The sequence below is a fragment of the Clytia hemisphaerica genome, unplaced genomic scaffold (assembly GCF_902728285.1).
Source record: "Clytia hemisphaerica strain Z4C2 unplaced genomic scaffold, Clytia hemisphaerica genome assembly, whole genome shotgun sequence".
Classification (NCBI taxonomy): domain Eukaryota; kingdom Metazoa; phylum Cnidaria; class Hydrozoa; order Leptothecata; family Clytiidae; genus Clytia; species Clytia hemisphaerica.
Genome location: NW_027103384.1, coordinates 266,132 through 410,310, shown reverse-complemented (window position 1 = coordinate 410,310; position 144,179 = coordinate 266,132). Strand labels below are relative to the sequence as shown.

The 144,179-nt window shown below is 35.2% G+C and overlaps 7 protein-coding genes and 1 non-coding gene across 11 annotated transcripts; 3 read left to right on the top strand and 5 right to left on the bottom strand.

Annotated features, from left to right (window-relative positions):
* Nucleotides 1–17,232: 17,232 nt before the first annotated feature.
* LOC136824791 (mechanosensory protein 2-like) lies at nt 17,233–26,430 on the bottom strand. 2 transcript variants are annotated; one of them, XM_067080770.1, is made up of 4 exons: nt 25,951–26,430; nt 20,855–20,955; nt 18,398–18,892; nt 17,233–17,940 (listed from the first exon to the last, which is right to left on the bottom strand). In XM_067080770.1, the coding sequence occupies exons 1-4, from the start codon at nt 25,991–25,993 to the stop codon at nt 17,755–17,757; spliced, it is 825 nt and encodes a 274-aa protein (XP_066936871.1). In that variant the 5' UTR covers nt 25,994–26,430; the 3' UTR covers nt 17,233–17,754. The 2 variants fall into 2 exon arrangements, with proteins under 2 accessions (XP_066936871.1, XP_066936870.1); XM_067080769.1 differs by lacking the exon at nt 25,951–26,430 and adding an exon at nt 22,183–22,310.
* A 972-nt stretch (nt 26,431–27,402) lies between these two features.
* On the bottom strand, nt 27,403–33,838 carry LOC136824790 (putative uncharacterized protein DDB_G0287265). The gene is made up of 7 exons (XM_067080768.1): nt 33,230–33,838; nt 32,234–32,493; nt 31,629–31,767; nt 30,541–30,882; nt 30,104–30,227; nt 28,926–28,959; nt 27,403–28,757 (listed from the first exon to the last, which is right to left on the bottom strand). Exons 5-7 carry the CDS (start codon nt 30,123–30,125, stop codon nt 27,599–27,601), a joined length of 1,215 nt encoding a protein of 404 aa, XP_066936869.1. The 5' UTR covers nt 30,126–30,227; nt 30,541–30,882; nt 31,629–31,767; nt 32,234–32,493; nt 33,230–33,838; the 3' UTR covers nt 27,403–27,598.
* An 8,871-nt stretch (nt 33,839–42,709) lies between these two features.
* Nucleotides 42,710–65,881, top strand: LOC136824789 (SUN domain-containing ossification factor-like). 2 transcript variants are annotated; one of them, XM_067080767.1, is made up of 11 exons: nt 42,710–42,811; nt 51,535–51,750; nt 53,449–53,584; nt 53,877–54,247; nt 56,778–57,729; nt 58,680–60,475; nt 60,702–60,789; nt 62,719–62,823; nt 63,075–63,285; nt 63,731–64,084; nt 65,376–65,881. In XM_067080767.1, exons 2-11 carry the CDS (start codon nt 51,710–51,712, stop codon nt 65,672–65,674), a joined length of 4,353 nt encoding a protein of 1,450 aa, XP_066936868.1. In that variant the 5' UTR covers nt 42,710–42,811; nt 51,535–51,709; the 3' UTR covers nt 65,675–65,881. The 2 variants fall into 2 exon arrangements, with proteins under 2 accessions (XP_066936868.1, XP_066936867.1); XM_067080766.1 differs by lacking the exon at nt 42,710–42,811 and adding an exon at nt 50,148–50,302 and having other exon boundaries at nt 65,376–65,774.
* Nucleotides 65,882–95,676: 29,795 nt separating this feature from the next.
* On the top strand, nt 95,677–97,974 carry LOC136824787 (adenosine receptor A2b-like). Its single transcript, XM_067080763.1, has one exon. The coding sequence runs from the start codon at nt 95,783–95,785 to the stop codon at nt 96,995–96,997; it is 1,215 nt and encodes a 404-aa protein (XP_066936864.1). The 5' UTR covers nt 95,677–95,782; the 3' UTR covers nt 96,998–97,974.
* A 39-nt stretch (nt 97,975–98,013) lies between these two features.
* Nucleotides 98,014–103,853, bottom strand: LOC136824788 (plancitoxin-1-like). Of its 2 annotated transcripts, none has more exons than XM_067080764.1 (6): nt 103,656–103,853; nt 101,968–102,108; nt 101,429–101,670; nt 100,428–100,724; nt 99,387–99,736; nt 98,014–98,729 (listed from the first exon to the last, which is right to left on the bottom strand). In XM_067080764.1, the coding sequence occupies exons 2-6, from the start codon at nt 102,066–102,068 to the stop codon at nt 98,592–98,594; spliced, it is 1,128 nt and encodes a 375-aa protein (XP_066936865.1). In that variant the 5' UTR covers nt 102,069–102,108; nt 103,656–103,853; the 3' UTR covers nt 98,014–98,591. The 2 variants fall into 2 exon arrangements, with proteins under 2 accessions (XP_066936865.1, XP_066936866.1); XM_067080765.1 differs by lacking the exon at nt 103,656–103,853 and adding an exon at nt 103,081–103,599.
* A 562-nt stretch (nt 103,854–104,415) lies between these two features.
* LOC136824786 (plancitoxin-1-like) lies at nt 104,416–119,568 on the bottom strand. The gene is made up of 5 exons (XM_067080761.1): nt 119,417–119,568; nt 118,640–118,881; nt 116,253–116,543; nt 110,449–110,798; nt 104,416–104,807 (listed from the first exon to the last, which is right to left on the bottom strand). The coding sequence occupies exons 1-5, from the start codon at nt 119,515–119,517 to the stop codon at nt 104,679–104,681; spliced, it is 1,113 nt and encodes a 370-aa protein (XP_066936862.1). The 5' UTR covers nt 119,518–119,568; the 3' UTR covers nt 104,416–104,678.
* Nucleotides 119,569–121,472: 1,904 nt separating this feature from the next.
* Trnaa-ugc (transfer RNA alanine (anticodon UGC)) lies at nt 121,473–121,544 on the top strand. Its single transcript has one exon. It is a non-coding gene; the product is annotated as a tRNA-Ala (tRNA).
* Nucleotides 121,545–127,109: 5,565 nt separating this feature from the next.
* Nucleotides 127,110–130,560, bottom strand: LOC136824785 (serine/threonine-protein kinase greatwall-like). The gene has a single exon (XM_067080760.1). It carries the CDS (start codon nt 130,541–130,543, stop codon nt 128,345–128,347), a length of 2,199 nt encoding a protein of 732 aa, XP_066936861.1. The 5' UTR covers nt 130,544–130,560; the 3' UTR covers nt 127,110–128,344.
* Nucleotides 130,561–144,179: the final 13,619 nt, after the last annotated feature.

The window sequence follows — 144,179 nt, the reverse complement described above, 5'->3', positions numbered from 1 at the left end:
ATTGATTTCAAGGCCCTGAAGGAGCTAGATATAGCTACTTATTTCCCATCCTAAATGCGTGAACTGCGTGATTTTCACACAAACGCCAGATTGAAAGTAAAACCTATCACCAGATTTCAAAAAATATACTGCTTGAAAACAAAAAAAAGGCTTGATTCAATCCATCATTTTAAATGCGACTCTTACTTTTTCTTGTTTGAGAAAGGTTGAAGATTCCTCCCTAGCGGCTACAACGACAACAATGTCACACGGCAATATCAATCACTCACAACAATATTTCAAACTTTCACAACAATATTTCAAACTTTCACAACAATATTTCAAACTTTCACAACAATATTTCAGACTCTCACAACAGTATTTCAAACTCTCACAACAGTATTTCAAACTTTCAGAACAATATTTCAAACTTTCACAACAATATTTCAAACTTTCACAACAATATTTCAAACTTTCACAACAATATTTCAAACTTTCACAACAATATTTCAAACTTTCAAAACAATATTTCAGACTCTCACAACAATATTTCAAACTTTCACAACAATATTTCAAACTTTCACAACAATATTTCAAACTTTCAAAACAATATTTTAGACTCTCACAACAATATTTCAAACTTTCACAATAATATTTCAAACTTTCACAACAATATTTCAAACTTTCAAAACAATATTTCAGACTCTCACAACATTATCAAAATTCTCACAACAATATAAATATTCTCACAACAATATCAAAATTTTCACAACAATTTGAAAATTCAGAAGAAATCTAAAGTGCTCTCTCTTGCAGTGATTTTTTTTACGTCTTGATGACGATGAGAAATCTTCCATGAGAACAGGACCTTAAGTTTCTACACGTATAGGACTACGAGGTGTCTACGTCCTGGGGGAGGCACTTAGGCGAAATTGGGAACGGGGACGTACCACTGATCAGGGTCCCTTTTTAGGCTCTAAAGATATCTGACAGGGTTCCAAATTTACTAATTTTCAACATTTGTACATGACAGGGTCGTCTTTTGGTTATGTTGGACAATTTTCAGGGTAGAAATTTGAAAAATTTCAATCTATCGTCTACATTTCGTCATTTTTGCCACTTTTCAGGGTAAAAATGGGAAATTTTTTCTATTTTCCTTCCGACAGGGGCCCAAATATACCAAACATTAGTATCTGATAGGGTCCACTTTTCAAACTCCAGCGGCACGTCCCCGTCAGCCGTCAATGTCAGTGCCCCCCCCCCCCCGGATCTACGTGTAGCTAAATATTTCACGTTGTGATTGAATGGGTCGCATAATTACAATAAAATTACAGAGAATCTGATAGTCGTCACCTTACAAATGATAGGAAAAAAAGTTAACCATTGTATAAAGTTGGTAAGCATCTGGTGTACAGCTGCAAAAGTTTCCAATTTCCAGAGAAACCATAAGTACCATATGCTTTACGGACGGTATGGACCAGCTTTTTAGATCCAATAGAAAATACTTGCAAATAAGGTGACTGTGGTGCAGTCTTCTCCCCACATTCCATGCAGTAGTTGCCATCGCGGATTTCTCCACGGCACTCAATGACGACTATTACCAGACTCTCTATGTAATTTTATTGTAACATAAGGCGCCCCTACATGTGTTATAACTTAAGGTTCTATTCTCGTGGAAGATTTTTCATCATTAACGAGACATAAAAAATCACTGGTGGAGAGAGCACTTGAGAATTTTTCCGATTTCTTCATATTGTTGTGAGAATGTCGAAATTGTTCTGAGAATATTGATATTGTTGTGGGAATTTTGATATTGTTGTGAGAATTTTGATATTGTTGTGAGAATATTGATATTGTTGTCGGAATTTTGATATTGTTGTCGGAATTTTGATATTGTTGTGAGAGTTTGAAATATTGTTGTGAGAGTGTGAAATATTGTTGTGAGTGATTAATATTTTTATTTGAAATTGTTGTAGTTGTGGCCGCTCAGGGCTTCCGTACTACGGGGCTTTAAACTCAATGAGTTTGACACGGTACGGTTAATCTGTGTTATCGAAGCTTATTATTTCCTTTTCTTGATATTTCTGTTATTTACCGCTTGGTCTACTGAACGAGGCTAAAAAATTACTGACCATGGTTTTACAAGCATCTACAAAACTTTAAAACCGCAAGTGATTTTTAAGTGCTTTGAAGTACAGTTATCGGAAGTAGAGTTTTAACGTGAGACTTAAGGACCTTAGGATCTCAGGATCTGAAAGCTCAAAAATGTTCTGACAATAAGGCTGAGATTATAAACCTGGAAACCACTTAACCCCTCCAAATCGAAAAATTGGAAGCAGACTGGAATTATTTTCTCGCCCGACCTTTAAATTCTGAAAAATGTTAAAAATACCCAAAATTGCTAATATATTTCGATTGTAGGGATGGGATATTCCCCCTTTTGAAACACGTCGTCGGAATAACAATTTAAACATAGACAACGAGACAACGTTGAAATATTCAGATTCTTTTGTTCGAAAGATGGTATATTCTTGCCCAGAAAGGGCTAATATAAGTCACAATTGTTATCAATATGATAATTCATAATTATCTTTTTCTTTTGAAGAATATGTTAAAGCAATTAGTTTTCAGACTTTGTCTAGACTGGAGCTTTAAAAGATAACTTCATATCTCAAAGAGGAAAGCTGCTTCTTTCGTATTTGTTCTTCTTTGATTTGAAATTGATAACAGTGCACTCTCGCTTATTCGAAATTCTATAGTTCGAAATTTGCTTCTATAGTTCGAATCTTTCCATAATTTTAGATAAATATTACTCTCTGCCAAGGCAAAACACTCCTCGTGTAGCTTATGTCATGTCCCTAAATTCTATAACACTAGCGCAAAAAACTAGGAGCATGAGGCATGATTGTTTACACGTCAAAAGAAGCGCAATAGAATTTAGATTTAAGAAAAGAAAAATCAATTTTTTTGCCTGTTTAAAGAAATTAAAGAAAAAGGTATGTGACTTCATAATTGATGCTAGCCTAAATTGATGCCACCATGGCATGAAATTTTAAATTTAAATATCACAAAAAGTGCTCATTAAAAGATTTTCCGTATAGTCCTGTAGAATTTGCAGGGTCAACCTAGAAAAAATTATTATAAAAGGTTTCTATGTACCGTTGGAAAGATAATTTCATCAGCTTTCCAAAAATGAAACTGGTAATTTTTTTCGCCCTGGGGAAAAAAGCTATGAACCAAATACGTAGTGGACAAATGGTAAAAATCCCAAAATGCAGAAAATGAGTTTTTGAAAAATCTTTGAAATCATCTGTAACCTATGATATCAGCAAGGTATGACTGTAATACTTCGAACGTAAGCGCCCCCTTAAACGCCCCTCCTTGAAGGTAAAGTTTTCAATAAACGCCTCCATTCAAAAAAAGGGGATATGCTTTTATTTGAAACAAAGTAGACTAGCAAACTAGTCTGTTAATTAATCATGTCAGAGGGCGGGAACATAAAGGCGGCGGGCGTTTGCTAAAATAGGAGCTGCGTAGGAGAACGAGCAAAAGTTGGTGAGAGGCTGCTGATTGCCGCCCTTGCCGCCGACAAAATTTCTTCCTACGCTTACCTAGCTCCTACGCTCACTTTTCCCGCGTGATACCGTTCCAGCCCGACTGGCGTGCCAGTCTAGAAACAAAGTAGCTGCAAGCGAAAATCGTGCGCATGAAAACTTGATAATTAATGATTGTATTTTTTAAGTATTGAGACTGATTTTGACCTATTTTTACATCTCTAAAATAACATATTGGAACTGAAAAAACGAAATGTTAAAGAAATGTTAACATCCGTTTTAAATTCATTGACTTCAAAGCATCCTTTGACACGATGAGAACCTTTTTGGAAAAAGCTAAATTCGATCTAGGCATACACTCGGAACTTAATGTGCAATGTGCAAACTTGAATGTGCAATAACTATTTAAACTTGACATCATGGTTTAAAGTGAATGTATAGCCGTATGTCAATGATGCCTACTCTCCCTACCCTTTTCAATGTATTTTTAGAATTTGTATTCACTGAGCTTGAATCTCTGAATGATGAATTTCAAATTAGCAATAAAATCTCTACCGACCCGCACGCTATGCCAATGATTCTACTTTTCTTGTTGCAATCTTTGAGAAACTCGAACTAAGCACTGCAGAACTCGAAAGGGTCTACTCTAAACGGGGAATGAAAATAAAAAGTCATCTCAAATGATTGGAGGAACATCATTATCGAAGTTTTTCTTGGCAGTGTGATACCTGGCACCAGGCTGAAACGTAAACAGAAGAATCATTGTTGCTTTATCAGTCTTCGGGAGACTAAATAATCACATCTGGTCTAGAAATGATATCAATCAAAACTTGAAGATACGCCTTTATAAGGCTCTAATACTACCAGTCTCCACATATGTCGCTGAAACCTGGAGGCTTTGTGAATCCGAGAAAAGAGCACTCCTTGTTTTTGAAATGAGATGTCTTAGACCCATCATTGGAGTAATTCGTATTCAACGAAACGAAATGGCACAATCCGCACTACTCTTGGCTTAAAATCGAGCATTTATGAAAATAATCAAAACACGACGGCTGTCACGACACGGATATGAATAGACACTCTGTGGATAGTGCGTCTTTTAAAGCTTACAAAGGGAATTTCACGGGAAAAAGACCACCATGAAGACCACCCCTGAGATGGGTGGATCAGATAAGAAAGGGTTGCCAATCGCAATAGTAAAGAGAACAATGGCACCAAAAGAATGTGAGAGCAAGAGACATCGATGCTTGAGCTGATCAAGTAAGTATTATCAAAACTATATTCTCTCAAGAGTAATTCTAAGCCTGAATCGAGGTATTTTTGGTTGATTAAAACGTAAGAAACTTGTAATAGTTTCGCTATACAGGGTGTCCCTAATTAAAGCATCGAGTCGGGGGTTTTATGTGCGTGTTCACAAAATTGTATTTTAAGCTCTCCCTCTTTTTTCTTTGTCATTACGATTAATTTATACGTTGTAACTACCTTTTTGTAATAAGCCTGTGTGATGGAGAACGTTCTTATATTTTAGCGATAACACACACAAACTTTTCTACTCAATCGCACGTTCAAACTCGATACTTAAATTAGGGACACCCTGTAGAGGTGGAATATACATGAAAAAAAAATCATCATAATTTAATTGCTACATCTTTGCATTGCATTTGAAACCACAAATTGTCAATAAAACTGTCTGTTGGCGTCAAAGTTTCTCTGATTTGCTCATTATGTGTGTTGGTTTTTTAGTTTCTGCAGTACAACAACAACAACAACAACGACAACAACAGTAGCGTGGTGGGTCGACTAAAATTCAGGCAAACTGGGTAAGAAATTTTAGAAGAATTTGATTTTTGCACCCCCCTTGTGAAAAATAAATATCTTTCTAAAAATTACTGGAGTGAAACGAGCACGAGAAAATTATGTGGTATTTTTTCTTTTTTTGGCCGAAAACTGCCATACCATATAAGGGATAGAAGAAAAAAGGGGCGCCAAAATTAGTAATCAGAGTCGTCTTTTTGCGCCCTTTGTATTTCGGCGCCCCCAAAGAAATCGGCCACTGAGGGCCTCTGCCGCAAAAATTTACCCCATGGCCCTCAGAGGTTTGCGTGAATGCGTGAATGGGATTTTTCACTTGTAGCGTGAGTGCATGAAAATTCTAAAAAGTTGATGTTTGAATTAGAATACTTTGCGTGAACAGAAATTGTGTAATTGTGTGAATCAAAATTCCACTAGGAATGTGTAACATAGTGTAACATAATACGCGTTCGAATTCTATATTTCCAAAATTTACAAGTCTTTGAATTATATTTGATATATGATATATATGAAATCATTTCATCAAATCAATTCATGAAAAATAACCTGCTAGTATACTAATGAATGATATTGGTGTACCGTACCGTATAAGACTTAGCAGATCTAAGAAACAAAGTGCTACGCTGTTATGACGAAAAAAATAAAATGAATTCAAAGTATTGTTGTATCAAGCTTTCTTACCTGAAATTAGCATAAAATATGCAATGTCCGGAACAGAAATTCCGTTGAAAAGGTTACTCCACCATACCTTTCCCTTTAACTTGAATCATTTCAAAAGAAATCGAAATAATTTTTATAAAATTTTCGGGACCATCGTAGCTTCCAATGCAATCAACCAATCGCTAGAATAACCAAAAAGTACAAACAAACAAGCGATACGGCTACATATATAGATAAAGTTAACTACACATACATTTCAGATGGATTTGGTATGGTTTTTAGACAATAAAAAATTAAACGATCAATTTTCAATGATTCTGTGGGTTTTTTGACTAATTGACCATCTATTGATTCTCAGTAAACTCTCTAATTAACTTAATGGCGAGGGCTTTAAAAAGATTGCCAGTTTGTTTTTTCAACAAAATCTGTAATGTGTTATTCACTTGGTGTGGTTAAGTCAAAAGGTTGCTTGCGTTTTTATGTTATTGCGTGATTACGTGTTGCATTGTGATACAATTGTTATGGTGGTTTATCTGAGACGCCATTCGCTTTAAGTATAAAGTATGATCTCTAAAGTTTGTTTTTCTAGCCGTTTTCCAACCAAATCACCAAATCTTCAAATATAACAAATTACTTACTTTACTTTATGTGACCGCAGTCGAGTACGCCTTCTGGTGCACCCCCCGGTTCAGAGGTACTTAGAAGCCTTCTCATTTCAGCAATATAGTAATTTTCTCTTAACCGTATTCGTATTAGGGGGTGGGGGCTTTTTCTGATCGGTAGTGAAACTAATATCAGGAGTTCTCAACATTAGTTTCACCACCGATCAGAAAAAGCCCCTCCCCCCTTCCTTACTAAAATGAAAGAGAGAATACTTTTGAATACTAAAAAATTTCCCTAGGCTTTAGCAGAAAACCTCCGTTGTGAAAAACTTTTTGAATACTTCATTCTTTGAAATGAACCAGGTTTGATTGTGTCACATAAGAGATGTCATGGGCCCTAAGGGTTTGCCCCTACTCTTTAAAATTGTAACAACAATAAACAAAAGTTCTTGAATTCTCAAGCGAACTTAATGATTACAAAATCAATTTTTTTCAACGTCTTTCTCGAAGAAAAATCTACACAGATCCGTGCATTTTTCTCTCTTTAAATTGAACAGAAAATAGCATGCAAGAAATGCATATGAAATATGAAATAGGCTAATGCTAAACAACATTGGGAACTTACATTTGGTTTGCATGATGTGTTTTACTGACTAATGAAATAAAAAGTCAAAATTCATGACATTAATGATATTTAGTGGAGTTGGAATTAAACTTTGCCTGTAGGAGCATTATTATGAAGGACAAAGTACACCCATGCTTCTCGCTCCCCTGACTGATATCTTTTTTAACAAACTAAGCGATTTATTTTTAGTGTAAGCAGCACTTTTACCCGACGTTTGCGACGACGGGAATCTATGGGCCCCGTCAAGGAGGGGGAGCCATGGCCGCCCCCACTTTTTTGCAGACCATACCATACTTTTGAAAATTTTCTTCGTTTCTTCATTTCTTTTTTTCCAAAAAATTGACCCCCCTCCTCCACTCAAAATGGCTCGCCGGGGCATATGGAATCGTTTAGTATTGAGCAATAACATATTAAACATTAAACCTTGGACAAATTATTGCCACCCAAATCCCTACAAACTCTTCAAAAATCCTATATTTACAAATCTTTGGTCATAAATTTGAAAGGTTTGTAGCGTTTGAAGGAGATTCAAACACAATACCTCTTGAGCCACTTTATTTGGAGATGTCGCAGAAGTTACAGCTGAATTTCAATCTTTTCTCAGCAAAAAAAAAATGCGCAAACCTTACAGAAAATTTACAAATTCTGCCAAATTTTGTTTTTTGTTCTATGGATTAACTTACTAAGACTAAAAAGTCGCATTTGCTAGCGATCACTGACCTTTATATATCCCTGAACCAAGCTATATCCACTATTTTTTGACGAAGTCTTTTTGAAAGTTGGTACCCGCAAAGCAGCCATTGTTGATTGTAGTGTTTGAAACTTATTAGTGTACAAAGCGAAACTAGATAAAGCGCTCATCTGCAGGTATCAATTTAGCTTGGATATCCAGACCGTAAACTATTTCACCGTCTAGTTTTTTTTAATATTTTGTCTCTGGTTTACGGTCTGGTCCAAGTAACTCGTCTGCAGGGATATCTGTTCCTGCATATGCGAGTGTCTCTAATTGGTCAGTACGCGCCCAGTCACTGAGCAGAATTTTCGCGGGGTTTTTGATATTTTTCCATGCGCGCGCATAATTTATGGAAAAAGCTGACCTTGCAAAAAAAGATAAACAAATAAAAATGAAAATGCAGGTTCATTTCTAAACAAAATGGCCGCTGGAAAGGAGCCTTTATAAATGTGGCTGATGTTTTGATGTAGCTTAAAGTAGTTTTGAAAGTTTTTTGAGTTTGTGAAAGAGGTTTTATAGTAAGTTAGTTATGTGTGTCTGCCTGGGTTTACATTTTGATAGTTTGATAGTCTATCAACAAGGGTTCACTCACAGGCAGTATCAAACAAACTGTACCCAACTTTTTTAGTTGCACCAGACTCTAAAATTTTAGAAACTTTGTATGTTGAGGTAAGAGTGTTTTTTTCTGAGATTTTGAGTCTGGATATCCAGGCTAGTACCAATTTCAAAAAAACTCCAATCCTAAATATTTTGCTTGGCCGGCATTGAGTAACTTGGTCAAAGGATATATGAAGGTCAGTGTTAGCGATGTCAAAAAAGGATGAAACTGACCATGTTGCAGCAGATGAAGGTGAGCAATAGTTTGTACCCCTTATCGAAATCTAAACTTTGTATGTTTGGGAATATATATACAAGTAGGGAAGTATCTAAAACAAATTGTCTTTAAATAAATTTAGGTATAGATATTTGTTTCCCCCAAAAAAACTTCCTTTTTACAAAAAAATGATTCAAAAAAATTCTTAAATAAAAATCTTACTGTTTTAAGTTTATTTACAATATTTACAAAGTAAAGTTTTTTAGTACATTTTGTTTTCATCGGTTTTTAACATATCTTAAAACTCTTCGTCACCTTCACAGATACTTTCACTTTTACCGGAAAATTTCAGTCGCGATTTATTCTTGATCGAGCATCCGTCAACATAACAAACCGTCGCGACGAAAGCGTCGTCGTCGTCGGACGATAAACTTACCGACAACATATCATCGTCGCTATATTCATCAAAGCTTTGTCGTTTAATTTGTACCACTGAAGATTTTCGACTTCTTGGTGTTGATAAGGGACTATGTACATTTTGCAATTTTGATAAAGGGCTATCTATGCTTTGAGAAAATGCAGTATTGATTTTTTGTTTGCTGTACATTAACCGTTTCTTTGCAGCCACATCAATACCGGATGTGGAATGGATTTTACGTTTGTTTTCGTCTTGTAATACTCCCATTACTATAAAATAAGAAAAAATTAAACTCGTATATTTGAAACTGTAAAGGAACGATCCTGAGTGTTACCCCGGGGGGTACTAGGTTTGCGAGGTGACGGGTATGTCCGAGCCGAAAATCGAAAATCGACCCTTTGAGAGACAATATTTTGGTGATTTTGGGACCCTTTGAGAGACTTTTTCCTAAATTTTGGTCCATTTTTTCCAAATTTTGGTTTGAAGTTCACCAAATTTTGGGCAAAATTCTTGGAAATCGTGACCCTTTGAGAGAAAAATTTTTGATTTTTGTGATTTTGGGACCCTTTCAGAGACTAACTTTTGAATTTGTACCCCTTTGAGAGACTTTTGAGGAGTGAGAAAAGGTACCCTTATGGCTCGCACATACCCGGCACCCATTTTGCCTAAGTACCCCCCCCCCCCGGCCCCTCACGCATGCTTCATGTGTCAAAAACGTCATAATTTGTCTACCAGGCATAGAATAGTAAAAACTGACAGGCTGGTTAATGAAAGCATCATGAAAACACTTCGTTTTAGCCTAAAAAATGAAATGTTCATATATCGAAAAAGTTCATGTTGTTCATGTTTTCTGAAAAGGGTGCCTTTACTGTCGTTGAGTCTGATTTGCTACAAATTGGCCTCAGAATCCCGTCAACTTAGCAAGGTTTTATAGCAGGAAATTGTTGATGTAATTAAAATTGCAATAGAAGGAAGGTTGTTATGATACACAAGATCATATACTTTTTCAATCCCGGTGGCAAAGGTTGATTAAAGGTTTTACACCACGAAAAAAAACTTGCTTGGCAAAAATTTACCTTCACTGTGGAAATGTAACGTTTGATATTTGTATTGCACTTTGTTGATATCGACCACACGGGAATCTGTTGACGTTGCACGAATCATGACGAACTTGTTGAAAATTGTCGGATAAATTATGGATAAATTCTACTGCGTGTTTATTGGTAGTAACTTTTTCAAGGTAGTTCTAAAAGAAAATAAACAAATCAAAATGGAATTAAATTTATGCCATTAGATTCTCTAAATGTAAACTAAATTCAATTTGCTAAACTCCCCCGCTAAGCAACTGACACTGAACATCGCTTTCCCAGAATAAGTGTATGCAATATTGTCGCGTTTTAGTTATTGAAGAACTTCTTATCCGAAACGAACCTCAGGAGTAAAAAGTTAGTTTCTACAATTGACTTCTTTACCCAATACTGTTTTAAATACTTTTAACTTTTAATCTTCCTGAGAATTCTAACTTCTGCACAACTCCATTAGAAGAAAAACAAGAAAGCAAAAGCGGAAAAAAAAGCTTTTAAATATACTAAGCATAAGGGTATGTATAATTTATCAAAATACAATGGAATATATTTTGGGTTAGAATAACAAAAAGATGACAGTCCCGATAATAAAGATACATTTAAAACTGAAACCTTTTTTATCAAAGTGGTGATAACGACATATCCAAACTGAAACCTAGTTCTTTAGTTTATACATCAGTAAAATAAAAAAAGGTTGCGCAAGTAGCGCAAGATACGCGAGATCGCAATACAAAATGAAATTACTGCGAGTATCATAGAGAAAGCTTTCTTTTGAAGACAAATATTTTAACTTTGAGGACCTTATTTTCGGTGAAAAAAAAATTTGCACTAAACGATGTATCTTTTGCCGAACAAAAAAATAACTTTTGGAAACTTATTATAAAAGCTTAACCCTATTCAATCTAGGCTTTTAGGGGCGGTTCGGAACTATGGGGGGGGGTCACTCATCATGCCCATTGTTCTTATAAATAGTTATTGTATTCTAACAAAGGCTTTAGAAAAAAGTTGCCTGAGTTTAAAATGCTTATTTTATCCCAAATATTCATTAAATTACGGTTTAAACGATATATTTGACATAAAAAGTAAATTTGTATTGGAAAAGTGTCAATTTTTGTGACACCTTACTGTCAGAAATGCCATTATGCTCAAGGTGTGAAAATTTTTAGGTATCAAATTTTAAGCTAAATAAAAGTTAGGAATTTACAGAAAATTTCATGGCAAAAGCCCTTTTATTTCAGGAGCTATTACCAATAATTTGACCTCCGAACAGAAACAGCCCCGCCCCCTAGGCCGAATAGGGTTAAATCCTAAAAATAGTGGCTTTTGACCTTACTCATCCCAATTTTTCGTACAAAAAGTCTTATGACTTTTGATACATCAATGTAGCAAATTTTTCCCGAGAGTTTTAGATATCTAAATATATAAAGATATGACGAATAGATAACTGCTCTTTTGGGTTTTATTATGAGCTGAAGAGAAACGGAAAAGGGTTAACTTTTTTACCTTAAATACACTAGACCATTAGCATTAGCAATTATGGTTTTCTAGATATTTTTAGAATAAGTATTTGAGTCTTTGAGTATATATAAGCATTTATCTATTCAGCTTTTAAAGGGACTTTTCTAACTATGTATTCCTAATAAGGTAAACTTTCACTACTAGTAAAGCAGAAATAGAAAAATTTCACTTTGAAAGGTACAGTCAACACTCTCTAAGTATCGATTCTTTATTATTCAAATTTGATTTTTTTTTAACATGAATTGAAATATATTAGTCCCCTCAGCTGAAAAAAGAGGTTCGAATTAACTCTCTTTAATTCAAATGTTTCTCTAATTCGAAAGTTTTTGACCCCTTGAAGATCGAATTAGAGAAAGTCAGCTGTCTTAAGAATTAACCTCATAGCTTCTTTTTTACAGATGATGCCTGGTCGTGTAGTGAGCAATGTTGGAGTCCTCTCTTTAGGTGGGGGCGTACGGTATTTCGGAATTCGTACATGAAAAATCAAAAATGATGAAAAATTATTCAAAACGAGGAAAAATACCCAAAACATCGGTATCGGAGTTGCAAGTATTCTTTTTACAGAATCTTGGAAATTTTAGCAAAATTATTCGGTATTTCGGAAATCGCAAACCCTGTACCCTTAGAATCGTCGAAACTATGGTTTATACATTACCTACGAGCTTACAGCTTTTTTAGTGCTAATTCGGCGTGAATCAATAAGGAACAAGGCCAGCGCACTGTCACCTCGTCCAAGGTGTCTATTGTGGAATCAACACCTAACACAGTAATCGATAGGCCACTCGAGTGGAGATCAGGTTGGCCCGGGTTGAGATACATTTATTTGCAAAGTGAATCACACAGCATCGAGTTGACATCCTGGGTGGTCATAAAAAGCGACACAAACACTACACTACTGGCCTTGGTAAAACTGACAGCATTTATGTCACAAATACTTGTAGTACGGTGTAGCTCTAAAGAGAACATGACGTTATAATTTGTTATTTTTTATAAGAACATTAAAAAGATTTTGCGACCTTCAATGTTCTTAACATTCTGGTTTTGGCATGTTCTCGAATTGTTTCTTTTTTAGTGTTTCGTTGTAATATCCTAAGGCATTTTATATTGTCTACAAAGCCTTAAAATGTTTTTAGAATGTTAAAATTTTTGGTCTTTGTTATTTTCATATAGAACAATGTGTAAAAGATTTTGAGAATACACGCTTTTTTTTATAAGAATACACTTTATAAGAATGTCCATGATGAAAATGGCCAAAAAGAATAAGAATATCACCATCATGGAATTTTGCTAATCAAGCAAAGAATGTCTCATTTTTAGAGCATTCTAAATTATAAATTGCCAATTACCCCCAAGTAATAAGAATGTTGTAAGAATATTTTAGGATGATTTTCCCAAATAAGTTAAGAATATCCATGATGAAATGGATTTACACCATTCTTATAAAAAAAAAGCGTGTATACGACAAAACCTTTTATATTTTTGTTTCATTCAGAAAGGGTTCTCAAAAGTTTTCAGACCCATCACCCAATCAGTTTTTATCCTTAGATATTGTACTTTGTGTATAACTTATAGCATTCTCCTTCCACCATCGAAGCGTCATCAAAACACTACAAGCTCGCTTCGAATATCCTACTATTCTTTTAGGTAATAAATCAGATTCTAACCAAACAATCCATTCTTAATTACAAGAATACCTGATGTCATATGCCGATCCATCGAAAAGAAGAATTAGATTCCTTATACCTATTTGGAATCAACGAATTCCGGTTAAAACTCTTTTTTATCCTAGATTTCGAAAAATCCCTTCACGAGTATTTTTAGGCTTTATCATAAATATGGACCCTACTCAAGAAAGATACATAAAAGAGAAAAGGAGCAAATATTCTTTCTCTTCCACTGTGCTGGAAGGGAGGAAATTTGTAATTGTCATGAAAGTTAGTTTATTTTAGCAATAAAAATTTATACAGACAGTTCAAAGGTTTCGAAATGAGTAGGCTGGATTCCCTTTTTCAACGTCATTCCATGTTAGTATCTATGTTTGTCATTGTATTTCATTTTACAAAACCTTAAAACAAAGAGGCCAGTTCTTATTGTTCAACCTACACCTCAATTTCGTTCCACAAAAAATAGTGATGTGAATAAAGGAAAGAATTGAATCTACGTAATAATGTTTTTCCAAACTTAGGTAATCTGAAGATTTAAAGTTGTTTTCGTGGGCGCAGTTACCTGCGTAAATTTCCCTCAAAGCTTATTTTACAGTAACCTAGATAAGTTGAAAGCAATAACATGGTGGGTAGATAAATTGGTTTTTACGCTTTTAAATACTTATTTTTGCCAAACAGTTTGATCTTGTAGAATAAGGAAAACAAGCGAAAACTTTTATAGGGACTCAAAATTATAAAGATTAGATCTCCCTCAAAGTGAATGCAGAAGCTAAGGTCGAAGGTTCCCTCTCGAACTCCATCATTACCCCTGTGTCACAGACCCGCTGGAAAATTTGGCAAAAATTTCGTCCCCAGTTGGTAAAATACCCTAGAATTTCAGCCCAACTGGGAAATTGACTTTGATTTCATATTCAAAATTCCAAGTTTAAAAATTGCACTCCAAAACCTTCCCCACACGGAAATCTCTAATCCACTGCGGGCAAAAGTTTCTGTGAAGGGTATTCCATCTTTACTTTGGGCTTTCTATAAAATTTAAACTCTAAGAACCGACGGAATGAATTTTGTGGCGAACATATCAGTAAAGTTATCATTCAAAGAAAAAGTATCTTTGCGAATTGCCGAGTAATTATCAAATCACTTAGTAGTAAACATGGGGGTACTTTGCCGAACGACGGGGATGAGCTGCTGAGGTTCAGAAAATGAAACCTACGTGAGTAGTTTTTTTTTTTGAAGATTTGTAACAAACTTTGTGAACAATTTTCCACTTTTTTCCCAAATTCGCCAAGAAAGGTATCCCACAAGGGAGTGATTTTTCTATTTTGGTGTGTTTTGACGCTACTAGGCTTCATAGAGATAATTCTGGGGATGCGTGCAGCCCACCAAGCAATTACTTAAGAATCTCTTAACTTAGCCATTAACATCAAGCCATTACTATAACACTAGCCTCTCTAGTTCGTATTTGTGATTCAAACGGAATTATCGGTTCCTTCAGCTGAAAAGTAGTATATAGTACCGGGGGGTACTAGGGTCCACCCCACCACCCAGGGTGGCACATACCGTACTCTCCATTTGCCTAAGTACCGGGTATATACTGTATGTACTATGATTCGATTCTGTAATTCTTGATGCCTTGAAGATCGAATTCGAGAGATATTAAACTATATACCTACCAAACCAATCAACATATGTCATGCTGAATTTGACCTGCAAAAATTTTCATGCTTTTATACCTTAGGAAAGCTTTGGTTTTAAACAATACTTAACACCTAAAGTTACGACGTATCCAAAAATTAGCAGTAAGACAGGGAAGTTATTGCAGAAAGTATCAAACTGCTTTGTAGAGACATTTTGTAAAAATTATGCAACTTAAAATATTATTCCTATAACTTTGATAGACAGTGGGATGGATGGGTAGCTAATTAAATCACAGTGGTTTGAAGAGGCTGCTGTGCTTTCCATATTTGATACTTAAGCGACATAAATACAACTGGAAAACGGTTTTTATTTTATAAAGCCCACTTTAATCGGGATAATCTTGTTATAGTGATGGGTTTCCGAATCAAAGATTAGAAATATGTAAAATACAGTGCATTAAAATTTGTCTGGATTTTACGTATAAATTCATGTCAAAAATGGTGAAAAGATTTCACATCTTGAGTGCTTCTTTAAAATGTCTCATACACTGAAAATATATCCTTGCTGAGAAAGTGAAACAGTGGTTATTATTTAGATTTTGAAATTGCGAGGACACACGTTGATTATGCTACAAAGTAATTACGGAGACATTCCATTTAGTGGTGCTGGATTTTGTTATGTAGACCTTGGTCAAGCAAGGTGTGAATTGACGTCATTAACGATCTGTACACATGACAAGGAAGATAATTGGTCAATCTCACCAGGGGAGGAAAGCGTTCGCAAAAAACTTCACCGTAAGCACGCAATGACATGGCTAAATATAGCCTTCATCTATACCATAGCCTGGGAACTTGTTGTTTTTTGAACAGACCCGATATTTACCGAATATTTTCAAAATTATTCCCTCGTTACGCTACATTATTATGTTATGCTATGCTACATGATAGGAAACTTGGTGACAGAAGTCCGTTTTCTGAATCCGATTATTCCGATTGCCGTGATGAAGATGGCTTCAGAAACGGGCTAAGGCGTCAGGGCAGACATAGCACAATTTACTGTACTTGTATTCTATTTGGTTTATAACTCATAATAACTCGCTGTGTTTTACGTCTAAGGGCTTTTGGGGATTCTCATTTTTCACTCCATAAGATAAAAGATGCTTAAGAGATATAAAAAAATAACATTTTCTGAATAAGAATTTCATGATTGTTGTACCTTTATAACGTTAGAAGAAGGGTAGAAGGAGTAATGCATGTGTAATCTGACAAGAGTAAAGAGTTAGAGCCAGATTCTTTGGCTACCTTCGCATAGCTCAACTCATTACTTACTAGTTTGTTTGCCCTGTGTCATGTTGCTGTATACCATATCGGGGAAAACTTCGTCGGTGAAAAATATTCGTCACTTGCTGGTAGTTGGTAAACTCATTAAGGCCGGGGAATATTTTCGTCGGGGAAAAATATTCGTCACTTGGCCAAAATTTCGTCACTTTTCCCCGACGAAGTTTTCCCCGATAAGGTATCCGTTTTTGAAGAAGCAGTGCTTTGTCAATTCAAGTTCACTTTGGAAGAAACGACACTTTCTTGTACCAAATGTAAACATTGTTGAAAACATTCAACTACAGTGGACTCTCTCTAATTCGATCTTAATAGGTCCAAAAATTCTCATCGAATAAGAGAATAATTCGGATTACGGAGAGAAGTTTAAACCAATTAGCTCAAAATTACGCAAAGAAAAAACAAAATTATTAATATTCCCCGGATGATGACTGGCTTCTCCTTACCGAGGAATACTACCCTGAGTATCAAAGTTTTCAAAGAATATTAACCTCTAAAGACCAATAAAATAAATTTTATCGTGCATGTGTCAATTTAATCATTGTAGAAAGAATCAAAGATGAAGAGCAAATATTACCATATTCGCTATCACTGACTCTTTTTGAAAAGCATTGATGACATTTTGAGTTGTGTTTTCAACGACGGGAATAAAAATATCAACTCTTATCCAAGATCTTGGATGGTGTCATGGTTACTTTTCTCTGCGTTGATTGCGCGCTGAATAGAATCTCGATTGGTCGGCACAGGTCAATATATGATTTTGGCCTGCGATTCAGTATTAAGCAGTCTAGAAGTCGACTATAGTTAGAACCGTGATTTTGTTAATGTATAGTGCCTTCTCTTAAAAATAATTTTTATGCCTTCAATCTTACACTTTTCATATAATAATATGCTAAAACTATTTCTTTATTATACAATTTTACAATGTCAATCGGTAACGGGAAAATGATGTTTCTACAGTAAATATAAAGTAATAGGGGTTATTGGCGTGATATTTTTAGCGTAATTAACTATCTGGCATTATAAAGTTGCGGTAGCATTTGACCAAATGTTACAGTTTTGTTCTGAAAATTTGAAAATCGACAAACGAAGTTGTTTTAACGTCATAAAAACGTTATAAAGACGTCATGGACGATAGATTTCACGTTTTGCAATCGAAGGCTTTCATTAGAAGTTGTGAGTTCATAAACAATTCCATTCCGCCATATTTTGTTTATCAGTTGTCGAAAGTCTGTTGTTTTTTTTCCAAAGTTATTCAAGTAACTTATAAAGATAGTGCTTTAACGTAAATCAAAATCACAATTTTCTTGATTCTTCCTCTTTACGATAGTGCTTTATTTAACATGTCAATCGGTAGTGGGAAAATGATGGTTGAATTCTTTTCAGCTGAGATGGTTTGTAAGGTTTGAAGATATCTGAGTTGTAAAGCTTGTGGTGATTCCTGGATGACTTCGGCAGCTTCCTTCAAAGCTTTCGCTGCATTCATCTCTCCTTCAGCGGCAATGACCTGGAAAATAGATTGAATCAATATTATATTTAACTAGTCAAGTAATCTGAAAATTTTGGATAGTTTATTTCACGGGATCTACAGCCAGATGGCTAAAGAGCTGAGCGGGATATTAGAATATAGCAGGAATTTGAGCGGGAATACTTCATTTGAGGTCCTTAAGTCCACTCAAACTTAAAGATCCATATTCAAAGATTTCAATGTTGAATATTTTAATCAAAATACCATGTGCAGCGATTAGCGAGAACCCTACAAATCGTTGGGAGTTGCTTATTTTCGTGGTTTATGACAGTTTGAAAGGTCCACTGAAGTCCCTGTTACCTCCTTTTTGATAAGCACACCCCTTACCACAGATCCAGAGGGCAGTGGATTTACCAACTGACGGTATGTGTGGCGAAAAAATTGACTTTTTAGACTGATATTTACGTAGACAAGATGACGTAAGATTTGAATATACCTTAGCTCTTGCTTCTCTTGACGCTTCAGCTTCAGCAGCCATGGCACGTTGTAATTGCTGTGGTAATCTTACATCCTTAACTTCAACACGTTCAACTTTCATCCCCCACGGATCAGTTGCCACATCCAGAATCCTTGCAATCGATTCTGAAATAGTTTCACGTTGCAATAATAAATCACTTAGGTTTTTAGTACCAAGCTCATTTCTCAATGTTGTCTGTGCAAGCAATTTTGTTGATCTGTGAGCATCTTCAACATTGACTACAGACCATACTGGATTTGAGATTCTGAAATAGACAACAGCATCTACAGCGACAGTGACACTATCCTTGGTTAGAATCTCTTGAGGAGGAACATCAAATGAAATGACACGGAGATCCACCTTCATGTAAGTGTCAATGCATGGTAGTACGAAAAAGATACCAGGGCCTTTGGCTTCACCAGCTAACAAACGACCAAGTCTGAAGATAACAGCTCGTTCATATTCTTGTACAATCTTAGAGGAAAAAAATAAGGTATGATACATTTTTAACAACCAAGGTAGTGTGAGGAAATACACGTAAAATTGTAGGCATTTTAGATCTAGGAAAGGCTATATGTATGGAAAAATTGACTTCAAAAACCCTTTCTGATTCCAAAGTGACACTTAATTGGTTAGGTTTTGAAAAAATATAAAATACTTGCAAATTCAGAAATCTATGATTTCGCCCAATTGGAAGATATTTCATCCCCATTGATATTACTTTCATAAGACCTTTATCATTCAAATAGGATGACTACGACCACTGACCCTGGACAAAGCTATACTCGTCATTTTTGATCGGAGTTTTTTTTAAAGTCGTACCCGTAAAGAAGCCACTGCCGTGTCAAAAATTAACGTCTAACGGAGCTACATCATCTAAAGTATTCGATTAAAAAGTGCATCTAACGCTCTCGATGTATTTACACCGCTATTAAGTAGTAGCTCTCTACTACGTGGATTAAGGTCATAGATTTATAAAGCCCGAAGGGTTAGATGTCGCGCTTTGGCTGAAAAGTGTGCCGTGGTTAGGTAGGAAATCCTACCTAGGTCACGTGACATTACAATGAAATTTCAGTGCTTGACCAATCAGAAGCTTCGCGGGTTTTTGAAAACAATAGCAACAATATTTTTTGCGATATTCAATTTTTTTGCCTGTGATGCCTTAAAGTGTGCCCTTCGGGCTTTATAAATCTGTGATTAGGGTGCCACTTTCGAAAAAAAATTCCGGTCAAAGATTTTACTTGGCACGGATTAAGAAACCTTTTCCAGGGTATATAAAGATGAGTGATCATGGATGACCTAAAGAGTAGATTTTGGTTAACTATAAAGAAATAGTTCAAGAATGGGATGCTCACGATAGGGTGGGGGGTAACTATAATTTTGATTGACAGAAAATCGAGACAATCGGCGCTATATGGATTTTAATACACTTTTTCAGAAATCTCATTTTTTGAAAATACGACTGCAGGTGGAAAATTCCAATAAATAGTATATTTTTCAATGAAATTTTCAAGATCTGTTTTGACCCAGGCGTACGAACGATGGGAAATTCTTCTTCAATCTATTGCATTTGAAGGGCAACTTCTCCTGACAACAAAATATTCTAAGGCTTATGAAAAATCAGTTAGGGGTCTGTTGTCTATGCAAGATTGTTCTTGCTGGGTCCTCTGGAAAACAAAACTATTTTACACAGAGTTTCTTTATGAGTGAATCAATTATATAAATTTCAATTTTCTTCCAAAATGAAAAAGAAAAAAATATTTGAAAAATAAAAATTTAGTAAATTGAATTATAGTCGTTTTGAAAAATCAAAATAGGATTGGAAAATTTTCATGATTACGAGAATTATCAACTGACGACTTATTCTTTTTGAAAATTTAGACAAATGTTAAGGAAATTTATGATTAACAACTGACTGTTAAATCAAACAGTTTTGCCTCACAAAGTTTATTAATTTGATTAACTAGACTCATAAGCTTACACCTTAACTCAGAAATCAAGGATAATTCAAGCTCTCCTCTTAATCGATAGAGACTCGTTGCTCTAATCACAAGTCATTCAAAAAGATTTGTGAAGATTTTTTTCCGGTTGGGTTGTACTAGATTCGGGATATCCTGGACCTGACTCAAAGAGAAATCATTTCTCTCAAAATAAGTTTTTCCCTAGTTTCTGTCACCCCGTAACCAAAAATTTGTTTTATATATATAATTATTGACAATTCCAAAAATCCAACCTAGAAACTTTTTGGAATAAAGCAGCCCAAATTCCGTCTTTGACAAAGGACCAAATTTCAAAAACCCCATTTAAATTTTTGTTGAAATATATCCCTCACGTTCGAAAAATGGGCCGATGCTATTACTCCCACAACCTTGAAACCCAAGAAAGTCATTTTCTTTAGCTCCTTAGAAAAACACAGCATTTAATGAAAAGACTTACCTTAATACAGAAGAACAGTGATATTGGGAAAGTACAAATAACAAGGAGCATGGCCGCTAGTGTCAACAACCAGGTACAAAGTCCAAGTCCTTCGTCACGATCTAAAGAAAATGATAGTCTATGAATCGATTAGCGTAATCTAAGTCCCCGAATAAAAGATGAGGGGTCCGATTTTTATAGTATAATAAACTGGGAGGAACTTATTGCCGGGGGTTCTGAAATCGTACCTCTAAAATCCCCCAAATGAGGTAAATATATACTAAAACCCGACAATTTTGAGCAGCTCAGAACGGGAGAGGGTCTTTAAGAATGAGGGGGTCTGGGGACATTTATTCGGGACCTTAAAGTATTTCCTCTATTAAGCACCCCCTCAAATGAGCACCGTTGAAAAGAGCACCGTTAGTTAGGACATTCCACATTCTTTGATAAGAGCTGCTCTCTGAACAATGTCGTACCTAAACCCCACCTAAACCTTAAAAATCTTAAAACCACGGTAACGTTGTTTTATAGGAAATGTGGTACCTTATCGGGAAAAAAAATGTCGGGGGAAAGGGACGAAAATTTTGAGGTGTTGACGAAATCTTTCGCCGACGAAATATTTTCCGACATCTTATCACCTGACCAAAACTTGGACCCGATTTTTTATCACCGACCAAAACATTTACCTAAAATTTTATACCGCAAAAAAAAAACCCTAACTGAATAAAACTCCGACATTTCTTTCCCCGATAAGGTATCTGTAACTAGCACAGGCCCGGTGGAAGGGAGACTGGAGAGACTTCAGCCTCCCAACTTTTGAGCAAATGAGGTTTTCTCTCAAATTCCTAGCAAATCTTATCTCATTTTGAGCCTCCCCACTTTCAATGGTTGTTCCACCAGGTCTGTAGCATAAGAAGTCATCCGATTTAAGGAGAAATCCAGTAAAAGAAATGCTGAAAATGTAAAATTATTCTAGCAGGAAACCAGAAAAAATGATTTAAGTTATAGGATGATTTCGTGTTATAGAAGATTTAATGAGTAAGCAATACAAATTAAAGAAAATAAATTTCGAATATCAAATTCGTCAACATAATGATTAAATCTCTATTTGCAGACTGACGACAAATGATTTATAATTCGAATCTCCTGATCTTTAAATTCATATCCTTAAATTCAACACACGTTGCGCAAATTGAAAGTTACTCCCATAATGGTGGAAGTTAAGGCTGGTCAAAAAGGACCGCAAAATTGGCTCAAGTGTTCTTAACATTCGCGAGATAAAATCGATATGTATTTTGTCCTAGTCCTAGAAATCTAAAAAAATGTCAAGATTCAAAAAAGTTTCTAACCCTGAGTTGAAACTAGGAAAGTGGCAAATTCATGTCTGCTGTTTTCTTCTTTCTTCACCGACATAACTGCTCAATACGATGAGAGAGAGAACTTTGTGAGATGAAAAAATTGAAAATATATCACTCAAACAACAAGAATTTTTGGCAGAAAATCTTTCATGAAAATGCAAATCTCTGTCTAAGAGTTATAAAAAATTAACAAAAAAATTGCGGTCTATGTCTTTCATCAATACTTTTTCTAGTTTGAAAATAAAAGTGACAAGTTTTCGATTTCGTTTTATATGAAGAAATATTCTTCAATTTTTTGTTGTAGAATGAAAGTAAAAATTTTCTTTCAAAACATAACCACAGTAGATTATTTGGTAAAGCTTCTTAAAGTTTCGGGACGGTCATAGTATCGTCTTTTAGACTTTCCAATCGTTTGTTTTCAAGACAGACAACCAAGAGCGTCTTCATCAAGTTTTGAAAAACATTTTCAATGAATGCTGTGAATTGTTTTTAAATATTTTTTGCTTTCAGATAAAAGTTCTATAGTGACATATTTTGAAACAATTTTGACGTTGTTTAAGCTTTCGTGCTGGGTGAACTCAATTTTTAAAGAAACACATCAGATCACATTGGGAGTACAAGTTCAACGTATTGACGGCTTGCATAAAAGACAGCAAGCTGTTTTACAACGTTCATTCCATTGTAATGAACAAGTTTAAAATTGTGCATAAAAAAATAAAAATTATTCTTGTTTTCAAAATAATTTTTTTTGCAAAAATATACAAGTGAAAATATAAAAAAAAAGATGTTAAAAGGGGGTAGAAAAATAAAGTCAATCTCTGGGAAGTCGATGTTAAAGTTTATAAAACAAATTAATTGAAATACTAAAAACCAAATCAAAAGTTGGAAGCAGAGAAAATTAGTAAAAATTAAGTACTGTGAAATATTGAAGCTTTCAATTGACCTTAGGATAGGACCTTAGAAGCTTCTTAAAAACTGTGTATAGTATTTTCAACGTCCAAATATACCACCTTTGAAAATCTCAAAATGATTGCTTTTTAATCAAGATTGAAAAACTTTTTTTTCCCTGATGAACCTGATGGTTCTTCATCAAGAAATTAACCCCCCTTCCCAGGTCTTTATCTTTTAGCAAAAATATATTCAAAGTATTTAGCTTTAGAACCAAATATGTGTAATCAAGAATTTTCTTGATAATATCAAATTTATTTCCCAAAATATCAAATATTTATTCTCCGAGGTCAACTTTTCTTCAATGTTATATAATGTTCATAATGTCCATATGATTGGGTACTTGAGACCCCGGGGGTCATTTAAGCTTAATTGGATACGGGGGAAGTCCCACTGGTCATCAGAATTATTTTTTTCAAGCTCTGAAAATGTCTGACAGGTTTGCAAAGTCACTAAATTTTTAAATTTACATCTGACAGAGTCAACCTTTCCAAATTCCGTCTTTCATTTGGTCGAGCCTTTTCCTGACAATTTTGCTAAAAATCGGATGCTGATATGGTCAAATTTCGAGCTCCAGTGACACCTTCCCAGTACAATCAGCTAGAGGAATCAAGACAGTAGGGTGAGTATTAATGCGTTAATACTCAAAAATGATCTGTATCAACGACAAAAATCAATTTTATTCAGTATGGTAATTTAGCGAACTGAAAATAACCATAATCATTCAAAGATCGAGAAATCCAATGAAACAAAGTGGAAGTACTGAAATCGCAATTCTCGTCCGAGCTTTAAAACTTAAAATTCTGAAAAACATCAAAATACCCAAAATTGTCAATGTATTTCGGCGGTGATTGTAGATCCCAAATGTTTGTAAAGAATGGTTTATGTCCAGTTCCAGCAAGCTATTTTTCAGTGTAAAGAGGAGGTTTCGTTGATTGGAAACTAGAGAAAGGAGTAATAAACACCATCCAACGTTTTATCTTTCATTCTCTGTCTTGTGCGCATGCAGTTCTAGCAGCGATGTTAGCAGTTTAAAAAATGATTTTAAACGACTTCAAGCAAACTATACAAAATTATTAGAAAGATTAAAACTTTCTTCCACCTATTGCATACTCCACGCTCCAGGTAAATGTGGTTCATGTACTTGTAAATTTAACGGCGTCTTAAAAAATGCATAGCCAGCATAAAAAATAAGTTAAATTGCAGAATAGGTTGAAAATTAAGAAATCTTTCATACCATGATATAAAGTTCTAAAATTATATCCAAACTATTATCGCTGTAAAATCCTGAGATAAAAATAAAGAAAAACCAGATAAAAAAAACTGACATATAGAAATTATTCTTCAACGATTCTACTAAGTAAAACCTCTAAATTTTACTGGCTGTGATTTTTTTCAAAGTTGGGAAACTCTTAGCTTAAGTTTGCTGTGGAGGCAAGTACATACTTATCCTCTTACTCGAGTTGTTGACAAGTGGATGGTCTCCTTAGATCACTGAGACAAGGTAGTTCGCATTTGAATAACTACAATTCTTAAATATGATTTTATGTATTTTTAGACCTGCTGGAAAAGGAAAAGCCATGAAACTCCAATACCTTTTTATCTATTGATAGGAGGAGATATAGATTTGCTTTCGTTTCGAATGCATTTCCCTTAAGGGGGGGGTTCAGGGGGTACCCAATTCCGCAATTCCGCCAAATTTTTCTCCAATTTCCGTCAAACCGTCTTAAATTGAACCAGAATTCCGTCACCGAAAATTCCTTTGAAATTCAATATTTTTGTCGAAAATTCCGCAAATTTTGAATATTTTTTACTAATTCCGAAATTCCGCAAATTATTTTTTGCTAAATTCCGTTTTTCCGCACTAAAATTGTCTAATTTTCCGTCTCCGTCAGAGAACCCAATTTCCGTAATTCCGTCTAAATTTTCGCCAAATTCCGCCACTCCGTCCGAAAAAAGGGCCGATTCCGCTCCTCCGCCAACCATGAAACCCCCCCTTAAGGTTCTGAGTATCAGAAGTTCGTCAGCAACGTATAGAGCTGACTCTTTCTACCTCGATTAAAAAGGAACGAAAGTTTTCTTCGAATGATTTGGATCAGGCAAAGGTATTTTCATATGACTATCCAGGTGCAGGGACCAATGTTTTACAGTACAACTTTCGCCATTTCGAAGTCGAATGGGAAGTCTAATTTATTCGAATTACAGAGAGATTCGAGCTATAGAAAGCATTTTAGGGTTTTCCTTTTATAGGGACTGAAAATTAGTTTAAATATTATAGAAAGATTTGAATAATAGTAATAATAATAATAAAAGTTCGAATTGGCGATGTCCACTGTTAGTTCGAGTTATATAATAAAATAGTTACTCTAATGGGATAAACTTTCGCGGGGATTAAATTTCGCTTATTTTGCAGTTTTGAAATGGAAATTTGGAAGGGCCTCATCCGCGAAATTAAATACCCGCAAAAATTTTGAAATTTCTTTCAGTTTCTTCGATCCGCAAAAATTTAAATTTATATCGTCGTTTTTTCGTCCCACAAATCAGACTACTCAAACCACGCTTTAAAGAAAATCTCTTCGTTGATTTTTGAATTTTCGCACACCACCATATCAAAGTTTTGTTTGGTACCCCTATTTTCAAAATTTGATTACAAAATTAGATTTAATCATCATCCGCGAAATTAAGTCCCTGCAAAATTTTTGAATTTCGCAGATAGGCCCATCTGCCAAAGTTAATCCCCTGAAAGTTTATCCCATTAAAGTAACCGGGACCTAACTTAACCCCTGGGAGAGTGAAGAAACTGTAACTGACCTCTATTGGTGTCAATCTTAATATCGACATTGTTATGATTCATCTCCAGTAACTCTGTAGATTCTTTACTTGCACTGCATGTACTACCACCCGACGGTGACACTGGAGGCGGATGGCGGCTATTATTTAACGCCAGCTTCTCTGTAGTCTGCCAAATCAGCTGAAAGTCCAAAGTTTCCAAACTACCGTTGACAAAATGACTCAAGTTGAATAGGGGCTGATTATCATCAACCACCTCACTAAAAAAAGCGCAAACGAATTTATTTTGTACAATTTTAGAGATTGTAATATCATCAATTTTTCTTTGTCCAGTATAGCAAAAGAAACCAAAAGATCTGAAATGAATAAGGGTCACAAAAACCAGCTTCCTTTTTCTTCATTCGTTTAATTTCTTTTGTGATGCTTTTTTAGGGTGAAAATTGAACGAAAAAATACGTCCCAGTTCCCACTATAAAGATCATGTTTAGTGTTCAATAAAACATTAGAATTTATTTATTTTTTTCACTCCCTTATTTTTATAATATATATTACAATCAATAAGATTGAGAAAACGAAATGGAAAAATTGTTTTCTGGGGTGTAGAATAACAGATCTTCCTTTTTTTCTTCGAAAAACACAGATCCCAAAAATTCTTCTAAACTCTCAAAATGAAAAGATTTTTTCCTCAAAATGGTAGACAAAGGTGTTAACAAAAACACCTGCCACTTATCAAACGAAAAGATTTATAATGATTGATGTTTTTAATTACAAGAAAAAAATTCCAATTACAAATATTTCAGTATTAAAAAAACTTCAAAAAATGAAATATATCGTTCTACGATAATCTTTAAATATATTTTGTCTGATTCAAAATCTCAAACTCAAAATCACATCGAAGAAATATATTAGTAATTCTATTAATTGCGTGATATTGAAAGTCACGTCCTCCAGCTATTATAGCGAGTTTATGTATGCTATATCCATTGATGGTTAAATCTTAACTGCCTGAGGACGACAGTAAATTAACATTTATATAAATCAAAATCCCAAATTTTTTCTATCACTCATTTGCCCTTTCAAAATACTCGCAATTGTTTCATTACACGACAGCTAGCCTTAGTCATCCATCCTTGATTGCAAAAATCAAAACTCCAAATGTTTTCCATCAAAGGGGGGGGGGTTTGTAGGGGTTCGAAATACCGTTTTGCCGTCAAATTTTTTGCTGAATCCCGGAATCCCGAAAATTGAAAAAAATAACAACACCGTCACACCGGTTTGTACAGGTTCAAATACCGGCATAATGACAAAAAATAAGGCCAAATACCGTCACTGTCTGATTTTAAAATACCGTTTTCCCGTCTTTTTTTTCGTCAAATCCCGTAATACCGTACTAAAAAAGGGCCAATCCCATCACACCGTAAAAGTACAACCCCCCCCCCATCAAAGGGTAGATACAAAAACTCAAAATTGTTTCATTACACGACAACTAGCCTTAGTTACCCTACCCGTATAAAACACCTGCATTCAATTCATACTAGATCGATGGTATCAACATTCATAGACATCAATATAACGTTTGATGAATGTCTGAACAACGTTGTCACGCATCCAGCTATTTTGCCCATCCACCTATTTTGTCCGCTATTTAAATAATCGATTCTATTAAGTTTTATTCGACATCTTTGGGAGAAACTTCATACAAATCATCATCTTCTGGGTCCTCGAGGTCGACGTAAAGCTCTTCTTTTTTTCTTTCCATTGAACCAAGCAATGTCTTGCTGCCCTCGTCAGATGAAAACTCATGTACTGGGGATATTTTTCCAATTTTGTCTGCATTATTCAATTCGTTATTTTTGTTACCAACATCATCATCCTCGTCAATGCTGTCATATTCAAAGTTTTCATTATCTCCATCAATTCCAGCTAAAGAGATTTCGTAATGTTTGTTAGCTCCATTATTATGATCCTCATTGTCGTCATTATCTCCCTCATTTTCATCTAAACTGATCTCGTAGTGTTTGTTATCTGCATCATTTTCATTCGTACTGATATTACCAATAGCATTCTTATCATCTTCTTCATTTTCAGCTAAAGTGATCTCATAATGTTTATCACCATTACCATTGTCAATCCCACCAATGGTACCTTCGTTATCTCCGCTATAATTAATCACAGGGGATAAGGGGATAGTGTTGGGGTCGTCCACTTTATGATAGATAGGATTTATTAACCCGTTATAATCGTTTGGAGGTTTTATTTCTGGACGATCATTTATCCTGGTATTTTTTATGTCTAGATCAAGACGATTGTAAGGATGTGAATCGTTAGGATCTTCTGGCGCAAGTGATTCATGATTTTTTGGAGTTTCTTCTTCACCAATACAATTGTAGGGATGTGAAGTCGTTGATTCGTCTATCATTTGATTTTTGCAGTCATCTGGTCTCACTTGTTGGTCACATTGAGGAGGAGTTTCCTTGGTTTTTTGGATTTGGTCAGTATCTGAAGACTGGTTCTCTAGTTCTTTTACCATGTTATAAAGGTCTGGTGGATCCATATAGATGGGTTCATTTGGTGCTACTCCCTCGGGTTCGTTGATGTATGACTCTTGAAATGTTCCTACATCTCTTGGTTCTAATCTTTCGTTTATAGATGGTCGAGGTGACACTTTTCCTTGGTTATTTATAATTGAGTTTCCTGGCTCCATTTTGGGATCCTGATTTGCAAATAGACTTCCTCTAGGGAGGATTATTTTTGGAGCATGCCCGTTTTGCGTCGTGATATTGTTATTTTGAGTACCATTTTGGTTGACTCGACCCTCCATGGCGTATCTAAGATAAAAGCACGAGACAAAATATGATTTTCTTGATTAATTATCGAGAGTAATCTTGCTAGTTTTAAACAAGCCCTAGAACGACATATTTTATCCCGCTAAACGTTCAAGATGTCGATGAAATAATGAGTCAGAAATAAATCAAAGCAAATTTGTTTGGACTTACTTAACGGTGCCATCTTTATTTTTCCTATGCCAACCTAAATAGAAATATTTAGAATTTAAATCAAAAATCAAAATTACACGTTTTTTTTTTGTTTTTCTTCTGAAAAACACACTTTTAAGAAATATGAGGCTCAGAATGCCTAAAAACTAAGAAACATCTAAGAAACATGCTGAGGATGAGAATAAGAAAATAACATTTTTTAATTTGGTTTTTTAAGAACCTTCCAATCAAGGCAAAGCTCCAGAAAAATACTTACAAAACAGTTAGAAACACTTGAGAAAATCAATATAGAAGATAGGAAAGGGGGGGGGGGGGTTTCAGGGGGTACCCGATTCCGCAATTCCGTCAATTTTTTCTCCAATTTCCGTCAAACCGTCTTAAATTGAACCAAAATTCCGTCACCGAAAATTCCTTTGAAATTCAATATTTTTGTCGAAAATTCCGCAAATTTTGAATATATTTTACCAATTCCGAAATTCCGCAAATTTTTTTGCTAAATTCCGTTTTTCCGCACTAAAATTATCTAATTTTCCGTCTCCGTCAGAGAACCCAATTTCCGTAATTCCGTCTAAATTTTCGCCAAATTCCGCCACTCCGTCCGAAAAAAGGGCCGATTCCGCTCCTCCGCCAACCATGAAACCCCCCCAGGAAAGTACCGTAGATTAGTCTATTGTATTATCGACATGCGTCTTTTAGGCTCGACAAAGTTTAGAAACATGTAAGAAACATTTAAGGCTCAAAAGGTCGATTTCTTAAGAAACATTGAGGCTGCTTGGCAAAACTAGTCTCAAAATACTAGTCTAAAAAAAATTAATGACGTCTTATACTGACTGACGATTTTACAAAAGGAGTACAATCCAGGGAAATGAGCTTGGGAAGTTTCAACATATTCTAGATTGTGTTCCTAGTTCCAGCGAATCACCAAAATTTGTCAGTGTCAACGTGATACCCACGTGATATATGCCCAGGGGGCACTCAAGGTAAATGACCTACCATACGTGCGGCACTTAAGGGTATACTTTCCAAGGTTCCCAAGGTGAACATTGTAAGGGTCGAAATCAGCAAAGATGAGAAAAATTGCACCTCTAAGGGTGTAAAATTTCGAAAATCTGACCATATTTTGTCTGAAATTGGTCAAAAGTTTTCTTTGCACTGTAAGGGTCCGAAAAAAAACTCACAATGTTTCTTTCTGAAGAGCATGATAGCAATAATGATCACGACGATAAGTATTGAAGCACCGATTGCGATACCGATGGAAATTGCTTGCTTTTTGGATGTAGATGTGTCTTTTCCTACCGGCTCCTAAAACAAAGGGGAGAGAGTTGGTTGGATTAAGAATGGTCGGGGTACACCTTTGATTATCTTCTAGTCGCAGTATCTTTGTTCTAGTATCTATGTGCCTAACGAATTTAAAAATAAGAGTAGGAATATGTTGATGAGGATTTCAGATTCTATATAGATTTAAAGTTTGATGGAGACATCCCTGTGTCACAGATCCGCTCAGCCCCACAGGGAAATTGACTTTGATTTATCCCAGCTTGAAGTTCAATTGAAACACTCCAAACCAATTCCACTCGAATTTGATTATCTTAGCTGAACTAGCTATATGACTTACCGCTGAAATGATCAGAGTACTATTTGATACTCCACTACTATTTGATATTAGTTGTTTTGCTGTTGTATTGATGTCTACTGTGGAAGATTCAAAGATATTTATGGTTTCGTTTATTTGTGGTGGTCTTGAGATTAGCGTTTCTGAACTTATCAGGCTGTGTTGTGGATGTTATGATATCTATGTTGGTGTTTTCAGAAGACGACACAATGATTCTTGTTGACGCATGCAAGGCTCTGGTAGGTTTGATTGTTGTTGATGATGATGTAACGTTTGGGTTCTTTGGTTGATATGTCGGTGGACATGTGGGTTCAGGAAAATTCTTGGAACTCTCTGATCTTGGTACTAAATGATGGGAGGGAATCAAAATGTGTTTACTGTGTGATATCTTTTGAATAATATACCAACAAAACCAAAAAATCTTTCTAGATTTAGAATAAAAATTATAGAAATGGTGTACATTTCAGCAGGATTTGATTAATGATATCGCTACTCGACGTCAATCATTTTACAATACATGCTGTTTACCTTTGAAAAAAATGATGAACCTTGTCGAATTTTTTAATTCTGATCAAAGATTTCGCCAGTTTTTAGGGTTGATAAAGCTCATTGGTTAGATGTAGACTCGTTCATTTTTGAAGCGGTGAGTGGCGCTAAGCTAGTCCTTCATGATCTTGTGATTAATGAAATTTTCACTACTTTATTGATAACGACCAAAATATGTATGTATACGTTTTATATAAGGTTGGTTTTTACACTCGTACACCCCTGTGTCACAGACCCGCTGGAGCCCAAGCCCCACTGGAAAATTTAGTAAAGTTTTCGTCCCCGGTGGGAAAAATACCCTAGAATTTCAGCCCCACTGAGAAATTGACTTCGATTTCATCCCCCTTCGAAATTCATTGTTTAGAAATTGCACTCCAAAACCATCCCAGCTGGATTTTTTAACCTTGGGACAATATAATTTTTATTTCCATTGAGATGTCAATCGAAATTTTTATCCCTGCTGTAGGAAAAAGTTTCACTGAGGCTGTGAGACAGGGGTGCCAATATGTAACCTCTTTTGACAAATTAAAGAATGAACTTCTTACCGATGATACTTTCTGATATCTTTACCACCAATATTCCTTCTAATTCCGAGATTTTGTAAATATTATTATCCAAAGTACATCTCAACATCAGATTGAGTATTTTTCCAAAATAATTGTTCTCGATAATGTCTTGAGATGCCTAAAATAACAATAATATTAAAAGTCTTCCGATGTCACGTGTGAGACATGAGTACCAAGGACGTCAAAATTCTTAAATGGGTTTAAAAGAAAGAATAGCACATACTTTAAGGGCAGAAACTTTCTGCCCTTAAAGTACTTTGTACCAGAGTCTATCTCAGGTAACGTAACGTACGGCAATGAATTTTTAAACTTCTCACCAGGTCTGTTTACAGTCAAATTAGAACACACTTCTTCTAAAAAAGCGCTACAGTATAACAAACGAGATTTTGTTCTAATCAAATTCTTTATAAAACTTGGGTTACATGTTTTCATAATTTTTTTGTTCTGGATTTGTAATTTTATAGAAAATTCAAAACCAAACTTTTCCCTTAGTTTCCCGTAGTTGGTATTTAGAATTTCCTCCTTCTCGTTTTTCTGACAATAGAAACAGACCAACGATCAAGCCAAATTCAGCCCAAAATTACCATTAAAGCCAAAAGGTTTTTTCCATCCTTTTCAAAAGCTTCAAATTTGAAATCAGCCATGGTTCTGCCATCAAAAATGGGTTCACCATTATCAAAGAATGATTTATCGTGAATTATTTCACATGATTTCACAATGGTGTCTTGGCTACATTCGTCTCCAGGTGTTGGGCAAAAGAAAATTTGTTTGTGTCTCTCGATAAGTTCTTCAATACTGAAACCCCACACCAAACGATAATGACCCAATCGAAAGTTGCCGCACACTGAAAGATAACATATATGTCATATATCTAGTTTACGAGGATGATTGATAAGCAATTAATGTACTTTATCCCTTCCGAACTAAAATATCAACCCTGTGTCGCAGCCTCACTGAAAAGTTCGACTAAAATATCCTGAATTTAGCCCCACTGGGAATCGCCCAATATAATTTTATTCCCATTTTCCAGTGTAATGGGGTGCCACTGGGTCTGTGACACGTGGGTATGTGAAAAAGTAAAACATCTCGCTGGTATTTTTGACCTGAAAACGAAAACTTTTTTCCACATTGTTATTTCAGTTAGAAGTTTTCATCTCCACTGGTAGAAAGATTTCCACCGGATCACTGAGACTGAGACAGAGGTCTTAACAAAGTTATAAGCAAGAATATTAAGTGATTTGATTACCTCTATACATTTTACAGTCGTTAGACAAAATTAGGAATAACACGTACCTAATCTCTTAGTGTTAACAACATTTAGGCTGAATTCGGAAAAAATAAGAACCATCGTATGAACATAATAACCGCATTAAAAAGACTAGCCAAATTTTCATAGAAATTTTCGCAGTACTTGTAATTCTTAATAAATTTGTTGAGGACTGATTTTTGTAACCAAGTGGAATTTTGTATATTTGAGTGAATTAATTTTTGAAAAACGTCAATAAGACTACTAAGCTCTGTCACTGAGACAGGGTGTGTATGGAAAGAAACATTCAAAAAATGAAAGAAGAATATCTTACGTGCATCTACACTATCCATACAACCATGTGACAAAATGAACGTCTTCAAACTTCCATCACACAGACATTTACATTGTTTCTGATCAATAGTGTTTATCTCTCCGTGATACTTAGCGCATGCGTCAGGTGGACAAGTATCACCTGTCTCTGGTGTAAGTTCAAAGTCATCCGCTGGGAAACGATTCCGTGTGATTTTGCTGACTCGTAAACAAATAATTTGATGTTGAATTGCAACGAGTAGAATAAAGTAAACAATCAAGTGCACCATGTTGTTAAGACAATTCCTGCTTATTTCTATGAAATCCAACTACAACCTTGCTTACTTTCTTCTAAGAAATATATTTTTCTGTTCTATACACGCTTTTCTTGCATTGATATCAAAGATAAACAGAATTTTTCACGACGACAATTTTCCAATTCAATTTTGTTTTGGTTTCATCATTAATACACACAAAAACTACTTTTTACACGTAGATCTTTATGATAGCCAAGATTTAGATCAAATTCTTTTCTTCTGACAAGTTTGATCATGCAAAAATGTAGTCATTTCCCCCTTATTTGTTGATAATATAAACGTAATTTCTCAGAATTTGTTTTTTCTCCTCAACTATGTTAGAGAGATAATTATACTGCTAGATAAAGATCTGGTTCAAAAGCAGAGGCAATATTGATTTTAACGAAAATGATAAAACGTTTATACTACAGTCTGATTTTTAAGTCAATTTCACAAATCTTGTTAATGATACCACAAAAATTGGCTCCTATTTTCAGTATCGCTCTTTCGGAATGTTAGAAATGTTTGTAAATCTATCGAAACCATTGAATTAAGCATTAATTAAACTAATATATGGTAATTGGTATCGTAATTATTAATTTGCTAAGCAAAATAGATGATTTGATAGGACGCCAGCATGATTATGAATTTCTTCACACAAGGCTACTGGCATTCACTAACGGATTCGTGCTACTACCTGCAGTTCTTGTAGATGTCTGCGATTCAGACTAGGTCTCAAATGCAGTTTTCTTTTTCAAATTTACGCCCAATGTAGGTGAAATCGATGGGTAATGGCACATTTAATCAGTAAGTGACATAAGTCTTTAGCGACCGTAGTACAGTGGTAGAGCATCCGGCTACGGTTCGCAAGGTTGTGGGTTCAACCCCCAGCCGGGTCATACCAAAGATTCCCCAAAATGGTACTTGATGCTCTCTCTGCTTGATGCTCGGCAACTAAGAGAAGGATCAAGGGTAAGTGAAGAAATCCAGGGAGAAAGAGTGGCGCCCTCCCCTACCTTCGGGTAGATAGCTATCGAAAGAGGAGCCTTCGGGTCGCCTCCGACTGCGGTCGAAGACTTACTTACTTAGCGATAGAAACGTTGGTGTGCTCACAGCTTTAGTTTGGATATAAAAAAAACCAAAAGGATAGGACTTAACACAACATGATATCTTGATCCAGAAGCACTTTTTATAACTCAACACTGGTGTCGGATTTTACTGACGAGATAAATTAGAAATCCAACTTCAAGATAAAGAAAGCCATTTGCCACTGGGAGAAAGAAATTGTTTCGTTTGGCTAACAGCTGAACGGACAAACAAAATAACAGAGCAATTTATCATAAATTAAATTCTAGTGCTTTTCTCAAATAATCAGGGGATCTGCTTTCGTTTTTAATGGCTGGCAATGGAAAATTAACTCCAGTGAATATTAGAATCTAGGTCGGCAAATTCTCAGCAAGCCCAGTTTATTGATTCATCGTCATCATTCTTCGATTTAGGTCTGTGAAGACCTAGGTCGGAAACATACAATAACACTCCCTCCGCTCACGGTTGACCATCGCTGTCTCCAATTATATCCCAACTCAAGCCCTGTTATTTTTTCTAAAATACCTAAAAAGGTAAACATCAGAGAAGCAGATCAGATATCACTTTCTGTTTTGAGTGGTAACAGTATCCAGAATAAGTAGGCATTCTGCTGGTCGCAGGACAGTTGAAATTCTAGGCATTCCGTTATAGATTTCTTGTAATGTTTGATGGTTTCGCCAGTCCAGGTTTTGTACCCTTTTCAAAAGAGTTGTATAATACTCGTCAAGACTTTCGAGCCTGGTTTTGGTCTCAAAGTCTCGGAGCCGTAAAGAAGAATTGGCTCGACGAGAATTTTAAAAGTTTGAAGTTTGAGAACGTGTTAAACATATTGGAGTTCTAGATCTTATTTAGTTTATTGCATGCTTTCCACGCGATGCCATTTTCTGATTTTAAAATCACTTTCAAAGTTATTTATTTAGGGTCCTAGTTGAAGTTTTTTACCGACCTTATGTTGACACCGTGTAGAGAAGTTAGAAGGGTGGCATTTGCTGAAGAACTGATGAACTCAGTTTTACCGACTTGGCTAGATGAACGTTTCTATAGAATGCAAAAATTGCAAGATCTTTGGCAAAATCAATATTAGTTAAAAACAAACCGGGGGGGTACTAGGGTTGGCGAATGAGGGGTATGTGCGGATGGGACCTCCGAAAACCGACCCTTAGAGAGACTGATATTTGCTTAAAGGTGACCCTTAGAGAGACTTTTTGAATTTTTTTTTCGATTTTTGAAAAAAGTCATACCCTTAGAGAGACTTTATTACAATTTTTTCTCTGGAAATTAAAAAATTTCCTAAAAATCCTGAATTTTCTGACCCTTAGAGAGACTAATCTAAAACTTTCTGAGTTTTCCGCCCCTTAGAGATACTTTGAAAGGTGAAAAAAACGACCCTTACCGTCCGCACATACCCATCATCCATTTTTGCCTAAGTACCCCCCCCCCGGAAAGAAACCTTTACTGCGCGTACGGAGAGGTGCCTTTATTTTGATCCCTTTTTCATCTGATAAAACAATGGAAATTCTTAAGATGTAATAAATTAAAAACCAACAGTAAAGAAAAATATTTAGCAAGCAGTGTTATTTAGCCCCCAGAGTTACATAAACCAATGCAGGCCCCCTCCCAAGATAGAGCTCCCCCCGCCTGCCGGGAAAAACAAGCAGCTCCCACCTCTTATATGGCAAATTTCAGGTGTAGCTCCCCCGCTAAGGTGAAATCAACGAAACAGAAGAAAGAATCTTTGTTGAGTTTTCGCATTTCCTCTAAAATGCGTCGTGTTGCTAATATTCGAGAAAGATTGCTTATACTTTTTCGAAAATCGTTTTGGTTTTTCCTAAGTAGAGGATCAGGCACAAAGCGCCATAGAATCCTATGCTGGCAGCAATTGGCGTCAATATTATACCTCTATAATAAGAATCTTAAAGTCAAGCCACTCTTTTTAGGAACAGTGAGATTATACCACCTGTTAAATCAAGCAGATGGTGGACTGGAGTTTTAAAGGTAACTAAATAACTAAAATAATTACAAAACTCAAGACAAAAATCAAGGAAAATAGGTCTTTTCAAAGTATAGTTGGAATACTGTCAAGACCAGAGGATTGGACACTTTTGGTGAGCTTGTCTAAGGTAAAAAGAGAGGTGGAAATTAGGTCTAAGGAAACACTTCCTATCATTATCATTATCAAGGTGAATTATACCCTGAGTATAAGAGGTTAAGTTTTCAAAGAAAATAGTAACCTCTGAAGACAAATAATAGAAATTTTATCGCGCATGTGTCAATCTAATCACTGTAGAAAAAATCAAAGATGAAGAGCAAATATTACCATATTAATGTCTAGCAGACTGTATCTGTTATAAAGGTGTGCACCAATTTCTTTGCAAGCTCTTTGTAATTCATTAAGAATTCAAAACTGAAAAAAGAATACAAAAGAAAAAAAATAAATAACTAATAAATAACTTGAACAAAAAAATAAAGTCAAATTTGACACGCCTACTTTGTGAAAATCTAAGTTCTAGCAGCAATGTACAAAGAAAATTGATATTGATTGAAAGTCTAAGTCTAAGTTGAAAGTATAAGTCTGAGTTGAAAGTATAAGTCTATGAAAGTATAAGTCTAAGTTGAAAGAAAAATGTAAAATATAAGTCTATTTACCAGCATGCCAGGAAATGTAGTGGTGAGAATCCTAGACAAAATGAAGAGCTTGAATGAAGTATGCTTGAGAGCTTGAATTGAGATTTGAATTGAATTTAAAACTGATTGATATTCCCAACTTAGCTTAAGAGTTAACTAGAAGCCATCTTGAATTGAATTGAGTTGAGTTCAGTTGAGGTTGAGAGTGATGTTAACTCCTCAAAAGCTAGTTGACAACTGATGACAAAAAGCAAAGTGCTGGTTTTGTGTCAAAAAGCAAAGTGGACAAAAATTATAAAAAACAAAGTGGATATGTAATAAATTATGAATAAATCAATTATTTTTTGTGCATAAATTATATAAATTATTCTAAAATTGAATTGTATGTAAAATGCAGAACAAAACAAAGGACAAAGACCAGAACAAAGTGGACATGCAAGAAAACTTCCAAAATGTGTCTAGACCCTTAAAGAAAGCTCTGTCCACATGTGACAAAAAACAGAAAGACACTGAAAAACAAGGAAAACTTAAATTTGTATATTTTTGTAGATTTTGAATATAATAAAATAAAGCCAAGAAGAACACAAACATGAAATTTTGTATTTCACGAGTTTCTCAGTTTACAGTATCAGTATGCAGTTTACTATTTACGAATTCCCCAGAAACCTCCAAGTGTAGTTGAAATGAGTTTATTTCGAAAGAAATCTTTTACATGATCCCCAAATGTATTACAGTAATTACTAAACTTTTGATTATGGAAATGTCACTTTAATTGAATGGAAATAATAGACAGACTTTATGTTATGATTCTCTATCACTGACTCTTTTTACAAAGCATTGATGACTTTTTCTAAGTTGTGTTTTCAACGACGGGAATAAAAATATCGACTATGACGCTCATCCAAGATCTTGGATGGTCGTCATGGTTACTTTTGTCTTCGCTGATTGCGCGATGAATAGAATCTCGATTCGTCGGCACGAATATATGATTTTGAGCTGTGCTTTTCACGGTAGGTGAATTACCGACTAAAGATTTTTAATGATGTAGCCATTTTCTCTTCATTTTTAGAAGAGGCTCCTTTTACTAGGATGGAAGGGTGATTTTTCAGGAGATTGTCATCCATGCATCAGAATGTTGATTTGAGATATGCAAATTTGAGATAGATCAATCTTTCCCTGAACAAACAATGCCTCAGTATTGAGATAGGCATCATCCAGACTAAGGAAACTTCAGTCTCCCCAATTTTGAGAAAACGTTACTTTTTCGCAAATTCCGAGCGAATTTTAACTCATTTTGAGCCTTCAGCCTCCCCACTTTACGGTTGTTCCGCCGGGTCTGAGACGCTCTTGAACATTTGAAATGGGTCTAGACGTATTCATTGTAGGGCAAGTTTGGTGCTTTTCATTCGACGCTATGAGTGCTTTGTGAGAACATAGTATAAGAAAGCCGCGGCTGGAATGATAACATCTGAGTTTCTGTTGTTCTATCTCTGTCGTATTTGATAACTATTTCTTGATCAAGAAATCAGTAATGTAGCATCTTTAATGGTAAATTTTATTAGTTTGTCGTTAATACTTACTTCTCAGTGCGTTTTAGACATTAATGATATGCCCTTGATAATACACTTGTATTATAAAATCATTGTAAAGGAAAAATCAACACTAAGAAATTTAAACAAGCACGAAATGACTGGGCTGAAAGAACTCAAAAATTAATGAGGTGCCTCGAAATGCCTTCACAATATTTCAGTGAAATCTTTTTAGAAATCAATGAAAAAGTAAATCAAGATTTTACTGTGAAAATTTCTAGTCAGCATCTTCAAAATTTATCATTTAAACTAACAGGAAAGTTGTCATCTTGAATATAGTTCTTATAATTTCAATTTTGGCGAAAAACTATTGTTTCCACAAAATACCCCTAAAATAAGTCCAAAATTAGTTCAAGTGTTCTATTGGGTACAGATTCAAAGATGTCTAGAAACAAAAAACTTTTTGTGAAGGGAAATAAGAGAAAAATTTCAAAATCTATCAACCAATAATAAACTGAGCATTTTGATGTTCTTATAAAGCTCGGAGACAGAGATGGAACAGCAATTAGCTGAAAAGACAATGCGGTACATATTCCAGCCGCGGCTTTCTTATACTATGGTGAGAAGAATAAAAATTATTGACATTGACCTCGCCTGAAACATTTGTGGAGCTGTAACGCAGGAAATTAATGTCGATTTTGGGTTACTGATTAAATTTTACAACAATAATACGATCTGGAATTTTGATAAGTGAAAGTAATGAAAGTAACAGATGATCACCAGAGCGGGAGGAACCCACGGACTAACGCAATATGGATCTAGGCTGCACCAAAGAATTTAAATTCAAAAGCCGCTGCTAACGCTGGTAATTTAGACGATCACCTGTGAAAACCCATGCAGACTACCGCAATAGGATTCTAGGATTCTAGGCTGAATGAAAAAAATGTCATAATCGAAAAATGTTCGCTAAACCCGGCGGTGACGGTAAACTATTGTAATGAACACCATATTAATGAGAAATACCGCCAGGTTTCGTGGATTACGTAGTAAATACTAGCAAGTAGCTTTCGCTATGATGCTCCCGATGACAGGCATTTGACAGTGATTGATTGAAATTCAGAAAAGGCGAAATGCCGTGTTTATTTTTGTCAGAAATACAGTGATATTGCAAAGTATTCAATTTTCAGCCATAGCTTGCACTAAACATGCCCCCTTTAATAGATACCCTATAAAGCTTGAATTACAAAGCTTTTCATGTTTTATAGGCAGGGAATAATCTTCAGGGAATATTTAGAATGACTTTCTTGTAAAAAGCATTTTCTTTGAAACAACAATAACAAAAATAAAAATAACAAACATATCAAAACATGAATTTATAATTTCCAAGACTATATTTTGACAATGATATAATTTTCAGCTAAGTTGTTGTCTATATCGTAATGTAATATTATTTTGTAAAGAATACAGTGGATACAGAAGCATTCCAAAACCAAAATGATTCAAAATATACAACCAAACAACAGGAACATAACATGAAATATCCTTCAGGAATTTCTCCAACAAAAGGAGTGTTAATGTCAAGTTTGTGTACCGTCAACTGCTCTAAAATGGGATTACTTGAGATAACATGGGACATACTGCTTTCTGGTCAGCTTTTTCTCTCTATCGTCACATCCTCTTCAACAACAAACAGATTCATGTTTCTTGGACAGTACAAAAAAGATGATTCTGTGGAGGTTCGGTTAAATTGGTTGCTGTTTTGATGTCCCATTGCACAAACATTGCACAGCTCCATTAAAAATGCAGACAATTCATTCCAATTCTTGTTCAACATTTTGAAGTCAAAACTCTCTTGTCATTCAAATGTTATGCTAAAATGAAGTTTGATGATTTGGTTGAACAACTGCTATCTTTGTGCAAACTCAGCGTATTTGAAGCAGCGATTGACGGTACATCCAACGTGTAAAACTACTTTAATGGTTAATATGGTATTTGTCATGGTGAATGAACAAAGGCTGGAAGGCAAAACCATAAAGCTGAAATAGGAATAGAGAAGAAGAAACTGTCAATAGATAATTTGTAATTAATATCCAGGTGATGTCAATCAGATCAGACTGTTTGATTACCGTGAAAAAGGGTAATCACTGGATGGAAACTGGTATCGCCTCCAAATAGTAGAGCTTTCTGGTAATAAAATTATAAAAATTCAAAAGTCAAAAACATTTAATTTACATTTTAGCTTAGACAAAGTGCAGACCAAGAAAGGTCTGCAGTTTGGAGGCAATGTAAAGTTTCCCTCAAATGATGCAAATTACCCTTTTTCACGGGTACCAATCTAATCTAACATTATCAAACGATAGGTGTTAGATTACCGCAACCAAATCGAACAGTCACGAAACTAAAAGATTCTGGTAAAGTTGAATTATGTTCGAACGACCCTGCCGATTCCCCGGACGACCCACAGCAGTTTCGGACCATGTTCGGGCCAGATTTTCGAAAACTTGCTACGATCGCGCGTGTAATTTCAGGACCCAATATTTATATTTTAAATTCCTTATTTTAGCAAACAAATTTAAAAATCTTCATCTTTATTCAAATATATATTGTTCAAATATATATAAAAGTTAATCATCTATTTTCCAATTAAGTTAGAAAAATTATTAAAAAGAAAATGATTTAAATCTTACATAATATGGTCTTCTTTTTATTCTTTATCCCGTTCCCTTTTCTCGTGGTCTTCTCTTATTCGAAGCAGAATTTTTCTGAATCGTTTTTTGTACTGTTATACAACTTTGTGAATCAAACTGGTATTTGGAACTTAGAATTTGTCTAATGAAAATATTTAAAAATGGGCAAATCCGTATCAATTGTAAATACATGGCCCGAACATGGTCCGAACAAAATGTTCGGGCCGATTCAATAATACTTTTTTGTGGCCCGAGCATCGTCCAAACAGGCCCGAACATGTTCGGGCCATGCCATGGGTCGTTTCCCCGGATTTTAACATTACTTTTTGAGACTTACCCCAGACTGAACGCGTGGTCTGCGAGACGTACTTAAACAATTGGGCGATCACACATGGGCGTCAATTTCATCATCCCTATTCTGCCCTCTTTCATACGAACTTAGTTAGTCGACCGTGCGTTAACTCGTGACAACACGTCCACTTATCCAGCCGCGTGGTTCACTTATCTGGTAGCGCAATTTGTTTGTCTGGGGATAGAAATATTTCTTTCGTTCGACAGGGTCGTCTTCGATCAGGTTCAGTAACCAAACACCTATAGTTTGATTCTGTTTGATAAAATTTGATGGTTCAATTACGAAAATTTGGATCAATTAAATTCAATTGACATTGCCTGGAGATAAACAGAAGGTTCGTTAATGGTGGTACGCAAAGTTTTTTCCAATTTCTGATAATAATTACCCAAAAGTAACAGTAGCGGTCACTAGGTTACATCGTCCCGTTTTCTTGAACAATTTTTCGCCAGCTCGATCCCCAGGCCTCGTGAAGCAACATAGGCACCCTTCGGGAGCAATAAATAGTTTGATATTATCTGTGCCTAAATGCGCAAATTCACTAATAAAAGTTTATTTGAAAGTTGTTTCCGACGAGACAAGGTAAAGATACCCCATAGCCATATATTTCAGAGAGTGGATTTAGAAAAAAATGAAATAGTGCAGGATAGTGTCCAGATAGCGTCTCACAGTGAAAAGGGAACGGTTTTGCAAGAATTTGTCTTATGAATGGACGTGTCCCGCTTGATGACAATAATGCTGGCCGCCTTTCTTTCGCGCCACGGAACTTTCCGACAAACTAGCCTCTTTTCCCGATTTCTTTTATAAATCGTATAGAGCTGTGTACCTATAAAGCCATCGGAACAGCTCTGATTGGCCGAAATTAAAATATTAAGATACTCTGCCCGTTGCACTCTATCAAGAATTCCGGCTTTTTCGGGCTAGTGAGGTATCTTTTTTCAAATTTTTTATGAAATCTACTCACAATTTTTTTTTAACACGATGACGACCATCAACTGACTGTTGTACTCCATTGGATTGACCCTCTACACAGTAAGGAAACTATTTTATTTCATTTCTTTTTACACTTGTAAAAACTTAAAAGAACAATTTTTTTGGAAAATAGTTTTTGCATACAAATCAGACGGGGTGGTGAAAGTTAGATTTTTTGTTTTATCATCATAAAATAGCTAGTTACAAGCAAGAGGACCCTGCCGACGCACCGGACTTAACGAACACCGGACACGCGAAAATCCGGTGTAAAAGAGAATTTTTTTTACCACCGGACAATTTCTACACCGGACTTAAGGAAGTCGAATGTCCGGTGTCGGAGAAGGATATTTTTTCCCACCGGACAATCAAAACACCGGACATGACCAGTCCGGTGCGTCCGGTGTTTCTTAATTTTTTGTTTCATAAATGTCCGGCGTCCAAAATTCCCTGTATGCAACACCGGACTGACACCGGACTTATTGCGTCCGGTGTAGCGAAAGGATACTTTTTGCCACCGGACAAATACACCGGACAGTCCGGTGCGTCGGCAGGGTCCTCAAGCAAGTCCAAACTCAAGCAGTACAAATCAAAGGTTCCATTGTGATCAAAGCAATCATCAGTAGAGGCTAACATAAGAGCGACTCCAGAACAGTCAGGAGTTTTTGCCTAATAGACCTTTTTTCAAAGAGGCCACCCTGTTGAATAATTATGTAGTCCAGCAGAAAAACAATGATAAAACCATGCATAATTATTACAATATGCATGATACAGTAATTATGCATGGCTCTATCATTGTTTTTATGGCTGGACTACATAATTATTCAACAGGACATCCTCTTTGAAAAAAGGTCTATTTGCTTTGGTAGCCATTCCAGGGTCAAATTGAAACTATTCTGGTGGCAATCAAACCTAGTTAATCTTGTAGAGCTTCAAAAACGAAAAAAAATGAGGGGTCATACACCTCCTAATGATAAGCGGTTCCTGAGATATTGAGATTTTGGTTCCGCTAAAATAGCACCTTTTTAGACATTTGCAAAAATTGAAAATTCAAGCTTTTGTATTGAGTCAAGATATTTCAGATATCTTCATTTTGACTGCAGACTTTTATCAAATTCTTTTTGTAATGGCTTGCTAACACTTCAAGGAAGAAATGAAAAGACATTTTTTTGTTGAAAAAAGAAGACATTTATTGCAAAAAAACAATAAAAACGTTATAAAGCGGAAGTTAAAATTGCTGAGCCTACCTATCTTTGTAATCAAAGCGCTGCGGAGGAAAAGTTCCCCATGGCATATAAATAACTGTTTTAGGCTAAAAAAGGGTCAAATTTTTCAGTGGTACCACTCTAACTCTATAATTCTAGTCATCATTTTCAGGCTGAAAATGCTTGCCAAAGTATGAAAAGTAAAAAATATTAACTTTAATGAAAGAATTAATTTTAGAGAGTAGCACCATTGGATTTCTCAGGTATTTTCTGATAAATATGGAAAGTTTCACTGTCTGAAAATTTTTTCCTCCGCAGCCCTTTGAAATCAAAGATGAGTTGTGAAATTTTTTGTGTCCCGCAGATCTAATTTTTCTAAAAATGGCCTAAGTTGGAACGAATTTTTAGACAAAAGTGTAGAATATTACACCTGCATATTATATGTGACTCCCCAAGCGATTTGAAGTACACAAAAGTCCGATCGGCTAAAGCGGGTAAAAGACCGGTCTCATAGCGGGCGAAGTGATATTTCAAGCGGCCTAACATTTTAGAAGATCGGCCATGAAGCGGCCAATGGAATTTTTCCAAGAACGGCCTCAAGGCCTCTATTAGAGGTTTTTCTTGATCGAGAGACCGGCCAAGCGGCCAGCGGCCTGTTTAGCGGCCTATTAGCGGCCTTCTTTAGGGATCTTCTCAAAAATATAATCGATTTTCGTTTATGAAGTTCGATTATTGATTCGACTATTTAATCTCCCATATTAGATTATTTAATCCTTGTATTTGATTAATTAATCCTTTTTTGCTTATATCTTAAGGGATCTTCTCAAAAATATAACCGAATTTCGGTAAAATGGTTTCGATTAAATTCAGCTGTTTAACCGAATCGCTTCGGTAAAAAGTTTAACTAATTCAGTAAAAGTAATTATTGAATTCGGCTTAAGCTTGTGGAATTTGGTTAAAGTTTTACCGAATTTCGGCTATAAAGAATTTTACATTGTCTACAATAGAAATAGAGAATTCCACTGACTGAGACGGGATATTAACAAAAGGATCGTTCGTGGGGAGACAGGGTTATCTTGAAAATTGTTCTTTTAACTACTTACAGATCCTGAATTTGTTTATCTAGTATTTTTGAATAGCAAAATACTTTGCCCTCTTACATTTCTTTTCAAATCATAATATAGAATTGGAAAGCAAGAAAAATGTCTCGAGAGAATATCTTGAGGTTCAGGCAAGCCCAGCATGACCCACGACGAACAAAGCAGACTTTTACTAAATGTTTGTTTACATTAAGCTTCCTATGCGTGCTCTCCTTCGTGTTATCACGTGAACTTTTACCAAAAATAGTGATGAAATACACTCCTTCTGAGTGTGTTCTCTTTCTTTTCACGTGATTTTCACTTTTTCTCTCTCGCATACTAAAAGTTGCATCAAACATTCGAAACGTCACAGATCAAGAGCTTGTGACAAATCAGGAGCTTATAAGAAAGCAAAGCCTACGAGATGCCCTTTTGGAAGCTTTCCCTCTCTTCTACTGGGGAAGCAATTCATTTTATTTTATTTTACAACATTTGATGGCTTCTTAGGTCCTTCTTTATTTTGAGCGCCCTCCCTTTTATCTTTTTTTTTTGTTTTGCCCTTTTTGATTTCTGAAAAAAAATTTCTTTGCTCCAAATGTACTTGAAAATGTAAGTAAATTGAAAAACAAAGCTAAGGGCCGCTAATGTCCACTAAGGGCCGCTAATGTCCACTAAGGGCCGCTAATGGCCGCTGTTAGCGGCTTAAAACTTACTATGTGGCCGCTTCACTGAGGCCGCTTTTAATAAGCGGCCTCGCATCGGCCTTCTTCAATATCCGAGCTGCCCAAAAGGTAAAAAGACCGGTCGAGTAGAGGCCAAAGAAGATCGGTCTTTTTACCGATCGGACTTTTATGTACTTCAAATCGCTTGGGGAGTCACATATATGGTTGGAAAGCTAAAAGAAAGCTCTAAATTACTCACAAATAATTAATTTTATAGCTCAACTACACAAAGAACAATATTGAAGATTTTCATATGAGCGTCAAATAAAAAACAAGCAACCCCGGAATGGCTAAATTGGGAAATTATTTTACAATTGTAAAATCAAAGCAAAAGGAAAGACCTGATAAAACCCTTTCTAAATGGTGCAGAAGAAACAAAATTTTAAAATGTGTTTGGGACTTTAATGCTTTGAAATTTCCTAACTAGGAAAGTTATTCGTTCCGGGTCGCGGGTGGTACAGTAAGAGTGCAGGGGTAACTCTTGCATCACCATCAGTGGAAGCTAACATGCATAGCCCTCAAATGAATGACCTGGCTGGTCCTTAAAATAAACTATATTCAACTCTGCTCACAGCTCTACTGCTACCATTTTTGTTTTGATTTGATTTTGGAAATGGCAAACCCCGTACGTCCCCCCCCCAACTCAACGCTCCGCCCATAAGAAGATCATATTTTTTTGCACGTAGATCAATTTTGAGTTACCAATTAACTAAATGGTCATGATTAGAACTTGGGATTTTGGAGTAATTAGGAGAAAAGGTAACTTTTTTAAGCACTTTCCTAATGCCTTTTCCTAATATCAGTCCACAGTGGGATTGAATTGTTTGCAAGTTTTATGACTACGCAAATGACAATAATTATAATACACATCCTGAATTTAAAACCAGTACAGAGTCAAATTTCTTAGCAGTCAGCATGAAAGATGGTGTGGAAAATGCAGACCTTGATTGACTGCAATAATCTTGAGGGTCATTTTGTTTGTATATGTAATTTTTTTATGAATTTCAGAATTCATAAAAACAAGAATCCATTAGCATTAATTTTCAAGCCAGTACATAAATAATGTCTTCTGCAACCTCATCCTCGAAGCATGACCTTTGATGTGTGTGTACCCTTCATGTGTATCCTGTTAACCTCGAGCTATCAGTCCTTAGGTTGTTTAAAAAAATAATGTCCAATGTTCAGCCAAGCCAAAACCAAAACAAAGCCAAGTGAGCAAAACGTCTTGGTTGTGTTCAATTATATACTGCTCATTTTATTCATAGCATTTTTCTTGAAACTGATAGAATTCCAGATAAAAAATCCAACATAATATCTACCTTCTATGTTCTGAAAACATTTGTGTGCACATAGTTGTTAAAAGCAAACTAACTTTTTTAAATGATCAATTAGGTCCATAAGATCACAAAAACGAGTGGTGAGAAAAATTTTGACAATTTTGCTGGTCCCCATCTCATCACTTTTGCTTGGGCTTGAAAATACATATACCGCAACATATACCTGAAAATTTCAATATTTTTGAGAAGCTATAAAGGAAGCTTAAAAAAATGACGTCATCAATGATGTCATCGACAATCAAAAAATCTTCAAAATCGAAAAATTTTTGTTACGTTTGAAAGAGGACCATATAGTGAACAAAAAATATTACTACAAAAAAATCTGAATTTCTCCTTATGAGCCTCTGTCAGCAAATTTGTTCGTTAAATTTGCCTGCGAAAGATTATGTTTCGGGCACGCCCAGGAATCTTTAAAAGTAAAAGCTTTAGAGTCAAGTCAAACACATTTCAGAGAATAACTTCCTATCAAGTGAAATTCAAGGTTTTCAACCTCAGGGTTGGTACAGGTTGGTATGAGGAAAAGCCCCCCTTTTGAACCGCTTCTAAAAACCTACTTTAATGGGATAAACTTTCGCGGGGATTAAATTTTGCTGTTGGGCTTATCTGCGAAATTCAAAAATTTTGCAAGGACTTAATTTTGATTATTTCGATTGATTTCGATGATAATATCAAAAGTTATTAAAATTTTGATTTTTGTTACATCATCAAAATACAGCAAGAATCCCACTAAATCATCTTTTTTTGCAAATTTTTACTTGGGGATCCATCGTCATTTTCAAATTTTTTTAAAAAATTCTAATTCAAAACACAAAATAACTGTCATTATTTGACAGTTTTGTGACTTGTTGAACTTTGTAAGTCTTTATTGATCATCTATGGTTAGTTAGTATTAAATTTACCAATATTTCTTTATTTTTACCTCTGGGTCATTGTGTGAAAAAGTAGAAAAGTAGAAACTTGTATTTCTGGGTGCTTGAAATTCAAATGCTGAATTTGAAAGATATTGTATGTTGCATTTTTGCAAACTTTAAAAACCTGTTTTTTTTATGGAAGACAAGTGTGGTACAAATGCAATATTATTATAGTCCAGGAACCGATAATCCTTGAATTCAAGCGCACCAGTGCTTGACCACTCAGTCATGGCTCCTTAATAAGTGTTATTTGGGTCCATTCAATCTTAATTTATTTTGCTCTAACTAATTCACTACTTTGATTAAAAAGGAGCCTGTTGTTTAATATTTGTCTACGTTCATCTACCAGTTCTTTGGATCATAATTCTATCAGAAATAAGACTCTTGTAATGAAAAGTCTATACTTTAACAAGAAGGGCTCATTTCCCCTTTTCCCTGTGAACAGCGCCTTTTCAATGAAAAAGCACAGAAAATTGCAAGCCTCCCCAAGTTCTTCAATTGAAAGTGATATAATCTCAATCAAGTCCGAAATCGCATATATTTGATTAATATTTGATTACGTTCAACAATTGAGTTGGTTGATTTGCATTTGATTTGGGTCAATTGGCTTAATTGACAGCTTGACAGCTCAAGAGATGCAGTCTTGACTTGTTGGTGTGGGCCAGATAAAAATAGATATCGTATATTTTTGGAATTAACTTCAAGCCTCAAATTGTTCTCATCCTGTTGATTTTTAAGTTAATATTATTAAGGCTCTTTAGGCCGTTTATCTTATTTTACAACTTTAATCCTAAATAATTAAGTCATTCCTGAGGTATTGTTCTTGTTTTTGCTCTTATTTTTACGTCATATTTGAGTCTCAATGTTGTTATATAAGACTTTTCTTTAAAATAATGTTCTTCTAAATTCTTCTTAAGTTTTTTGAATTCTTTTAAAAAAAGTGCACTTTATAAATATTGATATCTTAAAAAATATCCTGCCTTGTGTTTTACTGAATATGAAAGGACAAGTACTTTCAAAATTTTCTTTCAAGTTCTTTAATTTTTGTCAAAATTGCACTTAATATCTTTTGCGATCCCATTCTTGAGAAAAACAAAAACTAAAGTGAATATAAACTGTAATATAGTATATATAGATATTGTGGCATTTTGAGAGCTATATGCACATAAAAATTTGACGTTATTTTGAGACTTTTATAGCAATTTTTCTTGTATTTTATGTAATTCTTTCGCTTTTTTTGGAAGGTTTCACCTTATAGAGCCTGTTCAATCATTTTGATGGTTTTTATCGATTGGCACTCTTGAAAAAGATTCCTATTGCCTTCCAAAAATTTACGATTGAGATAAACCACGACACTTTAGATATATCCTTTGAAACTAGGCTGAAGTAGAAGGGTTTTTCCTTTGAAAATACAATTTTAAGGTTTTCGTAAGAAATACAAGAATACAGCCATATCTCCCATTTCTCTTGTAATTAGATGCTCCTATCAGATTTGAGTATTGCACATAGGATTTTTCGAAATGGCAAATATGATTTTGACAGCTTTTAGTCTGTTTACATACTGTTTTTCAAAAAAAACAAGTTAAACCTGATACATGAAGGTTTCCAATGTCCCCACTTTCGATTTCGTTTGATTTCTATCAAGTGAAACAAAGAGACTGTTTCACTCTATTACAATAAATTTTTAATCCCCTTTTGTGTCTGTAACGTATTGTACAGTCTGCTTCTTATATTTCTATTTTACTTTCAAACCTTATTAAAAAGAATTTCTCAAAACATTCATGATTTGAGTTTGAAATAAGAAAAAATGATATGGGGGTAAAACGAGAACAAAGGAGATGTTATTTGGAGATAAGATCCTATGCTTATGCAATCGATGTCCAGCTATAGTGTTACAAACATGCTTTCTTTATTTTCCAGTTATTTTTTATAAAGTATGTTTTTATTTCTTTTATAAACTAAAATCATAACAAAGACAAAATTAAAATTCTTGTTAAAGTCAAAACAGAGGCATAATTTGTCGTTCAATTATTGAGTTGCCAAAGAAAGAGTTATTTTTGCAGAGTTCGATATTGTTCTGTGAGATATTGCTCATCCATTTTTAACTCAGCCATTATTTACAGCAGTTTTACGAATAAACTTGAAAGAGGTTTTTGGAAGGAAAGTTCATCATTATCTTTTTGGGGTATATGTATTGAGATATGTTATGGAGAGCTTATATGTTGAATGTTTGTATTTTTCAAAATGTACTCCCCATCGTTGACCCTCGTCATGCACTCTCAGCAGCATCGTAGCAAAAGGTAGGACTCAAATAATCGCATATAGTATAATAAATTTTGTTCTATAATTATGTATTCAAAACTTCAAGATATTTTTAAAATCAAATTTTGACAGTATAGTGGCAGAAATATTTGGGCTTTAACGTATGACTAGTTTTGTAAAGTTATGTTGGAGTGTATATTGAATTATATAGTTAGGGATAGACAAACAACCTTTTTGCAGTTATTATTCATAGTGAAGAAAGTTGTAGGTCTTTTTTAAGTGTCATGACTACTAGACATTTTGAATTATAAAACTTCATATTATAATAATGTCTTTTTTATTTAAATGGCTTGTTTATATTTTGTTGTTATGATTCCCCTTCAAACTCAGTGGGTTATCACTATATGGTTAAGATTATATTTGTTTTATGTTTTTTACTGAAATGTTATTGACCCTCTTAAACACCCTAATTTTGACACATAACTTTAAATTGACTGACTGTGTCTCTTTGCTTGCTTTTCTTATTGTAGCTTTTATATTTGTCATACGATTTTGCATTATGAGCTGTTTGGAATGTTATTCCTTTTACTTGATGCTATTGAAGCTCGTAGCAATTAATTATACTGTAACTCTCAGTTTCTATTATATAACTATAAGTTTCCCAAATGTAGCATTGGTTGGCTCGTAATCATATATAATTTTTAAAGGCTTACATGTAATATTATTATAGTTTCCATGATTTGAGGTTGATCAGCTTTTTCTATAATATAATTTATTTTGAATCCCGAACTTTTTAATGAAACTTGCTAAAAGTTGCATGTTTACGTCAAACTTCCGCGAATTAACACTTGCAATTAAAGCAAAATCAAAATCTTCCTTAATCCTTTATAATTAAAATTTGAATGGAATTCTTGCTAATGATACGTGGACAGTTTCTAATTACTTTTAATTGTGTGGCTTTTATTTATAATATTCGTCACTTTGTCGATACGTCTCATGTGTATTAGAGAATAACAATCAAGAAAATAGAGGGAACCCTGTTTTTTTCTCTATGTGAACCATGCTTGCTGACCATCACAGTCAAAGGCTACTTCTTCATAAAATCTACATTTTGATAACAAACAAAGAAAGTCCTTTTAACATCATATAGGGCTGTTCAAATGTTTAAGATTTTGTGGGCAAAAAAAATGAGGAAGTTAAAAATCGAGTGTGTGTTTAAGTTGTATTACAACGAGATGATTATTTTGGTTCCTTCTTCTTCACCTCATAGAAGATTTAGAAAGACATTATCATCAGCATCACCATCAAATACTGGTCAACCACTTGCAACTATAGGCGAATATGAGAAACTACAATTCGGAGGACCACCTTCTATCTCACCAGCAATCAATACAAGAGAGAATTTTGCGTTTACATTTGTGCGCTATTGTTGCCGATTCTTAACTATGTGGACAATATTCAGCACTTTGATCTGTTGCTTCATAAGGTATGTCAAGAATTTCATTTTCGTCTTGTGGTTGTTTATGTTTGGCATATGCATACATACAATAAACACTTAACTTTTATTATTACTTTGGGCCTGCTTGTGGTATTCTAGTGTTCTTTTTTAAGCAAATTTTGGCATTTCTTTCTTGAGAAGGGCATTAGAAATAATGTAATGGTAAAAAAGGAACGCCTAGCAATTTGATAGAACGCTCGAACGGGCAACAAGATCATAAGAGAGCTCTGAAAACCATCCGGGGGACATCCACCCCTTTTAACGCCTTTTTGTACGCCCCTTGGCTATTGGAATATAATAACTTATCTCTTGCATTATGATAAAATCACATAGTGTCCCTTTTAAAAGGGGGGGGAGTATTTTTTTCAGAAAATGGGAAAAGGGCGGGCAAAATCTTTTTCAAAATTCTAGAGGGGGGGCAATCAAAAGGATGGGGAGAAAAAATAGCTCCAAAAAGTCAAGGGTGGGGAGAAAAAATCTGAGGAAAAAATTTTCTGTTCTCTGGTGTCAAACATAAGACATAAAATATATCTGTTCAGCTTCAAGCTAAAAACATGTAATAGTGACAATTTACATTTTTTCTTTGTATATAGGGACGAGATAACATGAAAAGAAGCAGTATTATGTTATGAACAAAAAACCAAAAAAAAATTTCAAAGGGGAGGGATTATTTTAAAAACCTTAGGGAGGGGAACTAAAAGGGGCGGGCAGAGGGATTTTTTGCAATTTTCAAGGGAGGGGAACTAACCTACTAGGACACTATGAATCAAACATATTTTGAAATAATGTGGAAATGAAAATCTGCATTATTATTTTCAATCCCTAAAGGGCGACATCAAAGCTGGTTTCTTGACTAATTTGGGGTGGGCATATAGAGTCGTTGGTTGTCTAATCCAAAGCACACAGTGAAACGATTATGTATGTCTTTAGGGGATAATAATACGTTTTCTATCAAAGAAAATATAAAAGTTTGTGAAAGGATTACGTTGAGAAAATCAATGAATGCCTGTGAAAACAATCGACGCAATCTCTTTAGCAACACACTTAAACTAAGATCACGTGTGCATTGCTTAAAATTTATTCTTGCATCATCTTTAAGACAAATAAGAAAAACACACATTTATACCTTTTGTTCATTCTTCTTGGCGAATTTTTTTTATAAGAACACAAACAAAAACAAACTGGATCATTTTAACTGTCACTTCCTCAAGATATCATTAATACTACACTCTTGCTAATATCAAATACTCCACGTTAAAAATGCCACGATTACAAACTGTATCAACAGTTTTGTGCACGTGAATACTGCTGACGTAGTCGCTTTCCTCAACATTTTGCAATGCGTGCATTTTGCAATTTCTTTCGTGTTACAGTCGACCCTAGCCACTGGGGGCCATTTTCCCTCATTTTTTCAAATAAATTTTCATACCATGATCCAGACCTTATAAATCCTCACTTCTATTGTATTTTGATGAATATTATGTGGTTTAAAGATTTTTCCCGTCCGCTAAAATCGAAAAATGATTTGACCCCTCTATTTTTGTAATTGATTATTTAAAATCAATTAAGTGTTGCTATAAATCTTTACTACTCACCGAGTAAACCTTTAAACGTTTTGTGCATAAACTTAAAAGTCAAACCAATTGATCTTTTTGATAAATTACTCTTTCTTTTTATACTTTGTAGCCTTTATGCTTATGGTAACCTAGCGGATCAAGACACCAAGCATCCTTCATTACCACAACCTTTCAACGTTTCAGAGAATGCTACTACTGTTGTCAATCCTTCAGTTAAACTACCTCCTCTTCAAGACGAGAAAAAGGTTTGCTATTTTGTTAATTGTTTGTCTTATTGGCTCAGTAAACTCTATTGCCAATAGGGCTCTGGGGAGATGAATTTTATTTGGCTTTTATTTTATGTTTTCCTTGGGTTATGGAAGCCATCTCTATACGCCGCTGTCTGATTATATGGATTATATGCTGTGCTTTCTGCCATGCTTTAGTAACGAAAAATAAATATTTCCATACATTACGATCGGCCACTGTAGTTATTAACTCTTCTCAACTAAATTCATGACAGCAGCTTTAACGACAAATCTTTCATTTTCCACCAAGGATCCAATCGTGGTGGAAGTTTCAGATTCTCAAGTCCCTCTTGACGAGGATGAAGAAAATGCACTATCTCCTGAAGATGAGAATCACATCATCAAACCTTCCATTGCACCTGCTACCCCGTTACTGGCACCCACACCTTCCTCTGTTATCATGCCCGAGTATCTACCACCTGGTCCGGAAGCTTCCAGATCCTCACTGGTAGAGGCAGCTTTATCATCTATGGTGGTTCACCAACAACCTCACCCAGTAGCTGAGCAACCTCCATCGAAATTAGACGTGACATCTGAAGTTGCCAAGGATGCAAGTGGTCCTGTATCAGTGGATAATGAGGAGAAACAGAGTGGAGCAACTGGATTTCCATCTAATGAAGGGTATACTTTTTATTTATATTTTGAAAGGTTTTTGCCTTTAAGTTCCTTCCAGGGCCCAAATCTTTTAGTCTAAAGTCTTCTCCAAAGTCGAGATTGAAAATCTAGAAATGGGCTCTTATGCGGTGCTCATGTCAAAATTCAGAAACTAACTTATACCATAGTATAAGAAAGCCGCGGCTGGAATATGTACCGCATTGTCTTTTCAGTTAATTGCTGTTCCATCTCTGTCTCCGAGCTTTATAAGAACATCAAGATTGTTAGTTTATTATTGGTAGATAGTTTTTGAAATGTTTCTCTTATTTTCCTTCACAAGAAGATTTTTTATTTCTAGATATCTTTGAATCTGTACCCAATGAAACACTTTAACTGATTGTGGACATATTTTCTAGGGGTATTTTGTGGAAACGATAGTTTTTCGCCAAAATTGAAATTATAAGAACTATATTTAAGATAACAACTTTCCTGTCAGTTTGAATGATAAATTTTGAAGGTGCTGGCTTGAAATTTTCACAGAATTATCTTGATGTACTATTTCATTGATTTCTAGAAAGATTTCACTGAAATATTGTGAAGGCATTTCGAGGCACCATATTAATTTTTGAGTTCTTTCAGCCCAGCCATTTTGTGCTTGTTTAAATTTCTTATTGTTAATCTTTCCTGCACAATGATATTATAATGCAAGTGTATTATCAAGGGCATATCATTAATGTCTAAAACGCACTGCGAAGTAAGTATCAACGACAAACTAACAAAGTTTACCATTAAAGATGCTACACTACTTAATTCTTGATCAACAAATAGTCATCAAATACGACAGAGATAGAACAGTAGAAATTCAGATGTTATCATTCCAGCCGCGGCTTTCTTATACTATGCTTATACACTCTTTTGAAAAGATTTTAAGGTTTTGCTCAGGACCATAAAAAGGGATCTATTTGCAAAATTTCTCAGACCATCTTGTTATTCCTTTAACTTTTAAATACAAGCTCAACTGTAGTTGTGAAAGTATCAAATAATATCTAATTGTCCGTCTGTCTGTCTTTTTCGTCTGTGTGCAAACTCCCGCTAACTGGCACTCGAACGAGAAGATTTTCTTTATAGTGTGGTCGTGTTACAAAAATACATACAATACATTTCTATTTTCCCCAGGCAAAATCCTAAGGGCTAACTTATTTCCAGATAATATTATGTATAACATTCGAAAGCTCTCGAAAAACTATATAGAAGACTTTTAAACGGTTATAGCTGATTTCCTTACCTAACTCGAGATATTTCATGCGCAAGTTCCACTTTTCGCCACACTTTGGTCAAAATTGACCATAAATAGCATCTTCTGCGTGAATTATCTTGAGTTAGGTAATGAAATCGGCTATACCCGTTTAAAAGTTTCGTTTCCATTTCAAAAAATTTTGCCCCTACGGTTTTGCCTGGGGAAAAAAGAAATGTCCCAAAAAAGGGATGTTCCACCAGTGGGATTTTAGGGGAATTTTTCCTGAGGCATAACCATCCTATAGAGAAGGTCTGGAGAAAGTTTCAGCTAGATCTTATTGTTTTCCCGAAAATTATGCTAAACGACCCCACTATTATAAAAACATCCAGTATTTTTTATGGCTTTGAATGTTATTAACTTTTTGAGATTTAAGTTTAAAGATGTTCTTAAAATGTTCTTTATTTTATCATTTTAAGAGTATTTTTGTGCAATTTCCTAAGAAATTAGGTGTTTAAAAGTCTACAAAGCATAAAAGTGTTCTTAATTCGTTCAAACTCTTATACGGAGATTCTTGTGTGGATCCACTCTAGTCTTTATTTTGTTATAAGAGATAAGTGATCAGATGTAGACACGCAACTTTAAAAACAGACCCTTAAAATGATGCCGCTAATGATACGTCATTCAGTGATTTCTTTCTTCCTTTCACTTTTGATGAGCTAATCATAACATTCTTTAGATAACTGTGATCAAAGTTGACCGCATTACCGTTATTACGTTCTAATGGATTTTCAATTATGAATTATGGCATAATGCCTTGATAAACGAAATTTTCAGGCGGAGGGGATGTTCACGAATGACAACAAAGAAAACTGGGTCAAACAATTATGTTTTCCCATAGGCCCGTTGCTGGTCACAAATTTGTTTGGATTTAGCGGGGATATTTTGTCACTTGCAGAATAGTCTTTAACCCTTTGTTCATTACCTTAACTCTAAAATCTCATAGCCCATTGTCGTGGCTTTGGTATTCACTAAACGATCTTGAATTTTGAGATGCCAAAACTCATACATGACGCCACCGTTATGTTACTATTTGACTAACACACGTTCTGGTCTTGATGAGCCATTATTTGAAAACATTTTGCAGTTTTCCGTCTCATCAAAGTATATATAAGAGGCTTTTCCATTTCAAAATTCACCAAAATTCATCAAAATCTTAAGATTATGTGCTCATTTGCTGTGTAAAATCCATTTTTCGTCTCAAACGGAAATCCTTCCTTTGATCACTGATTTCTAACCGATGTTACTTTATTAATCTTTTAGTGTCAAAGATGAACAATTGGTTGATTTATCCCTCAAGATTGTTGAACCGATCCCTACCGATTCTCCACTCACCCCTCAAAGCAAAGAACAAACTGAGGAAGTCTCTCCCACGCCTAATCCACCTCCCACACAGACGACGCCCACACCTATTACGTTAGGGACAGAGGCTGTAGAACAGAATGGTGTCGATGCAGTTGACCTACCAAAAGAAGCTGACAACCTGATGAAATCTCTCGAAAACGAGAAAGAAAACCGCGAAACTAGTGATAAACCTGTTGTAAAAGAAAGGCGAGATGCCGAAATCGAATCAAATGTTCCCGTAGTAAAAACACAACAAAATACAAAAATCGAAGACGATTCTCTAACAAAAACTGTAAATGAGGATAAACAGTCTAAAGAACCGGTCACCGAACATCAGCCGGATAAAGTTACGGAAACCGACCAGATGCTTTCTTTTACTGAATGGAAACAAAAACTAGATCGTGAAAAAGAAATTAAAGAAAAAGAAGATGTTGTCGAGATTGTTGTCGAGGGGTCTGAGACGAATGAAACGATCGTTGTCCCCAAACCTAAACGTAAAAAGAAACTGTCCGATAAGAATAAAAAGAATTATGCATCACCGGACTGTGGTGCTAAAGTTGTATCTGCCAATTCGAACGCTCAACATTCGAGTGCGATTTTAAAGGAGGACAAAGACGCTTACATGCTGAACCCGTGTAATGTTCAAGCTTGGGTGGTAGTTGAGCTTTGCGAACGCATACAGTTAGACTCTATAGATTTTGCGAATTTCGAAATGTTTTCGTCGTCCCCTGAGACATTCACGTTACACGTCAGTAATCGTTTTCCGACCCGAGAATGGGAACTTGTTCAAGAATTCGAGACGAAGGCCAGTTCCAGTCGTCAAGTACAGAATTTCCCAATCAAAGATAAATTCTACGCCAAGTACATCAAGGTTAGTTTTTTACAATCAACTCTGAGCTCCTTTCTGTTTTATTCTTAGGAAATAATTAAACTGGCAGGGTTATTTTCACACTAATATATTCTCGCGCTCATTTTTGTCCCCGTTGAACAGCGGATTAAGTTATAAGTGTAACAAGGTCATAGTTTCTACCTTCATAGTTCGCACCCCCCCCCCCATTTATAAAGGGGGGGGGGTAGCGATGTTAAGAAAATCTCAGAAAGGGGGGGGTAAGAGAATTTTTTCTAGAAAGGGGGAAGTTTTCAGAAAGGGGGGGTTCATCTAGAAAGGGGGGGGGGTAAGATGTCAGTGGTATGTTTATTTTGTGTTTTCCCAAATTAGAAAGTTATTTTCAATTTAGTGTATATATACCAGTTCTGGTTACACAGTCTGAAAGTACACCACCAAATTCAGATTTCCTAATTATTTGCTTATTTACACTGAATGTTCTTGCTTTTTCACCGGTAGAATTATGGTAGGATTTTAAAATTTTGAGGGGGGTAGCATCAAATTTTAAAAGGGGGAAGAACCTAGGGTAGGGGGGGGGTAGCTCTAGGGTAGGGGGGGTAGTGACCCCCTTCCGAACTATGCCCTACATTTAGGTTTTGATGAACCAAAAGCAAGGGGGTGTTAAAAGTATGACTTTCCTAAGGGGGTTGCCAGTTAAGGGGGGGGGGTCTTCTTAGATAAGGGGGATCTTCCTTGAATTATGACTCTTGTACAATCGTTTCATTTACACTGATTTTCTAAGGGGGGGGGGCGTGAAATTTTATATGAACTTCTTAAGGGGGGGTTAGCACTTAAGGAGGGGTCTTGACCCCTCTAGAAACTATGAAGGTACATTCCATTCTTCTTCTTTCCAAAAGCCTCTATCTATAGAATAACACCGTAATGTTCTAAAGGCTATATCAGTAATAATACTGTAATAATTTTTCTTCGTTTAGTTTGAAGTGTTGAAATACGTCGGTAAAGAGCATTACTGTCCGCTCAGTTTACTACGCGTTTACGGGATAACGGAAGTCGAGGAATACGAGCAAGAAGACCGAAATGATGAAGATGCGGACTCGCCCCCGGAAGAGGAATCCCCTACAGAAACAACCCAAAAATCAGCGGAAGACCAAGGGCTCTTTGCGTCAGCTAAGAATGCCGTCGTCGGATTGGTCAATAATGTTGCGGAGAAATTCTCATCCGGAAAATCCGGCGAAAATGGTACAATGCCCGGTGTTGTTCCTTCAGATAATCGATCTAAGATAGTGACTCTGGTTGCAAACTCGGATAATATGTTAGAATATTTTGAGGATGTTAATTTCATTTCAACATGCATTCAAAGGACTTTGTATTCCGAATATAACACATCTGTGAATCCAATCTGTGGTTTCGGTATGACGTATGTCTTTATGAAACAGATGTGTCCGACTTTGAAACTATACCGATCGTTGAAATCTAAGAAAGAGACTAGTACACGTGCTATCGAAAAACCGAAGGCTACTTCGTTGAACTCGGGTGGCCCGCCCCCTATTCCAAGGCCACCCTTAAAGAAGGTGGTTATTGTTGAAACGGACCAAAATACGAAATCAGAGAAAGAATTGCTAGAAACCGAATCGAATGTCAAGCACATGGGCAGTGAAGAAACAAAAACAGTGAAGGATGTGGTAAAAGTTTTACCAAATCAAGATGATGTGACTGAGAAGAAAGAATTATCGGAAGGAAATCTACCAGTTGTCGCGTCTAAATCTAAGGTCACAGCTCACGATGTTGCTACCACCAAATCTAGCATTTCTACTTGTTCAAAGTTGAAGTCGGAAGAACATCCAATTGACGTTACAAACTTGGTCGTTCCTCAACCTTCGTTCACTGAGCCGTCTATTACTACTGGCCAGGATAATGGTAAACCAACTGCCGCTTTAAAAGTTTTAGATAAAATGACAAACCTACCCCCATCGCCAACCCATACTGACAAACAACTGGTAGGCGAGATCAAAGAGAGTTCTACAACGTCCATTTCGACTACTTCTTCGGCTACCGTCAAAGAAGAATCTGTGGACGTTTTAGAATTTAAAGTAGATAATAAAACGGACGTTACTACGAGCATGGTAGCTGAAAAAGTCGAAAATGAAATCTCAAACACTGGAGACTCGAAAGACACGCATAACCAGGAGAAAGTGTTAGATAAAGCAACGAAAGATATCGAATATGCTGAAAGTAAATCTACCTCTGGTGATTCACAAAATAAACCAACATCTACCGATGAAACCGAGACACCATTGAAGAATTCAGAATCAGAAGCAGCCGAAACGTCAGTTCATCAACCAAGAGAAGAAGAATCTACCTCGGTTAACCAAATTCCTATAACTGAAAAAGACAAGCAAGTTGAGACGAATCAAGACGATCATTCTAATGAAAAAGTAAAAAGTGAATCTTCAAAACTTGAAACACAAAAAGTCATGAATATCGAACTGCAAAACCCTGCAAAATCAGAAAGTGAAAATGCTGTAAAATCTGAAACACCTACGGAAACAAAGTCCGATCCACAAAGTGACAAAGCAACCAAACCAGAAGTCTCAAGTGAGAAGATCCAGGCTAGTAAATCAACCAAAGCCTTACAATCACAGTCTGCAGTTACTAATGGTAACCTTGCTGGCAGCAAAGAATCCATTATCGTCAAATTGAACGCAAAGATAAAAGGACTTCAACAAAACCTGACTATGAGTATGATGTATTTGGAAGAAATGAGCCAGAAGTAAGAATTTTCATTTTTCAATTTCTAAAGTCACCTTTTTAAAAAATCCCGCTTGTATCCTTGTGACTTTTCGAATTGAGCCTTTAAAATACAAACCCTCTCATTATTTGCCACATATGTAGTATAACTTGTTTTGAAGCTCATTTCAGATTCACTTAAAAGGCCCCTTCCATTTTGATTTTCAGTTTGCAGCATCTGAATTTTTAGTTTTTCTTTCACCGTACAGATATCGTACAGCAGTGGCAGCCGTCGACAAACGACACGAAAAGAAATCATTTGCTCTAAACGTCAGCCTCAAAGCTCAACAAGATCTAGTAAGTACTTTCAAAAACTTTCAAGAATCATTTTAAGTGGGGATGATTACAGAAGGGATTTTTTAGTCGAAGGCACATTGTAAAAGTTGATTTTTTTCAAAAACCTGATGCTCGTGATACTATCTTCGGGTACTCTTTAAATAAGTACTCATGTAGTATTGGGCTATTCCAGAAAACAATTTAACAACCCCTATGTTGAGGTCTTTTTTGGGAAAGGTGACCCCTGAATTTTTTTCTTCAATTTCTCAGGACCCCTTTTTTCTCATTTTTTGGACCACCCTTGATTTTTCACCCTATTTTCCACCCTATTTTCCAACCTATTTTACTGACCACTCTTGATTTTTACACTCGAAAAACCAGATCCCCCAAAGTTTTTTTTATTTTCCAGACCACCCTGGACGTCACGCCTCTTCAACATAGGCGGTACAAACTATTTCTGGAGTAGCCCAATAGGTATTACCCGAACTTCATTATATAAAGTATGTTTGTCAGGAAAGTCACATGTGCCCCTCGTAAATATGTTTAGTGTTTAAGTTGAATCATCTCCACCGTTGAAGAGAATTAATTTTATCGAGCAGCGAAAATGGGCTATTCCAGAAAAAATTTGTACCCTCAAGTTGTACCCCCTGACCTTGAGCAGGTCAACTATTTTTCAAGACCCAGTTGGATTTTTTTCTCATTTTTGGGACTGCCCTGGATTTTCAACCTCCTTTCACTGACCAGCTTGCATTTTCAACCTCATGTTACTGACCACTCATTTTATACCAGACCCCACGGGATTTTTAATTTTCCAGACCATCCTGGACGTCACACTTCCTCAAACTAGGGTTTCACACTCTTTCTGGGATAATGCAATCCTAAAATATTATATTTCACGAGGAGTTTATTTTGCCGAGACAGCAATTTTTTATTTATACAAGAACTTGTTTTGAATTTAAATTCTTCAAAATTAGTTCCTTTATTAATTAATGCGAATCGCATGAGAAATATTTTCTTCATTAATGGTGTATCCTTTAATTTGCATTACCTTGAAAAACCTGAAAAGCCTGCATCATAGTTTAATAAGGTACATTTTCTTTTGAAGAGATTTGAAAAATGAAAAATAGCCTGATCGATTTATTACTCCTTCCTGGATTTCTATAGATACACTACATATAGCAGTCCACTGAATTCAACTTTATTTTAAAGAGATTTTGGTTTGAAAAAATAGTCTGATGGATTTATTACTCCTTCCTGGATTTCCATAGATACACTACATATAGCAGTCCACTGAATTCAACTTTATTTTAAAGAGATTTTGGTTTGAAAAAATAGCCTGATCGATTTATTACTCCTTCCTGGATTTCTATAGATACACTACATATAGCAGTCCACTGAATTCAACTTTATTTTAAAGAGATTTTGGTTTGAAAAAATAGTCTGATGGATTTATTACTCCTTCCTGGATTTCCATAGATACACTACATATAGCAGTCCACTGAATTCAACTTTATTTTAAAGAGATTTTGGTTTGAAAAAATAGTCTGATGGATTTATTACTCCTTCCTGGATTTCTATAGATACACTACATATAGCAGTCCACTGAATTCAACTTTATTTTAAAGAGATTTTGGTTTGAAAAAATAGCCTGATCGATTTATTACTCCTTCCTGGATTTCTATAGATACACTACATATAGCAGTCCACTGAATTCAACTTTATTTTAAAGAGATTTTGGTTTGAAAAAATAGTCTGATCGATTTATTACTCCTTCCTGGATTTCTATAGATACACTACATATAGCAGTCCACTGAATTCAACTTTATTTTAAAGAGATTTTGGTTTGAAAAAATAGCCTGATCGATTTACTACTCCTTCCTGGATTTCCATAGATACACTACATATAGCAATCCACTGAATTCAATTTAAGTTTGATATCTTTTCCCCCAGATTCAATACCAGTCGAAAGTGATTATTGATTTGACGAACAAGATCGAAAAACTGACATCCAAATTGGAGAATATTACTGAAACTATGCACAAACAACATGAAATGGTAAGACACAAGTACCTTTCACCCCTTTTTTTACCACTGTTAAAAATTCTTCAGTTATAGACGGATTTCCGTCTCAGTGGAGTATATAAATAAGGCTTTTCTCGTCTCAAAATTCGGCGCAATTCACCAAATTTCAAGAGTGCGTTCTAATTTTCTATGCATGAATTAAGTGCTGTGTAAAATCCATTTTCCGTCTCGAGCGAAAAGGCTTGATTTGACCTCTGACCTCTACTACTTTACTCTTTTACTAGATCACAGAAAACCATGTATTTTGGGTGTTCATTGAAGTTGTCTTCATAACACTATTCATGATAATGTGTCGAACGCCTAACAAAACGCCCTCTCAACACCCCATCCAACAACAATCACAAGTCCAACAAAATGACGTGAAAACAACCCCGTCATCTCGAAGAAAAAGTGAACCTGTCGTTTCTCACGTTAATGGTGCTAATACTGGATTAGGTATGTATTTAGCGGGTATTTTTCTTTTGTCACTTAAAGAACCACTTTAAAGTAAATCCCCTTCTATCCGAAAGCAATCACGCCTCTCTACTTAAGAGCTTTCCTAAATATTTTCACAATATTGTGTGTAATCAGCTACGCAAATAAAAAATTTATCACATATTTTCATCGTCCTTCGACTTTTTCACTGCGATTTTCACCAAATTTAGTCCTCACGAAAAAAATTGAAATGAGGACTTTTTTCAAAACCCTAGCCTACTGAAAATGAGAGAAATTAAGGGAAAAGAAAGAGGCACATTGGCGAGATTTTTCCTAAGTGAAAATTATAGATCTTCGGCTCGTAAAAAAAATCCACGCAAAAATTCGTTTACTTGAAAGGATTGTTTGAATCATTTCAATTTTGAATCATTTCAATTTTGAATCATTTTGTATCTTTAATTCATAGGGAACCAACGACATAAAAAGACCAAACGATCTCATTCGGCAGCTGAAAACCTCTACGCCAACTCCACCACCACTAATACAAACGCTAGTGCAAGTATTTGCAACCATAAACAACATCAGAAATCTTCATTGAAATTCACCACAGCTGCCAGCAACTATCCTGATGAAATCGAACCTGAAGCGTCTAGGCGAAAGAGGAGAAAGAAATTAGTGCATCAATTTTCAACGCCTAATAGTGGTGGCAGTGGAGACACTGAAACCCCAGATTCGCCGAAACCTGTCGTTAAAACAAGGCTTTCCAACACTGCAGGACTCTTGTTTTATGCCGGCAAGGGATTTCTTTCAGGGCTAACAGGTAATTATAGTGATGTATTGTGTATATGATATTTGCAGGGAATTATTGGGAGTTGATAGATTTTTTCAATAGATTGCAGCTTTTATCCTTTATCCAAAAAAGTCACGGACTTCTTTCTGTTTGCTTCTTATCTTTCCTCACTTTCTTCCACTGTTCTGCCTAAACTTTCTCCTTGGTGATTTTATCTTACTTCTCAAATTTGGATTCAGACTTTCATTTTAAAGCTTTGAATTTATCCTCATACTTTCCTGAGTTTTTTTTTTACCGTAAGAGAGAATGATAACCTATGTGAGTCACACCGTATATTATATAAGTTGAAAGGCAAGCGACCTGAAATGTAGCCTGGGAATCCAAGCTCATAATCTTAGAAAAAACAAAAAATACCTCACCTCACAAAGTTCTAGAATTATAGAGCTTGGTGCAGGTAGATTAGTCTGGCACAGAATGTTATAAACAGTCTGTGTGTGAACCCTTGTTGACAGACTTGCTGAACTTTGGAAACCCAGGCAAACACACATACAGTAATCAACTTACCATAAAAACTCTTTCACAAGCTCTAAAGACTTTTAAAACTACTAAAAACCACATCAAAACATCAGCCACATGTATTTAGACTTCCAGCCAACAGCCATTTTGTTTCTAAATGAATCTATGTTTTCATTTTCATTTGTTTTCCTTTTTTCTGCAGAGGCAGCTTTTTCCATAAATTATGCGCGCGCATCGAAATTATCAAAATGCGCGCGAAAGTACTGCTAAGTAATACGCCAAAAGCTGGCCAATCAGGCCGAACCTGCATTGCAGGGAAAAATGTCCCTGCAGGCGAGTCACCTGCGCCAAGCGTTAAACAAGCAGCAAAAATATCATAAACTAGACTGTGTAAAAAGTTTAACGCTTGGATTTCCAGGCTACCTGAAATGGTGCATTTTATAAGTTGGTTTAATTAGGTGACTACTTATTCTGAGACACCCATATTTTTATGTCCCCTTAATTGTTAACCCTTGCTAACAACTTGTTAAACTGCTATCAAATTTCTTAAAAAACCTAAACCACACTAAACCTTACTACCTTAGGCGCACAAACTTTGTGATTTTCACGACTTTTTGGCTTTTTTCACGTAAGTTAATGCTTGCGAAAAATTGTTAGCTTTCTTTTGAATGAAACCTCTGGTGGATATCCGTTCTTCGCAAATGCTTAACCGACTTGATAACCAAAATGTCCAGATAGTAGAAAATTATCTCTTTGAGAAAAAAAAAATCGACCCTAAATGAGACTTTGAAATTCCTCACTACAGGTGCTTTCTACAGTCGCCCATCCACCACAAGCAAACCCTCACGAAGGGCGGACGCCCTTATCGACCAACCGACAGTTCGTTCAAAACAAGAACAAAAAGCAACGATGAAACGTGCAAAAAGTATTGATTTGCCAACAGTTATTGAAGAAGTGGCTTCAATCAATGACCTTCAGATGACGCCTCAAGACCCTGCTGCTCCGCCGCAGAACCGCCCTAAAAGCGTAGATTCCGTTTTACAGAATGTTGGCAAGAAACATCGGAATATAAAACACGCGAAAGCAGTTGGCAGATTTTCATGATCGATTAGATGATTGACAAAAGAGAGGGAGAGAATCGTCTCGAACTAAACTTAAAATCCGGATCTTAACTGACTATGAAGTCCTTTTAAAATGAAATTTGAAAAAAGAAACGAGAAAAGGAGGATTTGAGTTTTCAAATGGGAAAGAATTTTGAAATCCTGGATAAGTTGTGGATTTCAGTAATCCTTAATCTGATTGGTTTGATAGAAAAAGATGATTGAATAATGAGACGATCCATAAAATAAGGATTTCGAGAAATCACTCATTTTTATCCAAAACTAAACGACTATGTTTATTTTGTTCCTTTTACTCATTTGTTGAACATTGGTTTTCGTAAAGGAGCCGCTATATAGAAGAGTCTATAAATTGTCTGGTTTTGGAGATGTTCGGGTGTTTTTGTGTGTTGTGTTCTGGGAATTTCAATTCATCAAAGTTTCTCTTGATTTACAGTAGGAGCTCCCAGCATGGACAATGGGCTTTTCCAGGAGGTGACACCCTAACATGAGGATTCTGATAGCAAACCTCCCTCCTCCGGAAACAAGTATGTTGACCCTGGGGACAATTTTTTTTATCTCCTGAACAACCATCCCCCCCCCTCCTCAAGCAACGCCTTTTGGTCCTTTAAAGATTTCGGACAATATACTCCATGTACGAATTTTTCTGGAAGATCCCATTGTTATGTTAATTTGAAATGAGTCTGTTTTCATAACTCGAAGCACACTTTCCTGGTCTTCAGAGACAATCTTAGCTATCCTGCGTCTATATTTCAAAAACTCACTACAACTTTAACTATGACCCATTCTCCTTCGCGTCAGAGACATGGAGACTGGGCGGTATTAGTTCTTCTCTGGTTTCGACCAATTACAACAGTTGATTTTGTTTGCATTCCATGATAGTGATGATAGATCTCCCATTAAAGAGTTTTCACCGCACACAGTTTTTTTATAAGAATCCAGTAAATTTTGGCTCAGGCTTGGCTGTTCTTAATCTTTTGAACTTTTCAGGTTCAAATGTGCTTAGTTTATTCGCTTAAAAACTTAAAATGAGTTTAAAATCTGATAAAATCAGTACTTTCTTAGTTAATTTCTGAAATCTGAGGCTCAGGATTGTTCTTAATTTATTCTTAGGTTTTGGTCAATTTTCGGCCTCGTGTTTTTTTAAAAAAAAACGAGATTGGATACATTTTTTTAGATTATTTTTTCTTCTATTCTTGAATGGAATTCGACTGTACTAGGTAACAGGTTGAAAGCAGCAATTCCCCAAGAAATATCTTGAGCCAGAAGAATTCTAAACATTTTTGCTTGATAACAATTCGTCCCCCGGACCCCACTATCAGTGTTGAGTCGGGAAATGGCCGAGAACTCAACGCTGACAGTAGGGGAAAGGGGGACCATGTGAAGTGTCTCAGATATAAGTTGGGGATTGTGGCTACTTTATGATTTTATCATCGCAATGATACTTTAACCAGCCTGTTAGCTCGAGGTTCAATCCTCGGCCTTTTCAATAGACCTTATCATAAATTACGGTACGAACATCACTCGCCTTTGTATTCAAACAATTACCATGGTGATTATGTTCCTTGAGACAATAAACGATTTTTTTATAAAAAGTAGTTTTAATAAAATCCGCTGGGAGTTAATCACCATGACACTAATTTCAAAACGAGGCAAGTAATTTATGAAAAGGTCTATTAAGACATAAATTGGTGATATAGATTGACTTTTTTTCTGCAAAGGTTCTTAAAGTGATATTTTAAAGGTTTTATTATCAACCCACTCTGAGTTTTACTGTGATCTAGGACTTTTTAGAAAAATAAGAATTTTAAAATACTTTCTGATGTCATTTCATTATTTTTTAAAGTTTTGAGTCTAAATGTCCATAGGCTACTGGAATTCATTTGAAGCCCATCCTCAAGGTTTTGAGTTATATAACCTATGTTTAGCATCGGGTTAGCATCAAATCGGGTGTTAATTAGCTCATGGAGATTAAAACTTTGTATTTTGCTTCTTAAATTTGATCGATTATTTGAAAGTGTTAACGATGTAAAAATTTTATAAAATTCATCTTTTATACGGAAAAGCCTGAAAGTTATATTGTGACGTCATCTTTTTGTACCGAAACACCCGGAGTAAAACCGGGCGTTTTTTATTAGTTTATTATTTTTTCTATAAGTTCCTGTAGTTACCGTTAACATTAACAATCCAAAAGTTCGGTCAACAATCAAACCACCTTTAATGCCACTGATTGGTTTATTTGGCTCAATTACATCATAATTTTGATACTTAACCAATCAGATTGATTTGATTGGTTTGGGCGAACTTATGGATTGTTAATGTTAATTACGGTAATAGCAAAAAAACTTGTTCTATTCGGGTGTTTCCGTATAACAGATTACGTCATTATTATATGTCCGGTCTATTTCATTGTTAGGTTGTGGATACCCGGTCTTTTTTTGGATGTTTTTCCTTTAGAAAGACTATTTTCGCAAATCATAAGCGAGGCCGAGGCTTTAAGGCATTATAGAGAAAAAGTAACAGAGATGTTTTTAAAGGATTTTGATGTAGTTTTTTTTGTTAAAAGTTGGTCTGGAGGCTGGTCAAGATAACGAGGCATATTTTTTAAATTTCGATTAGTTTTTTTTTTAAATAGTTTGATTTGTTTTCCTGAATGGCGTTTTGAATTTTTTTTGCTAAATATTTTCCATGTTCAATTTCAATTTGAGTCATTTTTTTGAGAACGTTCTTTGTGGTATTATTTTGAAATAATATATATATTTAGATTTTTTTAGAGTATATAATTTCTTCAGAGAAAATATTTATCTTCATTTAATACTGAGTTTATAGAAAAAAATATTTATAGCAATTTTATGTTTTAGCCAAATAAATCTTTTTTGATCTTTCTAAAGATAAATCTTTTAACAAATTATATTTGTTATGATAAGATCAAGGGGGGTCTTAACCAGGCAAACACCGAATTTCGCCAGTCAAAACACTATAAGGATGTTACGATTCCGCGGCCTAATATTTCAATCGACGGTTCGATGACACGCGGTTGCCAATATACTTATCTCACTTTTGACCTCAGATCAGTCGAGACTACCCGCTGAATTTAAGCATATTAATAAGCGGTGGAAAAGAAACATGCTACGCCGGCCTAGAAGTTGTAATTGGCCTAGTCTGCAATCAATACCGCACTTACCTATAACAAACCAAAAGTTCGCTCAACACTCAAAAAAACCTGAATCACATTAATTCGGATAGTACTGCGACACAGCCACTTTGAAGTAAAAACAATGCTGTGAAAGTTCCAATTTTTGGAAAGTTTGTTGAACAGTTTTTCATGGAACGGCCAGTTTGGTGCAAATCTTAAAATATTCATTTTCAGCGGAAATATTTTCATTTGATGGTAAGTAAACTAAGTTATATGAAAACGAAGATACAATCATGGTCGAAACATATTGAGATTTTAGTGTATTTTAACGTTTTTCAGAATTTAATGGTCGGCCGAGAATTTCTATTTTAGCACTTTCACTTTCTTCCATTGAATTTTTTGATTTTGGAGGGGTTCGGTGGCTTCTAGGCTATATTCAAAGTCTGATCAAAACAATTTTGAACTTTTAAATCCTGAGATCCTAAGCTCCTAAGTCTTAAGCATCATGTTAAAACTCAGAGTTATAACTCTACTTTAAAATATCAATTTTTTATCTCTTTTGAGAATTAGAGAAAGAGTGCCTTTTCTGAACATGCACGAGCACTGCCCGGGTTGCGAATTGATTTGCGTTTCAACCAACAGATATAGATAGATAACCTTGTATCCTTAAATCGTAGTAGGGTATAAGATAGAACAGCGTGTAGATATTTTGGATTTCGAAATCTTCATGAACTTCAAGCTATGTGAAATGTATAACTCTGTCCAGCAAGAGGATTAAGTTTACGATTTTCCACTGCTTGACTGCGAAAGCAAATTAACTTAAGGGCTCTGACCATAGTCAATTTTTAATATTTGCCACGTACAAAATATATATTTATACTTGATGTAGCACACAAAACTGTGGCATGTTATACATTTTCTGAAAATTTCAGAATCGCGATGAAAAAAGACAGCCCTAGATCTACTTTTAATTTAAAAACTTGTGAAAAGTAGTGCCTTTTGAGGCTACAGTTAGACAACCCCTGTCTCGCAGCCCTGGTGGAACTGTTTTCCTTAGTGAGGATAAAAATAATCCTATTGAAATCCCAATGGGGATAGAAATTCTATTGTTCCATGGTTGAAAAATCCAATTGGGATGGGTTTGGAGTGCAATTTTTAAGCATTGAATTTCGAACGGGATGAAATCAAAGTCAATTTCCCAGTGGGGTTGAAATTTCAGGGTATTCTTCCACCGGAAACGAATTTTTTTGCCCAATTTTCCAGTAGAGCTGGGGTCCCAGGGTTGATTTAAAGGTTAGTGGAAACAAAGTTGGAACAAATTTAATCCCAAAAGATAACTACCATTCCTCATCAATGAAATTGGAATGACTCTTTGCCACAAGCATAGTCTAACAAGCTGGAAGACTAATTAAATACGGTAGTCTCTCGCGCCAGATTTAATTCGAAACCCGTGTATTGCATTGCACAAAAAGCCGTGTAGCCCGCTTCGAAAAAGTAACCGGTTAACAATACCCCGTAACAGTTATCATATTATCATATTACCTATAATACTATATAACAAACGTATTACGCATAATCTAGTCTGAGCTAGTTTAACTAGGAAAATGACCGTGGTGAATTCATAAATTCTTTTAGCTAGGGTTACTTTTACTTAATATAAAGTTATTTTCAAAGGCATGTTTTTGAAACAGGAAAATTTCAAATTCGTAATCTGTGATTACTCGGTAATAACTTATATTTTTGCTTAAATAACGCAGTAAATACAGCCAATGTTTTTATTCTAAAACCAAGCCGATTAGAGCTCTCGAGAAACAGTGAGAAGCTTCATAGCGAAGAACAAATTTAACTCAGTTTGAAACTGGTTAGAAACTTACACAGTTAAAGTTTTTTGATCAAAATACGTGATTGTCAGTATCATTTTTACCATTATTACGGAGACATACTGAGTGATATTTTGCGCAGTTTTTACAGTCGCAGATATAAGTAGAGGCTTTAAAATTTACAATGACGGAGAGTGGTAACTTCCATATAAGGAGATGTGGATAAAAGTATACTATTCTTTGAAGGGATGTATCTAGTCCTGTTTCGTTTATGCCCGCGAGCAGCACAGTTAAGGTGAGAGCCTCTACTTGACTGTGCTGACCTTTCATAATGTTATTACCGAGTTAAGATCAATTGATAGAAATGAGAGGGAGTATAATTGGTTTTATATCACATTTCTTATTATTTGATTGATGGATGACAACCCTCTGATTTGATGACTGCAGATAATAGGGTTGTGGTAGATCAACATTGAGTTTAAGGCCTCGAAGGGGCTAGGGGGGATCTTCAACCTTTCTTAAGCAGGAAAAATTGAAACATTAAGATTTGTGCCGCCATTTTGAATCATGGATTGAATTTTACTTTTTCTATGTGCTCTTATTTTTCGTATATTTTTCTAAATTTGGCGTTAGATATTATTTCAATCTGGCATTCGTGCGAAAACCTACTCTGTACCAGAGTGTATCTCACGATTATCGTAGCGTACGGCAATGAATTTTGAAATTAGCCGTAGATATCGGGTTTGTGTACAGACTAGCGAAAACCACGTGGATCAGAAGTTTCGGATAGGAAATGAATGGCTGGATTTCTCCGTATCGATCCAAGAATTTTGGATCTAGCCCCTTCGGTGCTTCGAAATCAATTTGGATCAAAGGCTGATTAGCCTGGGATTTACATACGTATGTACTGTCCTCATCAAAATGAAAAAAAGATTTTCGGGTAGATATTCAGACGCCTCATGTTATGAAAATTTGGTAATTTTATCAGAAGCCAAAAATTGTTTTGATCAGTTTTGATAATTAGACAGTTATATAATTTCGAGAGTTTAACACTATTGTATTAGCGCGTACGCGAATGTTCGTTTCCGTCAATTCAGTCTATCCTTGGAAATATAACTTCCTATCTGCCTATTTTGTACCAGATGTAGAAATTTCCGATCCACATGCTTTGTTACTTAGAAGTTCAAAAAACTTCATTACTGAATTTTGCATGACCGCGTTTAGAGTTTGGAGTGACCCAGCTTTTAAGTTAGCATGTACCAGGACGACCGAACACGGCTTTTTCCTCGACACCGTGATCAAAAAATACACGTGTTATAAGTAAGCTTTCTCATGATTTTGATAGTGCTCAATTTTGTACTATACTAGGGCGTTCCTATCAGTATAATCAAGAAGAAGTGAAACTTACTCTGGGAAGGAAATTGTTATAAGGAATCTCTTTGGTAGAAATAATTATACGAAACTAAACAAGGAAAATCTCATACCAGCTGGCACACAACGTTCTTTTAACGTTTATCCAACGTTCACAACGTCCATATAACGTTGTGTGTCAGCTGGGATACGTTTTTCTTTCAAGAATTCAGAATGTTATCGTTTTCAACAGATAAAGAAGTACATGACCCAACTTGATAAGTGCTATCACCTTTCTATTCATACTGTAAAAATATTAAGAGACTTGACTTGAGTAATTATTAAGTATAGAAACTTCCGTAGGTCTGGCTATTCAGGCTTAACAATGCCTTTCTTGGATCTTCAAAATTGCCTCTAAGTGCTACCATAGTATAAGAAAGCCGCGGCTTTCTTATACTATGGTGCTACCAGCACGATAAAATACACAAATCTCCTGATTTCGCTCTTTTCCTCAATATTTTAATTCATAAATTTCCCATTTTAGAAAAATAGCACACCCACCCGGGGCCCGCATTAAGAATTGCGAGAAATGCATTTACGTAAAAGGCTGAAGAGAATCGAAAGAAATTTATCGATAGAAACTTAAACATATCAACTTTATCTTGAAAGTGCATGATTTATTTTTGAACTAAAGAAAAATTTGAGATCTGAAGAATTTGAGATAAATGAGAAATTTTGATAAGAAATAAAGTCCCAAGAAAGAGAAAAGTACCCTTTCCCATATTGTTGGTCAATTTGAAAGGAATGGTTAGTGAGATCTTAGCCTCGTGGTTATTAAGTCTCTTTACAAAAAATAAATTTAAGTTGGGAGGTCAATGAGACTAGATACAATCGAAAAATAATCGAATTTGTATTAAGATTTTTAAGAAGACTCCGCCTTGTAACGACTTTGGCCAGCATTTTGAAGGGATGAGATTAATCAAAATTTAATCATTCTTCGCATGCTTAGCCTTTAGCCGTTAGCCTGAGTAAAGGGAAAATACACGTTTTATTTTTTTAAACCAATTTATGAGAATTTATTCAAGATGAAATTTTGGAAACATATTAGAACATCGTAAAAACACGGCAAGTCTGAGAATTAGAAAAAAATAGCCAAATTTGCTCAAAATTATCTGAATTCGTAATATAAACTTTCAAGTGGATTAATTTCAAGAAGGCCAAAAAGAACATCCAGCCTCATCCCAAATTAAGATGTTCTACTAAAAAACGTGTACACTACGAACTATATTTCTCAATATCTTCACTCTTTACCATTCTCTCTCAATCTGGCTGATATCGATCGACGTCAAATGAGCCCACAAATTGCAGAAACTCAGCATTTTTGGGGAAAGAGGATCTAGAGTATTAAGCAGCCTCTTTAAGAAACTCTTTTCGCTAGAGTATGAACAGAAGCCTAGTATACAATGGAATATTTCTCAATTAAGATTAGTTTAAGACGTAAGGAAATAATCCTTTCAGCTTACACAAATTTGGTAAAATAAAACCAAGAAAAACTATCGCCCTTTTGCATAGGGGGAAATTTGTAAAATCGCTCGACTTTTTTAGTCAAAGCACTTGTTATACATTTTTGGAAAGCTAAGGGGTAGGGGAATCAAAATAACGTAGGTTCCAATTTTTTTCGAACACTTTGGTGCGTTTTTCGGACAAATATGACGATATCAGGCAAAAATCATAGGGTCAAAATTTGATGAAAATTTTAGCTTGAGAAAAGAGAGACCTGTTGTATATTTGTGGTAAGCTCTCAAAAAATTGAGATTAGAGATACTTATGTTCCGAGTATATATGATATCTGTTACCCAACTCAAGTTATTGAGCTTCAAAAAGTGCAAAAAGTGGATAAAATAGCTGTTTCTGGCTGAAAAACACTATTTTTAAGGGTCGATATCTTGAGTTAGGTACAGAAATCACCTACACTCGCAATATATCTCTAAACTTAATCTTTTGAAAGCTTTCCAAAAATATACAACAGGTCTCTCTTTTCTCTAGCTAAAACGATTGTACAAAAAAAGGGGCTGCTGTAAATATTTTTTTCGACCGCTCCCCCTACCCCCCTTAGTGCGTACGTACTATGTGGACGACCCCTCAATGGACTGGATACGAACTTGGATAACATAATCATAATCGTTTTCTTTGGATTATAACATAATATAATCAAGCTATGTACATTCCTACATGTCTATATAGCTATATGATTTAACTTTTTGAAATATTTTAAGTTCAGTAGATGTTTATGTGGGTAACTACTGTAAAACTTCTTTTTTTTGGAAACATTTAAACCTATAAATATTTCTGAGCTACTTTGATTGCAGACCTCTTTTGATTTGTGGAAAGCGGATTTTAGCTATTTCATTGGCGGGCTTCCAAGAAATAATCAAACACCCCTACTCACAGACCCACTGGCAACCCTTCACACTAGAAAAATTGGCCAAAATATCGTCCTGCTGGAAAACTATACTCTAACTTTTGTTCCCACTAAAATAATCCGATAAGCAAATCCCCACTGCAAAATATTGTGCTATTTCTTCCATCCTCACTGAATTTTCTGGCTAATAAAAACCATCTCCAGTCATAAAAAACATGGGAATATCAATCCCTATCGAGTTTTGTTGCGTTATTTTTACCCCAATTGGCTGATAAAATCCCACCGGGTCTGTGAGAAGGGGGTGTAATCAATTTTGGTAAGCTTACCCATCTGGCACACAACGTTGTTTCAACGTTCACCTAACGTTATATGGACGTTTTAAACGTTAGATAAACGTTGAAACGACGCTGTGTGCCAGCTGGGTAAACTCTTTATATTTATGAAAGTACATTCAATATCAAGACTGGGATGTTGTGCGTCACCATCAACTACAGGATGGCCCAAAAAAAGTGCTGTTTTCGACTGCTTATATAAGGGGAAAAATTGTTAGCGCATCACAAAATCTAAATAGTGCTTTTTTTAATTACGTGATATAAAGGTTCTTTAAAGAAATATTTTCGAATTACTCCCTCATTGCATTAAAGGTTTTGTTTTTAGATAAGAGTGATATCGTTTGCTCATGTCCTCATCAATTTAATTCACAAGCTTTTTCACATTGGATTGACATTGATGTGGAGTAAGATTGGTCAGAAAGAGGAAAAGAAAAACATTTTTTTTGCTTATATCAGCATAATATAGGCAAACAGTGTCCTGATGTGAAATATCTGTCTGATATGAAACGGGAACACTTATTGTGATTTGTTGTATTTACAAATCAAATTTTGTCTTTACATAGAAAATTTTCTACTTGTAGTCGTGCTCTGGTACAGGACTTTGTTCAGGATAACCTGTGGGCTGTATATAATTTCAAATCTTCTTTGACTGGAATTTTATAATATAAACAATCGATTGAATATTGTAGGGGAAAAGATTAAGCTGAAATATTTTTATCTCTGAAAATTATTGTATAGACATTTTTTCTGTACTGAAAAGTCAAAATGAAGGATCTATTCCGGGATCTATTCCATGCATAATGATTGATTTCATCCAAAAGTTTTCTAAGTTATGTAAGAACAATCAAATTTGACCTGAAAATTTTGTGTTTTCTAGACATACAAAGAATAAAATCTTCGTATTATTTTGAAAATGAGCTTTTGGTGGAAAATTGGGAAAATTTCTTCATTCAAAAAAGTTCACTTAAAATGAGTCAATTGAGGGGGTACTAACATGGGAGCAAGGAAGCATTACTAAAAAACTGATTCGTGTAATATCGCCCTTTAATCTTCTTATCCCGTTAGCAATGTAGTTACCAGTTGCAGTATTTTGAAGTAAAAAGTCTTGAATAACGAATCTGTGGGTGAAAAGCTACCATATTTTTCCCACCATCAACGCATGAAACTATCATAAACTTTGCCCCCTTGCGGATATTACCGAGTCTCTGTATGTGTGTTTTTCTGCGACGAAGACGGTAAGGTTCTAGTTTGTCTACAATCTTGACTTAACGAGGACGACGGTAAATCAGCACTTTTACCGTCCTCGAGTTTTTCAAGCTGCACTATTGCAATCTCGTGTACCCACTTGCACCACTTTTTGATTTTAAAAAGCGTGAACGCTATCGGATTCTGAAGCGTCTTTTGAGGAATAATGTTAGATATATTGTTGAAGCATGGAGGTTTTCAAAAATTCAAGTGTTTCATGGATTTCATGCATCTCTAGGGAGTAAAAGAAATTATTATCATTATGTAATCTTACGTAACTGTATTACTGAATTATCCTGTACATTCAACTCAAGTAAAAGCCTTGATTGGAGATTTAGTTTCAAATGAGTTGATAAGACATATTTCAAGAAATATGAAAAGGGAGATTTGAATCTCTAAAAATCATTATAGAGTCTCTTTGAACATGAAATAGAAACTATCGTCCGGAAATAATGTTGAGATATCGTTGACGCTAAAATACTCACTCATTCAAGCTGAGGGTGAATTTTAAATGTTACGTAACAATTCAAAAATGAAACTTGACATGAGTATTCTATTGTTTTCTTAGATAGTAGACTGAAGGAAGAATAATCTATCAAGAAAAGCAGAATTATTTCAAGTTTATAGCACTTTATTCTAAGGGTGAATATGTAGAGAGGTTGGTACTGGTCCCAAGAGAAAAATCTTTTTAGCCGAGGGGAAGAGATAAAAGTTTTCCTCGAGAGGGACCTAGAAGGGTTTTCTTTTTATAATTTGTTGCAATATAGTATAGATAAACCTGAAAATGGGTTCGAATGATTTCGGAACCTGAAGTTTTTTCTCGAGATTTGACCTGTGAAAATATATTGTAATTCTATTCAGCGCAATGTCAAAAGATTACATGACGATTTACAAAGCCATTGGCTCGAAGTAATTACTAGGGCTGAAGACTTCGAAATTTCGATTACTGTCGATAACTTGTCTTAGTAAAATTAGGAAGATTTAAATGCCATTGTGATAACCCAAATGTGAATCAGAGGAATTTCTTTAACAGTGTTATGGTATAATCCTTGTTTTCTGTCGGTATTTCGGTGTTTGAAGAAGAAATTAAAGGTATCTCGGTGTCTAACGTGGGGAGACTGGGGAGACTTCAACCTCCCCGGTTTTGAGCAAATGAGATTTTTTCTCAAATTCCTACTAAATTTAATCTCATTTAGAGCCTTCAGTCTCCCCACTTTGACGGTTGTTCCGCCGGGCCTGTTCTGTCGATATTGACGGTGAAAGGGTGGTGAAATAAGATTAATGTGTCGGTATTTTTAGCGAGGCCCTGCCGTACGCTCTCCCTCCAAAAACCTGCTGTTTTTAGCTGGAAAATACAAGTGGGAATCTCATTTTTCTTGTTTGTACCTTTTCTATTGCGGAAAGGATTTCGATATTTTTTCAAAAAAGAATAGATCTCAGGTCATCCTTTTAATAGTAGGATCTCCCTCGTGACACAGGGTGATAGGTTAGTATATTGGTTTTCTGAATTATATTTTTGAGGTTAGAAGAAAAATCTTTCTCTCTCTGAAAAATTGGATTAACCATACCCTCACTCCGAGGTGTTCTTCGAGTATGCAATAATTCAATTCTTTGTAATGTAATATCAAAAAGTGTTGTGTATTTTTTTTCAAAATGCTATTGTAAAGTTTTAAAATATGAAAATCATGCATCTTCGAAAAGTGTCTTTCAAAATTTTCTTCAATACTATAGGTCGGTCAAGAGCAATCTTTGGAAAGAAGCTGGTTTAGTTGGTTACTCACCACAAATAACGATCAAACATATTTTGATAAAAATGAGAACAAAGAAAAAAATATGGAAATACAAGATATAGAAGTGCACTGATGAAAATATTTTCAAAACGATAAATTTCATTTATCAGATGATATGCTTAGGGGACATACGGGTACGCCTGTGCAGTAGCGTGGTGGTAGGAGGTAGGGGTAGAGGCAAGCCCCAGGGGTGATTTTTTGTGGGTGCTGAAATACAAGGAACGCTAAAAAGCGTCTTTGATTGCTTATTTCAGCTGCTGTTTTGCACCCAAAATGTGGAAAAATATATCAAAGAGTTTTCATGTTAACTTTTCTCGCGTAATATTTTGGTGCCGCACTTTTAGTCGGCATTTCATAGTGCCTAAATTGTGTTTTGATCTTTCAAGTTGGTGATATTTCTGAAAAACTTTTAGTATTTTGGTAATTGTATACCCCCGTACCCATCCACTTATAGATTCTGAATTTGAAGTCCAGACAGTTAATCTTTTGTCTAGCTCCTGACTATTCTTTTTGGAATCTAACAGCTATGCTGATGGGTGTTAAAAAGGTACCCTAACCAGCGTCAAATCTCCTATCTCTTTTGCCCTTAAAGTCTCCTGTTTCCGTAGAAAACATTACATCACGAATATATCATGAGCTGTAGTTTGACCTTAGGATGATAATTATTTCATTGTAAATCCATGCTCAGACACAGTAATTAAAGCTCAGACTAGATATATATGCTTTTTTGAAATTTAGAGTTTATTTCCAGAAAACTTAGTTTTCAAATACATCCCTAGTAACCCACAAGATATCCCACAAATTTATCAATGAAAATATCAGACAGCTTAGAGATTTTCTTTTATAAATAGGTGGTTTTAGACCAGGTCGAACTTATCAGAGGAAGAGATTTGTAATTGTAGTTTCATTGTCTTATAACGAGCGTTTCACTCCTTCGCATGGTTCCGACTTCTTTGCTCTATTGTCTCAATTCCGCCATGGGTGTTCATATATTTTAAATTTTAAGCCTGGGAATGCTCTCAAAATAATTTCTTGAGAGGATTTTCTGAGAAACTCCACAAACACTTAATGTTCTCAAACTGTCCAAATTATGTTCTCATAATGTTTTTATCTAATATTTAATGTACTGACTGTCATCCAAAAGAAAAGCACTTTAAGTCAGGTTCTATCATTCTTCATATTATTTTACAATCTATCAGTGACTCAGTGAGAATATCAAAACCAGTCGAGATTAAATTAAGAAGTAAAATGGCAATCATTCACTGTGTCTAGTATGTGGTTTATTTGGGATTTCCAATTCTATTGTCCACAGCTTAAAAATCCATTAACGTTTTTCTCAATTTTTTGGTCGAATTTAATGCAGTGGAGTTTCACAATGATTATGAAATTCCAGGGTCAAAGGGAAGATCTCCTATTGTGTGGTTCTAAATTCTAATACTGATTTTCTTTGGCTGATGATAGGAATTAGTGTATCAGCAAATTTAGGTATAAATTTCAAGTAAATGGCAATCTTACGCTGATTTTTAAAATATGCAAAATTGGGATTTTATAGAAGAAAATCGGATCTATTTAACCCAATGACGTCATATAAGTTCTTCAGATGGTCAATTTTATTGACACTACTCCGAATTCAAAATAACTTTAGACTCCTCACAAAATTAGCAATCAACGAACCGTACCCTGAGTATCAGATGTTAAGTTTTCAAAGAAAATAGTAACCTCTGAAGACAAATAATAGAAATTTTATCGCGCATGTGTCAATCTAATCACTGTAGAAAAAATCAAAGATGAAGAGCAAATATTACCATATTAATGTCTAGCAGACTGTATCAGTATGCAGTTTACTATTTACGAATTCCCCAGAAACCTCCAAGTGTAGTTGAAATGAGTTTATTTCGAAAGAAATCTTTTACATGATCCCTAAACCCGGGGGGCTACTCGATTTCGAAACGACGGTATGTGCCGCGCAAAATCTGCTTTTCAAAATCGTATCCTTACAGTGCAGTTCAATATGCCTGAAAAGGTACCCTTTCAGTGCATTTTCTCTTGATTTATCCAACCCTTATAGTGCACTATATTTCTCAGCTGTAAATCTGCGTGAAAGAAAAAGCTTGGGAAATTTTCTGTTTCAAAGAAAAACTGGGAAAATTATTCTTGTCAGCTGTAATTATCAGACAATAGAAGCTTTTTCAAACAAACGAGAAGTATAAACCTTTCTTTTTAACAATTATTTTGAATTTTTTTTAAAATTCGACCCTTGCAGTGCAATCTCACAGAAACACACCCTTACAGTGCATTTTGGGATGCTGAAAAACCCCACCCTTAAGCGCGGCACATGACGTAGGCCAGATCATATGAGTGCCCCCCCCCCGGGTCCCTAAATGTATAACAGTAATTATACTAAACTTTTAATTATGGAAATGTCACTTTAATTGAATCGAAATAATAGACAGACTTTATGTTATAATTCTCTATCACTGACTCTTTTTACAAAGCATTGATGACTTTTTGTAAGTTTTGTTTTCAACGACGGGAATAAAAATATCAACTTTGAACCTAATCCAAGATCTTGGATGGTCGTCATGGTTACTTTTGTCTTCGCTGATTGTGCGATGAATAGAATCTCGATTCGTCGGCACAGCGTAAATATATGATTTTGAGCTGTGCTTTTCACGGTAAACGAACCGTGCTTGGAGTAATCAGGCTATACTCTGAGACCGATGTAAAATTCTATCGAAGATGATTATCTGGGATTATTTATCTGCCCCTCATTAATCTATACTATCTGTTGGGGTATCATATCATAATTTATCTGAAAAATAACAGCTGGTCATAATTTTCTTACGGGCACGGTAAACCTCTGAATGCCCTTGAAAATGAACCATCTGGGGAAAATTAGTCCTCCCGCGAAAGATTCTAAAACAAGAATCTTGTTGTGTGCCGGAAAGTTAAATATTAAATTCTCCTGATATGGCGCCCAAACACAATCACGCAACTTTGTTGTCTTTCCCAGTCTTTTAGACGAGCGTAGACCTTACGATTTTGAGATAGCATATTCGTCAGATTTTTATGTTTTCACCCATCCCTTTAGAGCTTCAGTATGGGGGGCAGAAAACAATCACAATCTGATCTCATGCTAAATTCATCTGAATGAAATAATAAGGAGCCAATAATTATTGAATTATTCAACAATATTCTCAAATTTTATAATAATAAATAACTTTGAACACACTACATACCCACACCCTCGTTCACAGTCCCGGTGGAAATTCTTCGTACAGTGATAATGAAAATTTCTATCGAAATCTTTATGGAATAGAAATTCTATTGTTTCAAATTTCAGAAATACAGTGGGGATTGTTGGGAGTTCAATCTTTCCCCTTTGAATTTCAGAAAAAGGATAAAATAAAGTTTACTTCCCACTGGAGCTGTAATGTAGTGTTCTTAACGGGAACGAGATTTTTATGTAGGGTTCCTATGGTATTTCTTAAGTTAAGTGTACGATTGGAGAAAAATTTTCAATTCACACTGTGCAAAATCCCAATATAACTGACATAAAGTTGACAAAACGGGACGAGATGGAGTTTTTACAAAATATATCTTAAAAAGGTCAAACTGTGACCTTTGGTAGAAAAAAAGAGTTTGAAAGGGTTGAAAGGAATAAAACTTGCTTGGCTTGTCCCAAAGTTAAGCAAGTAATTTCTATAGAAAGTAGTAATCAGTCAGTTATATTTTCTTTGAAAAAATTAAAAAGGGGATATGGGACAAAAATAATATGTAAAAAAGAGGTACCCTACTGTGCTATGGAGGTTTTTTGAGACACATTGAAAAGGAAACCCTTTTAAAGGTTTTAGACAAAATTGAAAATGAGGAAAAGTGAAGAATGTTTTTTTGCTATTTTATCACTATAAAGATTTTATTTTTTGGTGAAAATGAAAGGTACCGAACTTTGACTGGTGTTAAGTGATTTAGGATGTTAGATTTTGAGAGATAAATATAGTTCACCCTCTTTTTCGATTCGAACTCAACTTCAAAATGCAACTTGTTCGAATAACAGAGAGATTTGATTTGTTTTTGGAGAAAATATTTTGTATGGTTTGCTCCTTGATAGTAATATTATTTCCTAAGAATGATAAAAATTTTCTAAATCTAATGACCAAAAGTCGTACTTTGTAAATACTTTCCGAAAATTGATAAAAAATTTCTTTCAACTTTTACTTTGATTTTTAGGATTTTCCCCATCAGTAAATTTGACTTACGCATGATTAAAAAAGAGAGGTCTTGTCTAATCAATGGTGTGGCCATGAGGAATTTGTATGGGTTAGTGTGATGGCGTGATTTGGCGTTTTATTGTGTGATGGTGGTAATCTATGATTTCAAAACGCGTGACCCGTGGTTGATAATGGAATATTTTGTTGTGATGGTGTGATGAGTGAGAAAATATTTTCGGCGTGGGTGTGATTGAAATTCAGTGATCTGGGACTCCACTGGGAGATAGGAGCGTATGGTCTTTTGCGTTTTATATTATTTATTGGAAGGTGTTTCATGTAATTTCGCCAAGTCTCTGGACATTAAAGATATCCAATAAAACGAAGTTGATTTATTCAATTTGTGTTCGATTTCCTTTCTTTTATTTTTTGATTAAGCCTTCAACGAAGTGATAATTAAATGAAATTGAGAACCTTTTATCTTTATTTTGGTCCTCTTTATTTTGATTAAATTTTCCAAGTTCTTTATGGAGAACTTGGCGTTGATGTTGATAAGATCTATATACATGGATAATTCGATGAAATTCTTTCGTTTTTATATTATCTGTTTTTGGAAAAGAATATCGTGTACAAGATGTGGGTGCGTAGGGGTCGTAGATCCCGGGGGTTTGCGAGATGACGAGTATGTCCAAGCCAAAAATCGAAAATTGATCTTTAGAGAGACTGAACTCGGACTGAACTTCGAAAATTTTCTTCTTTTTCTGACGTTTTCGCCTCCGTTAGGGAGACAATTTCCCTCAAAATTTCATAGCCAAAACTGTTAAAGTTTAGTCCAAATTTCAAGAAATTACGATCGTTGAGGGAGTCGACTCTTATTTATTTTTGTAATTTCGGAACTCTTACAGAGACTCAATTACTTTGTACCCCTTTTAGGAAATTGGGTGTGAAAAAAGGACCCTAATGGCTCAAACATATCCGACACCCATTGTGTCTAACTACCTTCCACCAAAGGTGTATCGGTATAAAGGTGTAACTATCGATCGGTAATCGGCATTTTCGGTCATAATTTAGTTCGATCAGATATTTATTCACTGTCCTAGATGTTAGAAAATTAAACTGACAGCGATGAAAATACCTAAATAAGTTTGCGACCGTAGTCGGAGGCGACCCGAAGGCTCCTTTTTCGATAGCTATCCTCCGGTGCCACTCCTATTCCCTGGATTGCCCCACTTCCCCTTGTTGAACCATAAGGTTATAGCCCAAGTGAAGCAGAAAAATATCTAAAAAGGTGCTATGACCTATTGCTAGGATTTCTAAAATGAAAAATAAAAACCTAGGCCGGAAATTAAGTGGGGAGTCAATATGAGAATTTGTTTTCTATAACGAGACTGATTCTAGTTCATGATTTTTTCACAATGACCGACCTTTCAATTTTTAATTTCACATATTTCGAACGATCAATAGAAAGAGTGGTTGTTTTTTGGAATTTATTTGCATTTTCGTGCGGCATCGGAACTTTTCAAACAATTATTTTATAAGTTGTTTTTTTTGAAAAACTTTTAGTATTTTGGTAATTGTATACCCCCGTACCCATCCACTTATAGATTCTGAATTTGAAGTCCAGACAGTTAATCTTTTGTCTAGCTCCTGACTATTCTTTTTGGAATCTAACAGCTATGCTGATGGGTGTTAAAAAGGTACCCTAACCAGCGTCAAATCTCCTATCTCTTTTGCCCTTAAAGTCTCCTGTTTCCGTAGAAAACATTACATCACGAATATATCATGAGCTGTAGTTTGACCTTAGGATGATAATTATTTCATTGTAAATCCATGCTCAGACACAGTAATTAAAGCTCAGACTAGATATATATGCTTTTTTGAAATTTAGAGTTTATTTCCAGAAAACTTAGTTTTCAAATACATCCCTAGTAACCCACAAGATATCCCACAAATTTATCAATGAAAATATCAGACAGCTTAGAGATTTTCTTTTATAAATAGGTGGTTTTAGACCAGGTCGAACTTATCAGAGGAAGAGATTTGTAATTGTAGTTTCATTGTCTTATAACGAGCGTTTCACTCCTTCGCATGGTTCCGACTTCTTTGCTCTATTGTCTCAATTCCGCCATGGGTGTTCATATATTTTAAATTTTAAGCCTGGGAATGCTCTCAAAATAATTTCTTGAGAGGATTTTCTGAGAAACTCCACAAACACTTAATGTTCTCAAACTGTCCAAATTATGTTCTCATAATGTTTTTATCTAATATTTAATGTACTGACTGTCATCCAAAAGAAAAGCACTTTAAGTCAGGTTCTATCATTCTTCATATTATTTTACAATCTATCAGTGACTCAGTGAGAATATCAAAACCAGTCGAGATTAAATTAAGAAGTAAAATGGCAATCATTCACTGTGTCTAGTATGTGGTTTATTTGGGATTTCCAATTCTATTGTCCACAGCTTAAAAATCCATTAACGTTTTTCTCAATTTTTTGGTCGAATTTAATGCAGTGGAGTTTCACAATGATTATGAAATTCCAGGGTCAAAGGGAAGATCTCCTATTGTGTGGTTCTAAATTCTAATACTGATTTTCTTTGGCTGATGATAGGAATTAGTGTATCAGCAAATTTAGGTATAAATTTCAAGTAAATGGCAATCTTACGCTGATTTTTAAAATATGCAAAATTGGGATTTTATAGAAGAAAATCGGATCTATTTAACCCAATGACGTCATATAAGTTCTTCAGATGGTCAATTTTATTGACACTACTCCGAATTCAAAATAACTTTAGACTCCTCACAAAATTAGCAATCAACGAACCGTACCCTGAGTATCAGATGTTAAGTTTTCAAAGAAAATAGTAACCTCTGAAGACAAATAATAGAAATTTTATCGCGCATGTGTCAATCTAATCACTGTAGAAAAAATCAAAGATGAAGAGCAAATATTACCATATTAATGTCTAGCAGACTGTATCAGTATGCAGTTTACTATTTACGAATTCCCCAGAAACCTCCAAGTGTAGTTGAAATGAGTTTATTTCGAAAGAAATCTTTTACATGATCCCTAAACCCGGGGGGCTACTCGATTTCGAAACGACGGTATGTGCCGCGCAAAATCTGCTTTTCAAAATCGTATCCTTACAGTGCAGTTCAATATGCCTGAAAAGGTACCCTTTCAGTGCATTTTCTCTTGATTTATCCAACCCTTATAGTGCACTATATTTCTCAGCTGTAAATCTGCGTGAAAGAAAAAGCTTGGGAAATTTTCTGTTTCAAAGAAAAACTGGGAAAATTATTCTTGTCAGCTGTAATTATCAGACAATAGAAGCTTTTTCAAACAAACGAGAAGTATAAACCTTTCTTTTTAACAATTATTTTGAATTTTTTTTAAAATTCGACCCTTGCAGTGCAATCTCACAGAAACACACCCTTACAGTGCATTTTGGGATGCTGAAAAACCCCACCCTTAAGCGCGGCACATGACGTAGGCCAGATCATATGAGTGCCCCCCCCCGGGTCCCTAAATGTATAACAGTAATTATACTAAACTTTTAATTATGGAAATGTCACTTTAATTGAATCGAAATAATAGACAGACTTTATGTTATAATTCTCTATCACTGACTCTTTTTACAAAGCATTGATGACTTTTTGTAAGTTTTGTTTTCAACGACGGGAATAAAAATATCAACTTTGAACCTAATCCAAGATCTTGGATGGTCGTCATGGTTACTTTTGTCTTCGCTGATTGTGCGATGAATAGAATCTCGATTCGTCGGCACAGCGTAAATATATGATTTTGAGCTGTGCTTTTCACGGTAAACGAACCGTGCTTGGAGTAATCAGGCTATACTCTGAGACCGATGTAAAATTCTATCGAAGATGATTATCTGGGATTATTTATCTGCCCCTCATTAATCTATACTATCTGTTGGGGTATCATATCATAATTTATCTGAAAAATAACAGCTGGTCATAATTTTCTTACGGGCACGGTAAACCTCTGAATGCCCTTGAAAATGAACCATCTGGGGAAAATTAGTCCTCCCGCGAAAGATTCTAAAACAAGAATCTTGTTGTGTGCCGGAAAGTTAAATATTAAATTCTCCTGATATGGCGCCCAAACACAATCACGCAACTTTGTTGTCTTTCCCAGTCTTTTAGACGAGCGTAGACCTTACGATTTTGAGATAGCATATTCGTCAGATTTTTATGTTTTCACCCATCCCTTTAGAGCTTCAGTATGGGGGGCAGAAAACAATCACAATCTGATCTCATGCTAAATTCATCTGAATGAAATAATAAGGAGCCAATAATTATTGAATTATTCAACAATATTCTCAAATTTTATAATAATAAATAACTTTGAACACACTACATACCCACACCCTCGTTCACAGTCCCGGTGGAAATTCTTCGTACAGTGATAATGAAAATTTCTATCGAAATCTTTATGGAATAGAAATTCTATTGTTTCAAATTTCAGAAATACAGTGGGGATTGTTGGGAGTTCAATCTTTCCCCTTTGAATTTCAGAAAAAGGATAAAATAAAGTTTACTTCCCACTGGAGCTGTAATGTAGTGTTCTTAACGGGAACGAGATTTTTATGTAGGGTTCCTATGGTATTTCTTAAGTTAAGTGTACGATTGGAGAAAAATTTTCAATTCACACTGTGCAAAATCCCAATATAACTGACATAAAGTTGACAAAACGGGACGAGATGGAGTTTTTACAAAATATATCTTAAAAAGGTCAAACTGTGACCTTTGGTAGAAAAAAAGAGTTTGAAAGGGTTGAAAGGAATAAAACTTGCTTGGCTTGTCCCAAAGTTAAGCAAGTAATTTCTATAGAAAGTAGTAATCAGTCAGTTATATTTTCTTTGAAAAAATTAAAAAGGGGATATGGGACAAAAATAATATGTAAAAAAGAGGTACCCTACTGTGCTATGGAGGTTTTTTGAGACACATTGAAAAGGAAACCCTTTTAAAGGTTTTAGACAAAATTGAAAATGAGGAAAAGTGAAGAATGTTTTTTTGCTATTTTATCACTATAAAGATTTTATTTTTTGGTGAAAATGAAAGGTACCGAACTTTGACTGGTGTTAAGTGATTTAGGATGTTAGATTTTGAGAGATAAATATAGTTCACCCTCTTTTTCGATTCGAACTCAACTTCAAAATGCAACTTGTTCGAATAACAGAGAGATTTGATTTGTTTTTGGAGAAAATATTTTGTATGGTTTGCTCCTTGATAGTAATATTATTTCCTAAGAATGATAAAAAATTTCTAAATCTAATGACCAAAAGTCGTACTTTTGTAAATACTTTCCGAAAATTGATAAAAAATTTCTTTCAACTTTTACTTTGATTTTTAGGATTTTCCCCATCAGTAAATTTGACTTACGCATGATTAAAAAAGAGAGGTCTTGTCTAATCAATGGTGTGGCCATGAGGAATTTGTATGGGTTAGTGTGATGGCGTGATTTGGCGTTTTATTGTGTGATGGTGGTAATCTATGATTTCAAAACGCGTGACCCGTGGTTGATAATGGAATATTTTGTTGTGATGGTGTGATGAGTGAGAAAATATTTTCGGCGTGGGTGTGATTGAAATTCAGTGATCTGGGACTCCACTGGGAGATAGGAGCGTATGGTCTTTTGCGTTTTATATTATTTATTGGAAGGTGTTTCATGTAATTTCGCCAAGTCTCTGGACATTAAAGATATCCAATAAAACGAAGTTGATTTATTCAATTTGTGTTCGATTTCCTTTCTTTTATTTTTTGATTAAGCCTTCAACGAAGTGATAATTAAATGAAATTGAGAACCTTTTATCTTTATTTTGGTCCTCTTTATTTTGATTAAATTTTCCAAGTTCTTTATGGAGAACTTGGCGTTGATGTTGATAAGATCTATATACATGGATAATTCGATGAAATTCTTTCGTTTTTATATTATCTGTTTTTGGAAAAGAATATCGTGTACAAGATGTGGGTGCGTAGGGGTCGTAGATCCCGGGGGTTTGCGAGATGACGAGTATGTCCAAGCCAAAAATCGAAAATTGATCTTTAGAGAGACTGAACTCGGACTGAACTTCGAAAATTTTCTTCTTTTTCTGACGTTTTCGCCTCCGTTAGGGAGACAATTTCCCTCAAAATTTCATAGCCAAAACTGTTAAAGTTTAGTCCAAATTTCAAGAAATTACGATCGTTGAGGGAGTCGACTCTTATTATTTTTTGTAATTTCGGAACTCTTACAGAGACTCAATTACTTTGTACCCCTTTTAGGAAATTGGGTGTGAAAAAAGGACCCTAATGGCTCAAACATATCCGACACCCATTGTGTCTAACTACCTTCCACCAAAGGTGTATCGGTATAAAGGTGTAACTATCGATCGGTAATCGGCATTTTCGGTCATAATTTAGTTCGATCAGATATTTATTCACTGTCCTAGATGTTAGAAAATTAAACTGACAGCGATGAAAATACCTAAATAAGTTTGCGACCGTAGTCGGAGGCGACCCGAAGGCTCCTTTTTCGATAGCTATCCTCCGGTGCCACTCCTATTCCCTGGATTGCCCCACTTCCCCTTGTTGAACCATAAGGTTATAGCCCAAGTGAAGCAGAAAAATATCTAAAAAGGTGCTATGACCTATTGCTAGGATTTCTAAAATGAAAAATAAAAACCTAGGCCGGAAATTAAGTGGGGAGTCAATATGAGAATTTGTTTTCTATAACGAGACTGATTCTAGTTCATGATTTTTTCACAATGACCGACCTTTCAATTTTTAATTTCACATATTTCGAACGATCAATAGAAAGAGTGGTTGTTTTTTGGAATTTATTTGCATTTTCGTGCGGCATCGGAACTTTTCAAACAATTATTTTATAAGTTGTTTTTTTAGGGGTTAATTCTCTTTATAAAGGCAAACCGCCGCTAGGAAGTCGCATAAAGATTTGCAGGTTTCAGGTTGTCTGACAAGACTTCCCAAACATTAAGGGGAAGTTTTTATTTATTGACCCATGAATATACGTGGTTTTTAAAAGTCATGGTTTCGACGGGAGATGTTTTGGGTGGAAGAATCAAAGGACGCATAAAGGTTTCGTATCAGGGGGGTCAGGGTCAGAATTTGCCAGGAATTCGGCCGTCGAAATAGTTCCTCGATCGGCGGAATAGTCGTCCGGCCGGTGAAACAGTTATCCAACCCGCGGAAAATTAGCTGTCGACGCCAAAATTTCCGGCGAATTTTGACCCTGATCCCCCTGATAGTTTCGGGAGAATTCGGGAAGTCTCACAAGACTTCTGAAAAATTTGAAGGGAAGTTTTATTTATTGACACACGGATTTATAAGTGCGGTTTTCAAAACTCATGCTTTCGATGGAGAGATGTTTTTGGTAGAATTAGTTTTGTAAGCTCTATAGTATATCTGTATGATTTTAAAGAATAAAATGTTTTAAGCAAGAAGAATTATAGAAGAAGATAAAGAAATAATAAAAAGTCGTGTGACTATAGTGGTCTTAAGACTGAGGAGTTCGTTCTTTTCTTCTCACTCCAAAGTTTTTTGACCGGTTGGTGTTTTAGACTAGCTTAGCAGAAATGAGCCCTTTAAATGGTGGAGACTTCCCAAGCTACAGATTTGTGTCCTTTTACTTCATCCTTTAAGGGTCGTGTGATTTCGAAATGACAACTTGTTAATACTAATTTAAGCTAGTCAGAACTTTATTTTTCTTTTTACGTTTTAAAACTTTATCATTTGTAACTTATTTTAGACTGGCTAATCGGACAAGCTGTCTAGCTTTTAAAACCAGGCATAAATAGTTTTTCCTTTTCCTTTTTTTGTCTTTTTTCGTGTGACCTTGACGCACTAAACAAGGTTTGTCGGGAAAAGTATGAAGTTAAATAGAGTGGCATCAACACATACAGTCATATTAATACTAGAGGTTATCGGTAGATCATGGGACCATGGGACATTGCTACTTGGCTATTGTAACCATTCTTTAAAGGCGTAGTGCGTTTGCTTAGACCATAGTATAAGAAAGCCGCGGCTGGAATATGTACCGCATTGTCTTTTCAGTTAATTGCTGTTCCATCTCTGTCTCCGAGCTTTATAAGAACATCCAGATGCTCAGTTCATTATTGGTAGATAGGTTTTGAAATTTTTCTCTTAATTTTCCGTCACAAAAAGTTTTTTGTTGCTAGATATCTTCGAGTCTGTACCCAATAGAACACTTGAACTAATTTTGGAAATATTTTAGGGGTATTTGTGGAAACAATAGTTTTTCGCCAAAATTGAAATTATAAGAACTATATTCAAGATGACAATTTTCCTGTCAGTTTAAATGATAAATTTTGAAGGTGCTGGCTTGAAATTTTCACAGTATTATCTTGATGTACTTTTTCATTGATTTCTAAAAAGATTTCACTGAAATATTGTGAAGGCATTTCGAGGCACCTCATTAATTTTTGAGTTCTTTCAGCCCAGCCATTTTGTGCTTGTTTAAACCACTTAGTGTTGATTTTTCCTTTACAATGATTTTATAATACAAGTGTATTATCAAGGGCATATCAATAATATCAAAAACGCTCTGAGAAGTAAGTATTAACGACAAGCCAATAAAATTTACCATTAAAGATGCTACATTACTGATTTCTTGATCAACAAATAGTCATCAAATACGACGGAGATAGAACAACAGAAATTCAGATGTTATTATTCCAGCCGCGGCTTTCTTATACTATGCTTAGACTATACTATCGTCCATTAGAGATAGTAAACTCAGGAAAGTATTACAATGAGCTCTCATTAATTCGAACTTCTATTATTCGAATCTCAACTCTTCTTCAGTTCCAGTCTTAGGGAAACCCTCGTGAAATACTCTTGATAATTCGAATCTTTCCGTAATACACGGGTTGTAAAATTATATCAGTGCAGTCAAAACATGCGATTACTCGAAAAAGTTTACTTGATTTTATTCCCATGTTACTTGCATTACAACTTACAGCTGACAAATTTATCAGTGTCAATAAATTTTGCAGCCTGTGTATTAGAAGAACTTAGACTCTGAATTCAAATTAGTGAGAGTGAGTTAACTGTATGCTCCAAGTTTAAAGTCGTATGGCGGTTTACGGAAAAAGCAGCAGTAATGTTTGGAATGAACGTAAAAACCGTACACTGTAAACTACCTTATCGGGGAAAACTTCGTCGGGGAAAATTTTCGTCGGTGAAAATTTTCGTCGAGGAAAAATTCGTCACTTGCTGGTAGTTGGTAAACGCATTAAGGCCGGGGAAAATTTTCGTCAGGGAAAATATTCGTCACTTGTCCAAAACTTCGTCACTTTTCCCCGACGAAGTTTTCCCCGATAAGGTACTCCGCACTCCCGGCCAACCTTTTCAAATTTATTCGGCCTCCCCTAAATTATCCCTTTTAGTGAACTTGTGTAGACTAAAGTATCGTCTTTATGTGTAGGTTATCTTTGCTTGACTTTCTATACCAGGAGTTCGTGGATCTATTCCCACCAAATACTGTAATTTACTTGGCAAGGAAAAGTACTTTCTGCCAGGCTAAATGGAAGGTAAAATGGCAACAATTACACGGATACAAACCTATGAGGAAATACTAGAAATTGTTAGATAATCACGAGTAAATTTTCCTACGTGATGCTTTTTCAAGTAACGTTGCTTTTACATCATGACTGTTTTGTTTCGCAAAGATATGTCAACGATATCTTGCAAGCGGTTTTTCTTTTCTAAAATAGGCAATTATCCACGAGTAGGGTTTATGAAAAAATCATCCTGAAACATTCTTACGGTATTCTTAGGTTAGGAAATCGAGTTAAAATCTAAATTCAACCTAAATTTAACATGTAATGTATACCTGAAACATAAAATGGAACTTTTGTGAACGTTTTAAGCCTTACTGGGGGAGGTGATTATCATTGAAAATGATCTAAAGATGGTATTCTTAGGTTCTCTTGCCAAAGTTTATGGTTTTGATACTCTTAGTATATTCCTGATTTCTTGGCCGATTTCACATTCTTATAAATTGTTCACATAGTATTTGAACTTTTGGTTTCAACAAGTAAGCAAGAAAGCAAGCGTTTTAGTGTTCAGCCTTTAAATGTTCTTAAATTGTTTTTAATATTTTGACCATTGAAGCCTAATGTCCTCAAAAAGTTTGTTCTTGTATAAAAAACGCGCTATTACTCTTGAAAGCAAACATTAAAATATCAACCAACAAAATTTTTGCTTTAGCCAATCTTCGACCTCAAATGGTCATTTTATGTTCATCCCATATCTTGATGAAAAAGATTGAAGCGGTCCATCAACCTGGACCAGTCAACCATGGCCTTTAGATAAAGCCATATATACATGCCATGCGTTGAGTAATCAGGATCTACTCGAAATCGTTTAAAGCCCTCTGGCAAAGAAATTCTCACCTGGTCACTAAGTGAGAGTTGTCTCCATTCTGTTGGGCAATTTGGGCATAGATTTTGAAAAAAATATTTTTTCTTGTTCAAGTTACGTCATTTTTACCATACTATTGCAAATTAAAAAGTTCAATCAAGCTATAAAATGGGGGAAGGACGTCATTTTAAAGAAAATTCAAAGGGGTGTGTAATTTTAGAACATTATGATCAACTATGATTCTCCTGCGAATTAAAGAAATAAATTTTTCGAAATCAGATGAGAAAGAATTTCAAATGTATTTGTGTTTTTTTTTGTGCTACAGTGCTGTTCTTGATAGTGTTAATTTGTTTGATCAAATTTTGGTTATCGTATATGGATGAAAAAATAACAAATCTCTATTGATAAATATAAAAGACTTTTGTCTCCAAACAAGAAATTCCTACAGATGAAAATTTCGAAATTTGCCTTCAAAAAATAACTTTTGAATTAATATTTGAATATTTGATTTTGATTTTGATCTTTTTCTTGAAAAATCATTTTTGGTGACGTTTGTTTTAGGGATTTTCATGCTGGGTTAGAGACTTGTTCAGTCTGGAAACCTAGACTTCCCGCCTTCTGACCGGCTTAGAAAATTTTAACAAATCTGTGAAGATGATGTTTTATAAGAACCAGTAAATTTTTGCTGGACAGCTCAACTGTTTCTTAATTTTTTACTATTTTTGGCGTTCTGAAACGGGAGGCTTTGACTAAGTTTTAGTGTTGTTTGTTCTTATGATTTCTTTCTTATAAAAAAGTGTTTAGCCCTTTTTAATTTTCTTATGTAATAAATGTAACAGTTTAATGATATGAAATTTCGGTTATGAAAATAAATTTACCGAAGGTCAATCTCGTATCCAGAGCCACTTGCAGCACTTTTTGATTTTACTGATGGACATTAATAAGTGCTATCATAATATTATAAAAAAGCAAACTAAAGGACTGGGTTCGAGTTTGGAGACCGCAGCATTATCTTTCTAGGAGACTTTCCACCTTTTGACAAAATACCCACGGAAGGTGAAATAGGGGTAGAACAAAAAAGGAAGAAGCAAGAAAACAACAAAAGAAATCTTAAGATGAAGAGAGAGGAGTGAGAAATTTCCTGTTTTCCATTATAGCAGCTTATTTGGGAGAAAGAAATCTAATGGGAACAAAAGGCATAATACCATTTACCTAACAATAGTAGAACAATGAGGTCCGGTAAATACGTAGGATATTTAAACCGTTTCGATTTTGAATTTGAAAAGAGAAGAAGATACATACCTAATTCTTCAAGATGAAAAGAGGCTTCTGTGGGAAGAAGAAGAAGAAGAAGAAGAAGAAGGAAGTACACGCTTTTTTTTTATAAGAATGGTGTAAATCCATTTCATCATGGATATTCTTAACTTTTTTGGGAAAATCATCCTAAAATATTCTTATAGCATATTCTTAGGTTAGGGTCCTAATTCAGACTCAAGATTTAACATTTAGTACATACGTCTCAAGCATAAGATGGCATTTTTTGTGAAAGGAGTGAGCCCTACTTGGGGGTAATTGACAATTCATAATTGAAAATGCTCTAAAAATGGCATTCTTAGCTTGAGTAGCAAAATTCCATGATGGTGATATTCTTAGCATATTCTTAATTTCTTGGCCATTTTCATCATGAACATTCTTATAAAGTGTATTCTTATAAAAAAAAGCGTGTAATTTTCAGGGTAGAGGAAAAGAAATTTCGCAAATAAGCAAATTCGCAAAATCGTTTTATCTCGTGTGAATTAATTTTCTCAAACCCGAGGGGTATCACTTCGAAAAAGGTGCAAAATACTTTTTGACTTTTTGAATTTTTATTTGACTTTTTGACTTTTTTTTTACTTCTATTTGAATTTTTTACTTTCACTTTAACTTTTTCCCGACAAAAAAACCCAGCGCCCTCGGGCGCTCAAAGTTTTCTATCCAAATCTTTCCGAAAACGCCCACCACCCATAATTTTTTAAACCTTTTCAAGACTTTAATTCTACTTTTCTTGGACTTTTTGACTTTTTCGACTTTTTTGACTTTCATTAGAGTTGTGCAATAATTTTCCGAGTGATTTACCCCCCCCCTTCCTTAAGAGAGCCGATAGATGGATGGAGCCACCAGCAGTTTACGTCAATGCGTGAATGGGCTTTTTCACTTGCGTGAATGCGTGGATATTAAAAACAAAAAGAAATTGCGTGAATGCGTGAAAATTAAAAAAATTGCGTGAATGCGTGAATTTTTAGGGAAAAAAATTGAGTGATTGCGTGAATTGAAGGTCCGCTGGGGATGCCTCGTGGATAGCCAAATGACCGGATAAACTCTGTGAAAACAATCGTAACGCTTCTAAAAGAATAATGTGCTATTCATTTAAGCTATATCCCTATATACCTGGCTATTAATTTTCACTGTAAAGATTGGTGCCAGAGCACCACGAAGCTCTGAGTTTGAAACATAAATATTGTATCAACTCTCTATTATAGGGGACTGACTAAAACGTAAAATGGTTATTGCAGTCACTTTTGGATTTGTGAAAATATTAATTCGCTTGCCAGGGATAGCTAGAAGACATTAGCTGAGTAGGGCACAGAAGTTGTAGTATAGCTTTTGTAGCTAGGAGCCTCGAATCCACAATTGTAGTCGAAGCATATTGAGATTTTAGTGTATTTTAACGTTTGTCAGAATTCAAAGTTCGAGCGATAATTGCTATTTTAGCACTTCCACTTTCCTTCATTAAATATTTTGATTTTGGAGGGGTTTGGTGGTTTCTAGGCTATATTCCAAGTCTTATTGGAGCAAATTTGAACTTTTAGATCCTGAGATCCTAAGGTCCCAAGTCTTAAGTTTCATGTTAAACATACTCAGAGTTAATACTCTACTTTCTAAATGTAGTTTAACGCGTTTAAAAATCATTTGTGGTGTTTAAATTTTCACCGGGAAATCCCCTTTGTCTGGAATGTTTTGCCCATGATTGCAGATATAATATTAAAGTTATGCATTACGTTTCTAAATTTGTATTTCCTTCTATTGTTTTTTTTTTGTTTAATACAATCAAGTTCCTTCATACGATTAGGACAAATAGTTGATCGAAACCTTGAAATTGATCCGTTTCGTATGGGTGTGTATCTAAAAATATTTAATTCTTTGTCTATTCACGCCTTGCAGATCCTCTTTTTATCTTTTGTGAGATCATAGATAGATTGGTATGAAAATAATATGTTTCTTTTTTTTTTAGTATTAAAAGCATAGAAACAAACAAAAAATAGGAGAGCCAAGCAGAAACAAACAAAAAATAGGAGAGCCAGCTTAGAAAACAGCATCAACATTGAACATTCACACAAAAACATGATGAATACAACGTTGATCAACAGATACAACATGCTGTATACCAACTCTACCAACACTACTTTACAACCACCAAACCGAATGATGGTAGATTTCTGTGATCTACCAAGGAAGATGACAAACAATATTGCATTTGCATTTCTCATTATCTTCATACCAATAACTGTTATTGGTAATCTCTTGGTCATTGCTGTTGTAGCATCTTCCAAATCACTTAAAAAACAAACTACGTTCTTGTTCCTCTCATCTCTGGCAGTCGCAGATACATTAGTTGGATTGGTATCAATGCCTTTCAATGCGAGGATCCAATGGAAAAGTGGATTCTTATGTCTTGGTGATCGAGCATGTTGGACGTACAACCTGGAAGAATCATTCCTATCAATAACGTCTGTTATTCATTTATTTATCATTGGTTTGGATCGATATTTATCTCTTCGTTATGTTTATCAATATAACTCTCTAGCAACTAAACGTCGTGTCAAAATCGTTATCGCTGGTATTTGGTGTTTCTCAGCGTTTATGGCTTCAATGTTGATCTTCCAATGGGATGATCCATCTAAAATAGCAATCATTAGTCGTGGTAATATCTGCGCAGCAAGAAACGAGACTTTTTATACATCAATGTATATTGGATGTTTTATCATCCCCCTTTTTGTCATGGTTTATATGTATGCGTATGTTTACAAAACTGCATCGCATCATATTCTGGAAATTGCCAAAATGGAAGTCATGGATTTGAACCATCAAAGTAAAAAATCACGCGAGAAACGCCGTAAGAAACGCCAGTACAGAACTCTGAGATCTATCGTTGTCGTCTTTGTCGTTTACTGTATATGTTGGTATCCAACCATTTTCTATATTCTTACTATATTTCATGCTAAAGAATTCTGGAGAAAACAACGCAATGAATCGTGGTGGGTGGTACTACATTTTGTTCTTATCAATTTTCTCCCGCCCTTGAATTCAACAACTAACCCGTGTATTTACGTCATCTGCAATAAACAATTCCGTAAAGTTTGTAGACAATTGTATTATAAATTGTCCAATCAGGAACAAAGGACTATGCAATTTGCGACCACGTTAATTACGGAAGCACATGACTTAGTCGGGTCACGTCATCATTCAACATGTAGTAGAGAAACGGCTAAAAATTCAATGAAGAATACAACTGTGCTTACAAACTTAAACAAAAGTGAACAAACAAAGTTACTATAGTGTATCACCCTTCGCCATATTCAGGGCCTGCAACATGATTTGAAACGTGAAGAGGCTGATGAAAATACAGTTGACCTAAAAGACACAACGAAGATTTCTTGATTCTCTCACCAATATGCCTTATACTGACCTTATTTCCTGTGTTCTGGGCACGTGATTGACTATGCTTTACAAACTCGAGAACAAACTTAAATACAAGTGAACTAACAAATATTTTGACCCTCTCTATGACTCAAAATTGTCGATTTGCAAAGAAATGAAACTTTGGAAGTATGAAGTATAGATTTTGAAAATTGACTAACCAATAACTAACTTTTAAAGTTTTTCAAAAATGAGGAAGCTATGCCACAAACCTAGCCCACAGGTGGAGCGAGCCCTGATATATGTTAGGGCCTAAAATTGACTCGAACAATCTTCTCTTATTAGATTCGATTCTATCTCTCATCTCTGAAATTTCTATTTTCATGGAAATTGGGACTGTATTACACAGCTCCTTGCCAACAAAAGAAGCCGAAAAAATCCTACTGGAAAACTTATGTGTATATGCCTCATTGAAAATATCCCTTTTAAATTCGTTAACCCATTAAGTGATCACTCCGTAATGAGAGTACACACCCAATTAAGAAAAAATTCATATCTGGACAAGATATCTATTCAGGCGGGGTGAAAATCAGGGCAGCATGGGGTGAAAATCAGGGCAGCATGATTCGCAGGGCTCCTAGGTCCAGACTTAATGGTACAGGCGAAAGAATTGTGCGATCTCATATAGTACCAGTGATACTAAATGGGTAAAACTTCAGTATTTCATATGACAACTTTTTCTCATAGGTTAAAGATTGCTTATGTAACTTATATGTAATTTATTGTATAATATCATATTATGGGAAATTGTAAATAAATATAAAAGGTGTAGGTATTGTATAATTTGCTCGAAATATAAACGTAAATTAAATTAATGAAAAATTGTAGACGGCGAAAATTAAGCAAAAGGTAGATTTTTCAATTATGAAACATCATGTAATTAAGATAAAATATGTAATGGTGAAATTCTGACAATAGAATGTGAAAAATCAAAGACGCGACAGAATTGGTGAATTGCCGGGAAAATGTAAATCATAATCTAAATTTTATCGTAGTAAAGCAAGAAAAATTTGACAACAACGAAAATTAAATCAGACTATCAAATGGGCTGTTCCATTAAATTTCCATACAGGGGGGCTGGACGAACCTTTTTAAGGCAAAAAAAGATTTTTAGAAATGTGGTAATACCCCCTGGAAAATGACAAGATTTGAAAAAGAAGTCTTGGAAAAATTATTTTCGTACCTTAAAAGTAAGGGTGGACGAACAAAAATTAGTCTATTACCTCCTGAAAATTTTAGAATAACCTTTGACCTACTGGAAAAATGAAAAAATGCCCCCTGTAAATTACCTCCTGGATATGTTCGTCCACCCCCTGTATGGATATAAAATGGAATGGCCTAATATAATGTGCAAAAAGTTATTCGGATTTACTTGGACTTTTTCATCCCGAAAATAATTTTTCTAAATTTATGGTTAAAAAATTCACAATTCCGAGTGATAAATTTTTGATTCCTATATCATGTCAAAGATATCTTCAAATTGATCTTGATTTTGACATGAATTGATGTCATCAACCATTCCTCTAAATGTTTTCCATAATGATGCATTCTTGGTGCAAACGGTACCACCACCTCTTTTGAATTGTCCGGTCTGAAAAGTTGAAAAAATGTGAAGTATAAATTGTGATTTTGGGAGGGAGACTCATCTGGACAATATGGGCTACAGGTATGTCTTTTTTCAACTCAAAATTTCTAAGGATGATCTATTTTATCAGCATTTAACAAAAATCGACCAATTTTTGGGTGAAAAACTCTTACTATCAAAACTAACACAATTTATTGTCTTTAAAGGGTTGATTTTCAATTTTCAGCTTGAACAGAGTCCTCACTTTATAATCCTTAAAAGTGGTGTAAAGGACTAAGGACGAGTTTCAAGTGCAAGTTCCAAAAATTACCCCCTGTTCTAATTTTGTCATGACAACTTTTCGTACATAAACAGATGGTCTCTCCGAAAGTCTCGAAATAACGACTGGCAAACTCTATCGGCTTTTAACTCTTTTCGGTAGATTTTACGAATTTTCTTCGGCTTTGGGCTTTTTTTCTTAGATAGTGATTTCTCTTAGACTATAGCATAGTTTAGTTAGAGTTAAGAAAGATTCAGAAATTATCATAATCTAGTCAGGGTTATATTGCTAGCGAAGCCAAGTTTCGGTTATAATATGATCAAGGATCGAAATTTATATGAAAATTAATCAAATCTTTTGTTACTTTCATAAATTGATATTAAAAATCTAAAAACATTTCTTACCTGTCTGTTAATATCCCCAATACAGACGTACGGATTGTCAGCCGTGTCACTAAGAGCGTACTTCGAATGATCGTTCGTATCACGGAATGCGTAATAAGAGCCATCAGGAACATCCAATTTGATATTTGTCACATCTTCAACAGTGTATGAAGTATTACATGCTGATCCGAGATTACCTTGACCGTTTTGCCAAGTTTCTGTTAGAAGATTTATTTTCAGTGTGGGTGCAACAAGTGTTGAATAGAGGTCTTTGTTGAATTTGGTTCCTTTCGCGAATGACTTGAGTTTCATTCCACCAAGAGATATAAAGTCTTGTATATGGTAGTAAGGGTCACTGTCAATGATTTCTCCTAAACGTTCAATGTAAACAAATCACAGTAGATTCTTCAGAACTAAAACAAGCACTCGGAACCGAAGGGATAGATGTCGTGCTTCGGCTGAAAAGTGTGCTGTGGTAAGGAAGAAAATCTTACCTAGGTTACATGACATTACAATAGAATTTCAGCGCTTGACCAATCAGAAGCTTCGCAGGTTTTCGCAACGACAATATTTTTTCCGATATTCAATTTGTTATTTATCTGCGATGGCTTAAAGCACAACGTCTAGCCCTTCGGGATTTATAAATCTGTGCTCGCAACTCAAACTTGCTCAAGGAGACATTCGAGTAATAGAGATTCGAGCTCTAGAGTTCCACTGTACGTTTTATTGCGAGGACAGGATACGCTTTATAGGAATGTCTATCACCATCATTGAATTTGGCAAATGAACCTAAGACTAAGAATGCCATTTTTGAGCATTTTAAAATATTGATTGCCAATATACAAAAAGGCAAATTCAAGTCCCTTAGCCATTCTGATAGCACTCACGGGCACTGCAACCAGTAAAATCAAAAGGTTGTGCAAGTGGCTCCGAGTCCAAGATTAACAATAAGGCTCAAAATATAAAAAAATTGGCTCAAAATTATGCCATTTTTTCAGTTATGAAAAGAATATTTCAAGATGATTTTCCCCAAAAAGTTAGAGTATTCATGATAAAAAATACCTTTAAGTAAAGCTGCGATATTTGGGAATTTGTCATTCCATTCTTCTGGCATAAACGAGTCTTGTACGTACGGATTATTATAGCGCAATTGCAGCCCAACATCATTGATAGCAGAACTATTCAATGTCATACAGAAAAACATTTGACCATACTTGTGTCCGCTACTTGGATAACTATAACCGTTCTTGGCGAAATCCGGGAAATGCGGTACACTGTGGATCATCCAGAATCCAATTTGTTGATCGAAAGCCATTGCACCTTTAGTGTGGCCCCATTTGGAATTATAACTATCATCATCTTTAAAAAAAAAGATAGGGAATTTTAGACCACGTTTACACGTTACGGTTCCGTTTCCCTCCGAAACGAAACGAAGCTATTCTATTAGTTACATTTGAGTTTTACGTCACTTCTAACCTAGCCTATACTAGACATCACGGCCTTTTCTCCACGCAGTAACGTCTATTCCAATTTGCGACTTTTTGGAATATTTAGAGCCCACGCTGTAAACATTTGATTTTTGACGTCACTTTAATAAACTTTCGATGCTACTGCAGTGGCAGAAAAATTGAATTTGCGTCGAAGCAAAGCACTTGAAAAGCTTCTATTTTTCGAAAATCATCAAAGTGGAACTCACTAAGAAACGGGCGGATGGATAACAAATCCCGGTTTTTGGTTAGGTGCTTGCTACTTCTAATCAATAAAATGACTTCTTTTCGTTTCGGACGAGCAAAACGGAACCATTACCTGAGAAACATGCTCTTATCCGATGAACGAAATTAGTTAAAGGAAGGAGGAAACTGACTTCGCTATGCAATTAAATAGTAAGTACCAAGAAACGAAGTAAAAATCCTACACTACCTAGAAAGTAATCTTCAATAACTTCCTGAGAAGCTTTAAAACATTTTTCCTCGACCTTAACCATTTTTCCTTTCAATTCAAATCTTTACCATTTAGGCTAACCATTTTCATTTTTATCATCAATTTTTCCGGGAGATACTTACTGATATCAAGGTTAGCATCATTGTAAAATAAATGTGCCTGGCCACTCGGTGTTGCTCTATTTTCATATGCGTCGTATACTTGATTTAAAGTGAGTCCGGCCACACTTTGTGGTGACGTAATCAAGGTAGGTGATAAAGTAAATTCCATATCTTCGTTATCGAGATACGCATACGCAGAGCCGTCCTTTACGTACTCGGGTACGTCTTGCCAGTAGATTTTCGGAAGCTTGTACAACACATACCTATAAATAACAAGTTTCTTACACCCCTGTATCGGCGATGCGGTGGGAAGTCAAAATTCATCTATTCGGGTGAATTCTTTTTCACAGTAGCGCCCAATGTGAATTCATAAAAGAATTTGTAATAGCTAATTTTTTTTTCAACAAATTATAAGTAAGGGCGATTTTTGAGGCCAATTTCTATTTTGGATGGAAAGGGGAGAAACTTATTATTAGTACCAAGTGCTGTAAAGGGATTAAGAGAAAAGACTACTTTCCTAGTGAGTAGCTTTTGGAAAAACAGATTTGATATTTTCTTACATATCGACAGGCTTTCCATTTTTGCCAATACAAGGCATTGCACCATCAGTTACAGTCCAAAGAGAAAAGAACATCAATATAAGAAAAGATGATCGTCTCATTTTCTTGGCGTAGATTATCCTGGTGTGATGATTGATATTCCTAGAAAAAGAATCAGAAACAGAAAAAGCAATAAGGCTTGCATGCAGATTTAAGCGTCGATTGTGAAATTTATGTCTGAAACTTTGTCTGGAAACGTTTTGAAGAAACGTCACACACAAATACAGTATGATGGCTAAACTTATATCATCCAGGGGAAACTTTCCTGGCGCATTTCCGGGATGTTTCTGCTGTATTTTCAGGCAGACCGAAAATATTTGCATTTGTCGCATACACATTGCGTAGACAACGCGTTACTGTCTTGAGAATGACCGCCTAAGAAGTCGAAATTTCTTTTTGTACCTTCCCAGAGTGTTGGTCTTTTTTGTTATAAAGTTGCAATAGGAAAGTTTCTCCGGGAAAGAGAAAGTTTAGTCATGAAACGGTATTATATATACTGTAATAGTATTTTGGTATTATTACATACTGTAATACATGTTAAAGATGTCTAATGTAAGTTGAAACAATGTGTATTTAGTCCAGCGCGCAGCCGAATGGACCTTTAAAAAGCAACTGATCGAAAAGATTTTGTCTTTGTCGGGGCCTGTGCGCGCAATAAATTAACAAGTCCAGGCTAAACCAACCGCCGATCTAGAATTTTTGCCCCGCCTACCCACGCGATGTTTGACCTATGTTTTGGATTGAATTGGTAGTAGAGTCAAATTTCCCGGTTAGATTAAAGGGTTGTTTCAGGTAGGGTTAGGGCTAGGGATGGGGATGGGAGTCAACCCCTGGTTAGGGTTTTAGCCACCGGGTAGAGTTTGAAGTAAATACCGTGTTTATAACCAACTGTTTATAACCAAGTGGTTAAGGCGCTGGCGTTCTATCATAGGTGCTTTGTATAAAGGGAGAGAATTATATCGGATCGCCCAAAGTTACCTTCATTTTTTTATTTTATTTTCTTATCCACGGATCGCTGATAGTCACCTTTCCGGGGGTATAACATAATAACATAATATAACATAATAACATTACCCCCGTCTTTTGGCGTCTATGAATTGCGTGATTTTGCTGTGCGTCGATGGCTCAACGGATAAGGCGTTGGTTTCCGAAATTGAAGGTCTTTCTTTGATGGTGGTTCGAACCCCGCACGGTGCGAATGATGTGGTTGGTCAAAATATGATACAGGTATGTAAACTTAGTCAGAAATGAGAAACTAAGTCTCAGAAACTCAGACAGTCAGAAAAGAGAAAGACAGGATCAGAGATAAGAAAATAAAATAAAAACATAAAGGTAACTTTGGGCGATCCGATATAGCTTCTTCCGAAGTCGGTTCGAATCCCATCATGTGAAAATTCGAAATTTCGGGAAATGCATCAAAAATGTTCAAAACTTAGCAATACAAAGAAAGTGTCAAAGAATAGAAGCTCAGAGTGGTGGATGGGAAGGAAATTTTTTTTGCGTCACTTAAGGAACCCGGTACGAACGACATTCGGTTATTGCCACGTCAGCTGGACCTTCACGCCGCTCCGGCTTCTTGTTCAGCTCGAAGCCCTGCTCCTAAAACAAAATATAGAAGATTTCCCGAAATTTAGAAGCGAAGTACATACCTTGGTATTCGATACACTGTTTTGGTGACAACAACTTGGTTATGAGTTGCTTTCTGATGAAGATTCTCTAATGGTCTGAAGTTCGTGTCTTATCAGTATCTGTATAAAACAGACCTGATCACTATATTCATTAATGTCTTTTTGACCACGTTTTCAAATTCTACTCGTGTCTGATTGGCTTAGCTTCTAGTCACATGGTCTGATATGGAAATCAAAGTCCAAGCTTTTATAATAAGAAAAAAGACAATTTAAGATTTTGTTATACACGTGTATTTTTATAAAAATATTCAAAAATTTTAAAGCCTTATGTTCTTAACTTTTGAGTTTAAAGCCTAAAGATCTTCTTAATATGATCTTATTTTCAACAATTTGTGAGTTTTTAGCCTATTTTCTTAAGAAATCGGGTGTTTTAGGGTCTGCAAAGCCCTAATAAGTTTACAACTTGTTCTTAACATTTTGTTCATTAAAAACTGATGTTCTTATATAGTTTGTTCTCATAAAAAACACGTATCAGCCATTGTCTGGTAAAGTGGAAGTAAACAGACTTAGACACGAGGAGATGTTGAATGGCTTCTGCCATGTGCTATTTAAATTGGGAAGATAAATATTAAAATGATGCTGGAAAATATTAGTTGCTTGAAAAAGCACGTTTTTAAATCTTGACAAATAACGGTCTAGATTGTACGAAACCTTATTGGACCTAGGATACAGCCAACTGACTTCATTTTTGTCAAAGATGCAGGAATAAAGTCACGAAAAGTTTAAAATCGAAAAATATATTATCTGAAAAATAAATTTGAGAATAGGTATAAAAAAATATTTTTGGTAAAATAAGTAATAGTTATCACACGGTACCAAGTACAATATGGAATATATTTTTTGAGTTCAGATTTTTCGTCATAATTCCGAGTCTTTATGCGAGGAAAATATATAAAACTCTGAACGAGAAAAATATCCCAGTAGTGACGTCATTTTTTACCTTGATCATTCATGATTCATCCTGCAAGGGCAGATTTTCGTTTATTACACAAGGTCAGATTCGTAAAATTGACTTTTACATGAATTGATACCATCGACAAGTGAATGAAAACGTTCCCATAATGCTTTGTTTTTGGTGCAAACGGTCCCACCACCTCTTTTGAACTGGCCTGTCTGTGAAACTAAAGAAAAACGACTTGTGATCAGAATTTTTTATTACACATATAAAAAGAGTCTGTAAACTTTGCTGAGATTAATTGTCTTAAATTTTCTGAAATCTTGAGCTTTAGTTTGGTCCTATCCTTATTTTCTTATCTCTAGGGGAAGAAATATAGTTAAGTATTGGTGTTTTTGAGCCTCGTTGTTTTTATAAGACTGTTTAGGACAAAACAAGAAACGTAAATCACTGGAGGAAAGTACAAAATTTGGACCAAACATGCCTAATACCCTATGGATTGATATCAGAAGGGCTGTATGAAAAAAGGGTAGCCCTTAATCACTAAACGCAGTGAAAACTTAGGTTACAACCCAAGCGTCCAATTTTTAAGAAAATTTCAAGATCATTTTTGGCCGAAACAAGAATTATAGAATCTGAAAGCTTCGACATCATTGATGACGTAATCGCTACCTGATGACGTCATCATTCTTTGAAAATACCGAGAATAAGACCCCCACTAATCATTTTTCACTTTCCCAAGTAAAAAAATAGGAAGATGCTCGAAGGGTTTTGAAGCCTTATGCTCTTACATAGTTTGTCCTTCCTTGTTGAGTGTTTTTTAAAAACAACCATTTCAGGAGATCATTAATAAATGCACTAACCTTTATATACCCTGGACCAAGTTTCTCAATCCCGGCCAAGCAAAATCTTTGATCGGGGTTTTTTGAAAAGTGGTACCCTAATGGCGGCACTACTCAATAGCGGTGTAAATGCATCGAGAACGCTAGATCTACTTTCCCTCGAAAACTTTTGATTATGTAGCGCCGTTAGACGTTAATTTTTAACACTGTAATGACTTCTTTACGGGTACTAATTCAAAAAAAACTTCGATCAAAGATGGCGGATATAGCTTGGTCCAGGGATATATAAAGGTCAGTAAGTAAATACTATTTTCATTATTATAACAATTATTATAGCAAGAAATAATCAAGAAATAGTGAAAGGAAACACGGATTATCATTATCATTATCATCTGAAAAGACACGGATTATAAACCACTCCAGTTGGCCGGCAATTGCAAGAAGATATATATACTACTCAATAATTGAAAAAGATAAACAAGTAATACTGAATAGTAAACTAGGTCACAGTTTGTCTCAGAGAGACCGCTGTTTTACAGAGAAATTAACACTTTCTTCAGCAGTCAACAGAACAACATCCATCACAAATCATGTATGATCAGTGAACTGTTATCAGATAGAATAATATCTCACTTTGGCTACTTTGTCATCTATTCAGATTCCCTTTGTTAAAAGTGATTATTGGTCGTAAAAACAGTTTCTCAAAATCTGATGCGTGGATAGAAATCTTCTTTTAAGGGTATGTTTGCACGGTATTTTTTCTCAGTTACGAAATTTTTAGTTTTGGAAAACGATTAATATTTACAAATCTATTTTACCTTACAATCTGGAATTTTAGGAGCTGAAATTTGGTGATTCCATCAATTTTAACTCCTAAAATTAAAAAAATCAGTTTTAGTCTATACGGAAAGAATAACTAATTTAGGTGAAAACTTGACACCCAAATTTCTTTTCTTAGAAGTGCGTTTTCAAATAGTTTTTTCAACACTGGTGAATCTATAAAATGAGTTGATTTCAAATAGTAATTCTTATTTGCATTGAGGGGACCGAAGTGCCCGAAATTTCCAGTTGAAAATAATCAAATTATGTGCATAATTTTTGAGAATTCAAAAGAATCCAATCAAGCATGAGAAAATATGCAATTAAAATACGATAAGAACAAAGAAATGACATTATCATTGCACACGTGCAATTGAATTCCCATTGCAACTAAGGGACCCCTTACAGACACGCTTCATTTTGAGGAAAAAAGCTTGTATTCATTCTATCTGATAATAATTCTATGGTATGATACTTCATAGAAAATGAAAAAAAGCCCATGTAAAATGCAATAACTAACAATGTCGAAAAGAATTGCAGAGGACCGAGAGAAGTCATAATTCAAAATTACTCCAAGAAGTGCGTCTAAAAACAAAGACTACCTCTAAAATCAAAACGAGCGCATCTAGCTAACACGCTGAACTTTCTAAGCCGCCGTACCATCCACCCATACCTCTCTGGGCCACCGTACACGCAGGATATCTCTTAGATATTTGCGTGGTTATCTCCCTAATATTCAGCCACCAAAAATGAAAATTAAAGATGGGAACTCTCAAAAATTTTCAAATTTCAGTCTAAAATTTCCGTTCCGTCAAGAAAAAAAATGTCAAAATTTATGTCTTGAACTTCGAGAAGTAGATAAAAAAGATGTCTCAAAAAAAAAAGAAGTCTCAAATTTCAAAGGAATAGCCCTAATACTGAATCAAAACATTGCTAATCCGTATCGAAAAAATCCAGAAAAAAATCCGCCAAAAACATCCAAAACTATACGCAAAGAGAAAATAAAGGAAAGATAGCACAGAAGAAAGATATCGGTGTGAAAAAAAATCAAATAGATTTGTAAATTCGTCACAAAATTTAGATGATACGTAAATTTGTGTATATACCGTGCTGCTCTTACTTCATTTTGTAAAGTTGAACGAGTCGAATGATGACTTCTCTGCTGTCCCTCATCGGGCGCCATGTAAAATCTTCTTAACTCTTAAGGGCTTTGGTCATAGTGAAAAATCAATTTAAGAATTTGAAGATAAAACCTTATGTTTTCGCTTCTACAAATAATTTCTTTATTTAGATTTTTTCGGAAAGATTTTCTATTTGGCTACATCCCAAGTTATAGCTGTTTTTGTATGGAAATTTAGTGGAGAAAATTGCCAAAATTGAGGTTTTTTGGAGATTTTAAAGGAAAGATACTTCCACAAAAATTCCAAAATGTTTGATTTTTACCAAGATTAGGGCTTTGAAAGGTGAAATACTCTTCTTCGAAAAACTCTTCGTTTTCTTCTTCATTTGATTTTTCATTTCAATTTTTCGATTTTTAAATTTTAAAAAGGTAGGTTTAACAGGACATATAAAAAAAGTTATACGAGAGTTATAATGTGAAAAATGTTATACATATAGATTAATCTTTCTAAAATGCAGAAATTGCCATTTAAGTTGGTGTAAAATCGAAAAATTGGGTATGTCCAGAGCCCTTAATAGTTCTGGATCATGAGTATCAGTAAAAACGTAGAAACATTGAAGATTTTAGAATTAAACTTTATACGTCTTTCCGCTACTGAATATAATTTAAGGATGAATATCAAAACTATGTACAGTACGTAATCTAAAAAACGTGTCTGAGTCACGTGATTGCGCACGCGTCGTTTCTTTCCCCAGAGTCCTCGCTACTTTCCACATACAGATTCATTGAATTATTATAAAAACTTTATAACAATTCCTTGATCATATCTAATCGAGTAAACATTTTACCCTCAGTGGGTAAGAGAGATAGATTTCCGTCGTCAGTGGTGTTTCGGGAAGATTTTTCTGGAGGGGTCAAAGTCAGTTTTTTTAAATGCCCCCCCCCCCATTTTCCAAAGTGGTGCCCCCACCCACCAGTTTCTAAACTTTTACTAATTCATTTGCCTTTTCCAGCTTTTCCTTAAATTGTATTAAATTATCATAAGCTGCATGAATTCTTCAAGTATAGAGATATATTTCCCTTAGCTTTTAAATTAATCCCGGGAAGAAATTTCTTATCAGATAGTTTCAATTTTGTGATTTCTAAGTCATAAGACTATTACAAGAGATAGCGCCTTCTGGATGAAGTCATCGTAAAAAAAGGACCAAGTGTTTCAAAAAAAAGTGTATTAAAGTCTATTCACGATAACTGTGGAAGAAGATCTTGTAGAGAAGTGCTATAACTTTCATTTTCACTGGAGAGATTCTTTGATCTTAGGAAGTCATCACTGTGAAGAAATTTCACTAAAATATTTATTCAATATAAAGTTATGATACAATGTTGATAAGTGATTGACCCCAAAAAACAGCAGAAAACAGCAGAAATCAGCGTTTTTAGACTTCAATCAGCTTATAATTTTGTTTGATATCTTTTGACTGAATGATTATTTTAGAGAAATTTTTTCACATTGATGACGTTCGATGATCAAGAATTCACTTCAGTGAAAATGATAGTTATAGCACCTTTCTACAAGATCTTCATTTTTTTCTTCTTCATTTGCATCTTCATTTTTAGAATTTTTTTAAAGATTTTTTTATTTCAAATTGTTCCACTCACTAATATCTTTCCAATGATACCAAATTTATGAACATTGAAAAATTCCTTCAAAAATTATAGGTTAATGAAAAAAGAGTGCACACTTATCGTAAATAGACTTTAGTTTGAATTAAGATTGTGAAAAAACTAAAAATGCATCTAAGCTTTTCACCATCAGAAAGAAGAAAGGCTAACTTAAATTTTGAGCTATCATACTTTAAATTTGCTTTATGGTTCAAAAGTTTAAAGAAAATTAAAGCGAGATCAAGTTCCAAAAACTTAATGCTTCAAAAAATGGTTACAGATCCTTAAATTTCATATCCAAGAAACATAGAGGTATAAGATTCCAGATGTCTCCAAAGAAAACTCCATCCAAATTCATAAAAAATCTGTACAGATAAAAAGGAATCGTGCATTCCTTTTTCTATAACCTGAGATGAGATTGTGAATGTTTTCTGCACACCACGCTGAAGCTCTAAAGGGATGTGTGAAAACATAACAAACTGACGAATATGCAACCTCGAAATCGTAAGGACCGCGTTCCTCTAAAAGGACTAGGAATGACAACAAAGTTGCCGTTATTGTGTTTATGAATAGGGCGCTGTATCAGTTTTTGACTTTCCGGCGCACAACAAGATTCTTATTGTAGAATTTTCCGCGGGAGGACTATTTTCCTCAGATGTATAATTTTCAAGCACCTTCAGAGGTTTACCGTGCGCGTAAGAAAATTATGAACATCTGTTATCAGGTTATTTTTCTATGACTGTGTTTAGTTATAAAGTTCATACCATAATTTTATTTACTGTATTATCTCATTTAAATGCTACTCAATAAAATTGATAGTGTCACTATTAATAGGTTATCGAACTTCGCAGTTATTTCATTCCAAGTTTTGATTACGATCTTGCGACCGCAATTTTGACACTAAAATACATTTTTTCACAAGCAACCCTGATTTTCGGCTCACGGCCAAAGTTGCTTAACATTCTAGCTCGATTTTCAATAAATTTGCTCAGGCCATCCTTATATTTATGCTTCCTGGTGAAAACCTATCGCGCTGGTCAAATTATCTTCAAAGCTTTTCCATTACGAGTAAGTAGATTTCAAATTACTGACTGACTGCAAAAGGTCGAACTTTTTGTCAATCTGTTGAATACATAGACCAGAAATACGTGTACACGTTTTAAATACTACTGCTTTTTAGAAGAGAAAGAATTGGAAGCAAATCCAGATTATTCACCAAAATGTAGAATTTTAACCGAATTCGAACATTTTCGAAGTCTTAGCCTTGTTACATACTTTTTTATGAGAAAAATTTCTTAAGAACACCGAGTCTCAATTTGGAAAAATGTAATAACACTCGCTTGCATGTACCCAAAAATTATCAAAAGGGAAATTAATTCAAGAGTTTACACTTGTATATATTAAACGATAATTTCTTACCTGTCTGTTAATATCACCAATACAGACGTACGGATTGTCAGCCGTGTCACTAAGAGCGTACTTCGAATGATCGTTCGTATCGTAAAACGAATAAGAGGAACCGTCCGAAAATTCAAGCTGAACGTCCGAAATATCTTCAACTGTATACGGACCATCACAAGACGGCCCTATATTTCCACCACCATTTTGCCAAGTTTCTGTTAATAGGTTGGTCTTCAGTGTTGGTGCAACTAGTTCTGAATAGAGATCTTTGTTGAATTTTGTACCTTTCGCGAATGAAGTGAAGTTGATTCCACCAAGAGATGCGAACTCTTGTAAACGGTAGTAAGGTGAACGACGTACCATTTCACCTGAAAGTGCGAGGGAAAAAGAGATGTGCCATTCAGTCGAACATAAGAATTTTTAATTCTGATCCTTAACAAAAAAGTAAAATATTAGCCAGTAATACTCCAAGTGGTTTATCTATATTTTATGCTGCTCTGGGCTTCATAAGGTAAAAGTATCAGAGAGACGTTATTCTGAATTTTTTTTCCTAAAATATTTTTGTCTTAGCCGGAAAAATAACAAGTAATTTTCTTGCAGCTCTTATACTTCATAGTTTTTTTTAGTCTCTTTTACAGTAATTTTAGAGTGGATATGTGTGTAGTGTGGTGCGAAGGCTACAAGGAAAATGTGGTCCAAAATTCTATCTAGAAAAATCATATTCTCTGCTTGTCGACTTTTGTAACATAAAGGCCAAATCCTTGTTACATCAACATTTAATTTACTTTCTCTTGCTGTAAAGCTGTCGTTAACATATGGTATTGGTTACATTACATAACTTTTATTTAGGAAGACCCTGTCAGTTATGTCATTTTCGGAAGCAGTAGACATTGCAAGGTCTCAAGGATTGTGATATCGATGGAAAACATCTATAGGCTTTCTACCGGAGTTTCTTTTCCGGTAAAATTGCCTATACTTTGTAAATTTGCCTATAAAGATTCCCAAGGAACATGTAAGCCAAAAAAAATTTTTTTTCTCATCGGTCCTTAACACCACACCCAAAAGCCAAACTCTCGTGTCCATGCCCTTTCTTGTAATTTCTCTTGTAGTAAATGCTGTCGTTAACATATGATACCAGTTATGTTACACAAGTTTAGGAAGATATTACAAGTTACATAGTTTTTGACAGCAATAGAAATTGCGCACTTTCGAGGATTGTAAGGTCTGTTTGTGCCCAAAAACCTTCCCATTAAGAAGGCCACACCCTAGTGACCAGTTTTCTTATACTTTCTCTTGTCATTAAAACTGTCGTCAACACATCGTACCGGTGGGTTACGTTTAGTCCAGGGAAAGTGTGCATCAATTGTGCGTTTTTGACTAGAAAACATGAAATTTGGTACAGTGGTACCTTAGGGGGTAAGAAACATTTTAAGCCTCTGACCCACTTCTGGAACACCTGTTTGTGTATTTTACAGACCAGAATGCCTCCCAGGGAAGAAAAAAAATTTTAATCTTCAAAGTATGTCATATGATATATCGTTGGAAAGGTTTTCTCACACTGATTCTAAAAAACATCACAACTTATATCTGCAAATGGACTGGGTCCGAGTTATGGGCTACGGAAGTAATTTACAGACCAGTCTGCATGCCCGAAAAGTTTTTTTGTTTTTGTTCCAAACCATGGCATATCATATACCATTGGAAAGGTATTTTTACACTGATTCTAAAAAACATCACAACATGTATCTGAAAATGGACTAGGTCCGAGTTATGGACCAGGAGCCATTCTGGTCTGTAAAATACTCCCATGGCCTATAACTCGAACCAGTCCGTTTTGAGATGCGTGTTGTGGTTGTAATTAGGGTAGGGCGTCAACAGGCATTTTTGGGGCAAAGTCAAAAAATTCAAGATGTAGTGTCTTTTTTATGAAAATTTAACCTATTGTGAGGCATTCTGCGCAATTTTTAAGGTTAGAAGTCCAAAATTGGCCGAACCGGGGGTACTGATTCGCACTACAGGCAAAAATTGGAAAAAATGGCCTTTTCTGGCCTTTTCAGGCCTGTAAATATGTCAAAACTATTGCAAATCTTTTGTTGCGGATATACCCTTATCCTAAACCCAAAGGATTTTGATTTCCCTGGAGTACTTCCAGAAGACTATCACGACTATCACTGCAGAAAGATTTTAGGTTCATGTTTATTGCCATTTTTAAGATTTTTCCAGTCAAAATTGGGATTTGTGCTCGAAATATTGCGTTTTAGAAGGAATTTCAATTCTAAAATGGGGGATATACCCAAATCCCAAACCCTTAGACTCCCAATGACTTTGATTTTCCTGCAGTATTTGTCTATTGTCATTTTTTCAGTCCAAATTTGGGTTTTTGCCTGAAAAATGGCTCTTGGCAGGGATTTTATTTCCATAATGGCGCACATAGACGCATCCCAGACCCAAATGATTTTGATTTCCCTAGAGTATCTCCAGAATACTATCACTGCAAAAAATTTCAGTCAGCATTTAAACTCGGCTTGTAGAAGTTTGCCTTAAAAATGCTATTTTTGATAAATATGATTTTTTTTGCTAAAAAAAGCGATTTTTGAAAACGCCATTATGAATTTTTGAAAAATGTGGATAACTTAAAATTCATTTTGCTTAAAGACTTTATTGAAGACTTCCATCTCTAAAAATTTCAGACATGTGAATTAATCAGTTTCAAGTTTATGCACTTGCAAAATTGGCTTTAAAAAGCATTTTGCTACCCAAAATTGGCTTAAAACGGCTCGTTTAGGGCTCCAATAGGCACAATTTTCAACCAAATATAATTATTTTGTTGTTTCTTCCTAAAATATAGTACAGCAAATGAAAAAAATAAGATTTGCAATAGTTTGACATATTTACAGGCCTGAAAAGGCCAGAAAATGTCATTTTTCCAATTTTTGCCTGTAGTGCGAATCAGTACCCCCAGGGGGAAGGGGGGGGGTCAGCCAATTGAGCAGAATGCCTCACAGTAGATTAAATTTTCATAAAAAAGACACTACATCTTGATTTTTCTGACTTTGACATTTGACGCCCCACCCTAGCTACATAACACTAGATACCTTAAGTTTTATAACTTTCGACAGCACTGGATATTGTGGTTTCAAAGATTTAGAAGTTTGAAGACAGAAAAACAGCAGGTTGCATAAAGGATGCGGTTACTAAAATTTTGCTAAACGATTGTTTTTTCGCTCATCAAAGACTTATATATAGATTTTAACTCAACCCTAACGATTATTCTGTAAAACAAAATACTAGAAAAGTATTGTAGTGTTATTTATGCACTACAGTATGTGGCCCCCAAAACGTCGATCAAATTTAAAATTTCTCTCAAATCTAGAGGAAAAGACGTTTTACAAAAATTTTTGCTGCATGAAAAACCCGGGGGGGGGGGTACTAGGGCAAGATGGGTTACGGGGATGCTCCGCTGGTCAGGGTACCTTTTTTAACCTCCACGAGTCCCAGGTAGGGTCGCAAAAACACCAAAATAGAAAAATCAGTCCCTCGTAGGGTGCCTATTTTTGGAAAATTTGGGGAAAAAGTAGAAAATTTGAGAAAATTTTGGAATTTCAGTCCCATTCAGGGTCACTTTTTTTGCAAATTTCGAGTCCCACGTAGGGTCCATTTTTCGAACCTCAGCGGAGCACCCCCGTCGGTCGACAAGGGTAGTACCCCCCCCCCGGATGAAAAACTTTAACATCTCTACTCTATTTCCCAGAAGTTCTTTTTCAAAATTTTCAATTTCAACAAGATTTTTCAATCGCTTAAAAATAGGTAGCTTTTTTCTAATGGCCCCCAAAACGGAGGTTTTCCAATTTTAGCGATTTCTCGACATGTCTTTAAGATATGAATACAAAATTTTAACCATAGTTTTGAAATGTGAATTAGAGGGTTTTGGGCATAAATTTGTTTGATAAAATTTTTACAGTATACCCCTGGTTGTTAAAACGGAGGTTTGGGGCCCCCAAAACGTAGGTGTAGTTAAAATCAAATTATTAAGTCCAGTGGTAATAGGGGGAGAAACTATGAACATATTTGTGTTTTCCCTTAGATTTACGACCCGATGGATCTAAAATTTATGATTTTTATAAAATATTTCAAGATTTTCGATTATGCAAAATGACAATTTCTTAATCAAGTTTCTGAAAACCAATCTCTTTTGAAAATAGTTCCATTCATGTATAGGATACCGGGGGGGGGGTACTAGGGTTGGCGAATGAGGGGTATGTGCGGACGGGACCTCCGAAAACCGACCCTTAGAGAGACTGATTTTTGCTGAAAAGGTGACCCTTAGAGAGACTTTTTGAATTTTTTTTTTCGATTTTTGAAAAAAGTCAGACCCTTAGAGGAACTTTATTACAATTTTTTCTCTGGAAATTGCCTAAAAATCTTCTTTTCCGACCCTTAGAGAGACTAATTTAAAACTTTCTGAGTTTTTCCTTCCGACCCTTAGAGAGACTTTGAAAGGTGAAAAAAAAACCGACTTTTAAATATAACCGTCCGCACATACCCATCATCCATTTTTGCCTAAGTACCACCGCCCCCCCCCCGGAGGGCTGTGAAAATTTTGAAAAACTGAACTGAAAATATCAAGCTTTAAAGGTATTTTTCTCTCCTACATTTTGCTAAAAATGACAGAATTTGTCGTTTTTGCTGAATCAGCGAAAATTTTTTATATGTAATATTAATTTTTTTGTTACAAACTATTATTTCAAGCTGATAGGAATGTCCAAGATTTTTAAGCTGTTTCTTAAATTTAAATTTTCAGCTTTATCAATGCTGGTTCTAGGGCCCAAAATACTGGTTGACCTTTAAGATGCTATATCTTTTACCCATCCTCTAAAGTCACAGATGTATATGCATTTTCTGAAAGGCATTAGGTGTAGAAAGTTTCCTATACCCCATTTTTATAACTTATTTTCACTATCCAAAGGAGCTAGAGTGAGTTATATGCAATTTTTATCTAATTTTGGTGTTGAAATATTTCCTTCAGACGCAAATATGCTATTTTGAAGCTGTCTCAAACCATCAAAAACATGCTCATTTTTAAGTAGGACTATCATACTTTCAAAATAAACAAAAATCGTTTAATTCATATATTTACGGGTCAGAATCCTCATTTTAATGACGACCTACATTTTGGGGGCCGTCTCCGTTTTGGGGGCCATATAATGTAAAGGTAAAAAGACAAAAAAAATTTAGGCTTTTTGTTTTTTAAAGATTTTTTAAGGATTCTCATGTACAATTCAACTTTACCCGCTGGGATTCTACAGAATTATTTCTAAGATTGATGAAATTTTCGAATATAATATTTTTCCCAAAACCAAGTCAACTTGACTTCTTGAGTCCTTCTTCACATATACCTCCTCTAGGCCACCTTTCAACTCTTCCTGAAATAGTACCGAGTTTATCTATGTCGTTTTTTCTGTGACGGAGACGGTAAGGTTCTAATTTGACTAGATCCTGACCAGCTGAGGACTAAGGTAAATCAGCACTTTTACCGTCCTCGATTTTGCGGGTCAGAAGTGCGGGTTATTCCAAATCACTTTAGTCATTCTACCGTCTTCAAAAGAGGAAATACATAAACTCGCTAGTATATAATGCTCGGGATAGTTTAAAGGTGAATATCTATTCTAAGGTTCCTATAAACGCCCCTCTCTCATTATCAAGACCTCCCTGTTTGTTCATATTTGAATAATTTTTCAACCCTTTATTTCCGAGTACCCGTTTATCATAATCGAAGAGTAAGAAAAATTCTTCGGTTTTTAAATTTTTATTAAAATGAATACCTTTTAATAGTGCTGCGATATTTGGGAAAATAGTATCCCATCCCTCAGGTATGGACCCATCGTGAACGTGCGGATTATTATAGCGCAACTGCAGCCCAATATCATTGACAGCAGAACTATTTAACGTAATGCATAAAAACATTTGTCCGTACTTGTGTCCAGTGTGCGGATAACCGTATCCATTTTTGACGTAGTCTGGAAAGTGAGGTACGCTGTGCACCATCCAGAACCCAGTTTCTTGATCAAAAGCCATCGCACCCTTGGTATGTCCATGTGTAAAATACTCGTGACCTATTTTGTGAAAAGAAAATAAGTTTTTTTTCTCTGCGAGAATATATTCGTAGTAGAGGGGTCAAAATGTTAATAACTTTTGATTCAGATATATTTGCTTGTTTTTTTTACATGCTTGATATACAGTTTGAAGGCATTTGAAGAAAAACTTAGGCAACAGGAACCCCTATAAGTCAAAGTTATTTTGATGAAATTTCAACGCGTCGATTTTTCGATTTCCAGAAAGTGCTCGGCAGTGAATGTTTTATTACTCGAAAACCCCTCCTTGAAAACCAAAAAAAAAAAAATGAATGAACGCCGGACATTTATTCAAAGTCAGACAGTAACGCGGTAGTTTATGGCTGTATAGGTCTTTTCAAACTAGGCTGAATTTAATCATTGCCTTTGATAATCTCACATACTTCAAATTTTCACAGTATACACAATCTCTTTCATTTCTCTAAGAGTTCCTAAACTGTTCCTAAAATGTCTTTTTTAGTGAAAACAGGAAAGCCATTTGTTGAAGCTAGAGATGAAAAATACGGATTTTTTAAGTTACATAACGCGAATAAATTTCCTAATCAATACTTGGTGGTTTTTAAGGTTTCATGCATATTTTCCTATTCGTTTTTTTTCTCAGTAAACAAGAAAACAACAAGCCATGGTTAAACACCTAGGGAACCGAAAGTAATAAAATATATGCCGGAGGAGCTAAAAAATAATATTTGACCTTTTCCAGCCTGATATCTACCGTGGCCCATATATGACATTTTAGTCGTGTTAATTTAATCATTAAAACTGGCGATTCGCTTGTTAGCCCACCAGTAGTGACTCGCTACTTAGCAAATCCTTAACTGGCGATTCGCCACTTAGCAAATCTTTAACTGGTGAATCACCAGTTAAATAGCTGGCTAAGTAGCGAGTCGCCAGTTAAGGGTTTGCTTAGTGACAAGTCGCCAGTTAAGGATTTGCTAAGTGAAAAATATTCTTTCAAATATTGAGTGGGGTGGCGAAAATTTCCTTGACATTCACTGGGGTGAGAAAGAATTTTTTTGCATGAGCTAAATTTTGGTTAGCCTGTGTGTTAGACTGTAGACCGCTTAATTTTATCGATAGAAGGTGCTGGCTAACTTTTGGTTTAGTGCTAGTAAAAATCTGCTTCTTACATGCTACGAAATATCACTAGAAATATCATCTTAATCAGGTGGATCTACTCTTACATTGTAACAGGAAATGAGGTCTGGGAGAAGGGGGCTATAAAGGAGCAGTACGTTATATCAAATTTTATGAACTCTGGAACCTAGTAATGTTTAGTATCTACGCAAGTGAGAAAGCCTCTCGAAAATCTTTCAGGCTATAACCTAGCTTTAAAGAAAGAAAGGTACAATTACAACTGTGGTTTGCGCTGACACAGAAATTTTTGATTTTCAACCCCAAAGTTTGGCATTTTCTACGTTTTAAAATGACCATGACAATGACCATAGAAGTCGGGTTGAATACAGTTAATATATTTAAGTGGAAAATTTGATGGCGAGCGAGCGAAGCGAGCAGATTTTTTTGGCTTTTTCGAATATTTCACCTTTAAAGAGAAGGAAGAAGAAAATTCTAGTGGGGTGAATTTTTGAAAGGAGTACGTTAAAATTTTTATCATTTTCAATGGGGTGTTTTTTTTACTACAACATTCCAGTGGGGTGAGTGATTTGTCCAGTGGGGCTGAAAAATGAGCCATTTTTGGAAAAAAAATTCACGGGGGTGGCCAGTGGGGTGGATCCCACTGGGTCACAGAGGCAGGGGTGTGCAGCAAGTCGCCAGTTAAGGATTTGCTAAATGGCGAGTCACCGGTAAGATAGCTGATTAAATAGCGAATCGCCAGTTAATGAATAAATTGACAGCAGAAGTAAGATGCCATGTATGGACCACGGTAGATATCACCTGTTCATAAATTACATCACTAGCAACGCTTACATCGTTTTGAAAATATTGCTATGACGATAGATTCCTAGAGGAGTTAAAAAAACTATGCTATAATGACTGAGCATTTCGGATAAATTTCAGATCGATACAAACGTTAAAAAAGGGAGCAGCAATTGAATTGAAATAAAAATTCAAAATGGTACCTTCTGGGTTAGCATCATTATAAAACACATGTGCTTGGTCACTCGGGGATTTTCCATTTTTATAGGCATCATAGACTTGATTTAAAGTGAGTCCAGCCACACTTTCAGGTGACGTAATGTTTACAGGCGATAGATTGAAATCCATGTTTTTACTATCGAGATAAGCGTATGCTGACCCATTGCGGACGTTATCGGGCACATCTTTTTGCCATTTTATTTCTGGAAGCTTGTATAACACATACCTACAAACAAAACGCAAAGCTCATAACACAAATTAAGAAACAGACAAGAGCTAATAAATCCTTTTCAGTGGAAAGAAATAGTTTTTGGTAAATTAATGGCTATGCCACCATTGACGTTTATACCCGCGAGCTGATTGGTATGCGCCATCTAACCTGGTGTCCTCGGACCCTTCAAGAGACTAATTTGACCAAATTTCGATCTTTCAAGGGACAAAATTTTTCCCTTTTTTCGAATGTTGATTGGAATAAGATTTAATTTCCCCCCTTACAGAGGGTTCAAATTTCCAAAAAGACAACCTCAAGGGCGGCATATAACTGTGCACTTCATTTGACTATACAACTCAAGAATTTATCTTTGTCACCTGCTTGTCGAAAGAAGAACTACAGACTTCACAACTTGTTTTTTTTTATTTTCGAGCTAAAAACATCGAGTATCGAATGGTATCACTTTGAAATCAAAAATTAAACATTTAATAGCCCTTTCATTCCTTCTCAGCATTTCCCCAAAAGAGACAACCGTGTTAATTAAACTTACATATCGACAGGATCGCCCTTTTTGCCAATACAAGACATTTTGCTGTCTGCTGCAGAAAACATCATTGATAAGACTAACAAAATCCTTTTAACAAAATCCATATCATTGACTTTAGATATGTTTGATAAATGCTATGCTATTTTTTTATTCCTAAAAACAAACCAACGCAGCAAATTTTAATACGACAACGAGGTCAAATACGTATGGTTTAAAATTCAAAGGTATTATAAACCCCTATAAACTAAGTCAACTAAGACACCCCTGTCTCACAGCCCCAGTGGCAGTGGAACTTTTTTCTTCAGTGGGGATGGAAATTTTATTATTCCAAGGTTGAAAAATCCAGTGGGGATGGTTTTAGAGTGCAATTTTTTTCATTTTGATTTTCGAGTGGGAATGAAATCAAAGTCAGTTTCCCAGTGGGGCTCAAATTCCACGGTATTTTCCCACCGGGGACCAAATTTTCCAGTGGGGCTGGGGTCCCAGTGGGTCTGTGACACAGGGGTGTACTAAGTAAAGAAAAAAAGTCACATACGATGGGTGAAAAAGAATGAGATTTGCTATGGAGAAGTTAACTTCAAAGGGGTTCATTACTGTTGAGGAAGCAACAATGGCATTCTCTTTAACGTAAAGAGTGTCCCATAGAAAAGTACCAAGATTTTCTCAGAATTAGATAGGTTGTATTGTGTATGAGGAATTTTTTATGATACAACAGGCATTACCCAATAAATGCCGGAGGCTAGAGTCGAATCTCCTATTAGTAGCATAGACAAGAGGGACGCAAAACTTGTGTAGAAGAGCAGATTTTCATGTCACAGTAATTATCTATTCATGATGTAAAAAGATAATTAGAGTGTCATAAAAATCTGCTCTCCTACACAAATTTTGCGCCCCTCCTGTCTACGCTACTGCCTATGGAGGATTTGAAGCTAAATATTTTCAAACGCTCGTTTTGAAAAATGTAAAACGCGAAAAATAAAGAAAGCGCCAGATTGAATCCGTCATCCGAGATGCTGCACAAAGTTTAAGACAAAATTCTTCGACTATGTTATCTCATTGTTATTACCTGACCTGTAGTCGTGTAGTTTTGCGACTTAGTATACAACTGGCTGGCAAAATCGAGTCAATCAATGTCCCACAGCAGCCCATTAGAATTCACTTGATTTTATGTGCCGTACCGTATTCTTTATAATAATTATGATTTATAGTTTGAAGTGGTGAAAGTAGAGATAGGCAGAGCCAGAGGTTAATGTTGATTTATAGCACGTCAGAATATCCATGATTTCAGTTCATGCAAATCAAAGTTCAGAAGATACAACCCCGAGTACAACAAGAAAGAAGAAAAATACACGATCTTAACACCCGTCCGAACTTCACTGACCAAAGAAAAATAAAACAGCTTCCGGTTCACACACATACCAACCTTTCTCGAGTATTCCCATGTTTTGAAAACTTTGATCAAACGAAAGCGACTAAGATTGGTAGCATCCTAAATCACAACAAGATTTACTACCAAGGAAAAAAACAAGCGATATACCAATTCTCGTTACTTCAATCATATGACTTTTAATAAAACAGTCAAGGTCACATATCTAATCTATTATAGCGAGAGTCATGCTCTTAATAAATTAACCTGTCCAAACAACAGTTGCTAAGGGTACGACAATTACACTTAATTATTTTATAAGAACAAAGTAGCTAGAACGCTGTACAAGAAGCCAACAATCAAGAATAACCGTAGCTTGATGAATCAGCCAAATGACGGTAGAGCAACCAACTAACGGTGCGCAAGTGTCGAGGTGTCAAGTGTTCATTTCTCAGCCGGGTCATACAAACGAAATAAAAATGTTGATAAAACACAACAAAGTCTAAGTGCTAACAAAAATTAAAACATCAAAATTGAAAGGGGAAATACCCCACTGACAAAAAATAGTTTAAAAAGCAAAAACACGAACGAACATGCTAACAGTGAATTTTCTTAAATAAAACAATTTAGACAAAATAAAGCTATCAATCAAACATAAAACATGATATCTTCCAAGGCAGACTACGATACAACGGGGGTGTAGCTCAGTGGTAGAGCGCTCGCTTTGCATGCGAGAGGCCCGGGGTTCGATCCCCCGCACCTCCACAGTTTTTCATGCAAAATTATATAAGAACCCCACTTTCAACATCTGTGTCAATATCAAAGGCTGAGACTTTTGCGCAGCCGTATTTAGAGGGACGGATCGAATCTGAAGCTTTCTCTCTTTTTACTAGACATCTTTTTATTTTGTCTCGTGATGGATTTCACTTTTGATCTGGCGTTTGCGGGAAAAACTTGTGGGTCACGCGCAACCTCGTCCCCGTGTATCCCAGGCTTTATGTATTAATTTACGTTACTGACAGACGCCAGAGAATTATCTAGCTCTATCAGTAAGCATAAAAAAGCTGATGATACACAGGGAACGAGGTTGGGTCACCAGTTTTATGGAAATAAGATGCTTCATTCCCCATCCCAGAGTTTTAACTCTAGACCCGTCTAGACCCCTTCGGGGGTTTTAAATCAATGACGAAACCTCTCTCAGGGTGGCCAGCGATTTTAGTCATTGAAAATCAAGTATATTCAAGTACTTTTTGGAGCATTTTTGATAATTTTCAAGTATATCTTTGCTATTTTCAAGTATATGAAGGTGCAAAATTCAAGTACATTCAAGTATATTTTGAACTTTACGTATGGTGCTTCGTTAGAATAGGGATATCCGGATCCTCAATTTGCCAGAAATTTTATGGGCTTCCCTTTCTTAAAAATATAATGACAAAATTGTGTGCACAAAATAATGTCACTGATGCCAGAATTATTTTGACATTTTCTCAAATTAAACAACAGATCAAAATGTGCTCTAGAAACTAGTGGATTTATGACACCATGGCGTACTACAGCGGTTGTCTAATTTCTAGAATTTTATTACTAACAGCTTACACAGCAAGGTTGTCAAATCAGAAGATTTGGTTGCGAGCGAAGTGGGTAGAATTTCTTTTATTGCAATTCTAAGTAGTAGGAAGAAATTTTCCGATATTTCCAGAATGTAGAGACTATAGAGACTGTAGAGAATATAGAGACTATCAGAAATATCTTCTTCAAATATCAGACTTAAAGACTTTTAAAGACATTTCCAGTTCGAGCAGACGAAGAAACTGTAATTAAGAGTTTAGTCAATTCAGTCAAATCAAAAACTTTGCTGAAAAATTGACATTTTCCCAATTTTCAACTTCTTATTTCTATGGCTCACTGCTCCCAGAAGGTTTATTTTCTAGCAAGAGTTTTTAACATAGAAAATTGGCGAGCACTTTTCATGTCACTTCATCTTTCAAACTTTTCAAAAATACCACCATCGATTTTAGATAGGTCAAGTGTCCTGATATTAGTGGGTTTCATGATTACTTGGAGGACCCACCATGGTTGGGTCCGACAAAGAAAATTTTGAAAAATAGGGATTCAAAGATTGGCTAAAACCATCAATTTCAAGGAACTCTAGAAAGAAATTTCCTGACTTTTCCCTGACTTTTGAAGAATTTTACAAAAATTTCCTTTCTAAAAATAATCCTTTTTCCAGGTTTTCCAGATTTTCCCTGACCGCTTTAGCAGGCCACAATTCATTTACCATGGGCTCCATTTTTCAGCAGTAGCTTGATTTGCAAATATCAGATATCCATTTGGCAGAGAAATGTGCACATTGGATATATTCTTTCAATACATGCTCCAAAGGCTAGATTTTTGAAATTCTCAATGAGAGTTATCTTGCAGTAAATAACTTGAGCTGAAGAATATCTAAGATTCTGCTTTTACTTTTTTTCATTTTTTGTATGCCCATTAAGGTTCATCTTTTAAAAAAAAGCCATATCAAATAGGTTAAGTGAATAAGACCAACCAAGAATGTCTAACCTTACAAATAGGGGTACAATACATTGTTATCAGGAGGACCCGCCATGGTTGGGTCCGAATAGAAAATTTTGGAAAATTTATACTTCAAAACAGCCTGTAAGAGCCCTGGAAATAGAAGATTTGATTGAAAAAAGAAATTCAAGTATTTTCAAGTATTCCAACTTATCATTTTCAAGTATATACTGGAAAAATGGGCATCTTTTCAAAAACTCCAGTATAATCAAGTACCAATATTTTTTTCCAGTATATTCAAGTATTTTCAAGTATTTCCAGTATCGCTGGCCACCCTGTCTCTTTTTTGAGAGTTTACAAGGCTATCGAAAAAGTTCTATAGTATATAACTTAAAAAAGTTCAAACATTCTAAAGTCTGTCCAGATATAATTGGCAGTGGAGACAAGAATGCCTGTAACTTTTGATAGTCAAATATAATTATGAAAATTTTTTTTGCTCGTTTTAGAGAATCAAAAGCGCTATATTCGAATGTATTTTTGGTTGAAAAATTCGCGATTTTTAGTAGTAAAATATGCGATTGCAAAAATTGAGCTTTTTTTCTACTTATGCTATAACGCTCATTTTTACACCAGTTGTAGTTCAACCTTAGGTTAAGAAGTTTGTTAAATTTCAAGGTAAACAAAAGAGTCCTTCGGAAGATATGGGACCCGAAATACCCCTTGGTAGCACTTTTTTGTGAAATATCAAATCTCCAACTTATTACTAAAAACGGGGGTTATGTTATCTTTTTTGAACAGTGCAAGTAAAAGTTGGAAAGTGTTGGTTTATTGGTATTATTGGTATCATTGATTATTTCGAAACGAAGTGAAATCACAGTATAATTGCTTTTATTGAAAAGATAAGCATGAACTTATATTGCCTTTGTTATTTTTAAGTCATTAAAGAACTTTGCTAATTCCCAAAACACTAAACACAGTTTGGCTATGAGGTCATTAAAAGAATCGTAAAATGTGTTATGATCGAAAAACTGTTTTATCAATCATATCACTACCCCCGTTTTTAGTAATAAGTTGGAGATTTGATATTTCACAGAAAAGTGCTACCAAGGGGTATTTCGGGTCCCATATCTTCCGAAGGACTTTTCAGTTTGCCTTGAAATTTAACAAACTTCTTAACCTAAGGTCGACCTATCACTGGTGTAAAAATGAATGTTATAGCATAAGTAGAAAAAAAGCTCAATTTTTGCAATCGCAAATTTAACCGTTAAAAATTGCGAATTTTTCAACCAAAAATACATTCAAATATAGCGCTTTTGATTCTTTAAAACAAGCAAAAAAAAATTCCATAATTATATTTGACTATCAAAAGTTACAGGCATTCTTGTTTCCACTGCCAATTATATCTGGACAGACTTTAAGGACTAATCGCAATTTCTAAATCGCTCACAAGATGTTGAAATTAAAAAAAATCAAAAAAAGTTTTAAAATTGAAACACCAAACCGACGACGAACCTTTTCAACACAGACTAAGAGGGTGTGTTTTGAAGGTAATTCGTCACCACATTCATTCATTTTCAATAAAAAATTTCCTAACAAACAAACTAAATTTGAAATTATTTCGAGAAAAGGCGGAGAAAGAAATTAATAGTATATTACAAAGAAGACAAAGTATGGTAACAAAAATATCATATCGAGTATATATATAATATATCAAACTAAAATTACACACATACATAAACTAACTGTAACCAGTAGAAGCTATAGCTATACAGTATGTAAACAAGAAGATAAAGACTAAAAGTGGAAACAACTTTGTCTGTTCTACACCTAAAACATTATGCTCTAGGATACGATATATAGGCTAGAATTAGTCAAAATTCATTACACACCGTTATACGAGAGGCACAAAGTATGTCAAATAAATAAGTCTATAACTTTTGATACTCGGGTAAGTCATGGCATGTCTTAAAATTACCACAAAAATTATTTTTCGATGGCGCTTTGATTGTCAAGCAAGAGCACTTTGGCAAGGTGCATCATTGGTTTGTTAACAGGTTACTTTTTCGAAGCAAAACCTACACGCAGCTTTGTTGCGCAATTATAATGTTCTAGGCGCACGAGGGCCTCTGGAACTGATCGTGATTATACAACGTATTTTACAATTGTCTTGTGTTGAATCTTTTCAGGTGTTTACTCTTAGGTTCCAAATAAACGGGCCCCCCCGCTTGTTAATTTTTCGAAAATTTTCCAACCCCCCGGACCTTATTAGGACCCCCCCGTTTATTAATCTTGAAGAATATTTTCAGCTGTCAAAGAGAAGGTCCCTTATTTTGCTCTAAATAGCGTGATTTTAGCCTATTTTTACCTTATTTTTGGGTTTCAGAAGTACAATTTCCAACCCCCCCGGCAATTAGGTCCCCCCGTTTATTAAAATCTAGAAAATTTTCCAACCCCCCCCCGTTTATTCGAACCCCCCCGTTTATTTGGAACCTAAGAGTACTCCATGCAGTGTTGAGTCTTTCTTTGAAGACTTTGACTGTCTTTGCTTCAGCGACATCTTTTGGCAATTTATTCCAGGTTGGTTTAGTTCGATAAAAGAAGGAATTCGTTTGTCCATCGCTTTCAAAGTTTGGAATCATCTCAAAGTTGTGCCTTCTGTTTGGTCGCGTTCGACGGGCAATGCAATTGGTTCTTTTCTCATGATGACAGGTCAACAACGATCAACATAACGACCTCGCAAGCTCGGTGGTTATATTTCTCAGCAAGGATATGTAATAGCGAAGCTGGATGAAGGACGAGAACTCCTTAGCGGTCTTAGCGGATTGCTTCTTTGTCTTTTTTATTGTAAACTGTTCATAATAGAAATCCATCTCTGTCCCCTTGAGTGTTCTGTTTTTATAAGAAAATTAAGCAGACAAGTATTCATGCAGTACGTTTGCACATGTTTTGCTACGATGTTCCCGCTTTTCATCAAAATAATATTTGCAGAAGATACCCCAATAGCTTCCTTGTAAATGAAATCTAATCTTATCAGTGTGTGTTATGAATTTGAGAAGCTTTCATGATTCCTCTTTAAAAAATTCGGATGTGAATATTTTGACAAATATTGTTTCAATTGAATTTTTCCATAATTAGACATACCGACTCGCTATCTGAAAATATCAGTTAGAAAGTGAGGCACCCCACGGTGTAACGCGGTATTTCAAATGAAAAAGTGCTATTTATAATCTTACAGAAGAAATTTCTTATAACTTTACTAATGAAAACAATGCTTTTCATTTTTTTAAATTGTCATTCACCAATGTTTTACAGAACCTCTTGATAATTAAAAGTTTTTAATCGTGAAGGATAAATGCAGCAGCAGAATCATTGGCTAAGAGAAAATCCGAATTTCACGAGTTTGTAATTAAAAAAGTTAAATTTCACATCAAATTTTAATGTCAGGGTACAGAGATCGAACAAGGCTTTTTCAAATGTGCGCTATCCAGCTCCGCTATTACACATCCCTGTACTCAGTACAGCCCTCGCTAACCGGTCATTATTGTACTAAAATTTGAAAGTAATTGAATGAACCATTCTTGAGAAATGCAATTTTTAGTTTTTATGATGTCATCGATTGAGACGTCATAATCAGTTTTTGCGGTTTTTCGCAAAAATCATTTGTTTACACCCCAGGTTCAGTCGTTTGTTTGGTCATTTTCTGTCGACTAATGCGATCTAAAAATTATGGTAATTTTCAGTTTTTGAGACATGCCATAACTTTCCCGAGTAGAATTTGAATAAGAGCGATTTTGTGCTTCATTTTGAAAAGATAACATGTAAAAAATATGTAAATTAAATTTCTTTACCTCATATGATCGTACATCAAACGAAAGTCGCTATGAATGAATTTATAAAAGATTTGAACGACCAGTTAGGTCATTACCGAGACGTTTTCACTCCATTTATATTCATTACCTTAATGGTCATAACAAACTGAAAGCTACATGAAAATCAATCATAAGTGAATAATACCAAATTTTGAGAAGCTCATGTGTGATTTGCTTTCACAGCAGAAATCATTTTTGAAGCACATATGCTCAAATGATAATTCAAAATAAAACATCTAAAGCAATGACTACGACGATGCCTTTAAAGTCCTGTTATTTTAAAAGAAGAAATCCTCGTTGAGTTGTTCTATTTCAAAATTGCTAAAGATTGATGATAATTCTGTCAGATAGTTCATTTTGAAGTATTTAAGTCAGCAAGTTCTTTCAGGAAGCTCATTTTTAAGTTCTTCACATGGCTGCAGAGACTCAGAAAAAGAAGCTCAAATGATTTAAAAGGATTAAAAACCTAATACCAAACAGGGGGGTCTATGTACAAAAAGCGGCATGTATCATGGGGTGGGTGGGTGTTATGAAAAAAATATTGCTGTTTGGTATTTGTGTAATACAGAAAATTCAGATTTGCTGCTTGGTATTTTTGTACTAAACAGGGGGTATTGGGGTATATTTGGGAGTTTGCTGCTTGGTATTTTTGTACTATACAGGGGGTATTGGGGTATATTTGGGAGTTTGCTGCATAGTATTTTGTACTAAACAGGGGGTATTGGGGTATATTTGGGAGTTTGCTGCATAGTATTTTTGTACTATACAGGAGGTATTGGGGTATATTTGGGAGTTTGCTGCTTGGTATTTTTGTACTATACAGGGGGTATTGGGGTATATTTGGGAGTTTGCTGCATAGTATTTTGTACTAAACAGGGGGTATTGGGGTATATTTGGGAGTTTGCTGGATAGTATTTTGTACTAAACAGGGGGTATTGGGGTATATTTGGGAGTTTGCTGGATAGTGTATTGCAGTTTTTGTACTATATGGGTGGGGTGGTGTCTAAAATCGAAATTCGCTACAAAGTACTGATACATGCCGTTGTTTAGTTTCAGCTCATCATGGAAAAAAGAAGATATTAATAAAATAAATAAATATCGCATTTAGCTAGGTAACAACTTTAATAGTCCTAAAATTGCAACTATAATGGTTGTAACAAAAAATATTCAACAAATATACAACATTCAAGAACCATCAAATTCAGACATATGTAAATGATTGGCCAGGTTTTTAGCATTGAAATAAGTAGTATCATAATTATCATCTGGCTGTGGTACAAAAGGAGCTTGTTGGTTATGAATATCATTCCAATCAATCGATCCAAAACAGTCCATTGTCTTCACTTCGTCTGCTTTAGGACGTTTATCTGGGTCTACAGTCAAGAAACGTTCAATAGCAACAACAGTAGGTTCTGAAAGAGCTTCTTCTCCCTCGGGCCATAATAAATCACGATCAAGGATATGTTCAAAAACGAGTTCAGGTGTATCATCATTAAACGGCGGAATGCCAGTCATAAACTCATAAAAACAAACACCAACAGCCCACCAGTCAACTGATTCATTGTAATCTCGACCCAGTAAAATTTCCGGTGATAGATAGTCAGGCGTTCCAAGAATCTTTCGTTTCTGTGCAGGGGTTGCTTTACCACGTATGCATGTTTTCGGTGTTCGAAATGGTGTTTGACTTGGTGTTTTCATGGATAATGGAGATGCACCAGGGATGAATGGTTCCCCATCAGGAGTTTTAAAAGGAGCTCCGTCTGGTGTTTTTTGTAAGGACGTGGATACATTTATTGACGTATCTGATACTGATAGGAGACGTTTGGTCGGATGGGGATCAATCAGATTGGCTGACGTGTCACTATCGTCAACAAATAAAACTTGCATTGGAGTAGTTTTAATGTTTGTTCGGTATTTACTTTGACTTGCGTTTTTAGGTGTCAATGAGGGTGACACATCTTTGGCGCATAGAGATTTGGGTTGAGGCGATGGGGTGAATTTAGTTAAGGACGAATCAAAATCTTTGTTGATACTTATGCTCATGTGGCTGGTATCAGTTAGTGCTGTTACACCACTGATGTTGTTTTCTTGGTTTGAAGCACCTGAGGTATCGTTCAAGTTATCAGTAGAAAGATCAATAGACGGGTTATCAAGACTAAATTCATTACCATGGTGACTAAAATGCTGAACCTCATCATGAAATTGTACAAAATTCTTTTTCACTGCTTGTTGCTGTGGTTGCTTTTCTGTTGTTGAAAAACTAGTACTCATGTCCACAACTGAGAGGTTAATTTCCGATGGCAAACTACTGTGTGAGGAAGGGAATACGCGCAATCGCTTGGATTTGGAATCATCGAAGTTCTCCTTCTCAGTATCATCTTCAAGGGTGCTTTCGTCTCTCATATCATGAAAACTTCTTTTTCTCATTCGTGATTGTATGGTTAAGATTTCAATGTCTTCAGTTAAGTTGGATTTAGCGGTGCCAGCCAGTTTACTCGATACTTCTCCGATATTTGGAGTGGAAGCTATTGTTTTTGCAGCTAAGGGTGTTGATAAAATCGGATTAAAAATACTTTTACTTCGAGATATTGTACAATCTTGTGGTGAACTAAACATAAAGTCACTTTCATTTAATTGAGATAAAGAGGTTATTGAGTCCCTTCTTGATTTTGTCATAACACTATGTGCTCTTGCTTCAGTCTTTGGGCGTGGTGCTGAAAATGTAAACTTGCTTGTCAATGATTGCAACTGTCCTGGTGTTCGCCAGAAAATTTTACCTTTCAAACTGATATTACCTGGCGTGTTCAATAAATCATGAAAATTAGGTTTACGCAATTCTGTGAAATAAGACAGTCCAAAATCTGTTAGTTTAATATGACCAGTGCTTGATAATAACAAATTATCTGGTTTGATATCTCGATGTATAATTGAATGCTTATGGAGATATTCAAGAGCTAATGTCATCTCAGCCACGTAAAACAAAGCCATCTCTTCTTGGAAATAACCCAAATTATGTAAAAGTGATTTGACGTCTCCACCGATCATATACTCCATCACTAAGAAGATTTTCTCGTTAGATTGAAAGGAATAAAAGAGCTGCACCACAAAAGGGCTCTTGGATGAGATTGCCAAAGCGTCACGTTCAGCTACCACTTGATCCATCATATTCTTATTCAAAACGTCTTTCTTTTTCATTGCTTTCAAAGCAAACAATCGAGATGAAATCTTCTTTTTGGCCAAATAAACTTGACCAAAAGCCCCTCGACTTATGGGCTTGATAATATCAAAATCTTTGATGCACGGTGCTTGATGTGTCTTGGATACTGATAGATGTTTTGAATCAAATATGGCGCGACTCTTCTTTATTTCTAAAGAATGCGCCATTTTCTTTTTCTAACCTGAAAAATATGAAGAAAGCTATTTTTTATGTTCAAATAACGGCACCAAAAAAAGTATACAGGTTTGCCGAAATATTGCGAGCTTCAGGATTTAATTTTTTTGTTCATTCTTTTTGTAATCGTATAAAGGATGCTCTAACTTGAATTTTGAGCTATCATACATTAAATTTGAAAGAGTAGTTCAAAAACTAACTTTTTTTTCCATGTCAACATTTCAAAAAATCACGAAAAACAGCAATCACGCTATAATAAGACAAAAATGACAAAAACACAATTTTTTTTTTAATTATTTTTTTTCTCATTTATATTTTGCCAATAGTTTGCACATCTTAAATATTTCCAACACGAGCATAACTCAATGCAGACCAAAGTTCTTTGAGCAACTAGTCGAGGAATGCCCGAATGGTGATCTATTTTTTCAAAAGTTTTCTCACACACATAACATCAAAACCTCTCTTGGAGATTTCCAAAACTTTTTTTTAGCTTTTCCAAAAACAATATAATATTCTGTAACGAGTTTTGATGAACATAGTTACATTTTTTGGTATTTCTATGTGTAAAGAAAGGTAAGTGTCAAGAGAAAAGTTTGCTCGCTGTTTTTGATGATCTTTTGAAATTTCGACATTAAAAAAAGTCAGTTTTTTTGAAATAATTTTCGAAATACTTTTTCAAATCTAATGTATCATAGCTCAAAATCCAAGCTAGATTAAGAATGAATAAAACAATTAAATCCTGAAGCTCACAATAACTCGACAAACTGGTATACTTTTTTTGGTGCACCCGGTGTGTAATAGAGTGCCATTAAGAAGAAAACTCAGGTCAGACACTCTAATATGAAAATGTCAAAATGAAAAGTTACCACTGGTTACCATAAAGACTAACCTTGCAAAAAGTCAGTACAAAGTAACGATAAAATACTGTGAAGGTGCCATTTTATCCTGGCATTTCTGGCTGGAAAAATTTTTTGAAAAATAAATGATCCCTATCCCAACATACGAATAGGAGACATGGGTTAATTTTAAGTACCACATGGTAGGTCCAAGAATTTCTGGCTATAATCAGTTGTAATAGGGGCAAACCCTTGGGACCTGTATCTCTTATGCAATGCAACTAAAAGGTCTGGTCTTCAAATAACCAGACACTATAATCAAGATAAATTCTGTTTTAGAGCATGAATCTGGTAATGTCACCCAAATAGGTGAAAATTCTTGGAAAAAATAAAGTTTTGAATTTCACTTTTATTCCTGGATAATCTTTTTATTAATGACTTCAATTTTCAGAAAACATTAATATCAGGGCTTAATCAAACTGGCTTGGTCCAGAAATTTGACCTAGAGTAGTTATAATCAGACAAATTTGGCAAAAAAACAACTCTTTTTAGTTTACACTTCATTTGAGATAAAATATGCATAATCTAATTCTTGTCTTAGATTTCAGTCCATGGCTAATATAATAAGCTGCATTGAAAAGCAATTTTTACCGTCCAGTATGACATATTTTTCAAATTCTGACACTTTTTCCAGAAGAAAATCTAAAATACTAAAAAATATTCCCATAAAGTTTGACTTCATGAAAAGAAAACTGGCTATGATCAGGTAACTTCATTCTAGATTTGAAGGACCCATAAGCTTTCAAAAAACCAAAAGTTTGCTATATTTCAGTTGATCAATAAAAAATTAGAAAATGAAACCTTGTTGGTTGCGGACATAACTTTTTGTCAAATTTATTTTAAAATCAGCAATACTTTGCTGTACTTGAAACCAAAATTTAATCATTGAAATTTGTTGTCTTGAGAGGTCTTTGTAACTATGATTTCCTGAAAATTGAAGATTTATCTGTAAAAGAGAATCCAATCATATATCATTTTTTGTCATAATCTAATTTTAAAAGTGAAATTTTGAGCTTGACATTAACTGTTGTACATCTTCATAATCAGTAAATATGATTTTTCCTTGAAAAGCCACTCAACCTTTTCAATAGAAAGGGTAATAATGGGTAATAATGGTATGTTGCGGACATAACTTTTTTTCTTCCAGGGTAGAACCATAGAACATTTGAACATTTTATATCATTTATTTAAAATTTTGGATTGTCTTTTTCTGTTACCAAAATTAAGGAATATTTGAGACTAAATCAATATAAAACCAAAAGATTTGGTTTGGTTTGGTTTTGATTTCAGTTATTACATGTTTTTTCTTTGAAAAGAACAAAAGAAGACTCAACAATGGTATTAAAACTTTCTAATATTTCTAGTAGAAGAACGACCCTAGAGGACACAAAAAATTGAAAAAAGCAAGGAAATGCACGGCACTTACAAATTTAACTCTTTAGTATTGTCAAAAGTGTTAGCATAACTGCTTAAGAGGGTTAAAAATCTGATAAATACTTTAATAGTTATGTCCGCAACATACAATTTGCTACAGAATATGACTCTGTTTTTTTGAAACTATTGGAGCAATTCTAACTAGTCTGTAAGTGAATGTGCAGTAGATTATGTTGTGTGAACACTACACAATGGATTTAATATGCAAATTAATGCATAATTTATCCTTTATTCAAGCTCACAGGTTAAGAACCATCATTTTTCAAAGAAACAAAAAGTTTATTTTTCTGTTAAAATTTTCATTTTGGACCTTAACATCAGAGTATTTGTTTTCTGTTTCTAATAGCCTAAGCACTACTTCCATATAATAAAACATCATGCCAGCTTGCAAATACACTTTATCAGCAACATTTTAGATGAAACAGTTATGTCCGCAACATGAAATACAATATATGATATGAGGTGAAAAAACTGAAATCTTGCCAATGGAAAATTATCAGACTTTTTTCTGGTTTTAACCAACATATAATGACCTCAAATGCAATAATTTGTCAAAGAAACCTAAAAATGGTGTTTGGGGGCTGAGAAAACTTCATGATTTGTTGCGGACATAACTTTTTGTTGCGGACATAACTTTTTGTTGCGGACATAACTGATCTTTGGAGACACTGTTTTGTTTCACACAGTCTCCCCAACAAATAGCCTTTGAGACTTCAAATTTGTATAAAATGACCCCAAATGTAACCCTTGAAATAGAAAAAAAATGATTCAGCTGAGTAAGGATAACTCCTTGAAAAATTTAAAGGATTAAATAGTGTGCGGACATAACTAAAAAATGTGAACAGAAACAAGACACTGTTCACTTCAAAATAATTTTTCGCGTTGACCAAGATAACTGCCGTTTTTTTGCAACTTGCTCTAGTTTCCCATTATCTGGGAAGGGTTTTAAAATGTAAAAATGTAAAAACCAGTGAGCTAAAGCTTTTCAGTTTTTTTCTGTGTCAAATCTGTGCGGACATAACTTTGTGAACGGAAAAAGTTATGTCCGCAACATTTTTGACTTTATATGACAAAAAAACTTTTTTTGGCGGTACTTACTGTGTTTTTCATTTTTCATATTCTCTGGCTGTGAGAACAACAAAAAGCAAGCTGGAAAAAGCATGTTGTTGATGAACTATTATACAATGATGTTGATCATTTTTTTAAAAACGGAGAACCTGATACCTGAACCTGAAAATTTGAGTACCTGTTATATCAGAAAAAATGACTGTTTTAAGCTTGCCCATGTCAAGATTGACCAGAAACAATAAGATTTGATATGATATGACTATAATACCTATAGAGATTTCACCAAAGCCTCAAAGTAGGAAAATTAATAAATCGAAAAGTGGGCCACATTACCAGATTCATGCTCTTTAATAGCCACTAATATAATTGAAATTTTCCTTTGGAAGTACAGACTAAACCATAATTTTTTTTATGTAAATGGGTAAAGGCCACATTTTTGGTACACCTGTCCCTTCCGTTACGCTAAAACAATTTCATCCTCAAAATTGCTTAAAACCTATTTATTTGGATGTGTATATACCTCTATGATGATAATCAAGTATGTGCTCCTCTATATTACCTTTTTGCAGAACTGTAGGACCCTAGAAGTTGTTGTGGTTGATTTTTTTCTCATTTTCAACCAATAACTAAAAAAACTTGTTATTTCTACAAAAAAGAGACACTTATAAGACTAAACTTACTCTTAAAATGTTTCTACAAAGTGTTTTAAACCAATTCCTAATCGTTTTTCATGAATTTACATTTTCGGGTTGGAGGGGTAGCCTAATTTGTGTAACGGAAGGGACAACTTTCAAATTTTTAATTAACATCTTTACTAGGAAAAAACTTGTTTCAAAAGATAGTTTGAATTTTAATAGTCAAATATGATCTTTTAACCTAAAATGATAGAACTAACCAGAACTAACTATATAAACTTACAAATACTCCTAAAAATTGTAAATATTAGGTATAGAATAAGCGTAACGGAAGGGACAAATTTTCTGAAAATTTTCCAAAATTTGAAAATAGCTCTGTTTTGGGCCATCCAAGCCTCATCCCAAGTTTTAGATGATCCCTAAAATTTAGGTGACCCACTGTAGGTGACCCCTGAAACCGAAAATGTGACTTGCATTTCAGTTTTTCTTTAAAATTTTATATTGAGCATTCAAAAAAGAAGATGCGAAAACGCGTCCTATGGAGCCTAAAGGGTTGATGAGACCCCTGGTAAAATTTGTTATGGTCAAAACAACTTCGAATAACTCCTAATTGTCATTTTCAGGCATTTTGAGCAGTTTGGAGTCTTCAAAAAAAATCAAAAATTTTTAGTTAACCCTTTGAGCGCGCAGTAGTTTTGAAAATGTTGAAAAATTTCAATAATTTTTTTTTGAAATTTGAAACTTCAAAATGGCGTAAAAGCTTGTAGCTTTTGATTCAGACACTCGTTTTGGTACCAACCATTGGAAAGGTAATTCTATACTCTTTCAAAAACATTTGGTTTCTTTCCCTTTAAATCAAGTCCTAGGGAGCTGAGACCCAAGCTTTGGGACTTGGTATTTTGGCTGTTTCAGGACGCGAAAACACGTCCTATGGAGCCTAAGGGTTAATGAGACCCCTGGTAAAGATTTTTTATGGTCAAAACAACTTCGAATAACTCCTAATTGTCATTTTCAGGTATTTTGAGCAGTTTGGAGTCTTCAAAAAAAAAAATCAAAATTTTTTTGGTTAACCCTTTGAGCGGGCAGTAGTTTTGAAAATTTTGAAAAATTTCAATGATTTTTTTTGAAATTTGAAATTTCAAAATGGCGTAAAAGCTTGTAGCTTTTGATTCCGACACTCGTTTTGGTACCAACCATTGGAAAGGTAATTCTATACTCTTTCCCTTTAAATCAAGTCCTAGGGAGATGGGACCCCAACTTTAGGACTTGGTATTTTGGCTGTTTTAGGACGCGGAAACGCGTCCTATGGAGTCTAAGGGTTTAAGAGATAAAAAAAAAGAAGTTATTGTAGTAGTGTAGCAAATGTGAGAACAGTCTACAATAGGTCTTTCAACAATGCAATAACTTCAGATATCTTGGCTTTGAAGAAAGAGACACTATATTAAACATCCAAGTCCCTGTAACACTCCCTTTTAAAAAAGGCGTAACGGAAGGGACATCCAAAACGGAAGGGACATCAAATTTTCCAAGGAGATAACTCCCACCACATTGTTAATATAAAGTTTAAATGTACCTGCAAGTAAGAAGTCTAATGAGGGTAGTAGTCAACCAAAAAGGAAAAGTTTTTAAGTCGAAGACTTGAGATGCTGTTCAATTTAATGTTTGCGTAACGGAAGGGACAAAACCAAGGCACATTTCCAATGGGAAGGACTGTCAATGAAAAAACATGTCAAAAATAGAGGATAATGGTTTGCAAATTGAATTTGGAGTAATCCCAATGGTAACTTGTGAGAATTTAACATAAACTATAGCTATTTGACAAAGATTTTCTTGAAAATGAATTTGCGTAACAGAAGGGACAAGATCAGAGTCGCAAAAACATGCTTTTTTAGAAAAATGCAAAACCTGAGCAACAGTGTGAAAAAAGTATTTACTCAAAATATTGTGAAAACTCGCTCCTATCAATATTAGGTGGACTGAAAAAAAATTGAAAGTGAATATTTTATCCCAGTTGAAGAAAAAACAATTTTGAATCTTATTTTTTTTGCATTTTTCGTAGAAAAATGTGAAATTTAGAGACTTCTGCAGGGTCTGTAAGAGGAAAAAAACTGTCCTATTGCTGGGCCAAACTCTAATTGTAAGGGCACTTTCTACCCCAGATCAATAATCAATTGGAAGTTTTGCAAGTTTAATGCTAGTTTTCAAGATATGAGCAGTAGTAAAAGTCAAAAGCGTAACGGAAGGGACAGGTGTACCAAAAATGTGGCCTTTACCCAAATACAACACAGTCATTTTTATACTATAAAGATAGAAAACAAGGAGGTTTTCTTTGAAAGTTCTGAAAAATTTTCAAAATAATGCAGTAAATTTCCTTTGAAAATACGGAACAAATTATTTATGACCCTGCAACTGATTTTATTAAATTAAAGATACCTCGAATGGAGACAGTCTTTTAGCGGCTTGTAAAATACTCAGTAAAAATTACCTAAAGACTGCCATAGGTCCAGGTAAGAAACAATTAAAAAACAAGCAACATGCTGAATATGAGCTTACTCTTAGGTGCCAAATAAACGCTCCCCCCCCCGCTTGTTAATTTTTTCGAAAATCTTCCAACCCCCCGGACCTATCAGGACCCCCCCCATTTATTGATTTTTTAAGAATATTTTTCAGTTAGCAAGAAGAAGTCGCCTATTTTGCTAAAAAAAGCCTGATTTTAGCCTATATTTACCTTATTTTTGGGTTTTCAGAAGTACAATCTCCGATCCCCCCGGCAATTAAGCCCCCCGTTTATTAAAATTTCTAAAACTTTTCAGCCCCCCCGTTTATTTGGCACCTAAGAGTACCTGATAAAGGTAGTCAAAAACATACTGAATGATGATCAAAATTTTCAAACAAAAACGGATAACATAACAGCATTAGCACAGCTAGATAAGAAAGCTTGAAAAAACATGGGGAAAACTTGTTTTAACTGAATTTCGCACTTTTTAGAGGTAATTCTTGAAAATCTGAAAATCTTATTTTCATTCTTTTTCCATTATTACTGTTTAATAATAGTCATGGGTACTGTAGTGTATAGCTTTTTCGAATGTATAAATTTTATAAAAATCATAAAACTCAGCATATTACGAAAAAAACAAAAAGATCATCAAGATTCTTCTAATATTTTGGTCATCAGTCACAATGCAACTCAACCAGTTTAAAAATAGAAAACATCAATCAACATTCTTCTAACCAGTTTTACGTCATCTAAACATTTGTCAATACATTTTTGGGGAAGTTTCGAAATCCACAACGTAACAAACAAGTCCTGATCTAGAACTAAGCCAATGATTGTGATGCAAGAAATGACTTTAATCAAATAAAAGTCCTTATAGCATTCATCAATCAAAAATCTGAAGAATCTGAAGAATTGATGACTAGGCAATAAAAAGTGGGAAATAACCTAAAAAGACAATAGAATCACATGACCCCTGAACAGTATAAATAGCAGGGCTGCAAATAAATATTTTTAGTCAATCGGACATCATGTCCGACAGAAATGAAATCATGTCGGTCAAACTCAAAATCCGGTCGGTCATTCAGTGTATATATTTTTTTAAAGTTACGGAGAAAGCGAGTAGGAAAAATAAAAGTTACCTTTGAACAGTTTGTTACTGTATATAACAGAGAAATCGATTCGATAAAAGTGATCTTAGAAACACCCTTGGAAGTTATGAAGAAAGTAAGTTGATAAAAGTGATCTTAGAAACAAAGAAGGTTACGAAGAAAGCAAGTTGGCAAAAGTAATTTAGAAACACCCTCGAAAGAGTTACAAAGAAAGCGGGTTGATAAAAGTGATCTTAGAAACAAAGAAAGAAAGTAACGAAGAAAAGCAAATCGATAAAAGTTAACTTAGAAACACCCTGAAAGCTACAAAGGAAGCGAGTATTAAAAGAATAGGCTAAGTAAGAGACAGGGGTGTAAGAAATTTATTTTCAACTCTCAGCTTAATGGTTTATTCCTTTTTTCATTCGGACATCATGACCGACACAAAAGATTTTCAGTCGGTCAAATAGCTTTTTCAGTCGGCCATTGACCGATGACCGACGCTTATTTGCAGCCCTGAAATAGAGAGCAGAAACAGCAGAGAACAGAACAGAAGAAGAAGAGGAGAGACCGGTCATCTCAGAAGAATCAACAAACTATAAGCTAAGTGCTGGTAACTTAGTGAGAGGAAACAAATAAACTGAAGACCAAGAATATAAACTTAGTTGTTATAATTAGAAATATAAATTATTACGAATTCGTGACTCCAAATTATTGTGTTTAAGTAACAACCAAAAACCTACTTGTTACAGTACCTACCGTCAACTGCTCTAAATTGGAACTATCTGACAAAACATGGGACGGCAATTCGGCCACCATTTCACTGAACCTCAAAAGTCATTTGATTTGGGTTAATGAACGGTGTATTAAAAATACACAATTTCTCTTTTGCACCGAGTAGGCTTTTAAATCGAAATATAAAAAAAATCTGTAGTGGCGGAACGAAGGAGACCATGGCATAACAATAATAATAATATAACGATAATAAATTGCATATTGCAATAACGTTTGACGTCACTCGCGCAGCCGTTTGTTTTGGTTAAAATTGTTCAATGAAATAGCAAAAGCGAACGAAATACTAAGGAAAGGAGGAACAGAAATATGGAGTGTAACATTTGTCATGGAATAAATGTCTTAAAAATCGATATTTCTGGTGAAATGTCTAAGCGTCACAGACTCTCACCCCCAACAACGCCTTTGCATCAATTTGAGGTTAGTTGTGGGAAGAATCGATATGTGAGTGACCCCTTATCGTGATATGTTATGGCAGAAAGTATAATTGATAAACTTAGTGGAGTTATCAAAACAAATTTGTTGTCAAAGAAAGAGATTTAACAGTAAGTAAAAATACAGGCTAGATATCAACAGTCCCATGTTTCGACCAATCCTCCCAAGATAGGGCAGTTGACAGTATATCTTCTACGCGGCAATCACAAATATCTTCGTTTTGCGTCGCCCGACCGACTCTAGAAAATTGAGTAGAATTGAGTCGGCGAGTCGGTAAATTTGTTGGACTTTTTCTGATGACGTTTCCTTTGTTTATGCCATTTTGGGCCATTTTGGGTCAGAGGTCACAGTGTTCAAAGGTCATAATTTGAAACCACCTAGAACACACGGATCTTTTGGCTGCTGGCTGGCTGGCAGTTTCCTTTAAGAATACACTCCAAAAATGGATGATGGATGGATGAAAACCAGACCGACCCGACTGACCAACCAATTTTTTTATTGCAGCTGCGTACAGGAACTCGCCAAATGTTCTTTCTTGTCACATGTTATCTTGCACAGAGAAACACACAATCATGTGTAGACATTCAAAATGATTGACCTGGTTGAAGGCTACGTCAAAGAAATATCTGGTGTGCATATTAACTTCTTTCCAGACTGACTGGCTCTTTCACACAAATTTCCAGAAAAAAAACTTACCACTTACAGTCCCCTGCCCAGTTGGCGATCGAAATTTTTTGATTAAATTCTTTCACTTACTTTTTACTTTTTTGAAAATCCTTCGCGACCAACGGCCTTCCTGGCGCTCCGGAAACTTCCAGAGTTTTCCAGAGCAGCTAAAAAAAGGGAGTTTCTAAACATCGACCAGAAATGACGACCACGACCCCCGACCACGACCTGCGACCAGATAAAGTTGGGTTATCGAGTTTACCTGTAAAATATTATATATTATGATACTTTCATGTCAAATCACAAAATTTTCACTTAAAGAAACAATTTTTTTCTCTTGTTGACTTTTTTATAAAACACACACACATAACTTTTTGAAGAAAATGGACACATCGACACATTTTTTCTTCACTCTCCGTCGCTACACTTTACAATAAATATCTATTCATATATACACAGAGCTATCTTAAACTTCTGATGAGCATGAATCTTTTGAATGAACATGAGAAATTATGTAATCTCATCTTTAAAATCCCTGGATTTTGTTATCTATGCCCGGCATGTCAAGACGAAAACATAAATTTTACTCACAAAAATGAAACAGATGAAGTAAAACAAGCTCAAATAACAAATTCACCTACGCAGATCACTGAAGCTGTTGAAGCCACTGAATCTTTCTTAAATGGAACCCAACCCACTCCAAGAAGGACACTCCCTCACATTCCAATCACCCCAGATATTATTATCGACAGACCCTCGAATAAGATAGTTAATGGAATATACCTGGGTAGGACTAATTTCCTAAAATCTAAATTTCAACGCGAATTACAAAACGACGCAACCTTATCTTCAGATAATACTACAACCTTATCTTCGGATAATACTACAAACCAAAAAAAGTCTCTGATGAAACTCCAGTTTGTAACTTTTACAAGAAAGGAAAATGTAAATATGGCATCACAGGCAAAAGATTGCCGATTCAAGCATCCAAAAATCTGTACCAAGTTACTGAGACATGGTAATAAATCCCCAAAAGGCTGTAATGCTGGCACAAAATGCAACATGTTTCATCCACGTATGTGTTCTTCATCGATCAGGAAAGGTGAATGTTTTAACACAAATTGCACTTTTACTCATGTCAAGGGGACTAAAAGGGACCCAGTACTAAAAAACCATACAAACACACAACAATCATTGGATTTTCTGAAAATCTTAGACAATTTTCGGACAGAAATGATATCAATGATCACTACCAATCTGAATGTACGAAATATTCAACAACCATCTCAAACTGTACATCAGAAATACCCACACCAATTTCACCCCCGTCTTCAGGACTATCCACTCAACCAAAGCAATTTTTACCACAACAAACAAGAGATACCACATCAATGAATACTTTTTCCTTTATGAATATTCAGGGTTTATGTCCCCAGACCACTCAATCATCAGTTCCTCTACTAGAATCAATTCTTCATTCTGAGAACCAGATTTTTATGGGCCTAACCGAGACATGGCTATCATCTTCGCACAAGAAAGCAGAGCTTGAAATTGAGGGATACGAGCTTTTTCGCAAGGATAGAAATCGCATCAAATCCAAATATGGAAGACATAGCGGAGGTGTCGCATTTTATCTTCGAAGCGACGTATCTCCAATGTTTGAGCCAATACTTGAATTTTCAAATGGTGTCAATGAAGCTCTACTACTTCATTCAAAAAACCTTAACCTTATTCTTGGTGTCATTTATAGACAGCCAACAAATATTCTGCACAAATCAGCGGCTCCGGAATTCTTGGACCTTATTTCAGCAATGCAGGACATCATCGAATCAATCGAAGGAAATACCCCCGATATTTATCTATGTGGTGATTTCAATATACCCCACACCATAAAAAATGACTCTTACATACCATCAATTAGTTGCAACAAACAACTTCTAGATGTTTTAAACAATTTTACTTCAATTTTAAACTTGAACCAGATGATCCATAAGCCTACTCATTCTAATGGCAATATATTAGACTTCTTACTGACTAATAACTCTGATTCAATCTTCAACTACCTATGCACACCAACTGCTCTCTCAGATCACTTCATCATTGATGTTACAAGCCATCTGAACTTTTCTATGACTGAAAACAACTATAGTAATAACAATAATAAAAATTTAATCAGTGCTTTTGATAGTTTTAACTTCTATTATGATCAAATTAATTGGGCTATCATCAATGAAAACTTCAAAGACACTGACTGGCACAATATTTTGAACCCACTTGATTCAGACCCTGACGCCCAATATGATGCTTTTATCAAACAATGCATATTCATTATATCTTCAAATAATGTACCTCCAAAAATATTTTCATCCAAGAAGAAACGCAAGCCAAGAGACAGGCGGATTTTAATGCGAAAAAGAAAGAAACTGAGAAAAAGATTTCAAAATCTTAAAACTACAGAAAAACTTGTTGAAATTGAAGTGCTACTTCAAAAATCCTTTGCTCAAGAGAGGAAACAGAAAGAAGCTGAAGCAACCTCTAAAATCAAATCCAATCCAAAATTCTTCTACTCGTACGCTAATCGCTTCTCGAAATCTAAACCAAAAGTTGGACCCTTAATCGATCCAGACACTAACAAATTGACTAATGATCCCCTTTTGATGGCCAATATCCTACAAAACCAATACAAGTCTGTCTTCACCCAACCTCTTCAAAACTACGACCTTCATCCGCTTGAGTCACAAATACCAACACTTGAAGATATCAATCTGACTATCGAGGAATTTGTCAAAGAAATCGGTACACTGTCACCAACTTCAGCACCTGGACCTGATGGTTTTCCAGCTATTCTTCTTCTGAAAACTAAAGATAACATTGCTCTACCACTTTCAATCATCTGGAGAAACATACTTAACAAAGGAATCACTCCAAAACTTTTAAAAACTGGACATATATCCCCAGTTTACAAAAAAGGGAATCAGGGACTTGCTGAAAACTATAGACCCGTTGCCCTCACATCCCACGTTTCAAAGGTCTTTGAAAAGATTGTACGAGCCAAGATACAGAATCATCTAGAAGAAAACAATCTGTATAACAATAATCAACATGGCTTTAGGAAAGGCCGCTCATGTCTTAGTCAATTGCTTCAACACACCGAAAGACTGATCCATTACCTAGAGAATGGAAACAACATTGACGTTATCTATTTAGACTTCAGTAAAGCTTTTGATAGAGTAGACCATACCATTTTGTTACACAAGCTTCAGAAAAATGGCATAAACGGTAAACTCCTTGAATGGATCAGATCCTTTTTGACTCATCGAACACAGAGAGTTTCAGTAAACTCAACCTTGTCCTCAGAAACAGATGTTATTTCAGGTGTGCCGCAAGGATCTGTGCTGGGACCGCTATTGTTCCTGATCATGATTCAAGATATCGATAACAACATCCTTCATTCTATTTTGGCATCGTTTGCTGACGACACTCGTTTGATGAAAGAAATATCCAAACTGGAGGATGTTTATCATCTACAAAATGATCTAGACACTGTCTACAAGTGGACAGAAGACAACAACATGCAGCTGAATGGTCTTAAATTTGAGCACCTTGCCTATGGGAAAAACGACGCTCTGAAGCAAAGTTCTCGCTATTTTACCGACACAGCAACGTTGATCGAAAATAAAGACGAAGTTAAAGACCTTGGAGTCACCCTAGACACTCAGTTGACTTATGAGAAACATATCCAAGAACAAATCAAAAAAGTGAAAAATATAAGTGCATGGATATACCGCACATTTAAATCAAGGGAAATTGAAACCATGTTAACTTTATGGAAAGCACTAGCCATCCCTCATTTGGACTACTGCTCTCAACTCTGGTCTCCCTGGAAGCGTGGTCTTGTCCAGCAACTGGAAGAAGTTCAAAAATCATTTTTACATGGAATTCCATCCCTCAGACATCTCAATTATTGGGAAAAACTCAAATCATTAAAACTGTATAGCCTTGAAAGACGGAGAGAGCGGTATCAAATAATTTATACCTGGAACGTCATTGAAGGCAACGTCCCGAATTTTGATTATGACGAAAGTAAAGGAGGCATTTCCTGCCATATAAATCAGAGA

Excerpts from the sequence above, each read along its gene's own strand:
- LOC136824787 (XM_067080763.1), top strand. The coding sequence starts at position 95,783 with ATGATGAATACAACGTTGATCAACAGATACAACATGCTGTATACCAAC.
- LOC136824789 (XM_067080766.1), top strand. The coding sequence starts at position 50,229 with ATGTTTGTATTTTTCAAAATGTACTCCCCATCGTTGACCCTCGTCATG. Across the intron at positions 57,730-58,679 it reads TCTACGCCAAGTACATCAAG|TTTGAAGTGTTGAAATACGT; the intron begins GTTAGTTTTTTA and ends TTCTTCGTTTAG. Across the intron at positions 62,824-63,074 it reads TGCACAAACAACATGAAATG|ATCACAGAAAACCATGTATT; the intron begins GTAAGACACAAG and ends CTCTTTTACTAG.
- LOC136824785 (XM_067080760.1), bottom strand. The coding sequence starts at position 130,543 with ATGGCGCATTCTTTAGAAATAAAGAAGAGTCGCGCCATATTTGATTCA.
- LOC136824786 (XM_067080761.1), bottom strand. The coding sequence starts at position 119,517 with ATGGATTTTGTTAAAAGGATTTTGTTAGTCTTATCAATGATGTTTTCT. Across the intron at positions 116,544-118,639 it reads TAATGATGCTAACCCAGAAG|GTCACGAGTATTTTACACAT; the intron begins GTACCATTTTGA and ends TTCACAAAATAG. Across the intron at positions 110,799-116,252 it reads TATCGCAGCACTATTAAAAG|GTGAAATGGTACGTCGTTCA; the intron begins GTATTCATTTTA and ends TCGCACTTTCAG.
- LOC136824791 (XM_067080769.1), bottom strand. The coding sequence starts at position 22,246 with ATGTCGGTGAAGAAAGAAGAAAACAGCAGACATGAATTTGCCACTTTC. Across the intron at positions 18,893-20,854 it reads CACTGTTCTTCTGTATTAAG|ATTGTACAAGAATATGAACG; the intron begins GTAAGTCTTTTC and ends TTTTCCTCTAAG. Across the intron at positions 17,941-18,397 it reads CAAGAGAAGCAAGAGCTAAG|GTCATTGCCGCTGAAGGAGA; the intron begins GTATATTCAAAT and ends TCTATTTTCCAG.
- LOC136824790 (XM_067080768.1), bottom strand. The coding sequence starts at position 30,125 with ATGCTCTTCAGAAAGAAACATT. Across the intron at positions 28,960-30,103 it reads GCTCTTCAGAAAGAAACATT|GTTGGCATAGGAAAAATAAA; the intron begins GTGAGTTTTTTT and ends ATTTCTATTTAG. Across the intron at positions 28,758-28,925 it reads AATAAAGATGGCACCGTTAA|ATACGCCATGGAGGGTCGAG; the intron begins GTAAGTCCAAAC and ends CTTTTATCTTAG.
- LOC136824788 (XM_067080764.1), bottom strand. The coding sequence starts at position 102,068 with ATGAGACGATCATCTTTTCTTATATTGATGTTCTTTTCTCTTTGGACT. Across the intron at positions 100,725-101,428 it reads TGATGCTAACCTTGATATCA|ATGATGATAGTTATAATTCC; the intron begins GTAAGTATCTCC and ends TTTTTTTTAAAG. Across the intron at positions 99,737-100,427 it reads TATCGCAGCTTTACTTAAAG|GAGAAATCATTGACAGTGAC; the intron begins GTATTTTTTATC and ends TTGAACGTTTAG.